At 45.8% G+C, this 136562-nt stretch overlaps 15 protein-coding genes, 1 long non-coding RNA gene and 1 other non-coding gene across 26 annotated transcripts in view; 8 read left to right on the forward strand and 9 right to left on the reverse strand.

Annotated features, from left to right (window-relative positions):
• LOC119222591 (solute carrier family 2, facilitated glucose transporter member 4-like) overlaps window positions 1-83 on the forward strand; it is a 6607-nt gene extending 6524 nt beyond the window's left edge. For both annotated transcript variants that reach the window (XM_062560863.1, XM_037479355.2), the window contains one exon: window positions 1-83. This exon is cut by the window's left edge and continues 1664 nt beyond it. The gene's annotated coding sequence lies outside the window, so the exon portion shown is untranslated.
• Window positions 84-156: 73 nt separating this feature from the next.
• LOC119222592 (Y-box-binding protein 2-B-like) lies at window positions 157-2904 on the reverse strand. The gene is made up of 10 exons (XM_037479361.2): window positions 2727-2904; window positions 2088-2151; window positions 1962-1995; window positions 1777-1866; window positions 1425-1688; window positions 1194-1282; window positions 823-1111; window positions 548-679; window positions 381-450; window positions 157-287 (listed from the first exon to the last, which is right to left on the reverse strand). Exons 1-9 carry the CDS (start codon window positions 2833-2835, stop codon window positions 412-414), a joined length of 1110 nt encoding a protein of 369 aa, XP_037335258.2. The 5' UTR covers window positions 2836-2904; the 3' UTR covers window positions 157-287; window positions 381-411.
• A 1165-nt stretch (window positions 2905-4069) lies between these two features.
• On the reverse strand, window positions 4070-8035 carry gps2 (G protein pathway suppressor 2). 3 transcript variants are annotated; one of them, XM_037480700.2, is made up of 11 exons: window positions 7887-8035; window positions 7352-7469; window positions 6977-7086; window positions 6710-6822; window positions 6504-6583; window positions 6328-6407; window positions 6010-6181; window positions 5719-5802; window positions 5554-5630; window positions 5185-5280; window positions 4070-4836 (listed from the first exon to the last, which is right to left on the reverse strand). In XM_037480700.2, exons 2-11 carry the CDS (start codon window positions 7443-7445, stop codon window positions 4744-4746), a joined length of 999 nt encoding a protein of 332 aa, XP_037336597.2. In that variant the 5' UTR covers window positions 7446-7469; window positions 7887-8035; the 3' UTR covers window positions 4070-4743. The 3 variants fall into 3 exon arrangements, with proteins under 3 accessions (XP_037336597.2, XP_037336595.2, XP_037336596.2); XM_037480698.2 differs by having other exon boundaries at window positions 6504-6604; XM_037480699.2 differs by having other exon boundaries at window positions 6707-6822.
• Window positions 8036-8562: 527 nt separating this feature from the next.
• Window positions 8563-8636, reverse strand: trnan-guu (transfer RNA asparagine (anticodon GUU)). Its single transcript has one exon. It is a non-coding gene; the product is annotated as a tRNA-Asn (tRNA).
• A 481-nt stretch (window positions 8637-9117) lies between these two features.
• On the reverse strand, window positions 9118-12133 carry gabarapa (GABA(A) receptor-associated protein a). The gene is made up of 4 exons (XM_037477999.2): window positions 11881-12133; window positions 10472-10550; window positions 10258-10376; window positions 9118-10135 (listed from the first exon to the last, which is right to left on the reverse strand). Exons 1-4 carry the CDS (start codon window positions 11968-11970, stop codon window positions 10055-10057), a joined length of 369 nt encoding a protein of 122 aa, XP_037333896.1. The 5' UTR covers window positions 11971-12133; the 3' UTR covers window positions 9118-10054.
• Window positions 12134-13610: 1477 nt separating this feature from the next.
• On the reverse strand, window positions 13611-21299 carry ctdnep1a (CTD nuclear envelope phosphatase 1a). Its single transcript, XM_037477998.2, has 8 exons — window positions 20519-21299; window positions 18137-18203; window positions 16531-16649; window positions 16353-16424; window positions 16069-16185; window positions 15840-15951; window positions 15488-15572; window positions 13611-14917 (listed from the first exon to the last, which is right to left on the reverse strand). The coding sequence occupies exons 1-8, from the start codon at window positions 20621-20623 to the stop codon at window positions 14857-14859; spliced, it is 738 nt and encodes a 245-aa protein (XP_037333895.1). The 5' UTR covers window positions 20624-21299; the 3' UTR covers window positions 13611-14856.
• A 559-nt stretch (window positions 21300-21858) lies between these two features.
• Window positions 21859-24407, reverse strand: elp5 (elongator acetyltransferase complex subunit 5). Its single transcript, XM_037477997.2, has 8 exons — window positions 24097-24407; window positions 23926-23986; window positions 23731-23811; window positions 23237-23448; window positions 22821-22996; window positions 22643-22738; window positions 22433-22533; window positions 21859-22312 (listed from the first exon to the last, which is right to left on the reverse strand). The coding sequence occupies exons 1-8, from the start codon at window positions 24149-24151 to the stop codon at window positions 22204-22206; spliced, it is 891 nt and encodes a 296-aa protein (XP_037333894.2). The 5' UTR covers window positions 24152-24407; the 3' UTR covers window positions 21859-22203.
• A 178-nt stretch (window positions 24408-24585) lies between these two features.
• Window positions 24586-29380, forward strand: phf23b (PHD finger protein 23b). 2 transcript variants are annotated; one of them, XM_037477995.2, is made up of 5 exons: window positions 24586-25157; window positions 26457-26488; window positions 26605-26697; window positions 26794-27412; window positions 27564-29378. In XM_037477995.2, exons 1-5 carry the CDS (start codon window positions 25130-25132, stop codon window positions 27755-27757), a joined length of 966 nt encoding a protein of 321 aa, XP_037333892.2. In that variant the 5' UTR covers window positions 24586-25129; the 3' UTR covers window positions 27758-29378. The 2 variants fall into 2 exon arrangements, with proteins under 2 accessions (XP_037333892.2, XP_037333893.2); XM_037477996.2 differs by lacking the exon at window positions 24586-25157 and adding an exon at window positions 25167-26175 and having other exon boundaries at window positions 27564-29380.
• A 3635-nt stretch (window positions 29381-33015) lies between these two features.
• On the forward strand, window positions 33016-38167 carry LOC134126330 (phospholipid scramblase 2-like). The gene is made up of 7 exons (XM_062560865.1): window positions 33016-33168; window positions 34550-34851; window positions 35458-35500; window positions 35613-35833; window positions 36822-36983; window positions 37262-37423; window positions 37523-38167. The coding sequence occupies exons 2-7, from the start codon at window positions 34585-34587 to the stop codon at window positions 37547-37549; spliced, it is 882 nt and encodes a 293-aa protein (XP_062416849.1). The 5' UTR covers window positions 33016-33168; window positions 34550-34584; the 3' UTR covers window positions 37550-38167.
• Window positions 38168-40912: 2745 nt separating this feature from the next.
• LOC134126334 (uncharacterized) lies at window positions 40913-44957 on the forward strand. Of its 2 annotated transcripts, none has more exons than XR_009955879.1 (5): window positions 40913-41353; window positions 42352-42401; window positions 43934-44019; window positions 44180-44222; window positions 44573-44957. It is a non-coding gene; the product is annotated as an uncharacterized LOC134126334 (long non-coding RNA). The 2 variants fall into 2 exon arrangements; XR_009955878.1 differs by having other exon boundaries at window positions 40913-41335; window positions 44573-44955.
• Window positions 44958-46893: 1936 nt separating this feature from the next.
• Window positions 46894-53672, forward strand: LOC119222446 (phospholipid scramblase 2-like). 2 transcript variants are annotated; one of them, XM_062560866.1, is made up of 8 exons: window positions 46894-46916; window positions 47698-47797; window positions 49480-49781; window positions 50381-50423; window positions 50548-50768; window positions 51708-51869; window positions 52020-52181; window positions 52280-53672. In XM_062560866.1, the coding sequence occupies exons 2-8, from the start codon at window positions 47785-47787 to the stop codon at window positions 52337-52339; spliced, it is 963 nt and encodes a 320-aa protein (XP_062416850.1). In that variant the 5' UTR covers window positions 46894-46916; window positions 47698-47784; the 3' UTR covers window positions 52340-53672. The 2 variants fall into 2 exon arrangements, with proteins under 2 accessions (XP_062416850.1, XP_037335021.1); XM_037479124.2 differs by lacking the exon at window positions 46894-46916 and adding an exon at window positions 46923-47062.
• Window positions 53673-54103: 431 nt separating this feature from the next.
• Window positions 54104-61876, reverse strand: tnk1 (tyrosine kinase, non-receptor, 1). Of its 2 annotated transcripts, XM_037479122.2 has the most exons (15): window positions 61526-61875; window positions 61268-61435; window positions 59378-59556; window positions 58349-58419; window positions 58069-58251; window positions 57651-57803; window positions 57262-57539; window positions 57044-57170; window positions 56812-56958; window positions 56576-56670; window positions 55784-55996; window positions 55439-55482; window positions 54891-55357; window positions 54673-54768; window positions 54104-54579 (listed from the first exon to the last, which is right to left on the reverse strand). In XM_037479122.2, the coding sequence occupies exons 3-15, from the start codon at window positions 59538-59540 to the stop codon at window positions 54409-54411; spliced, it is 2208 nt and encodes a 735-aa protein (XP_037335019.2). In that variant the 5' UTR covers window positions 59541-59556; window positions 61268-61435; window positions 61526-61875; the 3' UTR covers window positions 54104-54408. The 2 variants fall into 2 exon arrangements, with proteins under 2 accessions (XP_037335019.2, XP_037335020.2); XM_037479123.2 differs by lacking the exon at window positions 61268-61435 and having other exon boundaries at window positions 61526-61876.
• A 1424-nt stretch (window positions 61877-63300) lies between these two features.
• On the forward strand, window positions 63301-73151 carry trmt44 (tRNA methyltransferase 44 homolog). 2 transcript variants are annotated; one of them, XM_037480559.2, is made up of 11 exons: window positions 63301-64101; window positions 64191-64308; window positions 64457-64676; window positions 64766-64834; window positions 65024-65131; window positions 65742-65813; window positions 67128-67234; window positions 67565-67748; window positions 67998-68337; window positions 71934-72050; window positions 72160-73151. In XM_037480559.2, the coding sequence occupies exons 1-11, from the start codon at window positions 63765-63767 to the stop codon at window positions 72387-72389; spliced, it is 1902 nt and encodes a 633-aa protein (XP_037336456.2). In that variant the 5' UTR covers window positions 63301-63764; the 3' UTR covers window positions 72390-73151. The 2 variants fall into 2 exon arrangements, with proteins under 2 accessions (XP_037336456.2, XP_037336455.2); XM_037480558.2 differs by having other exon boundaries at window positions 63305-64101; window positions 72157-73151.
• Window positions 73152-84548: 11397 nt separating this feature from the next.
• Window positions 84549-86706, forward strand: gpr78b (G protein-coupled receptor 78b). Its single transcript, XM_037479316.2, has 3 exons — window positions 84549-85251; window positions 85363-85476; window positions 86304-86706. The coding sequence occupies exons 1-3, from the start codon at window positions 84581-84583 to the stop codon at window positions 86539-86541; spliced, it is 1023 nt and encodes a 340-aa protein (XP_037335213.1). The 5' UTR covers window positions 84549-84580; the 3' UTR covers window positions 86542-86706.
• A 3311-nt stretch (window positions 86707-90017) lies between these two features.
• On the forward strand, window positions 90018-96787 carry LOC119223569 (carboxypeptidase Z-like). Of its 2 annotated transcripts, none has more exons than XM_037480918.2 (11): window positions 90018-90035; window positions 90876-90905; window positions 91208-91582; window positions 92448-92675; window positions 92745-92986; window positions 93191-93352; window positions 93446-93604; window positions 93699-93834; window positions 93977-94116; window positions 94355-94454; window positions 94658-96787. In XM_037480918.2, the coding sequence occupies exons 3-11, from the start codon at window positions 91246-91248 to the stop codon at window positions 95029-95031; spliced, it is 1878 nt and encodes a 625-aa protein (XP_037336815.2). In that variant the 5' UTR covers window positions 90018-90035; window positions 90876-90905; window positions 91208-91245; the 3' UTR covers window positions 95032-96787. The 2 variants fall into 2 exon arrangements, with proteins under 2 accessions (XP_037336815.2, XP_037336813.2); XM_037480916.2 differs by lacking the exon at window positions 90018-90035 and adding an exon at window positions 90276-90429.
• Window positions 96788-120370: 23583 nt separating this feature from the next.
• On the reverse strand, window positions 120371-121552 carry LOC119221754 (homeobox protein HMX1-like). Its single transcript, XM_037477813.2, has 2 exons — window positions 121144-121552; window positions 120371-120923 (listed from the first exon to the last, which is right to left on the reverse strand). The coding sequence occupies exons 1-2, from the start codon at window positions 121550-121552 to the stop codon at window positions 120391-120393; spliced, it is 942 nt and encodes a 313-aa protein (XP_037333710.2). The 3' UTR covers window positions 120371-120390.
• Window positions 121553-122507: 955 nt separating this feature from the next.
• Window positions 122508-124929, reverse strand: LOC119223109 (homeobox protein HMX1-like). The gene is made up of 3 exons (XM_037480195.2): window positions 124412-124929; window positions 123645-123812; window positions 122508-123267 (listed from the first exon to the last, which is right to left on the reverse strand). Exons 1-3 carry the CDS (start codon window positions 124830-124832, stop codon window positions 122840-122842), a joined length of 1017 nt encoding a protein of 338 aa, XP_037336092.2. The 5' UTR covers window positions 124833-124929; the 3' UTR covers window positions 122508-122839.
• Window positions 124930-136562: the final 11633 nt, after the last annotated feature.

Here is a 136562-nt window from a genome sequence, read left to right on the forward strand (position 1 = left end):
AAACTACTTGATGTGTCCCATCTAGGATATTAAAGAAAATATTGTTTTAAAGGGGGGGGGGGTTGGAATAACCGGGCTACCACGCAGATGATGGTCCATTCTGTCCCTTTTAAAGATGTACTTTTAAATTTCTAAATGTGCGCCCACCTGCTTCCCCCTGCTCACCCCTCTCTGACTGTCCGTGTCTAGACGGGACAGTCAGAGAGGGGAGGAGCCCTAAGGGGGCGGAGAAGTGCAGAGAGGGGAGAGCAGTGCATGCCTTCTGAAAAGGGTCCAGTCCTCCAACCCTTAAAACAAATAAAAGAAGAAAAAAAATAGTCAGTGTCACAAGAAGTGCAACCCCAACCCCCCCCCCCCCCTTGCAGGACACCACCTCTCACCAAGGGTCACAAGACTGTCCTCTCGCCAGAGTCACTCCGTTGGTGCTGCGACTGTCGTGTCAGCTGCCTGCTGCGGGGGGGGGGGGGAGGTGGACGGTTAAATAGTTGTGCAGTTAATAAAAATAAATAAAAAATAAAAATAAAAAATAAAAAGTTTGGCTACGTACCTCGGGGGATTTCTGTGTTTCAGGGGAGGTTTTGGGGGAGCCCTTTGGGGATTTTGATGTGGAATTAAGGTCGCCTGGATTGGAGGTCTGAGGGGGGGTACCAGGCTCTGATGCAGATTTCTCTGCATCATTCTGCAAAGCAGGAAATGAAACAATCGTGTTAAGAATGCAAAAGAATGCAAAAGACTGTACATGAATCACTTCCAATGTGATCCATATACATACTCTGAATGACATACACACCGGTGATGTGTCAACGACGATCTCTCACTCACTTTTGATGTCGAGGACTCAGAGTTCCTTTGCCGGCGCCGTCTGGACTGGCGGCGTTGCTGTTTCTGGCCCTCGGGTGCTTCCCCGTTGGTGTGGGGGCCCTCGGAGGCCTCCGTCTGCTTCGCCTCCGCTTGCTCCTGGACCTCCTCTGGAGCCGCGGGGGCGGCCGCCTTGCCGTCGGCCCCCTGAGGGGCGGCAGCGGGGGCCTGCTCGCCGCTGGCCGCCTGCGGGCCGTCTGCAGCCTGCGGGCCGTCTGCAGCCGGCTCGGGAGGCGGGCGCGGACGGAATGGCCTGTGAATCCCAGGAATAACCAGTGAGCTCGGTTTGGTCTGCGAAACGCTAAACAACCACGGCGGCGTTGCCTGGTCCTCACCTGCGGTACGGGCGCCAGAACCTGTGCTGCGGCGGTCGCTGCGTCCGGTCGCCCTCCGCCGCTCCGTCCTTTGGCTCCCCGGCCTCCCCCTGACGTAGCAAACAGACACAAGATTTTGCCAGTTTCTAAATATTTAAGATCCAAACGGGGCGGAGTCTTTACTTTAAAACCCTTCTTAAGTTATTTGACTCGGGTTTGTCGTCTGGTACCAATCCCTCGGCTTCAGCTTACCTCTTGTGTGTCCTGCCGGAGTCTGCGGGGCCTCCGGCGGCGCGGCTGCTGTTGTTGCAGCTGCTGCTGCTGCTGCTGAGGTCTCACGCCGTCGTTGTCTCCCGATCCCTCGCCCTCAGCGGCGGACGACTGGCCGTCGGCCGGTTTGCCCTCCTCGCCGGGCTTTGGGAGGAAGCGCCGGCGGAAGCGCCGTTTGTTGGGTGCGTAGCGGCTGCCCTTTACCGGAACGCCGCCCGGACCCGTTACGTTGGCCGCTTCGGAGCCCTGTGGGACACCAGAGAGGGGGGGGGGGGATATGTAAAATAAAAACGTTATGTTAACGCCAAATCAAATGGACCCCATTGATTCTGACCTTGGCGGCTTCAATCACGTCGAACTCTACAACCTCCCCATCGCCAACGCTGCGAAGGAACTTCCTTGGATTGTTCTTTTTGATCGCAGTCTGAGGAGACGGATTTAACATGAACGGATTAATACAGTACATTTTTTTATCTAGAAAAAAAAAAAAAAAAAAAAAAAAGGAACCCATTGCCTCACCTGATGAACGAAGACATCTTCTTTGGTATCATTTCTGAGAAAAATAAAGTTTGGCAAAACAAAAGCTCATGTGAATTTCAATGAGTCAACTGTAAATGTTTTTAAAAGTTCTGTAGAGGAACGTACCTGTTTATGAAGCCATATCCGTTACGCACATTGAACCACTTCACTGTGCCTTGAACCAAGGTGGCTAAAAAAAAAAAAAAAAAAACAGGAGCAGAGGATTGCACATAATAAACTCAATAAATGTCATGCTTCCATTAACAGAAGCCCCGTCCGCCTACAACAGGAAACATCAGCCCTGCGTGTCAATCATTAACAGTAGAGGGGCCAGAGGGGAAGGTGGCCCTCACCTGGACCCAGAGCACGAGCTTAATTGGGGCGTGGGGGGGGAAACGATTTGCACCTGCGTGAACGCGCGTACACGAGAGGCTGGTTAGGTCACGTGTTCACGCCGTTTAACAGCCACACCGGACGCAAATAATGAGGATTATTTTAGACTTCAAAAGCGCCGAAACGCACATAGGAAGCTGCTTAATTAATGTGACGAAAGATTACGTCGGCCTATTAAAGTGGAACTTTAAAAAAATAAATAAACACATGCCTGCAGTTAAAAGTTAATTTGGTTTCACAGTAAGGGACTTGATACAAATAAAACCTAAATGAACGACAAACGTCCCACATGAAAGAGTTGTTACAATTAACGTTAGTTGGACCGGTGATACAAAGTAAACGTCATGCAGTTTAAATTCCAGCTACACCCACCTATGACTTTCCTCTCCGGCTCCGGCTTCTCCTCCTCCTCCAACACCACCTCCACCTCCACCTCCTCGGGGGCCGCTGGTGGAGCGCTCTGCGCCTCGGCGTCGGTCATGCTCGCTGTCGGTATTGCTTCACTTTCACTCTGGAGTCTTTTTAGCCCCCCCCTCCCTGCAGCTGTGGGCGAAACTTTTCATCTTCCCCTTCTTCTTCTCGGTCGAGGTCGGGCGGCAGTCGGCGTCCTCTGGGTCGCATCTACTGCCCCCTGCTGGATGCGCTTCCCGCGCCCACGGTGGTCATGGTCAAAATAGACAAATGATCCAAAGTGTTGCAATCTAATTTAACAATTTATACAAAGTTATTAGACGAATAAAGGAGCGGGATTAAAAAACAACAACTCTTCATTTCCATGTCTCTGCTTTATTAAAAATGACCTTCCTTGGGCATTCAATTGTTATTTAAAGGAGTTGAGGAGAAATGTCTTCCCGTGCAATCCTATTCTAAAATGCAAAAAGTAACCACGTCTGTCAGTAAACGTAGTGGAGGAAAAAAGTAGGATTTTTCCCATGTGAATTTACTTGTTAAATTGCTGAGTAGAGATAATGCTGATCAGGTAGTGACTCAGTCCGGCTCTGTTTTTTCTGCTCTGCACTGAAAAATAATAGCCTGTGGGTGCTTTGTTGGTATGGTGCTCTTCTAAGTTGTTGTAATTTATCAAACAATGACAGATTTTGTCCTTTAAGGCAAGCAGGCGTCGTGTTTATGTTGCTTTATTTAGCTCTGCCCGGTCCTAAGCATTGAATCAAAGGGTCACTTTCAACCCCACCCTTGAATTGGTATCACCCGTCAACTCTAACAGGTCCATCTCATTCTGCTGAGATACCGACAGAAATTCAGTATACATGCATTCTGTACATCGATCAGTTTCTACACTATAAAATCAAATCAAATTACATTTGTGTGGATGTTTAATCCGTGTTCATCTAGATATTGTAGTAGTGTATCTAAAGCTGTCATGTTCCGGAAAATGTCCTTTTCTGTTCTGTTGGGGCTTGTTCCAGTTTGAGTGATAGGGTCAAGCTTTTTTTTTATTTTGAAGTTCTAAAAAAGCCCCGTCTACGGTTTGCTTTATCAGCCCGAAATGTCTTTTAAACAGAAGGTTAACAGAAGTGTTGAGAGGAAACAAAACCCCGCTTCAGGAGGTAGATCAAAACTTATTCACAGTCTTTTAGTTATTTTGTTCTCCTCAAACCTCGAGCAACGACTCAGGAGGCAGATAAATTGTGGCAACACCTCTTAGCAAATCTCAATTTTGAGGGATGTAAAACAATAAAGACGGCACAAACTGATGGGCTTGGCATTTGCTCATTTTATTTAGCAACATACGAGCTTGAAAAACAGAAGGGAGAACCAAGCAAAAAAAAGAAACAAAATACATTTATCTATTGGTCCAATGTGATGAACCAGCGAGAAAATGACTCGTACAGTTTAGTCTATGCATCTCAGCACACTGTTTATCATTTTCCGCCATTTTTATTGTTTTCCTGCTTTTTAGCAATGAGAGTCCCTGCAGACGCTGAACCCTCAGCAGGTTTTGTAAATATGGATGTTAACAAACCGAGAATCTTTTCTGGTTGATGCAGTTTGCTTTGTAGAAATTATTGACCTTTTAGCGCACAGTGCAGGTAAAAAAAACAAAAACAATCTGTAGACAAAGGTGGAAGATGATTCTGTTTTTAGTTCAGTTTAACTCAAGAGCACCGTCTGCAAAAATAATCCTCAATTCTAAAATTAACTTAAATTCAAATCATGTAAAAAATCAGTTACGATGTTTATTAAAAAGAAACATGTATGAGAACCAAGAATCAATAATCAATAACAATGCCAGAAAAAAGGAAATAAAACTTTAATGGAAAAAAAGTCATAGTCCAGCCAAACAACTTTTACTTGGGAGAAGTCGACCACTCGTCCAAAAATGTCCTGCGGGACCCGCGAGTGAAGCTCGGTTGGCGATGAAGACGACCTACTTGCTGTGGTGGTAGAACCTCTGGCCGCTCTGGCTGTGTGGAAGGAAGCTGTGTCGAGGAGCACTCTGGGGAGAGGTCTGAAATGGGGCCTGGTGGAAGGAAGCACCGAACAACACTCAAGAGTTAACATCGAGGGGGGGAGAAGAAGCACGGGAAAGAAAGTTGGACATCAAGAGGAAACTCAGTGGGTTGGAGGAACAATTTCGCAGCCCCGCCGGGCTGTAATGCGCACCGCGCGACGCAACACAGACCTGCTGGAGGAGGCCAAAGGGTGGCGAGATACACTGCTTGCACCACCAAAAATATGCATTGCCTTGCGCAGCATTAGAAAGGAGCGATGAAGGAGTCACCAGAAAGGGTTTTCGTGTGCGTGTGCTTGTGGTTGAGGCAACATCAGCGCTAATGTGTGTTTGTTTTTAAGCGTTTTTGTCCGTCACCTTTGCAGTAGAAATCTGGACTGCCAGCGATGGTGTGGGCAGCAGTCCCGGATTGGAGGGGTGCATGGATGGTGGATGCATGGGCCTCAAAGCTCCCTGTGAGAACATCGATGAGACGGAATTGAACCGGTTCCATCATTTAGACAGTGGAAAGGTTTGGGCCAAAGTTCTTATAATCTGAATAATATGTCCGATACTTAAGAATTTAAGAACTTAAGAATATTTTTATTTGTAGGTGATTTTTTAAAACCAATGCCGCCAATAAATAATCCAACACTGTTCCATAAAGTGTGTCGCAATCATCTATTTGTGAGCACTTATTCACGAAGCTCTTGCATATCAGTAAAACGCCGGAACTTCATTTCTTACTGCATCGGTGAAGCCGGACTGTTGGTTGGCATGTTCCAGCTGTTTCTGAAGGGGTATCCCTGCGCCAGGAATGTAGCCTGCATGAGATACAGAAGTTACAATATGCGTTCAATCATTTACATCAAATACGACGCACACTTTTCATTCTAGAGCAAAGGGACTGACCGGGCTGGGAGGTGAAGGGACTGTGGACGGGGTAGCCAGGCTGCTGGTGGGGGAGGTACTGCATGGTCTGAAATGCAGACGCGCCTGTGGGAAAACGAAAGTCGCTTTGTATTTGAACCACTGCAGCCGCTTTGATGTGGTTCAAATGACATTCAGCCGTCCTGTTCAACCCTACTGACCCGAGGTATTCATTTTTCTAACGACAAAACCCTCACCACAGAAATTAAGTGATTTGTACCCATTTCTTTACATACGATATGTGAATCCCTAAAACATACACATGTCCTTTACCTCTGATCTGAGAACTGCTTGCGAAACTGACAGGTACCGAGGGTCCAGCAGCGTAAGTGGAGGGATGCTGGGCCTGAGCCACGCCGTAGGCCTCATGGACCCCCTGGCTACCGCTGAACTGCCCGTGCTCCGCTGAGGCCGAGCTGAACCCGGGGGTTTGATAGTGACGTGTCTGACAGAGAAGGAGGAGGGTCAAAAGGCGTCGGATACATTGTACCGGTGACAAAATGAGCATCTCCTGAAGACCAAGGATGGGTAAGACTGAATATATCAGAGAAAATACATCCGTTCTTTCAAGAGAAACGGCCCATTACTCACGGGAATCACAGAAGTTGGGAACAGCTGTTTACTACGTTCTCCAAGTAGCGCACCCGTTCGACTGTGGCTGACTGGATTGCCTAAGAGGCAAAGAGAGGGATCCGTGTTTGGAACAGACAAATACAAATAATGCCTGACAACGTTTCAGATAACCCAGATTAATAAGCGTTTCACACCTTGAATGCTGAGGAGGTGCTGCCCCGCGTGCATGGGCAGGCTGGGCTGGTAGCTGGCTGATGTCAATGTTGTGATGTCACTAGAAAGAACAAAAATGCAACTGAATACCAAAAGATACAAAAATAAATAGCTGGGTTTAATTTAAAAATTGATGCTGATACTGTTATGTTATGAAAGTAGTGAAACGCTGCGTCATCCTTACTACCTCTGCTCCTTTCTGCGCCTCTTCTCCTCTTCATGAAGTACCTTCTTGAGTTGCAAGAAAAGCTGGTGCTTCTCTTCTTGGAGCCCTTGAAGTTTTTCCCCCATCTTCATTACCTGAAGTTTAGTCGGGGTTGTGAATCATAGCACGAGACAAAAAATTGCTGTACAATTTGCCGCGTGTTATTTGTTCCAACCCAAGGTAAGAAGGCCAAGCCATATTAAATTGGAAACATCAATTTGCGGTGGCAATGTATTAAATTTAACAAACCTGTTCTTTGGTTTCCTCCAAAGACATCCTCTCCTCTATTTCTTTGGTCCGCTTCCGCTCTTCCTCTTCTTTCATCTTCTGCTCCATCATTTTGTCCACCTCTTCCTCCTCTGAAGTATGATATTCATGTTGTTTAGTGGTGGTGGAGACATTAAAATCTCCTACTTAAGAAATCAATTCGGCAAGTCTTATTAGCTAGAAAATATACTGAAATAATCACAGTATTTCAGGGTGAGTAGTGGAATATTTAGGGAAATGATAAGTAGGTTCAGTCCTTGATGTAGAATAGAAATGGGCTAAATTAGGGGGGTGAGACATTTTATCCAGCTAAACCTCTGGTATTTACCCCCCCACAGACAGACAGTAGCTGCGCACCTTGTCTCTTGCGCTCCCTCTCCCGCATGATGTGCTTGTGGAGGGCTCTGGCCATGGCGTTGGACAGCTTGGGTCTCTCCAACAGGGCGGGCATGGTGACGGGCAGCGGCGGGGCCAGCTGGTGTGGGTTAGGGTTCAGTTCAACAATTGTTTACGGTTACAAGAAACTCGCGGGTTAAGAAGATTTTCTGTATACTCACTGCTCGTGAAAGCAGACACGTTGGAAAGGCCTATCGTTAGGTTAGCTGCCATTTGGCTAATAGTTAGCATTGTCAGATTTAGTTAGGGTTAACCGACAGTGAATTTAATTAAATAACATTAAATCACCGGGTGCGGCATGATTGGAAGGGTGGATGAGTAGAGCCTAACCATGCAAATTAGTAGTAAAAGCTTTATATTTTTGTAGAAATGACCAAGAGCAAACGTTAATTGTAGTTTGCTAGCTAACGTTAGCTCCTTAGCACAAACGTTACCCATTTTCAAGTAACTGTATGCTATATTGTGGCATGAAGACAAAGGGGCAAATATAACTCACTTTTGTTGTATTATGGGTCCTTCTCTAATAACCAAACCTTCTCCTGGTTTTCAATCTGAGGGGACTTTACGTTATCTGCAGAAAGATTCGAAACTTCTACTCAAAATATAAACAGACGGAGAGCTTTACAGCCCGGATGTGATTTTTCTCTTCCGGGGTAAAGGACGATTGTGTTCACTTACCGAATGGCATTCTGGGATTTAGAGTATCTTCTGTATTTTAGCGTATATATCACGTTTCTCAGTCTAAATAAACAAATTAAACTTCTCCTTATATTGGTCATCTTGTCAAATGCGTTTTAGACGAGAAAGTAGATCTTCAATTCCACCATTAACCTATCGTGAGGCTTGTTTATGGTCTATTTGGTGGCATTACTGAACTTGACTGTTTTCCTACCTAGAGGAAGAAGACTCACCCCCAAAAACGAACACTAAAATATCTAGGATTTGGCTGTGAGCGTTTGGGATATGCATAATGAAATTATAAATGAGACCAGGTCCCTGTACGTTTTGGTAGCCAGACAGCGTTTATTTTTAACATCCTAAGGAATTCTCTATCAAGACTTGACGTTTTGCACTGAGCTTAAAAAAATAAAGAAGTTAAATGAATAGACGAGAGAGTAATTTTTGCAGAGGGTAACATGAAAAGTAGCTAGTTAAAAAGAAAAAACATGTGCCGTCCCTGGGTGGGCTCGAACCACCAACCTTTCGGTTAACAGCCGAACGCGCTAACCAATTGCGCCACAGAGACATGCTGCTCGTCTGCGAAAGATACTAATTTGAATCTCAATACCGCATCGATGCAGCTTTCAATGCAATGAAATTGTAGCTACACGGGCTGGTTTGTTTCTCATTGTGTTTAATCAGCTATAACCTCTTTATCGATTCCGAAATGTATTTTTTGTTAGTATCATAAATAGGATTTACCGCAAATGCATTTCCTAAGTTTCATATTCAATATGTAACTTGAATTGGTTACGAATTAAAAAACGACATATAATAACGCAGACGTTATACTTATGCTCCGGATTGGTGTAAAGCAGGGACACAATCTTATATGACAAGTCAACCCACCCAAATACCGGAACAAAGGATTAACTAAATTACAGATCCAGGGGGGGGGTTTAGTGTCACGCTCGAAGAGAAATTTGAGAATTCGGGTTGCTTTTACACTGTAAGTCAAAAGTTTGGACACATTTCTCGTTTGAAATATTCAATAACGACAGGAAACAGAGCTTTTAATCACATTTTATCATGTATGGTCATAGGTGGAGAGAAAGAGCCAGCAATGCAGCTTTATACAGAGTTCAACTCTTTAAGACAAACTTAAAAAAAAAATTACTCTGCTTTACAATACCTTATAGAAAATAAGCCATCTAAAATTAACAATAACAACATCGACAATCATAGTAGCAGTCAACATAATAGTTTCACCACTGAAAGCAGAGAATGATTGTTAGTCTGAATTATATTATACTCCTCATTTAGGTCACACAATTCTCATTCACATACTTCATTGAGCAGTGGGGAGTTGTATAGAAACAGCCCACCACTTATTATTTTTTTTAATAGGAAAAGAACTGCTGCAAAACAGTTATCCTTTTTCTCCTTCGGAAACCTACCTTCCCGGCTGGAAGCTTCTATTGATTTCATAAACTAAACTCTAGGCACACTTTAAACCCCTATAAGCCAGCCGACTAAACAAACAATCAATATTCTCAATAAGAGCTGATTTGAACTCTCATACCTTTCTTCCCTTCAAATAACATAATCCTTTATAGGTCCCCCAGTGGGGAAATGAACAGGATTATAACTCCGGGGTGATTATATTTTATAGCCCAATTCAAACTTAGTTTCTTCTTTTTTTTTTTGGTTCTCGGGTTTTTTTCAGTAAAGTAGGATGTGCAAATACTACACTAGAAAAGGAACTGGCCACAAGGGCACTCAACCCAAGACACTACTGAAAAAAGAAAAGTGGAGACAAATACAATTCAGACAGCAGAATAAAAAAAATAAAAAAAACAGAAGGGAGAGGGGTAATGTATAGGTGGTGAAAGTGCATCTGACATATCCACTCTGATAACTCTAGGCTGCTTAGCTGGATTTAATATTTAAATGAATGGTGGAGGTCTCAGAAAGGTGGGTAGTGGTTGGAGGGGGATCGCGGGATCACATTTCCCTTTGGCTGCTCCCGTACACGCTCTCATCACTGTAGGCAATGTAGAGGAAAAAGTCCTCTTCGTGATGCTCCTGAGTCGCACAGTAAGAAGAAAAGATGTTAGCATGACACAACAAATTGTAGAGGGGCATACTGCCAATATAAGTGGCATCGCCAATGAGAGCAGGTCACTGAGGTTGAAGAAGACTCTTGCCTGGTACAACAGTCCCATGGTTGCTGAGGTGGGTGGAATGACATTGTTTACAAAGAAGAAGAGAGCATCCTCCGCTCGCAAGTGGATTCTTTTCCGGATGAGAAAGTAAAACTGTCCCACTGATGAATGACAAATGACAAAAACTCCAGCGGTTACTGCACTCAGTATGTTTATACTTGGTGCCGGGAACTTGGCAGGTCATCAAATAATTTACCTGTCAGGTCGGAGGGGACGAGATATTTCTTCTTGTCCAGATCTCCTATTCTGGCTTTGGGGGCTTTCTCCACAATTACCTGAAGAAAAATATAAAACAATATTGACACTTGAACTTGCCATGTAATCTAGAACACAATAGACTGAACAAAAAGGCTTTGGATTAAGTGAGAAGTATTTTAATAGATTGTGTGACCTTTTTAAGAAAAAGGATCTGAGAAGACGCAACTTCCTCAGTCAAGCAAGAACTGAAGTATTAGTAAACCAGAGGAAGCTTTAAAAATGCACCTGAAACCTGGGAAACTTTGTAATTAATCAGATGGAAAGACGTTGGTATATTTAAAAGTAATTGAGACACAAGTGGGGACTGACCATAGGCTTCTAGTTTATTCTCTTGGGTCTAAAAATAGGGACTACTACATGAATGCTACCTGCCTCCTCAACAGGCAGCATCACGTAATTATAGCACTTCAAACGATTACTCAACAACAAGCAACAATATATACTTCTTAACGTATATCCTGTGGTTTTCTTTGTGTCCCAAAATAGCTAAATGAATACATTTGGGCTTTGGACTATTGGGTTTCACACTATAGATCCGACACATTAGGACTTTTTTTAAACTATTGGCAGAGTAAACACCTCATTAGTGTTAAATTAATTAAGAAATAATTGGAAGACAACTCGATGAGTGAACTGAACCGGAGCGATGTGTCAGGATCGATGCCAGGCGACACCTTTATAGTTTCCCTTTGGTGTAAAGGACAGAACGGGAAAAGTCCACTGCGCATTAACCGGCCAGCGGGATCCACTCGGCCGTCTTTTTTTTTTTTTTTTTTATTTTTAGCGCAGTCCAATTGGCAGAAAATGCAAATAACTGCGGACTAAAACGACACATCATTTGAAGCGAGGTGAAAGTAAATGTGTGTCTTAATTGTATAGGAGGTACTATTTTTAAGGTGCGGTGCCGTTTCAACACACAGCCTTAAAAACTACAGCCATGATACCTGTTAAGACCCAAAATCCCATCGGTACACGGCGTGGACTCTGCGCCTTTCATTGCAATAACCCCCACGGTCTTTGTAAAATTGTAAGTAGCGTATTTGTACGATAAGTGGGAAGGATAACGGGAAGCGATCACACGATGGCCTTCTCGGGGGCGGCCGACATTCTTTCTGGTTAACCTCCGACGTTAGCTCTGTTAGCTAGCTGGTGAACGCTTTACCAACGTGGCGGTCAACCGAACCGCTTGAAAGAATAATCGAGTGGCTACCTACGACGACGACGACGACGACGACACACGACGGAACATATATTTAATGCGCGTAAACGGCGTGTCATTGACAACTTGCGAAACAGCACTAGCGACGCAAAAGAGCTCGCGCTACCGAGCTAACGTTAGCTACTTACAGGTACCCTGTCCGGATACTTCTTCCTTATTTTCTCGCCTTCGGACCGCCTTTTCTCAAAAGGGTGCTCTTCTTTGTACTGGAACTTCATCTTTAAAAGAGATGACAGACAACAAGTCGGTCTCTCCGAGGTTGGGCGATAGCAATCTGCTGGAGGAGCTGCTCAAAATCGCTGTCACACACGACAAAAACAAACGATGCTAACTAGCTTTTTAGCACGCCACAGCTGTTTTCCTAGTGCGACTGCGGCGGAGGGATACAATAACAACATGACGTTGCAGAGAGTCTTGTTAGCAATGGGGGTTCCGCCCTATCCCGGACAAGGTTATCCTCAAGTTCTGATAATCTATGCCTACTCAAATTCAATGTAATGCTTTGACATTTTTTATTTTCAGGTGCTTTCAATCATATGATGCAATCATTTTCGTGGAACTACTTTTATTTTGATCAAGTGCTGCGCATAAAGACGTGGTGTAGGGCGGTGAAGAGGCAGCTGTCCTTGTCATATGACCGCGGCCCAGCCATTAGCAACAAAAACAAACTGCACAAGAGAAAATAAACTCGAGTTTCGAACGAATGGAAAACGGTGGTCGAAAAAAAATTGGAGTCCAAAGACTTATTAGGTTCTCTGCAAAGTGGCTAACATTGAGCATTTGTGTCACTCGTTATTTAAGCTGTTATAGCTGTTGCCACACTCATCACAACAGGTGAGCGCATTCGCTTATAACCCGGTTTCTCTGTAGGTTTATTTATCTAAAACGGGTAAATAAAAGTTCCTATACAAGTTGAATAAGATCAATCAGATTCCCATGTATACTTTAGTGTATGGGGGGCAATTTTGGGAGTTTAAGATGAGTCTACCTCATGAAAGCCAGGTGTCAATTCTTGATACAGCAACCTATAAAATAAAGGCACCAATTTAGATTACTGACATTTGTCTCTTCCTTGTTTCAGTAGAGCACCAAGGCCTTAACAAGATATCATCCGTTGGTGCCGACTCCAAAGTAAAACCAACATCCAACCACTCAGCTCCCGATCCAAGTTAGACATCTCCACACGTCAGTGGAGAGTAGGACAGCGATGTAGCTTGAGGTGCTGTGGAATACTACTGCATTATATTGACTTACTATAAAGATAATCTAGGCCCCCAGCATTGATTGAATACGAGGGCGGATAAGACAAAACTTCAGTACAATGCAAAACCACTTAAAAGCACCAAAGGCTTCCACCACCAAAATAAAAACAGCTCAACTGTTTATAACCTTGAACCATGAAGGTACTATTTATTACATGTTGTATTTTTGTCTGAGCCAGCTGTACCAAATACACAAACAGCTGAGCTGTCAATCAACATACAAGCCATTCGGCGCCATATATGACACAATAGCTCTTAAACAATCACGTGAGTTGTCAGTTGCCTTTATCTGAAGACCGAGGATCATCCGTGCAGCTTTCCTTCTGGGCGGGAGACAAAAACCCGCCACATATGGTTTAATGACGAGTATCAGAGCATCTTTTTTTTTCGTTGGAAAAACCGGGCATCGACATTGAATACAGTTTCTCGGAATACTGAGTGGGCAAATGCCATTTCCCGTCACACCACACGATGGCAGCAGGCTGTCGGGCAAAAAAAATAAAATTGCCTCAGCAGACATTGAGGGAATCCCCTTGAGCTTTTTTTTTTTTTCACCCCGCCAGCAGAATGCTGGGCCTCAAAGTCTGCAGAATGAATTTGGAAAGAAAAAAAAAAACTAGCTAGATAACGGTCCGATACTGACAAGTGTTTTATTAGTAACACAGACCTGGAGACAGAGCCACTGGGAAGCCGGTGTGAGCCTTGACAACAAGACATTGTTCAGAAGGCATTTAGAGAGTCCAATAGTTGCACCCATACAGTAAGCGGAGCGGGGTGACAACTGAAAGCGAAAGGCTGCAAATTTGAATCAAATACAAAACCAACTGCAACAAAAAAAGATCTATATAGATGGGGGAGGGGGGTGCAATTCCTATTTGCTGAAATCAGGAAGGCGTCAGATGGTAAAGGTGAAGGAGGGCAAAAAGTTGTGGTTTGAAGAAGCCATATCGTCACATATCATAGAGAAACAATCAGATATGGAAAGGCGGCAGTCCACTCGTTACCAGCTGATTATTTTTTTTTTCTCACGTTTCAGTCAAATCCTTTTCACAGAGTTCCACCTGGGGCTTTGTGGAAAGAGGGATGGTTATGGCTGAAAAAAAAAAAAAAAAAGATCTCCGGCTGCTCGGCTATTTGTCCAGAAAAATGCCCGTGGAGGGTATGTTGCAAGCAAAAGTCCATCGGTTACATTAAAGTTGACCCATCCTTGTTGAGGGGGAATAACCCTTGGGAGTCAATTACCGTTGAGGGCGTGAGGTTGATCTAAAAAGGGGCGGCTTTCTATTTTCCCCTGCTCAGTCGCACTGAGAGGTTAAGACAGTAAATTGATCAATCGTCTGCTTAAGTGCAATGTCTGAGGATGATGGAGAAGAAGGAGAAATGTAGAATTGTCTTCGTTGCTTTGCTGATCTTCCTCTCCACGTCAAGATTTTCAAAAAAGTTTAAAAAGCACTGACATACTGGGCAAGAATACTCCCGACTCTCGTACACAAGCTTGCCTCCGGATGCACACAGTCAGTATCAGGAGCAATAAGGCAGAGAGGCTCCGTTTTGTTTTGAAAAAAAAAAAAAAAAAATACAAATAAAGAATCAAGAAAAAAAAAAAAGAAGAGAAAAGACGCAAGCTGCCCCCCCCACCCTCCTCAGTAGTTTGTGGGCTCTGGTGACCCCGTACTTTCCATCCCGTGTCAGGCGGTCACCCCAACCCTCGTCTCCGCAGGACGCGAGCGAGAGGCTCAGAGAGGGCTGGTGGGTCGCCTGTGCGGGAACGGAGGGCAGGATGGAAGCTGGCAGAGGACGAGGGGTGGTCAACAAGCCCCGCCCCATTCTTGATTCAGCCAATCACCAGAGTCGATGCTGGTGGAGGTTTCGGCAGAGGACGGAGCGAACATCAGCAGTGAACCTGTAAGAGAGAGAGAGAGGCTGTTAAACTCAATGACATGAAATGCGTCACAAGCGTAAGAAATAAAAAGGGAGGGATTTTACAGTTTGTTACGTGAACCTAGCCACACCCTCTCAGGAGTGACAGTAGTGATGGGTTGGCCAACTCCATCTCGACATCTCACTCAGAAAGAAAGTCAATAAACAAGCATTTTGCCCAGATCACTGAATTATTTCTTAGGACATCTCAAAGCAGTCTATTAAATTTGCTCCCAAGACAGCTCAAAATCTACTTTAGTCATAGTTTAAATGCTGGGAAATGTAGGGTTTTGGAGATCAAGTAATTAATCAGACCATTTAAATGAGAATTTAAAGGGAGTATTAAACAACATGTCCACAGCTTCACTGAAATATGGCATCTTCATCTTATCAATAAGATGTTCAATCCACTTTCCCGAATGTCAGTTTAAGACTAAAATAATGTCACCAGTTAGCTCAGTTTGAGCTACACAAAGGTCCTTTTGAATACAAACAATACACAAGTGGTTGCGTTGTCCATTTGCCTTCATGCCAACCTCATTATAAAGCTTACCTTAGTGCATCCAGCATAGGCAGCAAGTTAAGAAGTGCTGTGTCACTAGGGTCACTGAACCAGGACTTGATTGGTATTGCATTGTCTGGAGAGCAATAAAAAAAAGTAATAAGAAAAAGAAATGTCAGTGAAATGGACATGTTTGGGATTTCATGCTGCTCTGTTAAAAGGACACAGTGTTAAAGAAACTGTAGATTTAATGTGTGGTCGCTACATTACAATACAAGCCTTGTTCTAAATACCCAAAGCACCATTTTACTTTGTACGGCGTTGGAGAGGTATGTGCAACGAATTTAAGGTATTCAATTAACTTCAAATCCAAATAGGTGTATGCTATAGCCTTGAGTCTTACCTGGATGACTACGATAAGCACCAGGCGAGTTGTCCAGGATGACAATACTGGAAAGGTCATCGTGTACTACGGACAGGTCTTTAATATAACTACCTAGATCCAATGTACAATGCTGCGGAAATACAAAAAAAACACCACAAAAGACAGAAATGAAGAGACTTCATGAGGCAGATGAGGCCAAAAATCCCAAGCAGTATCATTCCATTAAGAAGTCATTATAGAGCAGCACCTGTCTGTAGTATCTGCGTTTCAGGATGTTCCTATTGTTGTCCAGCTTATCGGCCACTGCTGAGCCATAGATCTCCATACTGGCTGTGAAAACCACCAGTTCGTACCACTGGCTCACCTGTGTACACACATGCGGCACAGAGCACCCAAAGGTTTCGATTTAAACATCACAGTAAGTGTTTCGTACTTCACGTGGGATGTAAATCCACAACAACACGCAAGTGACCTGGGACATGAGGTTTCAAAAGAAAAAAACAACCACACAGACCACCGGCGGACTCTTACCACTTCTAAAAAGAAGTCGACGTGCGGCCTTTTGTGTACGAAGAACCTGACTGGATGCTTGTCGATGACTACCTGCATGTGGGGGGGGGGGGGGGGGGGGGGGGGGGGGAGACAGACGGGGTTTAGCCTCCATTGCATTTGCGTTCCAACATGTGCACGCGTGGCCGAGCGCTCGTACTTTGAGGATGAAGTCTGGCGGCGTGCCAGGCCTCACTGTGGGTCGGAGGACGCCGTCGTGGTGGGAGTGGATCAGCGTCTCGTCCAGGTCCAGAACCAGAATCTTCCTCTTTACTGCATCTGGGGAGTTCATCACACAATAGAGACACTAGAGCTCTGACACTTGAGAACAGATATAACAACAACAACAAAAATGCACAATATCCAATCGCTCACTTGAGTTTGAAAGAAGCGTCTTGACACGGTTTGTGAATGTGATCAGTTTTTTATCATATCCGGATACAATCAGGATACGTTTTTTAAATGCAAGGCTTGTAAAGGGGTTTCACCACCTTTACCATCTAGCAGTCCCCGCTAGATCTCTGCCGTTTCACTAGATTATATTTGAGCAACTTAATGCTTTATTTTAAATCTACCAAGTGTACTGCAATCCAGTTAACTTCTAAAAGCCTGTATATAGACTGAGACAACATAATACCCTTAAATTACGTTCCAAAAAGGCAGCGTTCTTTGAGAGGAAGGGAGTACTTTCTAGGAGGTGTGCATCCCATCTCCTTGAATCCTTTCTTGCTGACGCTAGGTGCTCGAAAGCATTGAGACACAACGAATTACCTAGACTCTGCCGGCCGGCCACAATCCATTTAACGCTGCCGTAAATACAGAAAATATTTGTACACTACTCAATAAGCAGACTGGCTGAACCTCTGCGTGCACATTTCCTCCGGCAGCAGCAGAAGCAGCGCCCACGTACAGCTCCTTCACTTGAAACCGGACCTGCATGGCCAGCTGAGGTCACCGTGGAGGGTGGAAAGTGAAAGTGAGTCGCAATCCTTCCTCTAAGCCCAGAGAGTGCTTCTGAAGGAGGTCTCAGCCGGCAGAAAGGGGGAGTTCATTCAAAGCGCGCACACGCTTTTGAGTGCTGCCTTCGACGTTTATATTTTCTCTTCAGACACACTTTGTCACCGCCGTCAGAGAAGGAAGCCAAAATTATTTCCTGTTTTTTGGGTCGGCCTTGCGAGCGCGTGTTGGGTGGATCCCGACGTTAAACCGATTCCATTGAACTCACTGTTTCACTCAAGCGCCCTTCTGGGACAACAGCTGTTTACATTGCATGGTGGTGCACCGCCTGGAGCCAAACTAGACGGACATGTCTTTTCATCTTTTTAGCACTCTGGTTACAGGCCATGAGAAACATTATTTAGATTGTGCCGTTGTGGTTGTACATCCATTGTATTTTTGAACGAGTCCGGGTGTGGGACACCTTAGTGGACGCTCCCACTGGCCCAGAGCAGCTTGACCTAGTGTCCCCAAACACAAAGACTGAGTCTTCTTCTATAAAACTCATCTGTCCAGAAGTACTGGTCAGGTTGACCTACTCGGAGAGCGATGAGTACGTTGTTGTAATGTTGCAGGTAACTTTTGTTCTCTGCCCGACCCATTCTTCCTCAACAGACTGGTTTGACGTGTACATTAAAGGACCACATTTCAAACACGTTGAGATTGTGTCTCACTCTTGTATTGATACCATAAAAAAAAATCGTGAGAGGTGAGAGCAGCATTAGTTCCCGGGTGGGCCGAGCCGTCAGCACATCCCGTCGTGTACTCACTGAGTCTGTTTCTGGAGATAGGCGACAGCGGCAAAGTGTCGTATCGCACCGTCTGATACTGGATTATCTGTAAAAGCACAGGACAAATCAAACAGTCAGTTAAAGTTTACAGATCCCTGTTAAAACACAGCATATGCAATACGGCAAGCCATGCGTTCATTTAATTACAGGTGAAAGGTTGGAGTCGGTTGATAACAAGTGCACGGAAGCTTTGAGCTTTCAGGCCCCTCGTGCACACTTTGTGTAATTTTACACAAAGATTAGTATTGGTGTTTGGGGAAATGTGAGGGTCAAAAAGACACATCCAAAACTGCTTCTAAACAAAATCCAATAAAAACATTTTTTTTCTCTCCCCAAAGGTCTTAAAAGTCTTTGTATCTCAGAACATCAATCTCTGCCAACCGTCAATACTTTTTTTAAAAATCAGCTCGCTTATTTTGCTGTACGTCAGAGCAAAGGCAAGAGAACAGAAGAATACTGAAATGAACACAGCTGTGTCCACCCCATGGCTCCTCCTCTGTGACTCCCTTACGCTGGTCAGGACGACCGCACAGATGACCGTCTCCGGTGCCACTCGTGCCCTGGGACGATGCACTTTTCCTTCAAGGGGGCTATATTTAGCCCCCCCACCCCCCAGCTGTCAGTGGGTGTCAGTCGAGCATGGAGGCGCACACAGAAAAGGGAGACTTGCAGGGTGACTTTGACTGGGCCTCAGTACCTAAGCCTCGGACAGGGGCCTCCCCCCCCCCGGGGCCGCTGCCTGGCAGACCTCGCTCTGGGGGAAGCCTTGTTCTGCCGAGCACAGCGGGGGGACCTTTACTCAACTCAGCTCGCTGCACCTCCAAGAGCGTCTGTCTGGACCCCAGGGCTGCAAACCCACACTCAATCCTTTGACCAGAGACTGGGGTCGAAAACTAACATTTTGAATTACCGTATTTTCTTAATGAATGATTTTCTACCCGAGCGCTTTGTTCGATAGTCTAAAAACCAAAGATATGAAGTTAACGATAAGACTGAGAAGCTGAAACCAGACCAGTTGGTGCATCCCCCCCCCCTCCCCTCTAAAGATGTACATGTGTGATTAGGGTCCTATTGATTAGCACTTTTCCATTGCTCAGCAAATTGCTTCCGCACCAACTCTGCACCCGGCTTCACCTCAAGCAGGAGATAAGCATCTGTGGAGCCAGGGAGACGATTACCATGTCCTAATATTCATAATCCAATTGAGCTTTTATTGATCAGGTCACTGAATGGATTGTGGCAACCTCGAACAGAAACACCTGAAGTCCTACCTCACTCACAGAAAACGTATGGAACGAGAATATGATGCAATTTGTAAAGTTGCCACAGTTATAACAAACGCCAGGTTGTGAGCGAGGAAGAGAGCAAGAGCGGGGAGGGAGGGAGAACAGTACACCGTCTGTGCCAACCTAATCCCGCTCACTTCAGCCACAACATGGGACTGAGCGACTCACCCTCTCTGGGCCTGTTGACGACCAGCAAAGTGTCGCTGCCTCGCAAACAAACTGCAGTCCAACGGCAAGACGATTACAACACACGGAGGGCATTCCCTTCCCGAGCTTTGTGGGCTCGACCCGGAGTCGAAGTCCGCTCACATTTTACCACCACGGACGCGCGCCTATTAGCGACACCTGTGTGTAGCGTCTGAGTATCAGGGAGGCAGCTTCTGACACCTTGAATGCCATGTTCGTTGTGGAGCGGTTGGCAATTGAAGGTGACCTGCAGGCTCATCTGGCTGCTCCCCAAATTTGGCGTTTGCGTGTGGGAGGTTTCCACTAATTGAATGAGCCAGTCGGCAACACTTTCACCTTACTCCAACACAGACACCTGTATACATTTATATTTATAATTGTGAGGATTTTAAACTGTTTCTTTGTTTAATATCAGCGTCTTCGGTCAAACTTTGACACCTTTTTCTGACATCTACAAGCCTAAATTATTACTATCAGAAATATGTTCTTGGAGTTGCACATTTTGGTGCACTTAATGTGCAGGTTTACACAATTTAGATCCTCCCAGATGTTCCTCGCCATCTCTCTGCTGAATGAAATCCCAATACATTCAACACTGGTGTTATCGAGTGGGAGGCTTGTGCTACTCAGTCAGTGGGATTCGTTCACACATTCGGGAATATACAGATTCTTTTTTTCAAATAAATCAGGGGGGATAAACATGATGACACAATATTACAGCACAGGTGAGACACACAAGTAGTCAAGCTCTCTGAGAGCCAACCGGGACTCCCCTCAGGTTGGATGTGATCTGAAAAAATAATGATTAGGCACATGAGAACTACTTGCGTGTGTGCCCCCCCTCACGCACACACACACACACACAAATATCTTTCAAACCCCTTCTCACCGTTCGTAGGTGCTTCCTGAGGATGTACATGATGAAGCCCCATATTCTCGACGTTACGCCGAGAAAAGTGCGGATGCCAAGTAAACATTGCCGGGTCTTCAGCATGTTGACGAGCACGCAAAGACCCCACAGTAGCCCAACTTCAACTCTTCGTTGACAGCAAGCCTCTACCCTTGGTTGTTGGCTCAATTACCGGGGCAACTTGCTTGCTAGTGGTAGACGGATTCAGTCTTTAGCCACAGCCGCCAAACTAGCGATTCAAATTAACAAGAGGCCAAGCAAACGTGTGAGTACCTCGCTCTGCACACTTGTGGCACGATTAGCATTAAATAGAAAGCACCCGCCTTGTACGTGTGAAAGACAAACGAGGACGTGGTCAAAAGGGGAAAGCCGTTGCACGACGGTTGCTGCCGCTGTATGGACCTTAGCACGCAGCTCGTTGACAAGCTAGCTGGGGAGCTAGCTGGGTGCCGGCTAACGTTAGCTTGTAGCCACCAAGCTACCGCTAGCTCGACAGGGTGACCACCTTGAAACTAGGATAAAAATATCCCCCAAAAAGATGTGGACTCGCTTGTTGACCGAGGACCGGTTCAACGCGACTTCACTCTGTCCGGCGTCTGAAGAGAGTCGGCTTTACAAAAGTTCCAGAAAGTCTAACCGGCCCGGTTAAAATCAGTTTGTAGTCCAGTAGAAATCCGGAATGAAACTGCGAGCCGCCATCGCCGCCTTTCCGTCACTTCCGGGAGGAATCCTGTGGTTGCGCGCTGCACGTCCACGTGGAAAGAAAATAAACAGACGTGGACGTGCAATTGTGTGAGAAATAACCTTTTTTTATAGTCACTTTTAGTATGTTTTGTCATATTTATGTGTGCAGTTTGGTGCAGTGGAACGGACACGAATTCCTGGTAGCGGGTTTAAATATAACGTTTTTGACGTTAATCGTAATGCCAACCGATGGTCCATGAAGCTAGTTATGTCACCGTGAAGTCGTAAAGCAATCCAACATGATAAAGAATCTGTACATAGGTAAATATATTTTGTAAGCGCGGTATCTAGTACGGTTGCACGTGGTCCTGCACACCGCCAATAAATGCAGAGGTCATGAAGTTCACTTAATACCGAATGAATTGCTTTTAGGTAACTGGTAAAGAATCTGACACTATGCAAATCACACTAATGATTTTCACATAACTGAAAAAAGCCTTCACTAAAATATTTTTATAATTTGACACAAACAGATATGGCACATTCACTGAGGTATCTATTCATCATTATGGAATCAAAATTAGTCACATCACAGTAATATGACACAATATAATCATATCAATAAATATTACCCTTGATTATGGGTCTAATGGGATTTATGGGATTTAAGAGTCATTATGTTGACATTGGTTTAGGCTCCATAAAAGGGAAAAAGCATCCTGTAATTATATGAGAAAATTCTGTGTTTATTTCTATCTTTCCTTATTAAAAAGCAAGGCACTCAATAATATAAAAAACAACACATTTGGATAAAAACTAATTTAATAAACATAATACAGATTTCTTGCAGAGATATTTTACATTATTTTATATCTTCCAGATGCCACCATGTATTTTTATCTTCCCCACTGAAAACGACTCAGCGAGGAGGACAGGTAACGTGGATCCTCTGTGCCTCCAGTGGCTTTTGTTCCAGAAGCCTACACGTCGAGATCATCGTCAGGGTCCTCTTGGTCATAGTCATCGTTCGCATCAGGCTCATACAGAATTCGTCCTGAACCGGGGCTCGAGTGGAGCAAAGCCGTTTTCCTGTGAGAGAAAAAGAGGACAGCGTTTACCAAGTTGTTTTTAAAAAAAATTGCGCAAACGCATTGAGTGTAAAAGGAAAAAAAGGCAGTTAAAAAATTTTGTTGTGTAAAAGTTAGTTACTTCTCTTTGCTGAAGACAAAAGGTAGTGCAAGTTTCTCTTTGGCCTCACGCTCTTTATTTGATAGTCGAAGATTGAAGGTCAAGTGTGCTGTAGGGTCTATCTATAGAAACAGAAATAAGGACACTTTTTTTTATCCTGCCATGTCCGATCTTCATTCCATTGGTCCATTCATGGTGTAATGGTGTTAATAAGAATGTTGTATATTGTACCTCCTGTTCCTCTGTTTCAGCCTGTTTGGGTCCAAGTTGGCTATGCTTGCTCTGTACTACTACTGTTAGATCATTGTTTATGGTGAAAATATCCTCCTACGGACAAGGAACAAAGTTATCAACCATTTTTAACCATGACGGACGATAAGATAGTCATCCTGAAGCAAACACTGCTTACGTCTTGCACAACTTTCCCAGATTTCGAGCGCTTTGTTATCTTTGCCACCGCGTCGCCTCCCTTCATCCCAGGTGCCACTGTGATGACTGAAGAAGCCAAGTGGCATACACTTCCCACTGTACCCCTCTGATGCATATCCCCATGAAGCAGGGCAATAATAGCTCTCACAGCTCCCCCTAATGAAAACACAGAAGAAACAAAAACAAAGAATAAAGTTACACTTTGTTCTAATACAAGGCCGCCATAAATCTAGTATTTCACAAAAGTATGGAGAGCTTCTTTTGATAAATATTTTATATTCCTCAATTTCTCCTAATTGACATTCAAAGACAACTTTGAAATGACGTGCTAAGCCATGCCTGCAGTCCCACTACAAAAACACATGCATTTAGAACGTCATGGTGATGAATAGTCACTTTTTCGAAGTTGATGAAGAGTCGCGCAGACAGCGGGAGGACTGAGGTGTCTCAAAATCCATGACAGAGAGTCGATCACTAAGGTAGCTGGTTTGGGGTGAGATGTTTGCTTGACCAGACGTGAAAGTTCCTCCAAACAGAACTGGTGGACCGTAAAAGCCGGTTGATCAGTCCAGCCGAGGGGGTCCGAATAAGCATTGTGAAAGTGTAGCCTGAAGTGACAAAAAGCATTGTGATAAGCCAGGTTTAACAAGACGGCTAAATAGCGGTGGTTGCTGAATACAATTATTCAAATCATTTACGAATCTTGACTTAACTAATAATATAGTAGAAAAAAATGACAGGAATTAATTTTCAATGAATAAAAAATTAACAAAAGCAACAAACACTCACACTGCAAAAAATCGAACCTTCCATTTTGCTTGATAAATTACTTTAATTATTAACCCGTATCTAAGCAGATGGACTACATTTTCAGCACAAATTGTACTTACCTTTGAACAGGTGATCCTTTCAATTCATCTTTCAGCTCTTCCTCACTGGCCTCAAAGCCAAGGACATGGACAGCTTCCTCCCTTTATTCATATCATAGGTCAAGGTAGTTTTTATAAAACTAAATGTATTTGGGAAATACATAAGTGTAATAACACAAACAACCAATAACCATACATGTCGTAAAAAAAACTTACCTGTTCAATGCAGCATTGATGAAGCTCTTCAGGAGGTGTCTACCAGAATAACTAGCAGAATCTAACGATGCAAGTACAAATCACATGGCTTTACTGTATGCTATGGCTCCAGTTCGCACCCGTCAATGTTCGCGATTTAGATTGAAATGATACGACATTCAAAGCATTTACCTCGAATTATGAGAAACCCTCCAGCGTCAGAGCCTTGCAATAGTTCAGTCAACATTGTGCTAACGTTACATTAACCGCAGCGTTAAGGTACAATGTAAAGGTCTAGCTAGCTTCAGCTAGTTAGCATGCCTCTGATTGACCACCTACTTAAACGTCAATACCATGGTAAAATAAAACTAAACGCTACGTAATTTAACTCAAGAAGAACGGCATTGCTCAAATTTCAGAATCGCAGTAGCTTATTGTTTACGGGTAATAAAGCTGTGTCTGGCCAAACCAAGTCCAACTTGGTTCGCTAAGTAACATTGGCGTTTCAAAAAACCTCATATCCCAAAGTTCCCTTCAGAGTACTGTTGACAATACATGGGAAATGTAGTTTATCGACACTCATGGTGGGGGTCCCTGACTTCACGGTGAACTACGTTACCCAGCATCCCCTACGGGCTACACTGCGCTGGCAGCCTCAAGAGGTTTCTGCCGCGCACGGAGAAGACTGTGCGGAGTAAAGTCAAAACTCCAGTCGATTTGTGTGGCTACAGCGAAGATACGAAAAAAAAAACTTCATCGGAGAAGTTCGCATTATGGACCTACATTGATTCAAATCCAAGGATTTCTTTTTTTACGGTTCTTCTCCACTTTGATATGGAAGGTTATATAAATGTAGTGACGAAGAAAAGCGAGCTTTAAGGGCAGCTCGTTAAGCGACAGAGGAATTAGTATTTTGTCCGGCTAATAACGTTAGTATAGCGACAGTTCTCAGGCGGTTTGCTTGTGGTGCGTTAACGTTTGCTGTTGTAACGGATCCCCCGCGAGGGAATTCCTCAACTTCGACCCACAGTGTAGTATTTTTGTTATTATTTTTTTTAGGAAGAGTCTTTTCGGGCTTCCGCGCCCTTGGCTTGTTGCTGCGAAAGTTCCCCGGCGGTAAGGTGCAGCCACGCCGGGGGAAGCACAGCGCGACGGCCGCTACTCCCCGGCTAGCTCGCCTGCTGCTTCTGTTCCCTCGGATCGGGGCCTGGTCGGTGAGGCGACAATGCTTGACATAATGTCTGAGCACCAAGGTATGTTTCACCACCATCAGCTGCGAGCTATTTAACGAACCGTTCCCGTGGGATGTGGGTCTTTCTACTGTTGAAATCGGGTGTATTTTTGCGGCCATTAAGATGGCTATCCTAACGTAAGTTATGTCTCCCGTTGATGTTACGTTTGGTTGCGTATGCTGTATTAATAACACACCAACTTGTGCTTTGTCGACAAAATGCCCTGAAAGTTGTGATAAAGTGAATAGCGGGTTTTTTTCCACGACCGATGTTGTTGACTTGACGCTAATGTAAACGTATGTATTGCACAGTTATGTTAGCTTGCTCGTTAGTTAACGCGCCGATCGATCTTAGCTTAAGGTTAATAGCGAATAGCTGGATAGACAACAATACCCAACCCCTCACACCAAACACCGTTGACCTCAGTCAGTCTGTAGGTAAATGTTATCACCTGTCATTCTCGAAAAACATTGTTTTTTCGCATTTGTGGAAACCGATTAAACGTTGCTCAATGCTAACACCGAGCTAACATTGCTAATAAGCCTCCCACTTCCATTTCAAAAAAAGACAGCGCGATTAGCTAGCTGATCGACTGGCTGGTCGTTAGCATAAGTGAAGTCATCGAAATGACCAATTAGCAATATCGAGTTTAGATGCCCCCCGCCGCATGTGTTGCGCGTTAAGGACCAGACTAGTCGTCACCCTGCTTGCATTTATCTCTGCAAACGGGATAGCGTGCGTTTAGCTTCTCCTCCAAGTGTCAGCTAACGTTAGCAGGTAGCATCCAGACAATACAACATGACTAGTTTTTAAAGCTTTCTAGCCAACAAACTGAGTTTTGTTAGTAACCCGTTTGCCAAAGCGGCTCTTTGGTTTTTGCCTGGACGTGGAATCGATGTAAAAGTATTCGCTCTTAATGCTCAAATGCCCAGACTTTGTGTGAAGTTCAGATGGTGATCAAGTGACACCGGTTGCGGTTGTTTGCAGACACGGTCAAACAGCGTTGACGATCCGATGACTGGCATCCACCTTTTCTGCTGTAATGGTCATCAATTAACTCACCTCTCACGTTCAATGCGACGTCAGTTGACAAACACTGTCCTGGATTATGCGTAACATCGTTTGTCATCTCTTAATAACCCAGATGAAGTTATTGATCCTTTTGTGAGCTAATGCTAGCGTTAGCCCACATGTGTCTCATCACTCGCCTGGGCAACATAGTGCTTGGTTATTCTGTGCATGGGTTGTTTTCTGCAAAAAGAATAAGTGCAACAAGCAAGACTGGTTCAACAGAGTTTTTTTTTTCCTCCTCTCCCCTAGATTCACTGTTATCGTGCAAAACGGAACCATTGGTGAGTACCTTGCAATGTTGCTTTGAGTGACATGTACAGTAGCCCTTTGCATGTATGTGTGTGTGTGTGTGTGTGTGTGTGTGCTTGTCGTCAACTAAGACGTGTGCTCTCTGTAGCCCCCAGAGCGGAAAAAGAGGACCGTTGAGGACTTCAACAAGTTCTGCAGCTTTGTCCTGGCGTATGCCGGTTACATCCCCAGTCCCAAAGAGGTGAGCTGCCGTGCCTGTCACTGTGGATCTTAGAAGTCGCTGTTATTGCCTGCGCTGTGAAGAAACACTCAAATTCTTGTTCTTGTTGCCTCAAAGGAAAGTTCCTGGTCCCCGACATCATCAAGCTCCGCCCACAGTTCGGGGCTGTCGGCGGATGGAGGCGGCGGCGGCGGTGGTGGCGGCAGCAGCTCCACCGGCAACACCTGGGCAGACGGAAGCTCCGACATCCACACCATCCACACGTTTGTTCGCAAAGCCCGGGCGAACAAGGGCAAAAGTATTCGCCGCATACACTCTGATAGCACTCTGCTGGACAAGATGCGCCTCAAAGACTCCCTTTATGAGAGCCAGGCGACCGCTAGGGCCGAGCGCAAGAAGGACAAAAAGCTGAAAAAGCTGTCGCTGGGTTCCGGCGTGACGGCGGCAGATAGCGGCAGCAGCGAGGGCGAGAAACGGGCCCGCATCAAGCGCAGCAAAAACTCCAAACAGCCGAAGCCCAAGAAGCTCAAAAGCGCCACGGCTCAAAGTGAGACAGACTCTGAAGCGCAGCACGCACACACAGAGGTACGACCCGCGAGGGAGGAGCTGACGGAACACGGCGGCTCCACCCCGGGCCTCGGGAAGCTGCAGCCCGACGAGTCCATCAGGGAAGCCGAGATGAGCTCCAGTGAGGGGGAGACCTGGATCGCCGATGAAGACATTATGGTGGAGTCAGGTACAGCACGCGCTTTTGGCCCGTTTTTGAAATAACAAATGTGTTGCGGTCATCTTTGCCCCCTTCGTTGTCCAGTTCTCAACATTTTTCTTCTTTCTGTTCTTACCAGCGTTTTTATAGCTCATAACTCTTTTTCTCTTCATCGACACAGGGGACGATTCATGGGACTTGATCACCTGTTACTGTGGGAAGCCATTTGCGGGACGGCCCATGATCGAGTGCAACCAGTGCGGCATATGGGTGCATTTGTCGTGTGCGAAGATCAAGAAGTCCAACGTTCCAGACATCTTTTACTGCCACAAGTGCAGGGACTTGAGGCGGTCTGGACACAAAAAAGACCCGTAGACCGGAAGAGGGTGTGAGGGACGAGGAACAACAACAACAACCCCCCCACCCTCCGACCCCCCCTTTCGCTATCCTCCTTGACACTTGTTTTCTTTGATGCCTACAGCCAAAACAGCCTAACTTATCATGTGGATGGCAACTGTATTGTCAGTTTGTAGGATTTCTTTTGACAATCACAACCATTCTTATTTATCCCTCACGGTTTCCTATTTTCGTTTCTTACTTCTTTCTTTGGCTACTGTGAAGAACTGGACAGAAGGCAACCATAACAACGGAGACTCATTTTTTTAAAGTAACTAATTGATTGTTTCATTAATTGGCTTCATTTCTTTTTGTATACTGTGCCGGTCATGTGCACATAAACTGTCACATTTAATCTCATACCCAGTGTAGGTGCATTTTGAGTTGTAACGTATTTCTTGAGAATGTTGACAAATCATTGAAAATGGCCCCTTTTAGGAACTCAAGAAGTACAGTTTTCAGTTTTAATTAACCATTTCCTTTCAACTTCCAATCAATGCAAGTTTTAAACGTTGGCAAAATTGAACGCATAAGAGGTGGAGAATGTCACCCCTCTTATTTGTTTAAGTCTGTCATGATGTCGGATGATGAGCTCATTTTATTTTTGATCGTATTCTGGCGATTTACTTTTGAGTTTGCATTTTTGTTTAGGTCGTCAGTGATGATCACTGAACTTTAAAACGTAGAGATTTCACTCCCCTAGGAAAAAAAAGTGGTCTTTAAATTCATAGAATCTGTCAACTCTTATTCATTTTATTGTTTTGCATCTGCAAATGTACCTAAATTTGCTACATTTCAAATTGCACACGGACAAGTCTCGCAGCAGGGCACTTTTTAAAATATAAACCCAAATACCTTCCCACTGCATACACTGGGGGGGTATTTGGGACCTGATGGGCTTCGGCTGATTTAAATCTGTACTTGGCATGTAGCTGTGTACATTCACGATTGAGCGCTTAATGTTTCTTCCTGTCTGGCTTGTTAATCAACGCTAGCCATTTACCATGAACAACATTTCCATCAGAATGCTACATTTTGATGCTTTTGTTTTCATGTGCGGTTCAAGTTTTTCTTTCTTTCCTTCCCCCCCCCCCCCCCCCCCCATGTTTTAAAAACTCACCTGACACGAGGGCGTATGGTCGCTTTGAGGCGAATGGGCCTGGGCGGCGCTTTACAGGATCAGAGGCCCGGCTTATGAATGGTTGTAAAATATTTGTTTTTTCTGTTTTCATGTAACTGTTTATTTCTTAGCTCTCTGAGGAGCGGGATTAGGGATGCGCCCGCGTCAGAGAATGGACATAAGATTGTTTCACATCGAGAACAAAGTTGTAGTGTACAGAAAATAGGTTGACGCCGCGTAGGTCGTGGCGTTCGTTTATGTTTTTTGGTTTTACCATGTGCTTTTTTTTTTTTTCTTTTGTTGGTGGGAGAGTCTTGTTCTCCAGTAGCAGTTGCACTCTCTCTACAACCACAATTCTGTGTACATATCCTGTTCTTTGACAACTGTACATATGTGAAAGAGAAGAGAGAAAATACCCAAGCAAAATCTATATTTTCTGCAGTCTGATATTGTTTTCTTTATTGTAGCTTGAAAAATAAAAGTCTTTGGGAACATAACAATGGTATTTTTAATAATTTGTATTGAAAGAACACAGGTATTTTAAAAGGGTTGTTTTCCCACATTTATTTAGAGGTTTGCACACAGCAGTGTTTGTCGTGTTTGCATCTTCTACCACTAGAGGGAGCAGGTCAACAGGCTGCTCACTTGTTAGTGTCAATTAAGGAATGAATATGGAACATAAAATACAAAGTTCACATATGGTTTGGCACTGAGGAAACTTTCTGAGAGCAATTGTTGAAGTAAGGCATTATTCCCTGTGTTCTTCAGAGTAAATGTCAGGTTTATCCTGGAACAAAAATGTACAAATGATCAATGTCTTAAAAATGTATCCACGCTAATAATCATCAAAATACTTAACAAAAGCCATCTAATGGCGCAGATCACATGCAAATGACCTGAAATATTAGTGATCCATAAATTAGGGAGGAAAACGTACATTGTAGTCTGCTATGGAAATTGTGAAATTAAACTAGTGGTACACATGGATGAACGTTTTTCTCTTGCAACTCACTTTTCGGTTCCGGAAGCTGGACATCTGGAAGCTGCTGATGGAGTCCAGAGGAGCAACCTTCCTCCTGAAGACACAGCGGTCCAAATCACGTAATTTGACTGAAAAGTTATACTTTTCATAACATGCATTCAGTCTGTACCACAATTATTTTCATTTAATAAGAACAAAAATGCACATGAGACCAATAAAATCAATTCCAGGAAGCAGAATTTAGAAATCTCTATACATCAAATTAAGTTATTTAAATAACTTAGGACACAAGCTACATTTCATTTAGCCTATTGTACGTGTGAGCGGTTCTATTTAAACAATGCGTTCCTTTCTCCTCACCTCTTCTCGTTGCCTCTGTGGTGGAACTGGTTCTTCCTTTGGGGAGAAACATGCTCCGGTGGGGCGAGGAAAGTCTCAGAATGAGGGGAGCGCTTGTCCGCCTCCCCGGCGTCCCCCACGGACAGGTCTCCCTGGTCCGAGCCATCGTGCGGGTGGAAGAACATCTCCTGTTCCAGCCAGTTCACCTCCTGCAGGCAAAAACCGTACGATGACTAGACGGACCGGGGGGGGGGGGGGGGGGGGGCGTGCTTCCAGGTATTTGGGTCGTCCAAAATGTGACAAAGGAAGAGGTAGAATGTTGAAAGTTTACTTTTTTGACTCTGAGTCCAGCACAGGACGTCTTCTGTGGCAACATGCAAAGAGCCAGGAGAGGCAGCACACATGTGGAGCAAAGCATCTGCACGGAGAAACGCAACCGCAGTCACAAACGATGAACACGGCAGCAGTTGAATTTGCAAAAGGGTGTCGAGGAGCTCACCTTAAATCTGAGTCCGGTCCTCACGGCTGATTGTGGTTGAAGGGTCGGTGTCTTATGAGCTCTTGACCCGTGTGCAGGGTATTTGTAGCCGTGCATCCATGGGTGGGTTTATATTATGGGACTGGCATCAGTGGCTGTTTAGGCTAAACGTGCGTCCAGTGTGTGTGTGTGTGTGTGTGACGATGCGTGGCTTCAGACGGGCCAATTACGTCTCCCGGCCTTGCCGCCTGGCATTGTCATCATTAGTGTCAAAACCTCTGAGGTCTCTCTTAAGAGATTTTAAAGCGAGATGCAAGATGCCTCGACACACGTACGTTCGTATACGTAGGCCGCGCCCGCCTCCGTCCTCCTTGCGGCCGGTTTTAAGGAATGACGGGAGTGAGATAAGGTCACTGTTGAGAATGTAAATGTCTTTACAAAGCTGCATTAGGGCGATACGTTAGCCTCACATCTGCATTTAGACTTGATGTGTTGGACCACATGAACACATTGGTATCCTCTCTTAAGAGTGAGAGTGTAATAACCACAGCATTTTATGAAAGAATTTGCCAATAAGTGACCTTGTAACCTTCTTTAACTAATGGACCACTTTTGCCTTTGAAAAACATGGTATAACTACTTAACAACAAACGCGGAGCAGAGCAAAATGAAAAGCAACATAATCAATAAACAGTTACTAATCAACCGCTCCATCAAGTACCGCGGCGTTGGTTGAATGTGTTTGGGTTTGAGGGAGAAGCCCGGAGACAGTGAGATCAGAGATAGTGGGCCTACGGGGACCCCGGTGTGTGCGGTAATCTGGAAAACTTGATCACTCCGCCTCGCCTGACTTCCCCCGCCTGATCGCCACCCAACGCAGACCACACACATCTCTCTCCACCCGCCCGCTGCCTCCGTCTCCAGAAAACCAAACAGAGAGGAGACAGTGAAGACGGGGGACGAATGGAGAGATTGGGGGGGAGTGTGGGGGGGGCGGGGGGGGGTCCGCTCCGAGCTATGCTCATTCTGACACGTTTTCACTTTTCCTCTTTTCCCGCCCTGTCCTAATTATTTCTATTCTGGGAAACTGAGGCCCGCCAAACATAGAGCTGGTGCTGATAGATCAGGCGTGTATAAGCATTCCAGGGCAAGGCCCGGCATCATGTCAGCAGGGGCCGAGCTGCACTGATTACTTCCATTATCAGGGACAGGCCTCATTAGTAGCCTTTGGCTGGGTGTGTGACTGTGTGTGTTGTATTATTACAATGCAGGAACAAATGTCCTCCTGAAGATGTAAACTGAAGGGGTTAGCCTTTGAAATGAGGACATCGGGATCCGGTTTAGCTAGAGTTGAGTTAATTGGCTGGCAGAACCGGTTTGTTTACTCCCATTCAGATTAAAAGTGTACTAATATATAGTGTGTCATGTTTAATATTTGAATTTGGGCATCAAATATATATCAATAGCATAATTGAATACTCTTGGCATTTGCTAAGGGTACATTTGCCTTTTTGGGAGCTAAGCTTGTTTGCATTCCTGCCGAATGTTAGTTGCGAGGTTTGCACTTACTTATTAATGTCAAAGAGCTGAGCGTACAAAGGACAAGTAGGTGGTTTTATGGGGCATTATATATCTGTGGAGAAGTGACTTCCATTTGATGAGCTAAGATAACCGGCCGGTAGCTGTGTGTTAAGTGTACAAATATAAGAGAGCTATTGATTTAGTCATCTCTGAGCAATGAATGGAATAAGCATCAGAAACGGTTTGTTAAAATGCACTTGACTACAGTTTCTTAAGTTATAAGTTATATATAAACCGAATTGAATTTGTCCAGAAACAGAATGTTAGTTCAGCCATTAGTTTTTGTGTTGTTCACAGAAACACAGGCTGACACATGAATTGACCAACATGTACTACAGAGAGTCTGCTGTGAGCCAGCATGTGCTACTGAAATCATTTAAACAAGAGGCTTTCCTCAGCTGAAGTTAATCATAATCGTAATTAGCCTTTTGGAATTTGCCTAAATATATTTGCTCAGGTGTCAAATAGAAAAGTATACTACAATACACAAGACACATTCTAAAAGTAGAACACAAAATAAGCATATGTTAAATCTATTTAAAATATGACATTATTCAGTGTTTTTTGGGCCTTCTTTGTGTCTCCAACAACCTGTCTCGCTAACGCTAGGTATTTAAGCTAATTGGCTGCTAGCGTACAATTTTGACTTTCTTCCTTTTGTTTAACTAAGTTAGGTTGTAGTTTACACAACGTGCATTTATGGGAGGGACAAGCGCAGCAACAGGACAGCTACGATTAACAGGTTATTTAGAAAAGGCGCTTCCTTGCCTCAGTAAGCGGACCTTTTCCCCCTCCTCCTCCTCCTCCTCCTCCTCCTCCTCTTCCTCCTTCAACCTTCAACTACTTTGTTTACGCCTTGGGAACCCGAGGAGGAATCTTCCGCCGCAGAGGTGAGACATCAAATGTCAGCGATTTTAATCAAGTTTTGAGCAGAACGTCGCGTGTTGAGAGTCTCTGGCCTCGTAGATAAAGCTTCAGTCAAGAGGACAGGTTTCATGTGGTGAAAGGAAATGTGTTAATTTGACAAGTTGACGAGGTGAATCTGTATCTTAAGGTTAGAGATCTGCAGTTCTTAGTGATGGTTTGACTGAGCTAAATGGCGGTCCAGGATCTGATGAGCTGAGCCTCTGAATTGAAGCACAACCATAACAATGTGTTTGTGTAACTGATCTTAGATCCAATGTAGGGTCCTTTGTTGTCCCTGTACAAACCCTTCCTATTTTTTTCTTCTCTCGACACCCCTCTCTCGCCCCCTTCCTTGCTGTAGCAATTTAGGAAGTGAAGGGATCCGCTGTGGGGTGGCGGGCCGTCTGTGGAACACTCTGGGGTTTTAATTTGGTTAGGTTTTCTGCGAGCAGAAGGAGGAATGTGGAAAGAGGCGGAGCGACAAGCCCCCAAAAGTTCACCGGACACATTACTGGCGTCTGCAATTTGTCTTCATAAGCTGAATCTGTTTGGGATTCAACATGCCCACGACCGTAAGCACGAAAAATCCCTCAGTGAAAACTCTCCTGCCAGCAAAAACCAGTTTGGTCAGTTATGTAACTAGTTGATATGCTTGCACTAACAAGTGGCATGTGGAGAGGGACAGGACAAATAAAAATAAATGAAAAACCCAGTAGACAAGCCCATATCTGGAGACGGAAAACCGGCGTCTTCAGAAAGCTCGTTTGTTTTAAGCAAAGTTCATATCTCGAACGTATTTGGTAAACATTAATATGTGATGGAAAAGTCTCACAATAGAGACTTTATTTTGGCTGAAAAATGAGAGGACATGGAACTTGTTTGTAGTTTGTTAGCCTGTATATTAAAAAAAAACACCAAGACATGAGCTGAATCTAAAAGGACATGATTGCTATGTCCAGGAGAAGAATATGTGTGAGCACGTAAGTCAAGTTCCACTTTATTACACCGCTGCGCCCACTTCCTTATATTTCCATTTGTGTTCTTTTCCTTCTGCTTAAACATCGGACAAGAATGAGAAACAAATGACTTTCAGACTGCCACCAACACTGTAGTCAACAGTGAACTGGGGGGCAGGATGATCCACTTTCACAGGGCAGCTGCTATCAGCCATAAACAGACATTTTCCATCCAGATTATGTTCCGTGTTTTTCATGTTTTGTATTTTATTTCTTGTTCCTGGTGTGGTGTTGTTCAGCATTTACAATGAACCGTCGCTGCCATTCAAATCCAGTCAAATGAAGGGACGGAGCTGTACACGGCCATATTTAAACTGACGTCATTGTGTCTTCTCCCCCCCCACACCAGTTTACCCAGGCTTTCAGAGCAACGCACCCTACCCGATGCCTCAGCCCGGCGGCCACCCCGGGGCCCCTTACCCGGGTCCCGCGGGCGGGTACGGAGACCCCGGCCAAGCCCCTCCGGCTGGCTTCAACATGGGCTACGATCCAGGCCAAGCTCCTGTCATGTATCAGCCGGGTCCCGCCGGGCCGGGCCCGATGGCGGCCCCGGAGTACGGCGCCCCTCACGGAGGGATCGCGCCGGCCCCGGTCGGGTCTCCAGCTGTGGTGCCTGTCGGGGTCCCACCGGGGCTCGAGTACCTCACGCAGGTAGGATGGAGCTCTGGTGGCGCTGCCTCACCCGTTTTCGGTCACACTAAGACGGATTATTCAAACGCCACTCCTTCGCCTCTGGAATGTGGTCCCTCGCTGTTCCCTCGCGACCAGATTCGCTGATAATGACATGACTCATAGAAATAAGTTATAAGGAGGCCGCCTTGATCATATGTGGCAACCTAAGGGGCTACTGTGATTAGGTGTGTGTACTGGTCCCGAGGGAACACGTGCTCAAGGGAAAGCCATAAAAAATTTAAAGATGCTACAATGTAACTATTACTTGTACTAAATAGCTAACAGTTGAAACAAAGATACAGTAAAAACACGTGTGGTGCCGTGAGATTAAAAAAAAGGAAGCACATTTGGTAAATGCCATCGAAGGGTTTAAAGGAAGTTCCACCCAGAAGTGACTTCACAGCGTTTAACTCTGAGAAAGTATGTGGTTTCTTGATAATCCGCGGATTATGTTGCTCATCATTGCAAACAAGGGCACTTCTCCCTCCACAGCCCCCATTGTTACTTCTTGTTTTAAGAGGAATACATCTTTCAGACGTGAGGTTGTATACCTTCAGCTGTTAATTCTTCCTCTTGTGGTTTCAGATTGACCAGATCCTGATTCATCAAAAAGTGGAACTCCTAGAGGGTGAGGCCTGTTGCATCCAGTCACATCTACACTGTTTGAACGGCAAATAACCTTAAACCTCTCCTACTTTAAATCACACGCTCATCTACCCGTTGTTGTTTTCACCGCCCAGTGTTCATCGGGTTTGAGACCAACAACCAGTACGAGATAAAGAACAGTCTGGGCCAAAAGATCTACAAGGCCAAGGAGAAGAACGACTGCTGCACCAGGAACTGCTGCGGCTCGCTGCGCAGCTTCGACATGAAGATCAAGGACAACATGGACCGGGAGGTCATCCGCCTCATCCGGCCTTTCCGCTGCGGCTCCTGCTGGTGTCCCTGCTGCCTGCAAGAGGTGCTCAACTTTAGTTTTCATTGCGTTTATATTTGATTTAATTGACCAACGATACAAGGACCAATATTGGTATTCTATAACTGATTAGTTCAGTCGAACCGAAATTGATTACTCACTCTGCCAGATAGGTGATAACTGATAAGCACTTTGATAGGGCTTTTTCCATTATTAGTCCTGTTAATATTCAACCGTGTTGATAATCAGAGAGTTTGTTATGGAGAATAATTAACTCTTACTTGTTAAAGGAGTTGATTCATTCAAGGAGTTGATTCAATTTTATTCATTTTCTGGTCCACACCCTTTAAAGACCTAGTCTTTGGTCTTATTTTTGGTCACCTCAACAATTTTATTCATGGTTCCTGCACAATTAAAAAATTGGAATAGTTTATTATTTGAATAGTTAAAATAGTCCTCGTGCAAATTATAACTCTCTTGTTTCTTCAAAGCAATGTTGTTGTTGTTGTTGTTGTCGAGACGGACATCTCAATATCTGGAAAAGTAGACGGAAGCGATGCAACACATTTGGTTCCGTGAGCACAAACATCTGCTTCCTCCCTGCTCATGTTCAGCGGCTTCTGTCTTTCCTCCCTTCTCCTCGTGTTACTGACGAGCGGCTGCGTGAATAGCTCTTTGTCCGTCCCAATGATCTCGCAGACCCCCCCCCCCCCCCCCCCCCTCCCTCTGTCTCTGAGACGGCTCCTTTTCCCTGTTCGTTTGCAATCGGGCTCCAGTGGGCTTCCCGCGCTGCCGCTCGCTCACACACTGCATATCTGTCCACTGGGCGGACAGGAGCCATGTGAGGCTCGTTACCTTTTGTTGCCACAATGGCACCGTCAGAGTTTCAATTATCCTCCCCCCCCCCGCTGTCCCGTAACGTTTTAATTGAAAGCTGTCACGGCCGAGTCACGAGGGGCATATTAGGGGAAAACCTTCCAGTCTTGTGGCACATTAGTATGTGTGTATCATTCTGCGTGTGTGTGACCCGCAGATGGAGGTCCAGTCACCGCCGGGCACCACCATAGGCTACGTCAAACAGGACTGGCACCCTTTTCTGCCAAAGTTCTCCATCCAGGGACCCAACAAGGAGACGTTGCTGAAACTGGACGGGCCTTGCTTCGCCTGCAACTGCTGCGGAGACGTCAACTTTGAGGTGAGAGGCCGGAGGGTCCTGAGTGTTCGATGCCGCTCTCACTTGTGGGGCTCGAGGGGGACTTGTGAAACAAAGCTAGCCGTTTCCCTCAGTTTCCAGTCTTTGTGCTAAGCTAAGCCGAGCTAAGCTCCCCACCTGCCAGCTGTTGGCTCTGTGTTTACCCCGACGGAGACGAAGGGTGGTTTCGAATTCTTCACTGAGCAGTTCTGATCCCAGTTTGGCCTTTTCTGGTAAGGCGTCAACACTTATGGACACACATTGTTCTTAACACTCCGCAGCTGAAGAGCAAAGACGGGGACAAGCCCATCGGTCGCATCAGCAAGCAGTGGAGCGGCCTTTTGAAGGAAGTCTTCACCAACACCGACAACTTTGGCATCCAGTTCCCGCTGGATTTGGATGTGAAGATAAAAGCTGTTCTCATGGGAGCCTGCTTCCTCATAGTAAGACCGCGCCCGCCCACTTTTCTATACCGGAAATGCTGCCTCAGTCTTCTAAGGTGATGAATTAATTTCCTTTTTTTTGTTGTTGTCACTTTGCAGGATTTCATGTTCTTTGGGACGGATTAAGGAATTAAACTAGTGATACACATGGATGAACGTTTTTCTCTTGCAACTCACTTTTCGGTTCCGGAGACTAGACATCTGGAAGCTGCTGATGGAGTCCAGAGGAGCAACCTTCCTCCTGAAGACACAGCGGTCCAAATCACTTAATTTGACTGGAAAGTTATACTTTTCATAAAATGCATTCAGTCTGTACCACAATTATTTTCATTTACTAAGAACAAAAATGCACATGAGACCAATAAAATCAATTCCAGGAAGCAGAATTTAGAAATCTCTATACATCAAATTAAGTTATTTAAATAACTTAAGACACAAGCTAAATTTCATATAGCTGATTGTACGTGTGAACGGTTCCATTTAAATAATGCGTTCCTTTCTCCTCACCTCTTCTCATTGCCTCTGTGGTGGAACTGGTTCTTCCTTTGGGGAGAAACCTGCTCCGGTGGGGCGAGGAAAGTCTCAGAATGAGGGGAACGCTTGTCCGTCTCCCCGGCGTCCCCCACGGACAGGTCTCCCTGGTCCGAGCCATCGTGCGGGTGGAGGAACATCTCCTGTTCCAGCCAGTTCACCTCCTGCAGGCAAAAACCCTACAATGACTAGACGGACCGGGGGGGGGGGGGGGGGGGGGGCGTGCTTTCAGGTATTTGGCTCGTCCAAAAGGTGACAAAGCAAGAGGTAGAATGTTGAAAGTTTACTTTTTTGACTCTGAGTCCAGCACAGGACGTCTCCTGTGGCAACATGTAACGAGCCAGGAGAGGCAGCACACATGTGGAGCAAAGCATCTGCACGGAGAAACGCAACTGCAGTCACAAACGATGAACACGCCAGCAGTTAAATTTGAAAAAGAATCGAGGAGCTCACCTTAAATCTGAGTCCGGTCCTCACAGCTGATTGTGTTTGAAGGGTCGGTGTCTTATGAGCTCTTGACCCGTGTGCAGGGTATTTGTAGCCGTGCATCCATGGGTGGGTTTATATTATGGGACTGGCATCAGCAGCTGTTTAGGCTAAACGTGCGTCCAGTGTGTGTGTGTGTGTGTGTGTGTGTGTGTGTGTGACTATGCGTGGCTTCAGACGGGCCAATTACGTCTCCCGCCTTGCCGCCTGGCATTGTCATCATTAGTGTCAAAACCTCTAATGGCGCGTTTCCACCGAGCAGTACGGTACGGTACGTGTCGGGTCGGTACGGGTCGGGTCTGTTAACCATGATTTGGCGAGCGTTTCCACCGCCAACAGTACCCTTACTTGATAGGCTTGGAGTATTCCAGAAAGTAGTGGTAACATCACTTGATAGGCGCGGTATTGGACGGAAAGTAGATTGACGTCATTCGATCGCTAAAACTGAAAGCTAACCGCAAACAACAATGGAGGACATACAGCCGATCCTGTTCTTGCGTTTCGATATGTGGCTGTTAAAGTAATGCTGCGCGGCGACATTGTTGCGACGTTGTTCCTTCGTGTGTTGTCTTTCCCCTTGCGGCACGCGCAAATGACGACACTCTTTCAACCAATCAACGTTCTGCAGTGAGTCTTGATCCACCCTTTAGTACCAAACAACTGTGCCAGGTACCCCAACGGAAGGGTACCCAAAAAGTGGTACGGTACGGTGCGGATCTTTGGTACTTTTCTCAGTGGAGACACAAATAAAAGGGTACCGACCCAACCCGTACCGTACCGCTCGGTGGAAACGCGCCATAAGGTCTCTCTTAAGAGATTTTAAAGCGAGATGCAAGATGCCTCGACACACGTACGTTCGTATACGTAGGCCGCGCCCGCCTCCGTCCTCCTTGCAGCCGGTTTTAAGGAATGACGGGAGTGAGATAAGGTCACTGTTGAGAATGTAAATGTCTTTACAAAGCTGCATTAGGGCGATACGTTAGCCTCACATCTGCATTTAGACTTGATGTGTTTGACCACATGAACATATTGGTATCCTCTCTGAGAGTGTAATAAGCACAACATTTTATGAAAGAATTGACCTTGTAACCTTCTTTGACTAATGAACCACTTTGCCATTGAAAAACATGGTAAAACTACTTAACAACAAATGCAGAGCAGAGCAAAATTAAAAGCAACATAATCAATAAACAGTTACTAATCAACCGCTCCATCAAGTACCGCTGCATTGGTTGAATGTGTTTGGGTTTGAGGGAGAAGCCCGGAGACAGTGAGATCAGAGATAGTGGGCCTACAGGGACCCCGGTGTGTGCGATAATCTGGAAAACTTGATCACTCCGCCTCGCCTGACTTCCCCCGCCTGATCGCCACCCAATCCAGACCACATGTCACACGTATGTCAAGTTGCGTTCCGAGCTATGCTCATTCTGACACGTTTTCACTTTTCCTCTTTTTCCGCCCTGTCCTAATTATTTCTATTCTGGGAAACTGAGGCCCGCCAAACATAGAGCTGGTGCTGATAGATCAGGCGTGTATAAGCATTCCAGGGCAAGGCCCGGCATCATGTCAGCAGGGGCCGAGCTGCACTGATTACTTCCATTATCAGGGACAGGCCTCATTAGTAGCCTTTGGCTGGGTGTGTGACTGTGTGTGTTGTATTATTACAATGCAGGAACAAATGTCCTCCTGAAGATGTAAACTGAAGGGGTCAGCCTTTGAAATGAGGACATCGGGATCCGGTTTAGCTAGAGTTGAGTTAATTGGCTTGCAGGACCGGTTCGTTTACTCCAAATCAGATTAAAAGTGTACTAATATATACAGTAGTGTGCCATGTTTAACATTTGAATTTGGGCATCAAATATATATCAATAGCATAATTGAATACTCTTGGCATTTGCTAAGGGTACATTTGCCTTTTTGGGAGCTAAGCTTGTTTGCATTCCTGCCGAATGTTAGTTGAGAGGATTGCACTTACTTATTAATGTCAAAGAGCTGAGCGTACAAAGGACAAGTAGGTGGTTTTATGGGGCATTATATATCTGTGGAGAAGTGACTTCCATTTGATAAGCTAAGATAACCGGCCGGTAGCTGTGTGTTAAGTGTACAAATATAAGAGAGCTATTGATTTAGTCATCTCTGAGCAATGAATGGAATAAGCATCAGAAACGGTTTGTTAAAATGCACTTGACTACAGTTTCTTAAGTTATAAGTTATATATATACCGTATATTCATACTTTTTTTTAATTCAATTTTAAATTCAAGTGTACACACATTACGAGAAAGTGTAAAGGTTGGTTTAAAGAAGGTGTGGTTCAGCCCCTATCCCTGTGTGTGTGTCTATGGAAACCTTGTGCGTGAGTGCGTGTGTGTGTGTGTGTGTGTGTATGCGTGTGTGTGTGTTTGTGTTGAATCTCATACCCCGCCCTGGTCCAGTGCCCTATAAATATCAGGCATTTGCAGCGAGTGCCAAATATAGGAGAAAGGTCTAGCGCAAATCGTGGCAGTGGCATCTCGCTGAGGCACTTGCTGTTGCAGGCTGCGGTGCCGCGGTGATTCGTGGCAACTGCCTCGACTCTGTGGCAACTGCCTCGTGTGTTTACTCGGTCAAGGGAGGTAGCTCGAGCGGTGCCATGAGTTCGGGTACCGGTCCCTCGGTCGGGGGAGCTAAATGGACAGATGCATTGTGTTATAGGATCGTTACTACGATGTATGGGCTCGATTCCTCGGCTGGTAGCGGTACCGGGACTTTAAGGGAGAGGTGCCACGACCGCTAAGGGAGCCTTAGCTCTCGGCTGGTCGAGGTACATGGAGTTCAATGGAGAGGTGCCGCGAGTGCTAAGGGAGCCTTAGCCCCGGTCGAGGCAGGCAGCTCGAGCGGTGCCGCGGCTGTAAAGGTAACGGTGCTACGGAGGGTGAGGGTGCTGCGATTGTTTGGGAGAAGTGCAGTTTCCGTTACTTTTAGTATTTCAACAATATATGACCGTATAATACATTTTAAGTGAGTTGCCGGGGCGAGTCGTGGCAGCTGCCACAACTTCACGACAGCTGCGTCGACTTTGCGGTAATGGTGGCTTGACTGTTCCCGTTTTATTTTCATATTTTAACAATACTATACGGTCATTGAGAGTATTAGTATTATTAGTTTTAATTGGTTTAATCATTAAACGCCGATATGTGATACAATGGCTTCCAGTTTAAGTCCAGCTAAGATAATATGGGCTCAGACCAGTTCGCCCTTGTTGCCTTGGTAACAATAACTACTTCCAGGCAGCTCCCCGAAGGAATGCAAATTGTAAATATTGATAAGATGAATTGTTACGTTTAAAATATCATAAGATCAAGATCCCATAAAACCTAATGGATTATATATATATATATATATTGTAAATATTGATAAGATGAATTGTTACGTTTAAAATATCATAAGATCAAGATCCCATAAAACCTAATGGATTATATATATATATATATATATATATATATATATATATATATATATATATATATATATATATATATAGATGAATTGTTACGTTTAAAATATCATAAGATCAAGATCCCATAAAACCTAATGGATTATATATATATATATATATATATATATATATATGGATTATATATATATATATATATATATATATATATATATATATATATATATATATAATCCATTAGGTTTTATGGGATCTTGATCTTATGATATTTTAAACGTAACAATTCATCTTATCAATATTTACAATTTGCATTCCTTCGGGGAGCTGCCTGGAAGTAGTTATTGTTACCAAGGCAACAAGGGCGAACTGGTCTGAGCCCATATTATCTTAGTGTGTGTATGTGTGTGTGCGTGCCTGTCTTAGGTACATGTGTGTGTATATATTTGTATAACTTTTTTTTCTGTTCATCCCAACAGGACACTTGTCTGAGAAGCAGCAATTTATTGCTGAGGTCATTTTGCCAGAGGTGAGCTATTGAGGAAATCAACCAAATTACCCTTTACTGCTATTATTATCTTTACAGCGGAAAATATTCATTTATTTATGACTGAAGTAGCTAAGACAGACAATTGGAAACACCTTTCAGATAATATAACATCAAATTACAATGGCAGAATGAATGAGAATCAATGTTAAGGTGTAAGAACACTAACTGAACTGGGTAAACAGGTCATGTAAAGTATACACTCACCGGCCACTTTATTAGGTACACCTGTCCAACTGCTCGTTAACACTTAATTTCTAAGCAGCCAATCACATGGCGGCAACTCAGTGCATTAAGGCATGTAGACATTGTCAAGACAATCTCCTGCAGTTCAAACAGAGCATCAGTATGGGGAAGAAAGGTGATTTGAGTGACTTTGAACGTGGCATGATTGTTGGTGCCAGAAGGGCTGGTCTGAGTATTTCAGAAACTGCTAATCTACTGGGATTTTCACGCACAACCATCTCTAGGGTTTACAGAGAATGGTCCGAAAAAGAAAAAACATCCAGTGAGCGGCAGTTCTGTGGGCGGAAATGCCTTGTTGATGCCAGAGGTCAGAGGAGAATGGCCAGACTGGTTCGAGCTGATAGAAGGGCAACAGTGACTCAAATAACCACCCGTTACAACCAAGGTGGGCATAAGAGCATCTCTGAACGCACAGTACGTCCAACTTTGAGGCAGATGGGCTACAGCAGCAGAAGACCACACCGGGTGCCACTCCTTTCAGCTAAGAACAGGAAACTGAGGCTACAATTTGCACAAGCTCATCGAAATTGGACAATAGAAGATTGGAAAAACGTTGCCTGGTCTGATGAGTCTCGATTTCTGCTGCGACATTCGGATGGTAGGGTCAGAATTTGGCGTCTACAACATGAAAGCATGGATCCATCCTGCCTTGTATCAACGGTTCAGGCTGGTGGTGGTGGTGTCATGGTGTGGGGAATATTTTCTTGGCACTCTTTGGGCCCCTTGGTACCAATTGAGCATCGTTGCAACGCCACAGCCTACCTGAGTATTGTTGCTGACCATGTCCATCCCTTTATGACCACAATGTACCCAACTTCTGATGGCTACTTTCAGCAGGATAATGCACCATGTCATAAAGCTGGAATCATCTCAGACTGGTTTCTTGAACATGACAATGAGTTCGCTGTACTCAAATGGCCTTCACAATCACCAGATCTCAATCCAATAGAGCATCTTTGGGATGTGATGGAACGGGAGATTCGCATCATGGATGTGCAGCCGACAAATCTGCGGCAACTGTGTGATGCCATCATGTCAATATGGACCAAACTCCCTGAGGAATGCTTCCAGCACCTTGTTGAATCTATGCCACGAAGAATTGAGGCAGTTCTGAAGGCAAAAGGGGGTCCAACCCGTTACTAGCATGGGGTACCTAATAAAGTGGCCGGTGAGTGTACATTTCAGTGAAATAATAATGTATAATTGAATGATAAACCTGTAAGTGATAATTATAACAATATAATAAGTATTCTGAATACTTTTTTTAGGTCTTGATTGAGTGGTTACAAAGGACCAGCAACATGTGTCGGTACCAGGCAGAATCTCTTCTTCTTGAGAACACATCTAACAAAAGGTAGACACAACGTTTATTTAATTGTGGGTGAGCATGCGTATCTGCAACATCACTTAATTGACTGTCACAATGCTGGCTAACAGCGGTTTTGCACGTCAAGTTGACATCACTGTAATCACAGAATCTGGTAGTTCATTCAAAGACATAATATCTTTCGCAGTGCTGAAGACACGTCAGGAGGTGACAGAGAAAGCAAAGTAGTGGTAAGAAATGTTCAAATCTTTGCAATAAAAAAACAAGATGCAATTACAGAGATGATTTTGAGTACAGTATTTTATGTAGATGTAAATACTGGTAACTCAGATTTTATACTGATATTCAATTTGAAATGGGTCTTGATGGCTTGATTATTGTTTATTCATATAATCACATACCCATTGATTATTTCACAAAGTAAAGATTACACTTTTAGGTGTTAAATGAAACAGATTTTCATGTATTATTAATTTATTATTATTGTATTTGTTTAATTTGTACCTCAAATGCTCTATAACCTTTAATAATTAATTTGTTACGACAAACGTTGGATATATATTTTAATTGTTTACTGCAGGATAATGTTCTACTAAGAGACTGCCTGACCGCAGCTGACTGGTGTCGCAAGACACAATTTCAAGGAAGATTGAAACTTCCCGCTGTCCTTTCCATGGAAGAGGAAGAACAAGAGGAAACTCTTCAGGACCTCCACAATTGGGAAGATGACCCAAACGATGACTCTCCAGCGGAACTTTTTACCTTTATTTTTGAACAAAAGAAGGACTACAAAAAGTTCTGCACTGCAATGCTAGATGAAAAAAATTTGAAAGCATTTGCAAAGTTTGAGCAACAGTAGTATTGACAATGTGCTCAAACTAGTGGACACACACCTCGAGATGTGCAATTGAAAATATATAAATATATGAAGCATTTTGAATTAAAAGATTTGGTTTGTTACATCTGTGTTCCTTATTTTCTTATGTTTCAAGCATTTATTCCCCTCAAAATGAAAGGGTGACCTTCCACAATGAAAAAAAAATGTTTGAGCTTGCATTGTAAACTTCTTGTGTGGAATGAATTTATGTCAATTTGATTTACCTACCTAGACCAATAGAGACAACTATATACTTGGAGTAGTAGGTGTCACGATAACTATAATTGGAATTTACATATGTAAGCTATGTAGATAGATATGCAAGAGTATACTTATGTCTTCCTATTACCACTATCTGGTTATATTAATACTAATCTAAACTGTCACATGGCTATCTTCAGGGGGGAGAGGAGACTAAAACATGGCAGTTGATTTACAATACATTTCTTTTTCATGGTAAATGGTGTTTTTTCCACCACCATCCAACGGGTACATAGTGTGTACAAAGTGTATGATCCTTTGATAACTACTACAGTCCTGTCAAGACAGACAGAACATAATGAGTTACATGAAAATGTGTCCATTGGTATGTAGTACAAAAATGTGTATGTCTATCAAAACGATTTCAGAGGTTCTTATTATTTAAAATGTTATAATGCATCTTATCTATATTTAAAATGTGTTTACTGTTACCAAGGCAACACGTGCAAACTGATTTTAGCCCGTATTAGCTCAGCTGGACTTAAAAGGGAAGCCATTATATCACTTATCGGCGTTTTATGACTAAATCCTTTACAACTAACACTAGTACTACTAAAGGGCGTATTGTATTGTCACCTGCTGGCCAATTATAAAACATAAATGTCACAAAAACGGCAAGTGTCGAGGCACCACTGCTGCAAAGGTCGAGGCAGTTGTCGTAAAAACGGCAAACCGTCGAGGCACCACTAACGCAAAGTCGACGCAGCTGTCGTGAAGTCACGGCAGCTGCGTCGGGGTCGAGGCAGTTGACACAGAGTCGAGGCAGTTGCCACGAATCACCGCGGCACCGCAGCCTGCAACAGCAAGTGCCTCAGCGAGTTGCCACTGCCACGATTTGCGCTAGCTCCTACTGAAATATAGACTGAACAAAGACTTCCCCCTCCACAAAAGTGAGAACCTTAGAAACATCAACATAAAATTACAGAAATAAAAAAAAGCAAGTCATTGGTCGAATTGAATTTGTCCAGAAACAGAATGTTAATTCAGCCATTAGTTTTTGTGTTGTTCACAGAAACACAGGCTGACACATGAATTGACCAACATGTACTACAGAGAGTCTGCTGTGAGCCAGCATGTGCTACTGAAATCATTTAAACAAGAGGCTTTCCTCAGCTGAAGTTAATCATAATCGTAATTAGCCTTTTGGAATTTGCCTAAATATATTTGCTCAGGTGTCAAATAGAAAAGTATACTACAATACACAAGACACATTCTAAACGTAGAACACAAATCTATTTAAAATATGACAATATTCAGTGTTTTTTGGGCCTTCTTTGTGTCTCCAACAACCTGTCTCGCTAACGCTAGGTATTTAAGCTATTTGGCTGCTAGCATACAATTTTGACTTTCTTCCTTTTGTTTAACTAAGTTAGGTTGTAGTTTACACAATGTGTTTTTAGGGTATTTTTTTATGTATTTATCGTTACATTTGAAATAATTAAATGTCACCGCTGAGGTATTGGCGCGCTCTGGTGGTCGTTGCCATGACTACAGCCCGAGGATCCATCTCTCCATTTAAAGCCATTAAAAACTTTTACCCCAACACCACGTTACACGGTTTCCATTTCCACGACGCACGCAACAGCGGACCCGCGGGCCACCAGAAACCGTGAGAGATATATCGATACGACGTATTCCCAGTTTCCAATAATCAGAACGCGGAAGCCCTTTCGTGTAAAAGGTCGCGTGTGAGTCAGTGTGCATGAGGGGGGGGGGGGGGGGGGGAGAACACCACGTGTATTTATGGGAGGGACGAGCGCAGCAACAGGACAGCTACGATTAACAGGTTAGTTAGAAAAGGCGCTTCCTTGCCTCAGTAAGCGGACCTTTCCCCCCTCCTCCTCCTCCTCCTCTTCCTCCTCTTCCTCCTTCAACCTTCAACTCACTTGTTTACGCCGTGGGGACCCGGAGGAGGAATCTTCCGCCGCAGAGGTGAGACGTCAAATGTCAGCGAGTTTAATCGAGTTTCGAGCAGAGCGTCGCGTGTTGAGAGTCTCTGGCCTCGTAGATAAAGCTTCAGTCAAGGGGACAGGTTTCGTGTGGTGAAAGGACATGTGTTAATTAGATAAGTTGACGCGTTTATAGCGTCGAGTGCAAATTTCGCAGCAGTTAACGTTAAATGACCTCTGCTAAAACGACATCGTGGATGCAGCACGGGCTAGAGTTACAGACTGTGGGATGTAACTGTCCAGATGTAACAATGTACTCTCTTGAATCTGCTCCTGCCCAGCATCCCTCTCTCTGCTAGTTAGATTTCATTAGCTGCCAAAAAAAAAAAAAACACTTCACGTGCCAAAGCCTCTGAGCATTCCATCTTTGACCAAGTTCAAGGACCTAAGGAGGTGAATCTGTAATCTTCGGGTTAGAGATCTGCAGTTCTTTAGTGATGGTTTGACTGGGCTAAATGGCGGTCCAGGGTCTGATGAGCTGAAGCACAACCATCACAATGTGTTTGTGTAACTGATCTTAGATCCAAATGTAGGGTTCTTTGTTGTCCCTGTACAAACCCCTCCCCTTTTTTCTTCTTCTCTCGACACCCCTCTCTCGCCCCCCCTTCCTTGCTGTAGTTTCCTTTCAGAGATCCTGGGAGTGGACGGGGAAGTGCGACCTGCTTTCACTCCGTCTCCAGAACATTTTCCAAGCGGCTCCTCGCCATGTCTGCTCCTGGTAAGCGCCTTCACGTGACAGATAGGAACAATGACTACATCTCCTTTTCACTCGATTAGGAAAAGAGACAACGAAAAGAATCGTGTGCTCAGGTAGTGCGTTTCTTTCTGACGTTCTGTCAAATTGCATCCTCACTTTTCTGCATTTGGTCACCTGATTGGACCCGTGAATCTGAAAGGTTTCCACTGGACATTCCGGTTCCTGTGAATCATGGTGAAGTCACCTTGCCAAGCCCGCCCATTCCTTTCATTAAGAAAACGTACTCCCCCCCAAGGTTGTGAAATTGAAAAGAAATCCCCGGTATGTTTACATTGGACTGGAAGCCCTTCTAGTTTTTCCTGTTGGTACGGCGTACTGCTCCCCTCCCGATGGAAAGAGCAATTTGGGAAGTGAAGGGATCCGCTGTGGGGTGGCGGGCTGTCTGTGGAACACTCTGGGTTTTAATTTGGTTAGGTTTTCTGCGAGCAGAAGGGAGGAATGTGGAAAGAGGCGGAGCGACAAGCCCCCAAAAGTTCACAGGACACATTACTGGCGTCTGCAATTTGTCTTCAAAAGCTGAATCTGTTTGGGATTCAACATGCCCACGACCGTGAGCACACCAGCAAAAACCCGTTTGGTCAGTTATGTAACTAGTTGATATGCTTGCACTAACAAGTGGCATGTGGAGAGGGACAGGACAAATAAAAATAAATAAAAACCCAGTAGACAAGCCCGTTTATGGAGACGGAAAACCGGCGTCTTCAGAAAGCTTGTTTGTTTTAACCAAAGTTCGTATCTCGAACGTATTTAGTAAACATTTAATATGTGACGGAAAAGTCTCACAATAGAGACTTTATTTTGCCTGAAAAATGAGAGGACATGGAACTCGTTTGCAGTTTGTTGGCCTGTAAATAAAATTAAAAAGACATGAGCTGAATCTAAAAGGACATGATTGCTATGTCCAGGAGAAGAATATGTGTGAGCACGTAAGTCAAGTTCCACTTTATTACACCCCCGTACGCTTCACCGCTGCGCCCACTTCCTTTTATATTTCCACTTGTGTTCTTTTCCTTCTGCTTAAACATCGGACAAGAATGAGAAACAAATGACTTTCAGACTGCCACCAACACTGTAGTCCACTGTAAACTGACGGCTTAAATAACTTAGTGATTATTCTTGTGTGCTCTGGACCGATAAGAGTCCAAAGTTGTTGAATTCATGCCCAAAGAAGCTCTTGAAACAGCCTTTTTATCATCAAACATGACTTAAAAAACCAGACCAGACCACCGGGGCTGTTACTGTGTCACGTACCGGCTATATATATATTGACTCCTTTTGTAAGTGCTTCAAATCTCTTCTCTGGCTCGGCTAATAAGTAGCTTATTGGCTCCGCTGTCCCAGCAGGGGAGGGGAGGGGAGGGGAGGGGGGGGGGGGGTGCAGGATGATCCACTTTCACAGGGCAGCTGCTATCAGCCATAAACAGACATTTTCCATCCAGATTGTGTTCCGTGTTTTTCATGTTTTGTATTTTATTTCTTGTTCCTGGTGTGGTGTTGTTCAGCATTTACAATGAACCGTCGCTGCCATTCAAATCCAGTCAAATGAAGGGACGGAGCTGTACACGGCCATATTTACACTGACATCATCGTTTCTTCTCCCCCCACCCCCCCCCCCACCCCCACCCTCGCCCTCCCCACACCAGTTTACCCAGGCTTTCAGAGCAACGCACCCTACCCGATGCCTCAGCCCGGCGGCCACCCCGGAGCCCCTTACCCGGGTCCCGCGGGCGGGTACGGAGACCCCGGCCAAGCCCCTCCGGCTGGCTTCAACATGGGCTACGATCCAGGCCAAGCTCCTGTCATGTATCAGCCAGGTCCCGCCGGGCCGGGCCCGATGGCGGCCCCGGAGTACGGCGCCCCTCACGGAGGGATCGCGCCGGCCCCGGTCGGGTCTCCAGCTGTGGTGCCTGTCGGGGTCCCACCGGGGCTCGAGTACCTCACGCAGGTAGGATGGAGCTCTGGTGGCGCTGCCTCACCCGTTTTCGGTCACACTAAGACGGATTATTCAAACGCCACTCCTTCGCCTCTGGAATGTGGTCCCTCGCTGTTCCCTCCCCTGACCGGATTCCCTGATAATGACATGACTCATAGAAATAAGTCATAAGGAGCCTGCCTTGATCATATGTGGCAACCTAAGGGGCTACTGTGATGTAGGTGTCCCGAGGGAACACGTGCTCAAAGGAAAGCCATAAAATGTAAAGTTTAAAGATGCTACAATGTAACTATCACTTGTACTAAATAACAGTTGAAACAAAGATGCAGTAAAAGACGTGTGGTGCCGTGAGATAAAAAAAAAGGAAGCACATTTGGTAAATGCCATCGAAGGGTTTAAAGGAAGTTCCACCGAGAAGTGACTTCACAGCGTTTAACTCTGAGAAAGTATGTGGTTTCTTGATAATACGCGGATTATGTTGCTCATCATTGCAAACAAGGGCACTTCTCCCTCCACAGCCCCCATTGTTACTTCTTGTTTTAAGAGGAATACATCTTTCAGACGTGAGGTTGTATACTTTCAGCTGTTAATTCTTCCTCTTGTGGTTTCAGATTGACCAGATCCTGATTCATCAAAAAGTGGAACTCCTAGAGGGTGAGGCCTGTTGCATCCAGTCACATCTACACTGTTTGAACGGCAAATAACCTGCGCCAGTGAGCTTAAACCTCTCCACTTTAAATCACACGCTTATCTACCCGTTGTTGTTTTCACCGCCCAGTGTTCATCGGGTTTGAGACCAACAACCAGTACGAGATAAAGAACAGTCTGGGCCAAAAGATCTACAAGGCCAAGGAGAAGAACGACTGCTGCACCAGGAACTGCTGCGGCTCGCTGCGCAGCTTCGACATGAAGATCAAGGACAACATGGACCGGGAGGTCATCCGCCTCATCCGGCCTTTCCGCTGCGTCTCCTGCTGGTGTCCCTGCTGCCTGCAAGAGGTGCTCAACTTTAGTTTTCATTGCGTTTATATTTGATTTAATTGACCAACGATACAAGGACCAATATTGGTATCATATAACTGATTCTAGTTCAGTCGAACCGAAATTGATTACTCACTCTGCCCGATAGGTGATAACTGATAAGCACTGTGATAGGGCGTTTTCCATTATTAGTCCTGTTAATATTCAACCGTATTGATAATCACAGAGTTTGTTATGGAGAATAATTAACTCTTACTTGTTAAAGGAGTTGATTGATGTGTCCATTTTCTGGTCCACACCCTTTAAAGACCTAGTCTTTGGTCTTATTTTTGGTCAACAATTTTATTCGTGGTTGCCGCAGCATTAAAAATTTGAATAGTTTATTATTTGAATAGTTTTAAAAGTTAAAATAGTCCTCGGGCAAACTGTAACTCTCTTGTTTCTTCAAAGCAATGTTGTTGTTGTTGTTGTTGTTGTTGTCGAGACGGACATCTCAATATCTGGAAAAGTAGACGGAAGCGATGCAACACATTTGGTTCCGTGAGCACAGACATCTGCTTCCTCCCTGCTCATGTTCAGCGGCTTCTGCCTTTCCTCCCTTCTCCTCGTGTTACTGACGAGCGGCTGCGTGAATGGCTCTTTGTCCGTAGATAAAGCTACAGACCCCCGGCCGCCCCCCCCCCCCCCCTCTCCCTCCAGTGGGCTTCCCGCGCTGCCTCTCGCTCACACACTGCATATCTGTCCACTGGGCGGACAGGAGCCATGTGAGACTCGTTACCTTTTGTTGCCACAATGGCGCCGTCATAGTTTCAATTATCCTCCCCCCCCCCCGCTGTCCCGTAACGTTTTAATTGAAAGCCGTCACGGCCGAGTCACGAGGGGCAGATTAGGGGGAAACCTTCCCGTCTTGTGGCACATTGGTATGTGCGTATCATTCTGCGTGTGTGTGACCCACAGATGGAGGTCCAGTCACCGCCGGGCACCACCATAGGCTACGTCAAACAGGACTGGCACCCTTTCCTGCCAAAGTTCTCCATCCAGGGACCCAACAAGGAGACGTTGCTGAAACTGGACGGGCCTTGCTTCGCCTGCAACTGCTGCGGAGACGTCAACTTTGAGGTGAGAGGCCGGAGGGTCCTGAGTGTTCGATGCCGCTCTCGCTTGTGGGGCTCGAGGGGGACTTGTGAAACGAAGCTAGCCCTTTCCCTCAGGCCTTTTCTGGTAAGGCGTCAACACTTATGGACACACGTTGTTCTTAACACTCCGCAGCTGAAGAGCAAAGACGGGGACAAGCCCATCGGTCGCATCAGCAAGCAGTGGAGCGGCCTTTTGAAGGAAGTCTTCACCGACACCGACAACTTTGGCATCCAGTTCCCGCTGGATTTGGATGTGAAGATAAAAGCTGTTCTCATGGGAGCCTGCTTCCTCATAGTAAGAGCGCGCCCGCCCCCTTTTCTATACCGGAAATGCTGCCTCAGTCTTCTAAGGTGATGAATTAATTTCCTTTTTTTGTTGTTGTCACTTTGCAGGATTTCATGTTCTTTGAGAAGGTCGGGGAGGCCAACCAGCGCAGCACGGTGTTTTCATAAGAGGAAAAAAGGAGGAAACAACTACAACACGGGAGCCAAGTTCCAGTAATGCTTGTTATCCAGTTCTGTGTTCATGTACTTTGCATTATTGCATTTGTTTTTCTTCAATTCCTGTCTTGACCAGATTTGAGCCTAAATGGTGCTAATCCCAGGATTATTTTACACACACAGACCAAAATGAACTCACAAACTCTTGATTCCAGATGCCTGCATTGGATTGTTTTGTTAAATCTATCCAAATCCACATGTTCCTTGCACTCTTTTTGATGTGGCTGATTTTTACCTCCATTTTTAATTCCTGCCAAAGAAAGTCAACCATGTTCATATTTATTGCCGTGTACTTTTACCCATGCCGATTGTCGGCATGGTAACCATTCAACCTTTTGAACGTCGGGTAGTATGCTGACATCAGCAGTTACCACAACGCACCAAACACCGCCTCAGAGTTTTAGTCTGGCTGTATGCTATTGATCTTATAAATAACAAAAAAAAACATTGAAACATTATTCAGATCTTATAGGATAAATGGTAGTGTCTTTTGGTCAACAGTTCTTACCAAAGTGCTCTTTTTCTACCTCTCTCTCTCTCTCGAGACCTTCTGCCTTCAGTGTACATTCCATCTTAACAATACTGTAGTACAGGCTACAGTGCAAATGCTCTCTTGCTCCACCTGTGCTTTAGTGGTTACCATGGACACTGGTGTCACTGACTAACCTGCTCCAGATGCCGCTGCCTTTAACATGTGCCACTGCAATAATACAGTAATCTGTGTGAAGGAGGACTGGAAGGAAAAACTCAAAAGCAGAAGCTAAGGTCACTCCCAGTCACTCGGTGGCGGAGTATTAGGAAACACGTTGACTTTCTGTAACTTAGTGTAGCGGGAAGAGACCTGAACGTGAACTTGTGAAATCCGATTGTGCCGTGGATCGTTGCGCTTTAGCCTGGATTATAAGAAAAATGTCAGGCGTGTGTTTCGCGAATGCTCCGAGTGCCTCGTGAAGGCAACTCTCTGCTTTTTGTGTTTCTCTCTCGTGAGACAACATGGGTGCGCCTCCCGTGAGGCTTGGTTGCTGTTAAATGCAGCTCGCTGACGTCAGCAACCCCCTGTGTCTTTATACATTGTACATGCGATCATCAACCTCTGTGCAGCCTGACCTCAGACAAAGAAAGTACGACCAAATGTTGTACAGCACATTCATTTGTTCATTATGTCAGTATGAGGATCATCCACTGTTTGTGTTTTTTTAATCTGCTGCGAGCGAGATGTGTGTCTATTAGAATAATTGTAAAATACCCTGTACTTCATAAATAAATAAATGTATATGAATCCATAGTTATGTGGTAGTGTTTCTACTTTCCGGGATGGTCTTTAGAAACCTAGAGTGTAAATGTGGAAACATCTGTTTTCACTTGGAAGCAATTACGTGTGTTTCAGAGGGAAAACAACAACACCAGCCAAAGTCCAGTTCAACTGAACCTCCGCTCTTTAGTCACTGTGCACTTTATTGGTGTCATTAACAGCTTCCTATATCTGTAAAGAGCCACCAAGGCCCTACCTCAGATATAACAAAAGGAGAAAAGAAAAACCTTCCTTTCACGTCAGATGTTTAAAATGAAACTGCTCCATCGTCGGGCAAAGAGTGGGAAATACAGGACATGTCTGAACATGTCTGTACATGACCACCCATTGATCCCAAGGACCGTCTCAGTCAACCGGGTTCTTACCAAAAAAAAAAAAAAAAAAAATCACAAATGCAGTGTCTGTTTCCTTCTGTAGCGACCAGATCAGCACATTTATTCAATAAACAATCATTTCTCATACAATATGTACAAATGCATTAAGATACAAAAAAAACATTTTCAAGATGCAAAAAAATGTGCTCAACAGGATCTCATTAAAAAAAAAAAAAAAAGGTTTTTTTGCAGTTTTAAAAATGTATTTTTCTATTTATACAGCTTATGTTTTCTACTCAAATGTACTGGAACTCCCATCTGTTCCCATAGTTACGGCAGAATGACCCCTGCTCAAGTCAACCGCAACAACAACAAAAAATCACTTAGAATTTCCTTCAGACTCGTCTTTCCGAACTAACCGAGAGCCTGTCGCCCGGGCCGGCCCTCTCCTCCTGAGCCCATCGCATCAGGTGGCTGCTGGCCTGCTGCAGGTTCCACTGGTATCTGGAGAGGAGCTTCAGGCAGTCTTCTCTGGAGCAGAGGCTCAGCAAGTACAGCTGCTCCAACTGGAGGGGAGGTGGGGCAAAAAGCATTTTGAGGTAGTACTTGACTAAAGTATGAAATAAAACCGGAGCTCTGTTGACGTTTCGTTGCCTGACCTTGAGTTGTTGTTCGGCTCGCACCGGGTTCCAGTCACTTCGCTGCAGCGCGGCGTGAGCCTCTTCGGTGGTCACCCCGTGGACCGCCTCCATGATCTGGGAACGCCGGAGCAACATCAAATCAGACGAACGCGTTGTTTTTTTTGTATGTTGTCATTTTACACACAAACAAGCTTAAAAAAAAAAAAAAAAAAAAAAAAACAGTCGGGCCTTGCTACCTGCGCGGCGAGCGACTCCCTCGTGTTGTGCGCGTGGGCCTTCTCTCGCTCCCGGAGCCGCTCCCTCTCCCTGCCGTCCGCGACCTCGTCCAGCTGAGGGGTCGAGCGCGCCATCTGCGCCATCCGAGCCAGGTTGGAGCCTCCGGCGCCCTGATGCTGCTGCGGCGGGTAACGCGCCTGAGCCGGAGGCGACAGGAGCGGCGGCGCGGGCCATTGGTTGGCCGGCTGGACCGCCGGCCTCCTCGGGGGTTTCGGGTTCAGGCGTTTCAGGTTGGGGGGCGGCGGCCGGGGAGGCGGGTTGATGCTGGCCTCGCTGAACCGCCGAGGGTCCTTCTGCAGCGCCGCGTTGCGCACCGCCATCAGCTCGGGGGGCATGAGCCTGCCCTGCGGATCCACTCGGAAAGCCCCGAACGTCTGGGCCCGGGGCCGCTGTGCTCCCAAAACGGACTCCAGGCTCTGAGACAAACCTGGGGGACACATTGCAGTTTTTCACCTGCGTGAAAGTGCAGCGATGACACGTGGCATGCTGGATGTTTGAAGTTACCTACCCTCCATCTTCTTCAGATTTGAGCCCTCCCTGGCCGTCTTCCAGCTGCGGCACGGATCAGAAAAACGGTAAAACACATTAGCTCGGCAAATCGGGTGAAAGTCCAGTGCTACTTCGGCAATAAAATAAAATAAAAAAATCTGAGATCCAATTTGAAAAGCCACTACAAATGAACACGTTTTGCTTATTCTTATCCCTGCACTTAGAATCTGACGCGGCACCAGTTGTTCGCCATGTGACATTTTCAGGTTATTGAGAAGCACTTTTTTTTTCTTTCTTCTTTAATTCTGTCTCTCCGGATTAACACATTCTAAGAAGAAGCGGGACGGAGCGACGGGTCACTGACTCGTCCAGGTGATCCGGCGCCCCCCAGCAGCGCTCGGGTTTGATGTCCCCGTGGCCAGCGTGGTGCAGGCTGCCGTTCAGCGGGGGCGAGATGTAAGGGACGGAGCCCGAGCCCCCCCCGCCGCCGCCGGCCGACAGGGCGACGAGGCTGGCGGGGAACCAGCCGACCGCCAGCGTGTTCTGGTTCTGGCCTCGCCACTCGCTCAGCTCATGACTGCACAGAGAGAGAGAGAGACAGAGAGAGAGAGAGAGAAAGGAAGGTCAGCAGGAAAAAACTAAATAATTGCTGTATCAGTTTGAAGCGAGACAACTGGGTTGAAACCTGAAGGACAAATGTGAAAGAAACAGTCAGGATGCAGTTAAGTAGCTACTAGACTTTTAGGTCTCTAAACATTGGTGCTAAAAGAACAGAGAAAGGTAAATGAGCTAACGATGTAAAACTATGAATTATGGGATGGAAATCATTGTATCATGAATGAGTCTGCAGGACTGATCGTGCCTTCTTACGTATTCTTACGAAAGTAGGTTTTCAAAGCCCGACTCACTTGAGTCGTGACCCGTGGAGGCTCATTTTAAATTGAATTGAATTCGACAGATGCAGGTGTGTTTTAAGTGGCCGTTTAAGACTTGTTCGAACAAACGACGCTAATTTGCCTGAGAGGAGCTGCTGGAATGCGGTTTTCGAGGAGCCAATTTGAAGCCGCTGCGTCTTAACAAAAGGCGCATTGTTCCGGTCAAACTATTTTTTTTTCTTCCTGGTCTCCTGGTCGCACCCCTCCTCTGCCTCACCCACCCGTGGTCTATGACGGTCACGGGGTCGTTGGCCGCGAGTGCGAGTTTTCTGGGTTCGGAGAAGTCTCTCGTTGCGTGCGCCTCCATGGGTTTCGCCTGCGAGAGGCGAGGGGGGGGGGGGGGGGGGGGGGGGGAAACACGACAAAGATTAACCGAGACACCCCGCATCGTAAGTAACGTCACTGACACACAACAGATCCTCCTCTGATTCCACCCCGCCCCCGGGCGGCATCACACCTCCGCCACCATTTTGATGAGCTGGAGGAAGCTGGGTCTGTCGGCGGCGTTGCAGGCCCAGCACTTCCTCATCACGGCGTACAGTTCTTTGGGGCAATCCGGCGGTTTCTCCAAGCGCTCGCCCTCCCTCTCCACGCGCCACAGGATCTGCATCCAAGAAAGTCGACGTCACGGGACGCGCAGAACCCGGCGAGGCCCGGATGCCAACGTGGAATGCGCGAAATGCGCGTACCTGTCTGCCCGAAAGGCCGAACCAGGGCTCTTCACAGTAGGTGAACATCTCCCACAGGGTGACACCAAACATCCACACGTCCGAAGAGTGGGAGAAGGTGCCGACGCGAAGGCTCTCCGGGGCGCACCTGCGAGAAAGAAAAAAAAAAAGACGGAACTAGAGAGAGAATCCTGAATGTTATTTTCCTCCTGCAGGTTAACGCTCCCGCCAGTCCTCACCACGCGAACGGGATCCTCCTGTTTGCCGACATGACGTAGTGGTCCGTCTCTCGGCTCAGGCCTCGCATCAGCCCAAAGTCCCCGATCTTCACCGTCTCCCTGGACGCCAGCAGCACGTTCCTCGCGGCCAGGTCCCTGTGGATGAACCTCCTCGTCTCCAGGTAGTCCATGCCCGCCGCGATCTGGGACGCGAAGAACCACAGCCGCATCAGCGGGTAGTCGTACTGGCGCGAGCGCAGGATGTCGTACAGCGAGCCCGAGAGCGCCAGCTCCGTCACCTGGGAGGAGCGAAAAAATAGGTTCGGGGTTTTTTTTTTTTTTTTTCCAATCGAGTGAAAAAAGATCCAAACATCGTCCGGTCCACGTTTAAACACAACCGAGCGTCGCACCATCTTGAGGGGCTGCGTGAGCACCACGCCGTAGAGTCGGATGATGTTGGGGTGGTCCAGAGACTGCATGGTGGTCACCTCTTGGAGGAAGTCGGTCAGCGTGTCCGCCTGCCTGGACATGCTGCTCCTCAGTGACTTCACGGCCACAGGCAACTGAGGGGCGATGACAAGAGGAAGGCTCAATCCTGCCCCTAAACAGCCCCCCCCCCCCCCCTAGCATGCCCGCAAAGAGGCCATCATATGGCTGCTAGAGGAAAGTTGTGGAGTAAGTTTACACGTGACTTTTAAACATCAAGAAGTGATGGCTGTATCTCCTTTTAGCTCCTTTTTGGTCTCCTCCATCACCTGTGGGAAAGCTGTGGCTTTTTAAATGCAGCACGGCCAGTAAAATGTAGGTGTGCATTGAGCCACTCCTTACCACTCTGCCGGTGGGCACGTGCCACTCGGCCCTCTTCACCACCCCGAAGGAGCCGGAGCCCAGCTTCTCTCCCATAATCAGCTCGCTGTCCTGGATCAGACACGGGAGAGTCCGACTCCCTCCCTCCTGAGCCTGAGGCGGCCCGCGCTGCTCCCCTCCGTCCGGACCTCGACCGCCGCCCGCCTATCAGTCAATGAATACACAAAAAAAGTTACGACTGGTGAGATTCCCTCCTTAAAACAATAGAGCAACTTTGATGCACTATAGTGGGGGGGTAAACCTTGGGAGGCCATGGCCGGGTTCGGGAGCTTGTCTTGTAGCGTTTCAGAGCATCCCATAATCTTCTTTGTGCTGGCAGGATAAAATAAAAAGATGAATTGAATCCAACATGATGAAGGTCTCGTTCATCAAACAGCCTTTAGATATAAAGCAGATACTATTGTTTATATATATATATATGTTGTATTACAACAACTACTCCCGTTATTTAACACGATTCCTGACATGGTTTGTGGTATTTTTGCATCAAACAGGATGTCGGACCAGTTGTAACCTCATAAAAGTGCTGATATTTATATTCAATTGATAATTAAACAGAAAATTCGACACATTGAGCCCTAGAAAACAGTGATGGATGATTTTCACTACATTCTGTCATTTTAGAGACTCAAATAACAATACCATCTGTATGGAGTATGGAGAGATGAATTGATGAAGTAAATAACTATTTGTTGCTGTTCCCCTTCATATTGGAGTTGAAAAGATGCTGGACTAGAATGGAAATAGGAGAGTGAAGCTTCTGTTGGTCCACCTGATTGACTCGCAATCATACATGACATCTCATTAGAATACCTGATCTGCTCTGTGGTTTTTACTCTCTTTTAAATATCTGATAGAGCTGCAAGGATTAATTCGTAAAAAAATAAAACAACAACAAGATTCGAGGAAGCAGCATTTCTAATAAAAGGAATCTTCTAAACAGCATTGCTTTGATGAAATAAGCACCTAAACAAGGTGAATAAATTAGTATGATGGATGCGGATAATAGTGCCAGCCATGTGTACGTTTTAACTCTGTGGATTAAACCCGCTGTGATGAGATTTAGTTTATCGGATAGTTGATCAGAACCGTTGCTCCATCAATAATGCAAATCCAGAGGACATCTCCAAGACAAACGCTCTACTGTGAAAACAATGCTTCTGTACCAGAAGCAATTCAAACTGCAGTTCTTTGCCTTGAACCAAAGATCAGACGCTGAGCTGAGATTGATCCGGGACCGGCGAGGATCAGAGACGGCGATCTGGCTAACCGGGTTTGCTGATCCCGACTTGCTCCAGGTCGGACTCCTTGACGTAGTTGAAGTGCTCGATGCGGGTGATGTTGAGGCCATCTCTGACGCGCAGGTAGAACTTCTCCAGCTGGACCTCAACCAGGAGATGGTACAGCCACTGAGTGTCCTGGTCCATCAGCATCACCCGGCCCACCTGCCTGGAGGGCGAAAGGTCAGAAATTCCTTCTATTAAATCTCGTTACAGCAGAAATGTAGCAGTGTGGGAACCCTAAAAGACATCAATTAGAAACCAGCGCTTTATCTGGGTCACCCTCATCTCATTTAAACAGCCCTTTTAATGGTAACGTTTGGCCTTGTTAGGTTACCATGGAGACCAAACAAAAAGCCCCTTGCTGTGGATTGTTCCAGTTTAAGCTGTGGGCCGGTGTTGTAAAATAGTTTGTTGCAGTGCTACACAGGGGGACTCTCGTAACTGTGCTGATTTACTAAGACAGCGTGAACGCGGTGTCATCTGTGGGCGGGAAATCACACGAGAGACGAAAAGGCTATAAAAAAAATTAAAAAAAAGATTCTTGTATGCACAAACAAGTGGATCCAGCGTCAGCCAATTAACTGCTTTGGGATTCTTTCAGAACCCTGCAGGGAATGTCACAAACAAGAGAGCTAGAAACATTAGCTTGTGCTTCAGGAGCACCAGTAGGACAGGATCCTGTGCAACAAATACTGACGTAACTGCGGCGGTTTTGCCGTGTGTCGACAGCAGCACGACTGAACGGAGCTTGATTTCCCCCTTTAAACCAGTCTCTCTTTGCTTGAAGAAAAAAAAAAAAAAAAAAGTTTGCAATTGCAGTGTACAGAGTCACAGGTGTTATGTTTGCTTAACTTCCTCATTGCTTTTGCACATTTAAAGTTGAAAAAAACCCCGCAGCGAATTGTTTACTCGAGGAGTGCTGTACAGGCCCAAAATCACCTGCTCATCAGCACACAGGAGTCAGGAGGGACGCCCCCCCCCCCCTCCCGCATTCCCCCTGCCACGTCACAATCCATTCCATGTATGTCTGACATATTATGGCAATAAACGATTCCCGATTCCTGACGCAACCACACAACCAGCAGAGCAACATTGCCGGCAGTCACTGATGCCTCGATTGCCAGACGGGTACACGAGGGGCGCCGGCCGGCCCGGGCTTGCAACTCGTTTGCAGGGACAACACCCAATTATTGTGCACCCAGCGTGATTAAACATGAGGCACATTGTCAACAGGTCCCACTCTACAATAAATAAATAAAAAATAAAATAAAAAAGGAGAGAAGATGCAACAAAGAGACCCCTGTGGTCACTCTCTTTATGTACACAGTGATCAATATTTAACCTGCCCAGATACCGGAAGATCCTTTCAGCCTAAAAGGCATTTGTTTAACTGTGCAGCTATTTAGTCAATAGCTTCCTGTGGCTGAACACTGGCTTGACTTCTTTTTACAGGACGAGAAAGTTGGCTGCAACTTCGAAATGGCCAGTAATCAAGATCAACCCCTCAATGGCCAAGCTTTTCAATAAAATAAAGAAATCAGCGCTTTGACGTTAGGTCTCGCGATTATTCCGGTCTGTTCCCAAATAACTTAAGACCTTCCTTTAATACCTGGATGCTGTGTATGGGTTAGAATGAGTTATTTGAGGTACATGTTGTAGCTGGTGGATGTATCCCTCATTATGCAACGTGTTAACATCGAAACGGTCACATTGATGTAGGAAGTGAGCAAATATGTAGTAGAGTAGAATAAAGTAGTAGCCTCACTGAGACTATTTTGAAACCGGATACGCTCAAACTTTCCGGCGTTTTCCCCAAATCCACCCTTGAATATACATATATTACACATATAAAACCGATGAAACTTACTGAAACTTACCGTTAATTAAAAATAATTCAAAAGTCTTCTGCTCATCGACGGCTATATTTCGTAATGGAACCCGCCCCGCAACAAGTGCTCCATGTTGGTATCGAAGCAGACGGAGCTTTTCTCTCTCTCTCTCTCCACAAATCACAGTTCTTCTTCCTAAACCACCCTCAGATTCACCTGCCGACCCAACATAGATTAGATTGTTGTGTTCTTTAACAAGAAAAAAAAAACCCCGTTCACATGTTTGTATGGGGGCTCTCGAGTTACCTGCGTGCGTTCCGCTTCTCTCTCCGCCTCCTTGGCTGCTTCTCTCTCTCTCCTGAACACACCTTGTTCCTCCTCTTATTCTAATTCTTCCTGGCTTCTCTCACACGAGCTTCCCGCACGTAAACCCCGCACAGGTAACGAGGGTGGCGGCGTACATGCGGGTCGCCGGTATCATGGCCACGTGGCGATGTAAGTGAAGCCAAACGCACTAATAGTGTCGATATTGGCCGCAACAACCCCGCAGTAAATGCTTCCTTTCCCTCCTCGGAGTGCATAGTCTGGTGTTTTGTCTTTGTTAAAAAACTTGTCATAGTTACTTCATGTTCTATGATTTTCTGCCACGTTGAGTAAACATTGAATTCAGTAAAACGTCACACACTTTGCAGCTTCTAAAAGGGCCATAACGTTTCAACATGAAGTGTACTCTGACCTCCGAGGGGAGTTATACGAGTAGAAGCCTAATGGAAGCTGCATTTAAGTGAAAAAACACGGCATCACAACATTACTTGTTGTGTTGTTTTTGTATTGATTGCTCAGAAGTCATTGACTTCTCACCGCGACTACGACAGTGAGTCAGCAAAAGTGTCCAGTTAGTCACGCTTGGAGCTCCCATTATTTCTCTAGACGTAATTCATCACGGTTTGTTTTGTCGCGACGACAGAACAACAGAAACTTGGGCCCGAGTCAAATAAAGAAAACTCCAATGTGTGTTTTCTCTGTCGCCGAGCCAGTTTGACGGGATTTCTCGGGCCTCTCGCGTGGCCTGCTGATTTGAATAAAAACCTGCCTGCACTTTGCCCTTTGTGGTACAGTATCTACACCCCCCCCCCCCCGCCTTCCCCAATGAACACACAAAAGATTCCAAGCAGCTTTACAGCTCTTTCATGCGCTTCCAGCTGAACTAGATGAAGAATACACATGACAGCTTGCTCAGGGCAGGTGGAGAGTGATCTATTGTGGGAATAAATCTTTTTTCTTTTTCTTTCAATGAGTGGTTTACAGAAGTTATTTTTTGCTTCTGATTCAACCTGGAGCTTTCCCCAATAATGCCAAAGACAAACAATGAATGGGGGGGGGGGGGTGAATAGGAAAATCTGCCTTAACCGACCAAACAGGTATTTAGTCAGAAACCTGTTATTTCCAGGATTTTCAGAGTTATGTGTGTGTGTGTGTGTGTTTGTGTGTGTGTGTGGGGGGGGGGGGGGGGTGTCGGATGTTTACGCTCCTACTGCCTGTCTTAAATCTCTGAGGCTGAAGTTCCCCAGCGTCGCTTTACAGTGTGGGAAGCTCACTGTCTTTTTTTATGGGTCTGATAGAAAGGCTCGGGGGGGAGAGGGAAGTGAAACATGATACCCAGTTTTCTTGCTCATAGGTTCAAATGTGATCTGGATACACAATGAAACAAAGCTTTCTAAGAAATTAGATACATGACGTATGACAGGGGAACATAGAGAGAGCTATTATCAGGCAGGGTGATTAACCTGTTGGCATTATGTGACAAAAAGGGAATGTGACAGGAGATAACCTGATCCAGTGTGTTTTAATGTTAACCTAAAAGAGTAGAGGCCCCTAAGACTTTATTGATCGGTCCTTAAGTTTGTCATCTGAAACACATGCACAGCCATTAAACTCGATCCCAAATTCCAGTGGAGATCCCACAGTTTCAAAAGATTTCAGACATGATTTTCACGGAATCTGTAAATACAATTGATAATGCAGCTACAGTTCTGTCTGTCTGCATTATTTAAAATGTGAAATAACATAGATTCTCATCAACCTGACTTTCCCTGAAAAGTAATCATATTTTTAAAAGCAACAGCCATGTTGTTGGAAATTGGTTTGTTAATTGGTTGTAAAAAAACAATACATCCGCGAGTAGTCATAACAAAATCGTTTCTTGTCTCGAAGGATCAATATTATCACCTATTGGCAGCTGATTCAATGCAGACGGAGAACAGCGCCCTCTGCTGTATAAAAACCGACACGAGTCGCCTGTGGAAACGTCATCATATGGCGACAACATTTTTATTCTAATTATTTTCATCGGAAATAAAGCCCCATATGTGTTCATTATATTCAGGAACGTGAGCTTCTACATATAAGAAACTCATTTGACTAGCAAGCTTTATCTTAAAATAGTAATTTTCTATTATCCATAGGTTATCCAAAAGAAAGAAAGACCGGAAGTCAACCCTTCGTTTGTAAACACATGGCTTGTAGTCGTGTCTGATGCTCAATTATGCCAAAACTCTTTGACATAAAGTTTCCAGGAGAATGTAAGACTCTTCCCGAAGGCTTTTGGTCGGCCGTGGACGTGTGGATAAAGAAACCTCACGTCGTAAACAAGCGTCTTTGCGGAACGAAGGAGACGGAGAGCAAAGATGTGGGCGAGGAGGCTCTGCTCTTCCTGCTGGATGACCCCGAGCTCCTCCGCGAGGTGCTTTCCTTCATCACCAGCAAGGTCCCACCGGCTCAGGGGCACGAAAAGGAAAGCCCCTGGTCTTCTACTGTCAGGACCGTCATTCCCAAAGTAAACAGTTACGGGACCAATCTGCACAAAGAGGTCGTACTCAAAGGTAAACCTGCTGAGTGAAACGCTCCATCCAACTCTGCTCTCTTACGAGACGCTTTCTGAAGAAGAAAAAATGTCTTTTGTTCTTCTAAGACTTTGGCAGACAAGTCGTGACCTTTCTTCCATTTGAAGAGGATTCAGAAGGACGGGTGTCTCTGAAGAGGGGCAACATTTACCAGTTCCAGCTCCTCCACCGGGACTGTGAGGGATGGTGAGTGAGCTGAATGAGCACAATCCATCAAACTACGGTGGCCTGCGGGGATTCTCTTTTTTTCTAGGTTCTTTTTAGTTATTTGTGAATTCAAATGACAAATTCTGAACAAATTGAGGTAAAAAAAAGAAGAAAAACATCTCCTCAGGGCCCTGGAGCTGCACGCTTTGGCTCCGGACGAGTGGCTCTCTGACGGCGTGGTCTACCCGAAGCTGCCCTGGCTCTCCGCCGACCTGCTGCCCAAACTGGTGCGCTGGGCCACCGAGTGGAAGACCAGCGAGTTCAAGAGCACCTTGTCCCTGCTGCCGGTGGAGAAGTACAGCGTTATGTACCAGCAGCTGAAGGAGAAGTACAAGGCCATGGTGAAGGTAGACGTCTGCTCCGTGGTTTCATACATCCAAAACCTGTTTTAATGCTGTTAATTATTAATCACTGTTTGTTTTGCCACGCTCTCCAGATTTGGCCCGAGGTTACAGATCCCGAGAAATTTGTCTATGAGGATGTTGCCATTGCTACATATCTCCTTGTGAGTTAAAAAAAAAAAAAACGTCTTATATCTACTATAGTAGAAGAAATGTGCATGACCAGCGGCGTGTGTAAAAACATGTCCCTACTGCGCACGTCTGCTCGGGTGAAACACCTTTTTAATCCGTCACACGCAGCCGGTTTGATTTCATTTGAGTGTGAAACGTTGTGATCTGTCGCCGTGTCGCAGGTGCTGTGGGCCGAGGAGCGAGCGGAGAAAGGTCTGACCGGCAGACAGTCCTTTGTGGACCTGGGATGTGGAAACGGGCTCCTGGTTCACATTCTGGCCGGGGAAGGGGTAAGCTGGGGTTAAATGTTGGCCGTGTGCGGTGGAAAGTCCTTGTGTGAAGGTGCTTCCGGGTTGGAAGTTGGCCATAAGGGCTTATTTATATGTGCTGGAATCCAAAACTGAAGGGAGGACAGTCAGAAGCCGGGCCTTAGTGTCACATTGTATACAAAAAAAACAGTGTCTTCATAGTTTAGAAAAGTTTATTAACCAAAACAAAAAGCTTAACTGCCGTTTCTTTCAACTCACCTAGACTATATTTATTTATTCATTACATATCATAAGAACAAACACCCAAACCTTCCATTTGAGAAGCTGGAAGAGGCACACATTTAGCTTTTTAACACAACAATTAAAATAGCTGCAGATACATTTTCTTTCAGCTATTTGATTAATTGAATCCTTTTTGAAGCGGGCGTAGAGGCGGACTGGCGATGCTTATCAGGTAGATCCCTACAAACTGCCTCCTTGTAAAAAAAAATTACAAAAAAAAGCTTCCAGCTTGATTATCGACATGATGGAGGCCTGATGTGAGGGGATCTACAGACCAGGGCGGGCATCGTGGACATCACACACACACACACAGGTTAGCCGCTGACCTGCGTACCTTCTCGCCTTGCAGCATCCCGGCAGAGGCATCGACGTTCGCAGGAGGAAGATCTGGGACATGTACGGCCCCCAGACTCTGCTGGAGGTGAGCGCGAGCGGGGCGGACACGTTGCAGCCGTATTCAGGTTGTTTAATTGGTGTTATTATCTTTTCACGTGAAACTGATGATCCACGTAGGTGTCTAATCGCCCGGCGTCACCCCCCTCACTGCAGCTGCTGGTTTGTGCTGCTCTATTCGAGGCGGGAAGGCGTGTTCCACTTTTTGACGGAGGGAACTTTGGGGACAACTTTATGAACAATTAATGCACAGAATTTAAATTAGAATGCTGAAAAAACACCAGTGATGTTTATAATAACGTATCCTCATCTCCAAATGGAGAAATTATGAGGTGTTTGGTCAAAAAGTTGTTGTTTTTCAAGTGCCAAAGACGGTTAAACCTTCGGATAGCAGAGGAAATAGGAGATGGAGTTTTAAACAAATAGCCTTAATAATTAAATGAAAACAGATAAAAATGCTTAATGGTTAACCTTTTAACAGCAGCAGTACTAAAATCTGCCAGAGAAACTTGTTTTTATTTATGACAGTCATGCAACTATTAAGATTTGTTCATTAACAGAATCCATTATCATCCATTCATCATTTTTAATACCTTTTAGGGTTAGAACAAAAGAAGCATTGGATCGTGCCTTTTGGCACTAATGGACCAAACAACAGACCAAATATTCAGCAGAAGATTAAAGTAATTGTGCATTGCTGCCCTGGAATGGACCTTTTTAACATTAAATTACTTACTAAGATCCATTAAAAAACACATTTGTGTTATTCAAGAGTAATAACCTGACACACACGTGTCAACACACTGAGGGAAACCACTGCGTTCTCTCCTGCCTGCTTCTATTTCAGGTCATCTATTATTGACTGACTTATTGGGAGCAGATGTGGCAGACCGATCTTCCTCTCCCCCCCCCATCACCCCCCCCCCCCCCCCTGAGGGGAGCGGCGCACCCTTAAATCTCCATTTTTCGTGGGGCTCTCTCAGAACCTCCCGTCCCTCAGTGCCGCTAAACTGCTTCATTTGTCACCCCGGTGAATACGATAACGTTTTCATGTAAATCCTCCAATGGGTTTGCCGGCATCGTGTTATTTTGATCCTTTTGAAAGTCACCGTTTTGATCGTGAGAGACGAGATGCCTTTTCATACTCTTCCCACCGACAGCTGTGCCGGCATAGAGCGAAAGTTTGAGAAAAAGAAAGTGCTTTTTGGGGACAATTCCCATGAATGGTGCTCGCAATCAAATCACGGCCGCGTGCATCTTCCCAACTCTGAAAAGCTCTTGTGTGTGTGTGTTGTTTTTTTTGTGTGTGTGGGGGGGTGGGGGGGGTTCTTTGTTATTTCAGGAAAAGGCAATTACTCCCAGCGAGCGCTTCTTATTCCCGGGCGCAGACTGGCTGATTGGGAACCACTCGGACGAGCTCACACCGTGGATTCCTGTCATAGCTGCCAGGCGAGTCATCAACAGACACAATCTCACTCTGCAGCTCAAGTGCCAGCTGATCTCTCTCTAATTTGGAATCATATTACGGGGGGCGGGGGGGGGGGGAGGGGGGCGTGTGAATGTAGGGTGCGTGCGTTAGCTCTCTCCCTCTGAGAGGCGACCACCTGGTGGCGATGTTGATCCTGAGTCTTCTGTTATTCTCTAACGCCATGACGGATGATAATCTCCACTCGTGGATTACGCTTCGGAATTGTGAAACGAAAGATGTCGAGTTAATTAATCCACCATTTGTGATCATTGTTTCCTTTCGGGCACCTCTCTGCTCCCCCCCCCCTGCAGGTCCTCTTACTCCTGCCGCTACTTCGTCCTCCCCTGCTGCTTCTTCGACTTCAACGCAAAGTACCAGAGACGCCAGTGTAAGAAGTCTCAGTACAAAGAATACATTGACTTCATCGCGGAGGTGAGCCAAGTCAGTGGCTTCGACACGGAGGAGGACTGCCTGAGAATACCGTCCACCAAGCGGGTCAGCGCCGTGGTTCTTCCAGCAAGCATGCAGACGGACAGAAATAAATCCAGTCTTTATTGTCCCCTAAGGGACGTGTGTCCCTCACAGCTGGCAGCCATTAATGGCTCCACTACACATGGACGCCGAATAAATCAAGCGTTGTATTTTGTAGGCGTTGGCTTTGTCCATTTGAAACACACACACACACACACACACACACACACTTGTTTTCATCATTTTGAGGTCTAACCCTCCCCCCCCCGACAGGTGTGTCTGGTGGGGAAGTCGAGGAACTACCAGCCGTCCGAGGACGCCGAGGCGGAGCGGCGGAGAGCTCGCTACATTCAGAGCCGCCGGGCCGCCCCCGGGGACGACGGGGGCGGTTGCCAGGGAAACGGAGAAGCCGACGGGGACCCCGGCGGCGGCGGCGGCGGCGGCGGTTGTTGGGGGGCGGGCTTCCGGCCCAGAGAGAGGGTCGAAGCGGTTCGGAACTGCGCCGCTCTGCCGCGGGACTTTGTGGACGGCGTGGTGCTGCAGGTGGCCAACGTCCTCCTGGGGATGGCTGAAGACGACCCCGGTGCGACCCCCACCGGATGGAATCAAGGAGGTAAAACCCCAAGCCACGAAACTCCAGGTTCAGAGTCCGCGACGTTGAGTGAAAAAGGGTAAAAAGTCTGTAATGTGACTTTTTCCCCGTGAATAGAGTTACCATGGTAACAACAAAATGCTCAAATAATGCAGCATCTACACGTGTTGGATTTAGATTTATTGCACATTTTAACTAGTGGGTTTTAAGATTCTTTTTTATTAAGTATGAATTAAATTACTCTTTGTTTTTCTAGATGTCCATTGGACTATTTGTGGTTACCCCAAATTTGCTATTGTACCTTTGGATTACCTTCTTTTTAGTTCCCGCTAATCAAAAAACGCAGAGTTCATTTACATTTTTCTTACGCCATTATTTTTTTTTTCATTTCGACATAGATCTCATAAAAATGAGATGAAAGGCTCATGCGAGTAGTTTGACTGGTTTGGGGAGCCAGACTGCTCAGAAGAAACTTATATAGGTATAAGACGAAATCTTTGCTGTAAGGCCGGTTAGCGTAGCGCTAACAACCTGGTACGGGAAAAAAGTGTATTTCTAACAAACCATCTCTTGCATGTCTTGTAGTTGCCTTTGAAGGGCAGCCTGAATCACCCCCCCACCCCCCCCCCACCCACTAGTCACCCTATCTGAACCCTCCCCCTCCCTCTGCATCAGTCACCGGTGTCTGCGTGACACACACACACACACACACAGCGCGCCCGCCTCCTTTGAAGTTCGTATCTCGCTCCCTGCCAGCCACTTCCTGCGCTGCCACATGCGCACGCTGCATCACAGCACACGCATGTACGACGCCGCCCACGTGTCACGTTCGCCGACGCCTCTGGCGTCCCCGGGCTGCCGCGCGGACACGCACGGGGGGGGGGGGGGCGGCGTTTATGTGTGACACGAGGAGATGGGGGACAACAGGCACAATTCCAAGGCAGAGCGAGTGAGGGGGAGAGCGAATGAGGGGAGTCTGTGACCCTGCGTGGGGAAGACTCGATGAATAATGCACCAGCGTCTATGATTTATGCATGAAGATGCATTTGTATTGAGCTATTCCCACAAGTTATCTGCTGTTGGAACAAAGGGTAAATTCAGAGCTCAAGCCAACCTAAATGGGACGGAGGGGCTTTGAGGTTTCAAATAGTATGAGGATTGTTGATTTTTAAAATGTTAGGTTGGGGTTTTTTTTGTTGTATTTCTCTGTAGTGATAAAATGGATCCTTTTAACACACCAGCAGTGATTGAAACAGCGGCGATTGACAGGCTTTCTTTTTAGATGTTTGTGTCAAATGAGGTTGTCTTTAGTTCAGAATCAAGTATCAAACTTCTCTTCTTTTTCACTTTTCACTAACCAGTGCGATGGGGTCTGATCCTCCTCTCGCCGGCTTTTCAACGAAGCAAACGGATGATCCGAGTCGAGTTATTAATTCATGCGTGCCGTTCTGCTGACTGGACTCAGGTAGTTATGTAATCGCGCTGAGAACGAAAATCGCCACGAAGCTCGCATTAAACTCTGCATCGCCGCACCTGGAAGTGTTTTTTTTTTCTCTCTCTCTCTCTCTCTCTCTCTCTCCTAAAGTCAGGTTGAATACGTCAACATGAATCCAAAAGAAGGCTCTTTGTAATGTTCCTTTTGTGCAACGGTAACAGCCCGCATGAAAGAGGGAGGCAGTGAGTGGGAGCCGGTACACCATGTTATTAACAACGCACTTTTTGACATTTTTTTGCCAGACTCATCATTATCATCCTCATCATCCTCATCATCATCATCATCTTCCTCCACAGCTGAACCGAACTCCCCTCACACACAATATTATACCTCGTTCACGATTTAAGCGCCACGGCAGTTAGTCAACACGAAGTTTGTCAGCAACAATCATTGAAGTCTTTTTTTAATTTATTTTTTTATAAATGAATGCAAAATACAAGCAATTTGAAGATGTGAATTGAGGCTTTGGGTTTTTCCAGTGGCCCTTTCCCCTTTTCTAGTGACATCTCAAAGACCAAACTGTTTGGCTGCAATGATCCAGGAGCAATTTGCATATCATTCTTTTGTGGAAATAGCAAACCCTGCGTAATATTACGTGCGAATAAACCTTATGTTCCTGTTCTCGCATTCATTCAGAGGCAGCTGATTTGTGATTACGGTTATTATGAGCGTTGTAATTAGGAGTGGGAGGGTATTTTTCGGCTTTTCGCAGGATTTTTACATCACAAGAATAACTGCTTGATTATAGACAACAAAATGATTACTTTGTGTGGCAGAAACAGCCTCCCTCCCCTCTCTTTTCCCCCCAAACTTTTTAATTTATCTTGACCCCTTTTGATAATTCTGACTTGCAGGTTAAAAAAATAGTAAGCTATTTTTCAGCATTTTCAGGTTTTACTAACAATAAAAAAAAAAAAATCAGTGCTCATGATGATGATCTTTTCAAATGTTTTTTTTTTTTTTTTTTTTCCCCTTCCTGCACTCAGCGATCTTCGAGCCAATTTGTCGGCACTCGGCCTGATTCCGAATCGCCTTAAGCAGCAAAAGCAATGCTCAACAACAGCCAATCAATCACTCGCCATCGCGGCGCTCTGCGCGCGGGACGTTCGGCCTTAGAAGTAAAAAGAAAAAAAAAAAAAAAAAGGTCCGACTGCACGTCAAACGGAGCCATTAATAATGCTTCTCCGCTTGGTCTCGTTCCGAGCAGAGTCGCCTCCTGTCAATAGCAGCCCCCTCCCATTAATCCCCATTAACATCGCGGCCAGTAAAGGGCAGCTCTAAATGCTCTATTGATATCATATTAAGGGCCCCCGGAGGTCCGTGGCGTCTGCCCGCTTTCACGCTCTGCGGCGCACAGGACCGCCTTTGGCTGCGTGACCCTCTGTGAACGTGGGGAGTGTGTGATGCGTATTTCGGGGGGCAATTTTTACCACCTAAAGTTTTGACTCCATCTGTGCGGACAGTATGTTTTTTTTCTCGGATGACTGGAAAACCCGACCCAAGTTCTAAATTGAGGTTGCCTCGTTACGTGTAGACCAAGTGAAGACATTTAAAAACTGTTAGCTTTTACCAACTGAACCTGAAGAAGAAACTTCATCTCATGTCCAATGCGTTATGATGTCTCCAGATTTACATCAAATAGTGTAAAGGAGCATTGGAAATCCAACAGTGTGTCCTGCTCCGATATGTCAGAGATGGGGGGGGGGCACTGTCATTTGTACAAACCAAAGGTCAGCCCTGATTGAATTCTTTTCTGAGGGTAAAAGGTCAACTCCAGAAATACAGAAAATCTCCTGCGGCGGAGCCCAAAGCGCAAAGTGCTGCTGCTGCTGCTGCTGCTCAGTAATCTGCCACCTCGTCGCCAAAGCCGCAGCGGAGGACCTTCCATCTCCCGCTTTCTACTTTCCTCGCCTTTGAGCCTCCGTGCCTCGAACGGTGACTCACGCTCACTGCTGACATCGTGTCGTCTGTGTGCTGCACAAAAAAAAACATTTTTAAATTTTATTTCTGCGCATGCCTCAAGCGGCTCGTTGAATGTAATCGATGAATGTGACATCGAAAGACTCTCTGTTCTTTGCTTCCACCCCCCCCCCCCCACCCCACCCCTCACCCCCCCTTGAAGGCAGCCTCTCTGTGAGCGAGGTCGCCGGGCTGTTGGTGCAGGAAACCCTGCAGCTGCTGAAGAAGGAGTGCGGAGGCCTCCAGACGCTGCTCAAGAACAACCACCAGGTCTTCAGAGGTAGCTGCGCTCGCACCTGCTCGCCGCGGCCTGCGTGAACATTTCATTACGAGGAGGTGCGGAATGTTCCTTTCCTTCTTTCTCTCTCTCTCTCTCTCCCCCGCAGTAGAAGGAGGGAGGGTGTACATACGAGACTGGCGGGACGCGGCGGCCCGCGGGGCGGACACCAGGAGGAGGCCCGTCGTCTCCGGGGCGCTGAAGACGCGCCACTGCTGGTTCTACGACCACCACCCTCAGCGCTGCCCCCTGCAGGTCGAGCGCTGCGCTTTCGCCCACGGGCCGGACGACCTCCGACCCTCCACCCGGCCGCTGAAGAAGATGAGGAAGGACGCCTCTTGAACACTTGATTTGAACGCCTTTTATTTATCTGATTTTTGAAGTTGAGCATCTACTAATCTTCTTTTGTCTTTATTTTTTTTATTTTTTATAGAATTGTACACATAGATTATCTTTATTTCAAATTTTCTAAGTTAGCAATTCTTTATTGGACTTTTTTCTTCTTTTTCCTGTCCGGACATTTTTTTTTTTTTTAAACTTTCCCTTCCCACCGCAGCCAAACTTTTAAAAAACAGCCCCATGTGCATCACTGGGACACTTCATCCAGCTGGGACAGGTGCTCTGAGGTTCACAGACAGGGCGGGGGGAGGGGGGGCGTTTGAACACAGTAAATGTTATCGGTATGAATAATTTGTTAGCAGCAGACTGGGGGGGTGAGCTGCTGTGCCTTTGGCTCAAATGTCAAAAACCAGCAAAGCCCCCCCCCCCTCCCCCCCTTGGGACTGCACCTGTCTCAGGTGGTTTAAAATGAGCCGTTTTTCCTGACGTTACGCGACGAGACGTTTTGCCCTTTGTAGCCGCTAAGCTGAAAGGGGCAACTTCGCCCAAATGACGAGAAACAACAACAACAACAACAACAACAAAGCTCCTTCAATGGGAGTCATCATTTTGACTTGTCAACTTGAGATGGTGTATTTTGACTCATTTTCTTCCTTTTGACGTAGTGTCTCACAATTTTGACTAAAACACGACGGCATATTTTGACGTCTCAGATTCAGCATCTCATCATTTTGTCAAATAAACAAACAATGAACAGATAAAGTACTTGGGCTCCTTTCTCTGAATTCTAACTTCACGTTGACCCAGTTTTTTTTCCTTTCGATTAAATACGGACCGCTGAAGGAAATGATCTCAAATCGCAATGTAAGTTTGTATATTGGTATCTTGTATATCTCGTTTGACAGCGTTTGTACGCTTCACGCTTCCAGGAAGGAATCGGTTCATGCAAACCGACCTGCTCCCCCACACGTTGCTGCGGGGGAGCGTGACGTCTTCTGGGAGCTGAATTGTTCACCTGACGCCTCCCCCCCCCCCCTCACCACGCACACTCTCTCGACCATGACCTTTCTGACCCCGGGCCTCTTCGGGCTACCGTTCAGTAAGCCATCGTTGTGGGTTTGTTTGAGTCCGCCTCGCTCACTGCACTGAATATCCTTCCCTGCCTCCTTTCCTCCATCCCTTCCCCCCCCCCACCCCCCCTCACATAAACAATCCTCTGAAGCTGTGTTGCTCGCCCAGCTGAAGAATGCACCACCGTGCCAAAAAACGACTGCTACGAACAAGAAAACACTTTTCACCGCACGGCGCATGCAGCTGACTCTGTCTGGGTTTGGGAAACTTGCATCAAAACATCACAAGATGTCAAGGTACAAACATTATTGATGAATCAAAATTAGGAAACGGTGGTTTGACAAAAGTAAAATGTAAGCTTTCAGCTTTTATTGTGTAGAAATACGAAAACACGTGGATCACAGTGGATCCCAACATTAAATCGAGAACACGTTTATTCTGCAAAGGAATCGTCTCAAGTTGGTGATTTTTCTTGCGATTTTCCAAAGGGAGATAAACCCCCCTCCCCAACATAGACGCATATAGACACATACCTGCTCAGGGGGGGGTGAGACCCCGCAGAGGGAAGAGACGACTCACCCCCCCCCTCCCCCCCCCCCCCCCCCCCCCCCCCCCCCGCGCTGCAGATCTGGGTCACGGGAGAAGCCGACATCTTTCTCTGTGTGTCCCTCATGCTTTATTCACCGTGGCACCGCGGGGGCCCCCGTGATGAACACGAGTCTCTCTCAGCGGAGCGAGCCGCGCACCGCTGACAGCTGTCACTCACTCGGCCTGAATGGTTTTGTCTGTGCGCGTGTCAGCATTCGGTGTGCGTTGTTTTTTTTTTTTTTTTAAATTTGCTATTGATGACGACTTGATGTGGAAAGGCGGCCTCACGCCTCTGCTGCCGTTGTTGATTACAGGGATTTTAAGCGTTTGTGTTAAACCCCCCCCCCCCCCCCCCCCGGCGAGTCGTTGCATGGACTGAGAGCGACAGGACGAGTGAGATAAAGAGGGCTCTGGGGGGGGGGAATGGAAATACGCAAAACACACATGGGCTGTCATACTGTGCGCTCATGGTTTATGCCACATTTAAACGTGCTAAACGGAATCACGCGCTCCTTTTTTCTTCTTCTTCTTCTTTTGCCTGTTTGAAATTGCCCCACGGGGGCCCAATCGACTTAATTAATACTTTATGAGATGTTAATTCAATTCCGTGTTCGGCACAAAAGAACCAAGCCTCGCAGTGTGAATTCCTTCTCTCCCAGTCTCCTGCTAATCATATAAAAAAAAACACACACACATTTCCATCATCTTTGCACCACTCAAATGGAAAACGGACTGTACTTTGTAGTCTTCGGACCACTCAAAGGGCTTTAACCATTAATGGCACCATCAACTCATTCCCACACTGGTGACACCTGCCCATCAGCAACTCACCTTCACGCCATCCACGCGCTGTCGTCATAGCTACAGGAGCGACGCTTGTCAGCAGCGCCTGGACTCAAACCTCCAATCAGAGGTCCATTTCTTTCTTCTTTTAGTTGTTTCCATCGAAAGCACTCTGCTCATTCTTTCGCTTCCCCCGGCTCCGTATTGCAGGCCCTGATTTTGGTAGATTGACAAACTCTGTTCTTCAAGCCTCTTGAGTTCTTTTTTTTTTTGGGTCTTGATTGAGAGTGATTGGGATCTTTCTTTCTTCAATGCTTGAGTGGATATTAAAGAGCACTTCTCCACAGGGAAAAGCACAGAGCTGTTTGTGCGGTTTGTTCTTGCTGGCAGGCTTTATTTTGCTACTTTGTTTATTGTTTTATTTCATCCAGCCCTCCTTCACACTCATTTCTTGTTTTCAAAGAGCCATATTATTATGAATGAAGAGGTATTTTATGGTTATTATTATTAAGAAGGTATTGTTATTAGTAACCTTTTTATCCAGTATTCTACAGTAATATTCTCCATGCAACACAAACCTCCAACTCCCTCCAAGTCAAACAAAGATTTCGTGAGCCAGGTATCCGCAACACAAACATTATTGCGTCATAGACCCAGGACCGATTTTATGTTAATGTCTCCACGGAAACCACAAATTCATAGTCAGAGTTTCACAGGATGATGTTTTACTGACTTGCGGCTGCTTTCACTCTCTTTGTTCCGTGTAAAAATCTTGTCCAAACCTTTTGTTCTATTTTTATACACACATTAATAAATAAATCAGCACAGTTAGAGTTTTCCAAAAGGAAAATGAAATGACACAAAAAACAACGTGCACTATAAAGAGACTATATAACCTTTTTATATAATAAGATAATTGCATCAGCAGCTTTTAGGGATGCACACAAACACACGCAACTTGTGTTTCATGACGAGTCACCACATCATCTGCTCCGTGTTGACGTCGTCTCCGTCAGCTGATCATGTGAGGAAAGTTAATGTCCCCCTCGCTAAACCACTCGCCTTCCCACGTTTGTCAAACCGGAAAAAAAAGAAAATGGACTTCCGGCTAACGCGAGAGCGGCTCAGCAGCTTGTGAAAATGTGGGTTACCATAGAGGCAGAAACCTGGAGAGGGTGTTGTTACCATGGGCGACAGGCCGAGGTGACCCAGATGGCACAAAAGCAGCTGAGCCCAAAAGCCGACGTGCTTTGACAGGCACACCGAGCAGCGAAAAGCCAAAACTGCATCAGCCACCGGTCCTTAAAGCACGCTGCTGCTCCATGGATTGACACTATGGCGCTGTGTTGCCTGAGTGAGACTGTTTTCCCCTGAGCAAGTAAGGTCGCACCAGGGGAGGACAAAACCGCGATAAGTCACAGGCACGACTGACAGCGCGCTGTTTGATTCCCCCGAAGGCCCTGTTTGTGATCACAGATCGATAATAAGCCAACAGTCGCAATAGTTAGCGCAAGCAGCATTAGCTCACGCTGTTGGCTTAGCATAGCAAGGGTTGCCCACCAGGCTAGCGGAAAACGTTAGCCTATCGGGATGAAATGCTGATTAGCGATCCCCGCTTACTAACGGGACGCATTTCCTCTCATTCAATTGGAACTAAGTATAAATGTAGCGTCGCGAGGCGGGAAAGTATGGCCGCCCCTGCCCTAAAGAATAGAAGCGGCGGGAAACTAGCTAGCTTAGCTCGACCCAATGCGCCAAAATAAGCTAATAGCTACGCTTTCAAAGCTCAATATTTTAATCTGTAAACAGAGTACATTCAGAGTAGCTTCCTGCGGATTGAATATGGGCCCTAACGAGAACCTCTAAATATTTGACATACTATTAAACAAAGCCACATACGGCAGACGCTCTATTTAAACCAGACAGCAGGTCCACAACCACAACGCGGGCTTCCTTCCGTCTCATCCGCCCCTTTGGACGCCAATGTTTTTTAGCTCCGTCTTTGCCTCTAAAAACTCTCCGCCTCCCCAGAGAAGAGTGAGAGTGGGCGACCGTGGGCCGAAAATAGCGCTCGCCCGAGCGAGAAGGGATGAATCGACGCTGCACCCCGTGCTTAATTAAAGATTCAACGGGAAATTGCTCGCCGGTGTGGAGGTCTCTCAGAGCCTGGCTTTTACTTCTCTGATTAAGGGTTGCGTAAGTCTAGTTAATACTGCATGGACTGCGCTTAAAAAAATAACGACGGTGTGGCATGAATCAATCCCGCCACGGCGGGCCGGGGGGGATTAGAAGTTGGCGCGCCGCCAAGCCATTGATCAGTCGGCCGCTGCTCGGTCGCTTGAGTCTGACGGATTTGGAAAGTTCAAACGCGCATATCTGAGCTCACGTGGGCGAAAAGGGTTTTCACGGGGGTTTATGGTTAAAAAGAAATGAATAATAAAACGATAAATCATACTGTGGCCAATTTGATGTGCAATATCCCTTAAATGTCTCCCCACACAGTTTTGAAAGCGCAGTTTAAAAAAAACAATCTTTTGTTCTTCAAAAAACAAAATCTTTTCAGTAAAATCTTCTGTTGGCCTTGAATCACTATTCTGTAACTCAGATAAAGAATCCAGGCAAATGAAGTGACACATGTTTCACTGGGACAGGGAGAACTTTGAATGCATGGCATTCCTTCGACATGATTTGTGGTTTTCCTAAGAAAAGGTGAGGAGGTAATGAGGCGTATCCACCTCGTTTTGGAATAAACCACTTGATGTAGCAAGAAGAAGACGAGTTTGTGACGTTTTGCTCGACACAAACATTGTGATTTTTCAAAGCTTGAATCCGAAGCAACAAGCTATAAATGAACTACAACAATATGAGAGTAATAGATGACGTGAGTCTACCAAACGCTTCCAATTGACCAGGGTTATTTATTGACATCTATTGGAAACTAAAGCACTAGAAAGGGCTCAAATTAAACCTGACCTCCTTGTTTGAGGACTACTTCCAAGTGAAGCATGCTTTCTTGGTGCTTTCTTTTTTCGCTGTCCAACCCTGTCGTACACATGACATATAGAGATCCACTGAACGCTGCCGTGAAATCCTCATTAATACCCCATGACTGTGGGCATCTGCTGTGTCAGGGGGCGTAAGGTGAGCGTGTGTGTGTGTGTGTGTGTGTGTGTGTGTGTGTGCAGTGGCTGCTCTCCTGCTTGGCGCCCTTCTTGACTCATGAGTCCACACGAGGCGAGGCCACGCCTTTGAGGCGCCGGGAACGGTCGAAGCGGATTTCTTGTTCGGGGGTGGGGTGGGAGGGGGGGGGTCTTGTCCTTTGAGGTGGACGGGTCGCAGAAAAGGTTAGGGAAGAATAAGTAAGAGGCCGAGGTAGTGCGAGGTGCAAACAGGACAAAGCGCCACTACTGGGGATTCAGTTTTGGATGTGTGTGTGTGTGAGTGTGAGTCAATGTGTATTTATCAGTGAGGAGGGCTGCAGTGAAGGGGGGAGATTATAGATCCCATTATATTATTCACTGGAGATGGAAAATAACAGGACACAGCTCACTACCACAGACCCACAAACTGCATAATATAAAATCTACTCTTGGATACACAGGAAATTAGTTTTGTTAATATTCTTATAGTCATTTGATATATGACAAGTAAAAAGCGATGAAAGTTTTTGTGTATTGGAGGTTCAGGAAGGTATTAGCAAACAATAAATAGTCAAAATTTACATTTTTTTTTACATACTAACACAACTCCCATAAAACCAGTCGTGTTATCTGACATTCATGATTCATCAGTTTCTCGCAGGATGAATCATCCAACAGCAGCAGCGACTAGCAATGCACATTTATCCATCTGATAAAATGCCCACTGTGAAATCCATCTGTGTAATAATGTAACGGTATAATGCGTACCCTAATTACACTGGGTCTTTTACATGGAGCCTTTTGTTATAGATAACAGTGATGGGGGCCTTAATGGCGGCAGTGATGGATCATTTACAGAGCCATACACCAGAGTACTCACTGTACCCAATGCAGGACCAGAGCTCCAGCCATCAAGCCGGTGTGTGTGTGTGTGTGTGTGTGTTTAATGCTTTTCAACTGAGTTCCTTGATAAACACTGGATTTAAGGTCATAAAATATTCACATTTAATTGGTCATAACTGTTTCCCTTAGCGATAAAAGTCCCTCTTTGCCACCCTTTCAATCCAAGGATTTACTTAGATAAAAACGAAATACAATCTTTACAAGCAAATAATGTGAAATTCAAAAAAAAAAATTGTCCGAATATACTATTTAAATTATTTAAATCTATCTAATTAAAAAATAACTTCCCGAGACTTGGAGTCTGAGAGACAAACTGTTTGTCAACACATTTCACTCCATTATTTAACAGAAGGCTGAATCTACGTCCCAGCGCCACCAACAATATTCCAACTTCTTCATCAGCACGAGTTCGCTTTACTCGCCTTTTTTTGTTGTTTTTTTGTCATCATCAAGCGACCCGCTGACCTTTGGTCACGTGATCCCTGTGCCGCGCCCGCGTAGAAATGCTTTTCGCCTCGACGCGTCCTTTTCGTCGGTGGTCCTGCATGTTTCATGAGAGGGCTCTTTTCTTTTTTTTTTTCTTCATACTTTGCTGCGGGAGCTGCGAGCGCTGCGTCACGCGCCCTGCTGGCCTGGTCGAGGCCGCCGGCTGGAGCCCCGGCTGCCTTCAAGGCGCCCCTGTTGTTGCCTAATGATAATGAATGCGGTGTGTCTGCTCAACGTGCTCAGCAGGCTCACTGTCAACCTGTTCCACTTAGACTCAGGTTGCAGCGCCCCCCCACCCTCCCCCCGTGGATGAGCGTCTGGGCCACAAACCTTCCGCAATGACGATGCGTTTTGGACCCAGTACGAACTTCTGCACTCTTCCTCGTGTCCCCCCCCGTAACACATTTCGAAGCTTCATTGGTGAGCGGATTGATGAATAAATCAATAAATGTGCAGGGCACCGCCCACCGGGTTATTAATAAAACACTAAAGGAGTCCTTTCAGATGTGGCTTTTTACTTGGTGCTGTCCTCGCCGGGTCAAAGCGACCTCGTCGCGCCTCTCCCTCGTCCGGTCCTTTAGGTCTCCGGATAAAAGAGGGCCCGTTGTGAACAAAGCCGAAGGGGGCTGACAGAGCTTTGGCCACCTGCAGAGGGCCGCGCCGTCGACAGACCAAGCCATCTGAGGACTGGGGGAGGGTGGGGGGGGGGGGGGGGGGGGGGGGCGAGGGCGAGTGGCGGTACCCGTGAACATCGTTTTAAGCCGGTTGAAGGCTGTCACAATACTCCCTCGGTGGCACAGATTCCGTGAAAGGAATATCATTTGCAGATGAGAGAGGCTCCACAATCTCCTTGGGTGGCCGCGATATATATGTATTATATTTACATCCACATGGAGAGAGCATGCGTTGCCAGAGATGGTGCGATAACTTCCCAGGCTCAGGCGTTGCTATGGCAACGTGACTCACCGCAGGTCCGGCCTGCTCTACCTGTGGCAGCTGCACAACACTGGGGAGAGCTATTTCATGCTCCTTTTGTTTGCCGACCAGGAGCGACGGGCCTCAATTTTCAATAACATATCATATCAGGTGTCCGGGTGCAGGTGCTAAAAAAGGCTTTTGTTGCCAGTTGTTTTCTTTTTTAGCTTCTTCCTCTTTTCTTTTTCTTTCTCCACAAGCATTGCTCTCTATTTAGGAGTAAACCAGGTGAGTCTGTGTTTGGATGTAATAGTCGCACACATCAGAATAATCATTGTGTGAGGAACAACACGTATGTGCTGTATGCATCAGCGCAATTTGCATGATTTTGTGATACCATGGAAATGATGTGAGAGCAGTTGGGTTTGATGGAAGCTTTAAGGCATTGTGATGTTTAACTCATGAATAGTTTTATGTCCTCATAATGACGTTACAGGGCATCAACGTGCAGCCAGTTGTCAACACGGTGGCACTAAATCAGCCTCTAAAATGCCTTTTCAGACACGCCGTCCCTCATGACCTTCACGTGTCATCATGGCGAGCTGACGTTAAGTCGATTAGCGCGTGACACAGAGCATTTTACACCTAAAACAACACTTGAATGCATTGCACCTGATCATGCATGTGTGCATGCATGCACGCACGCACGTGTGAAGAACGGGTGCACATAGATTAAAACATTGTTAATAAGGACAGTCCCTTGTAGGAAGTGGTAATGTCATATCTGTTTCAACAGTCTTACTGTGCAACATAAAACAAACACACACACACACACACACACATAAAAAAAAGCATCTGGCCTATGTGCGAGGCCAGTTTTGTTTCTGTGTGGTGCTTCAGGCATGTTGTCATACACTGAGAAGTGAGGAGGAGGCCCATCTGTCACACCGATACCAACCCAGTAAACAGAATCCTGAGCTGTCCTTCACAACCGGCACACATCTTGGTTTTTTTTCATCCTCACTACACTTGAAAATGCATATCTGCAACAAAAAAAAAAGAAAAGACGAGTCAACAGCAGGAAACAATGAAGTCTGTTTTGTTTGTTTGTTTTTTTCATTACAATGCGTAATTTTAAAGCAACAATAACCATAAGATGAAATATGGATCTGTTTTTACTGGATCATTGGAGAGTGGCTACAAGTCCTGCCAGTTTTAAAATGACCTCTGACCCTGTTTCAAAAAAACTCATATAATCTCCATTCTTAAAGTGACACAATATGAACTGAAATATATTTGAATCATGAAAACCGTCGCAAATAATCGGATCACATGAATGAAATACCAAATTGTATTCAGATGACAATCTAACTCTACTGTTTAGGTGGCCTTAATATCATGAGTAATATCTGTTTTGAAAAGTAGTTGAAGTTGCTGATGTATGGTGCTATAACTATATTCCCCATGAATATAAAGAGGGCACAAGCTATTTGTATGCACACCCGAAGGCAACTGGGCAGAGAGACATGTTAGTGGTTTTGCATGTTTTATTGCGATGAGATTTCAAATTGATATGCTACCTGGGCAGCCAATGGATAATTCATTTCAATATCAAAAAATCCACTTACAAGGAGATGCAACCTTAAAAAATCCATCTCATTTATAGAAAAGTGATGTTGTTCCAGAACATTGTATAGTTGCAAGATGTGCAATCTGCACCTTTTTATATATTTATTATTGTACACCAAACCCATGAATTGACCTTATCGATCAATACATCAGTTATTTTGTCAATTATTTACGTCTATGGTGGCAGCTACCACCAAACCCCCCCCCGTTACCACTGATGACAACCACTAAAATAGCCCGTTTTTATGGTCCACAATTACTCATTTTTACCTCCACTTTAACAAAATGAAACGCATTGCTGCCCAGTTTTACCACCAGTCAAAGATAAAAAAAATGTCTAAATATGTAATAGGTTGAGCTAAATGAAGTTAAAAAATGGCTAACTTTAACGGATTCATTTATTAACTTCAGAATCGGTCCACAGACAAACAACAATACAAACACTTAGCAGAGTCCCCCAAACCACTTTGTGCTAGTTTGACAGTAGTACCACAATGACACACACACACACACACACACACAGACACAGCATGTGAAAACATTACCAGCGTTGCTGTCGCAGCTGGTGGTAATCATGAATTGCTGCCCTAATGTCAACTGTTGGCCACGTGGGGCATTTTATGGTTGTGTAAAGGACATTTCTTCCAAATTGCATCTATATTGCGCATGTCCAGCTCATCTTATCTCCAAAGGCTCTATTTCTTTACTCTTTCTGACTCATAATGAGTCACATTTTGGGGTTATTTTGCTTGAGATTAGCTTCCTACCCCCCTCCCCGCCCCCCCCCCCCCCTTTTTAAATTGCAACAGATCCTGAACGCTGCAGCGGCTGATTACTCGACGCACATTAAAGCATCCTCTTAAAGCGATCCCATTTTGCGTTTCTGCAGTTTAGTGCTTCGCTTGGAAACCCCCGGTTAGGTAATACACCGGCGCTGAGAGTTATATTGGAGGTGACACCCAATCAGGCCTATAAATAGCTTAGCACCCCCCCCCCCCCCCCCCTGGGAGCCCAGCTGTAGCATTGGATCACTCGTTTGTAAGGGGGCTGACATCACCCACTGCTGCTTTGTCTCTGTAACTTTCTGACTCCAAAACACCCACTCGCTATACGGGACACGCGCACCATCGGCAGCATCACAGTTTGGGCCGACGGACTCTCGTGGCTGGCTACGATGCTCCTGAAAGGAAGGTCGTTGCCTCAGGGTTTCCCTTGAATGTATTTAAATCTGACTCCTCTAATCAGCGACTTACTCACAAGCAGGTAAGCCCGGAGTAAAGTAAACACTCTTTTCCATCAATAAAACAATGCACTTAATCGGTGGGGTTAGGGACTCTGGAGCAACGCCACAGGCCTCATGACGAGTGGGTGTGTGAAGGCAATGAAAATGAGAAAAAGATATGGCCAACCCCTGCAGGCTGCGTCTGACCCAATGAGTCACTGTCTACACGGGCCTCTCCAGAACCAGGCATGACTCAGTGTCGAGCACAAACACTTCCGAAGTGCACTTCTGTTGCACCTTTCAGACGTCTAATGCTCAGCGTTGAACTCGAGTCGATTTCGTACTCTTTTCCAACCAATTGCTAGACTGTCCGAAACGTCGATTGTTCGATATCTCAATAGGGTTTGACACTAAACCACTGGATCGACTGCCTACAGGAGAAACCATTTCAGGAGGTGCGAGATGTGAAAGACTTTGTTGGGTGGGTGTGATGTTGATTGATGAGTTGCTTGCTTAAGGGGGACCGCTGGGAAGGTGAAGTAAAAAACAAGGTTTCATCAGTAGGGCTACCATGTCCAACTGTGATTTTGGCTCAGAATATATTCTCTGTTCTATTCCGACATGGCAGAGGCACATCGCGTTCGTCCAGGGTGAATCTGCCGTCGCCACGGGGGGCCTAATCAATAATGCATTGCAGGAAAAGGAATCTATTTGCACCCGAGCCTCTCCGGAGCGCGCGTGCACCTGGTGCCATTCGGTTGGTCGCGGCAGACGCGTCCCCAACCATCCCGGAGCTGCATTTCTCTGCGCCCTTTGCTTCCAGATCTACATTGACTTCGATTGAGGCGGAAAGCCCGAGAAACTCGCACGTGATCAACTCACGGGGGTTGATTGATTTGTATTCGCGCAAAGATATAAAACAACTGGCGGAAAGAGGGGCGGGTGGGGCGGCTGGGGGGGGGGGGGGAGCATCCAACACTGAACACCCAAGTTCTCCCTGAACAGAGGGAAGACGATGTGCGTTCGGGTGTTCTGTGACAAGGACGCGCTCTTCCCACGTCTCCGGATCTCCACGTGATTGGAGTGGAAAGTGGGATCGGTCATTCCGGGAGGCACGCAGGTCCTCCCCAGTCCCACCGCCGCATCCGTCCGACGAGCGTCACTCCGCCAAGCTCTCCGCCTCCGCCCGTCGGGCGTCAATGGAAACTCCTCGACGCGCGCGAGGGGAGGCATGGTGGCGGCAGCTCGCTTCAGCACGCTGGACAGCGCTCCTGGAAGTCGGAGCGGGACGCGGGCGGGTTTAACCGAGGAGCCTTCGACGGAGAGATGAGCGCCTGGTGTGACCATGGTTGATCTGACGCGCGCGTCACCCACAACAGGGAGCGGGTAACCCCCCACCCCCCGACCCCCCCCCCCCCACCCCACTCCCCCCGCGGGCGGACTCTCCGGGGTGAGACATGGACTTTGCCGAAACCCTTTTCGCTTTGTTCATCGTCGCGGTCGCGCTCGTCTCGCTGTCGTCCAACTTGTTGGTGCTGCTATGCTTCGTCCACAGCACCGAGATACGCCGACAGGTGCCCGGCGTGTTCACCATGAACCTGTCCTTCTGCAACATCCTCATCACCGTCCTCAACATGCCGGCCACCCTGGTGGGGATCATCAGGGACCAGCAGCCGTTCGCGGACTGCGTTTGCCACACGGTGAGCTTCCTGGAGACCTTCTTGACCGCGAACACCATGCTGAGCATGGCGGCTCTGAGCATCGACCGGTGGATCGCGGTGGTGTTCCCGCTCAGTTACTCCTCTAAGATGCGCTACAAGGACGCGCTGATCATGGTGTGCTACTCCTGGCTGCACGCCTTCACCTTCTCCCTGACGGCGCTGCTCTTCTCCTGGGTCAACTACAACCACGCGTACGCGTCGTGCACCTTGCAGCCGCGCGAAGAAGGCGGCGACCGGATTAAGTTCGCGATCTTCACCGTCGTGTTCCACGCCACCAGCTTCATCCTGTCGTTGCTCATTTTGTGCTTCACCTACTTGAAGGTGTTGAAAGTCGCCCGGTTCCACTGCAAGAGGATTGACGTTATCACCATGCAGACTCTTTTCCTGCTGGTCGACATTCACCCGAGGTAGTTTCACGAATCCTTTTAATTATTTATTAACACTCATTTATTAACGCTTTAAAAAAAACAATCTAAAAGTGTTCTAAAAGTGTTCTAAAAGTGTTCTGCTGTTTTCAGCGTCAAACAAAGATGTTTAGCGGAGCAAAAAAGGAGAAAGCAAAGAGCCACAAAGAAGATCAGCATCTTCATCGGCTCATTCATCATCTGCTATGCTCCTTATGTAATCACAAGGTAAGTCGAACTGATCATTCTCTGCAAAAAAACTGGTGCGCAACTAGAGACTGTAGAGTCTCTCCAGGAGAGAGGCCGATGCGTGGCCTGCATCATCCTGTAAATATACGACAATAAATACTAGTGGCTGCCAGAGAAATATGAAAATGATGATCATCATTTTTGACATTTGGGTGGAAAGAGGGAAGGCCCACTAACAAGGAAAAGGCGTCTTGTAGTCCCCTCTGAGCACCATCTAACTCATACTCCCTATACTGCTTTTATATGAACATCGTTAGTGATGGTAAAAGTGCAATATACCTCGCTCTCTGTAGTAACTTTATGCTTTTACTGTATTTGTGTTTTCCGATTGTTAGCAGATCATAACGTTCTCTGTTTAAATGCACTTTAAAATGCCTTCAAAAATAACTACTGTACATATTATCATACGTTTTACATTACAATTATGCTCATTGAAATATTTTTATTTTTAATATTTGCGCTTTGCCTTTATTATTGGCAAGTTGTAAGCTTTCCACAAATAAAATGTGTGTCATATTTCGTTCTATATATCCCTTTTGAAACCTCCAGACAAAAAGATCAAAAGAACGCCAAAAATAATGTTAACACCATATCCTGCTCTTTGAAGATTTGTCACACTATCCTCCCTTCCGACCCCCCCCCCCCCCCCACACCCCTAGATCCGACCCCTGCCCACATGACGTAGACTCCCTCATGTTAATGGTTCAGTCTCAATTCCCACTAGACCAAAAAAAGTGGCAGAAAAAAAAAAGCCCCACCACTAAGACGTGCGTTGTCTGGTCATGTGTCCGCTGCCGCCCTCACAGGTTGGCCGAGCTCATACCCTTCGTGGACATCAACCGCCACTGGGGGATTATCAGTAAGTGCCTGACGTACAGCAAGGCTGCGTCCGACCCCTTCGCCTACTCCCTCCTGCGTCAGCAGTACAAGAAGGTCCTGGTCACCGTCGTCAACAGGCTGCTCCGCCGTGACCTCTACCCCTCGTCCGGCCACAACAGCTCCCTGGACACCGACAACGACTACTGCCTCCAGAGGATCAGCTAGTGGCGGACGCGCGGACGCGGTGGATCCAATGCTACCGGCCAAAAGTAAGAGGTGGCCTCTCGGGAAGAAGGTGGGCGGTGGGATATGTGTTTTTATTTCATTTTTTTTTTTAAAGGAGACTGAGAGGACAGGATATTGTCAGGCAGGGAGAGGCGAGCAGAAATAGGGACAGCTCGTGGGTGTGGGGTGGGACAGGGGAAGAAGGAGGGGGGGGGAGGGGTGGGAGAGTGGGCGGAGGAGAATAAAGAAGAAGGTGATGGACGGTCAGGAGGAGAGCGCGGACACGTGGCCCAGACGAATCCAATTTCGCCGAGGAAGTCACGGGGTCCAGACCAACGTGACGGCGAAAGACCACACGTGGACGCAGGCTCCCTCTTTCTCTGCGCGACACATGTCAGGAAGTGGCCTTTTGTACTCCCAACGAGCACTTTGTGACGCAGGCTGGGGGGTGGGGGCCTCAGTTCTTTAGGGACGGCCTGATGGTGGACAGGCGCTGCCGGTGCAGAAGGTGTGAAGAGAAAGGAGAGACAAGGTCCTGCTTCGGGGATGACGCACACACTCTCCCACTGCTGCACACCACCGCCACGTGCCGCGCGGAGCGTGTCAGACCACTTTGCAGCGTCGTGCCGCGGCCACTCAATGTTGATGCACTTCGCCGAATTCTCTCACATCCCGATCCAGGAGCCAAAGGCGCACCGAATTCTGGGTTTGTTGTTATTGTCGACAAGTGAGAACAGCAACACCAACGATGTGTTTCACCACCTCTCGATATTTATGCACCCTTTTGTTTTTCGATTCATTTACCTCGTTGCATTTTCGCCGTTGGTTACGTAAGTATGAGTACGGCATGCAACAAAGGTCAAATCAGAATGGCTCTTATATCCTTTGGTATGCATCTTAGTGACTTCACCAGACGTCCCCGAAGGTGGTCTTCGATTGATCTTGTCGAAAGCGCCATGGACATTTATAAACAGGTTTCACACCTTTCTTTCTGCCGCTGTGCACTGCGTTTTAGCAAACAAAACTCAAAGAGGAGAGGACTATTTTCACACGTGGTGCACAGGGTATTTATTTGGCAGCAGTCGGCGCGTGTCGGTTTGGCAGGAAAGTGCACTGGTTCATGATAATGACCAAACGACAAAGTGATGTGTTTTAGTTTGACGAATGAGGACATTTGAATGCCAGGTGGACTCAACCGTTCCAATGCCAATTAGTTTGCAAAGCCTCTCTCTGTTTGGAAAACACAAATTATTTTATCTGGATCTGTTGATTTAAAGCAGCGTTCTCCCATATCCAGGGAAAACGGGGTTTGAGAGTCTCATTTGACAACACACTTGTTGGTAGGATCGATAGATCATTGGCTTTGTCCCTTTGTGGGATTTCTTTACGGTAAGAAAATCCTAGAACGTCACGCAACTTCTCCTTTTAGGCGTGAGTTTGAAACTGAATGTAGTAGAGACATGCAGCACACATTTGACTGAAAAGTATTCGTACGGCTGCGCTTAGTTTCGCTAGTTGACAGGAATTTAAATGATTCTATGGATATTTACCGTATGTTATAATATATATTTTGCATCGTAAAGGAACAACGTTTTGTCTAGATAAAAGGTTAAGCAATGTGGTGTAGCATATACATGATTTCAAACTGCTTTCGACACACTGTTTTGTGTATTTGCCAGATTTGAATATGTGATTTCTATGGAGGTTCTATACTTTAACCGGAAAATCTACTTCATTAGTTAAACATGTTTCTTTTGGATGTACTTTATACACATGCATTAGGCCCCCCCACCAACCCTCCTGTTACCCCCCTGCTCCTCTTTGGCAGTGTGACTAGCGTGTAAGTGGAAAATGTGCAATAAAAGCTGAAAATAATAAAGCTATTACAATTATGAATGTCTTCACGGTAATGTCGTTGAATCTAGATAATGTCCTTCTGATTTAATTTGTAAGTTTGTAAATTGAATTCAACTAAATTACAAGTGGTAAGTATTTGTTTATCAATTCTGAAATCTATTCAATATTCCAAATTGATGGATAAAGGTAGACTTGAAAGGAAACATAACTTATTGACCGTCGTCTGTTTCTGCATCACATTGTTTTGTTTGCATCTGCCTTGTGGCCCGAACTCTATCAAAGATAGATGATGTACAGTGTGTGGTGTAAATGTCTCTGTTGCAGTATCATTATTGCCAAGTGTAATTAAAAACACGGGTCAAAGATCCCTTTTTGCCAATTAGTGATTGTGATTTATTCCGCCTCAGACTTAGTTTTATTCGCGGTAGAAGACCATCGGTAAATATTTGCAGCATGTGATGAAGGAATCACTTAAACCGCCAGAACCCCTGGTTCCAAACGGTCCCCGCTAAAAGCAGCTCGAGGAGGTGGCACTGAAGCCAAAGGTTTTGGCAATGTTGACACATCACTTGATTAACCCCAATCGCCCTCAACTGTAAAAGGAGAATAAGGTGATAAAAACTGCTCCAATGAAAAATGCTTGCATGGAAATATATGTAAAAGAGGGTCCAGCCCACTTTAAAGGTCATGCATGTGTGCAATAATGGACAATGTGGATGCAATTTGATTACTTGAGAGAGTAAAACAAGTTAAATGCAACGAAGCTCAATGTAAGAAGCACATGCTGCTTGCACATCGAGTGACGATGGAGAGCCGCTCACTCGATGATGAGGTCAAAACCGAAGACATCAGGTCAGGCGGCAATCGCCTCGTCTGACCAGAAGAAAATTCTCTCCGACTATCTGGGTGGACGTTTTGAGAATCTTTGTTCCATTAAGGCAGACTTTCAGGCTGCAACAAAACAACCTCCTGTTGGCCTTGATGTTGATTTCATCCCTTCAGAAACCATTAAACGGCGTCGCAAAAATTAGCCTGAAACTCTGCACAAGGAAGAATCAACAGTGGCCCAAATGGTGCATGAGGCGTACCTTTCATTAGGTTTCATAGTATCGCTCAGATGTCTTCTTTCTGCCAGAGGGACACAAATGTTTCCAGGACAGAAACCACCAATCCAATGCTTTGGGGCTTTAGCTTGCCGTTGCCAGAAAAGTCAAAGCAGTGCACAATTAGTGTGGAACCAATATCTTAAGGTAATACGATAAGAAAAAAACTTAAAATAGGGGTGGAAGTTTGTAGTGTATAATTGAGACAAGACAGCTTTTATCAAAAGACGGTAGCTAAGCCTTAGCATCGCTATCTTTCATAGATAGAGTTGATGTTCTCTTTTTCAACATAAAGACACATAAATCATGTTCTAAATCAAGACGAGGATAAAGGTGTTAAAAGGGGAACAACAAATGTGTTCAGATTATTAAGGTTCTTTTATTGACCCTCAGGCACTTTTAATTAGAACTACTTTTTCATACGCCAATTATGGTGACATGGTGTCCGTGATTGCTCGAACAAGGTCACGTGACTGTTGTTAACGCACTCCATGGGAAGGACGCAGCTGCAATTAGGCGAGGCGAGAATATCCAGTGAGTACGGTTAATCGAAACGGAAATTAACTCGATTATTGATTCTATTGCAACCTAAAATAGTCTTCCGCTTTTTAAAAATACGTAATCAAATCCCCTTTCATGCGGGCCGCAACAACGTCAAGATCTAACGGTGCGTCCTCATTTCACCCCAGAGCCACTTCCTGCTGTAACATGATAGTTATGCGCAATACGCGCGATGAAGTGGGGGAAGCTAAGGGGGGGAGGGGGGGGCAGAGATTGTCTGCAGATTTTGGGAAACCTCTGGCTGCGCGCGCGAGGTGCCACATGAAAACGGAATATATGGAACCACGGAAAGCGGTCGTCATGCTGCTGTTCCTCCTGCAGTTGTTGGTCCTCGTGTCGTGTGACCCTCCGCGGTGTGCATTTCGAGGTAAAGTTGGGCAGCTTTTACGTGATGAGATACTTTTATTATTATTAGTATCATATGTGCATCCCGAAGCCTGCTGCAGGAATCGGAAACATTGTGCAGATGGAAGCTTTTTCAGAAACTCACTTTTATGCAGTTTTACGCTTTAAAAGACACTTTAATGGCACAGAAAGTTAGTGGTTAGATGTCGGCCTGCTGCATGACGCGGTACTAATATTCCAGATTAAAATCCTGCCCCCCCCCCCCCCATGGATCAAGAGTTACAATCTTGTGAAATCTGTTGAAAGTTCGGGTCCTTAATGACAGGGTTAGGGTTGTTTAAAGAGCCGCTGGTCTGGAGACGGATCAAGCGGAGCACTTTGTGGCCCAACTCGAAGCATTTGCAGAGGCCACCCTGCCATCTAGTGTCTGGCGCAGTGTAAATGATGACGTGCTGATGTGTCTCGCAGGACAGTGCAAGCCAACGGTGGAGGTCAAACGTAAGTACCCCCTGGGCTCCGAGGGAGAGGGATGTCATTCGAGCATGCCGCTCATCTCTTACTTTTTCACACCGGATCATAATGCGAAAAGCGAAGATGAGTCCATCATGTGTATTTTTAGATGATTAATGACGGTGTAAAATATTCATATTCTAATTTCCGGAGATAATAGAAACATTTGGAGCCAGGTGATTGAAGACCGCACACCATTAAGCGTGTGTCATCTGGACTCGCTCGTCTGGGAGAGCGCTTCCTCAAAGGGAGATTGAACCTCCGTAATGACCCCGGGCTTGTTTCCTCAGCCAAATGCTCGGACGTGCCTCTGTCCTACTGCGACGACATGGCCTACACCCGCACCACGTTCCCCAACATCCTCGGCCACCAGACCCGCGAGGACGCCGAGTCGGGCGCCGAGTACCTCCTGGTGAGCGTCGCAGAGTCGCTGCTCGGCGGCATGTGCAACCCCGACATCCGCATGCTGGGCTGCTCCGTGTTGGCGCCCCGCTGCGAGAAGGAGACGCTGCTGAGGCCCTGCCGCACCGCCTGCGAGGCGGCGCGCAGAAGGTGCGGCCACGCCTTCGAGGGGATCGACATGGCCTGGCCCTACTTCCTGGACTGCGACCGCTTCTTCGCCAGCGAGCAGGAGGGATGTTACGACCCGCTGGAGGGCCTCAGAGGTGAGACCTGGTAACATCAGTGACCTTAATGTATGCTTTCTTAAGACCAAAGACTTTAGTTTTTAGTTTTTTTTTACCCCTGCAGACTTCATCTGCAGGAGAAACACGGGGACGCGTAGTCCTTTGAGTTTCAAGTGGAGCAGGCATCTGGTCCGCACACATTCTCATGTACAATCCAACTCAGACGCCTCCCACATGAACCTTCTCTTACTCTGGGTAAATGTTGCAATTGTCGTGGGTTTTTTATTCGCAGCCTAGCTGTACAAACGCTCTTAAAGTCAACCAATTAAATGAACCGCTCCTAACTTGTCTGAACAAATGCGTTCGTCTCACTTTTTTTTGTGCAGCAAAACCTTTCCAGGCGTGTTGAGTTTAGTCCAGTTGCTTGATAATGAATCCCATATTCACGTCATGCAGCACTTGAAGAGTGAGTGTGTTGTTTCTCCTCACTTCATCAAATTTCATCTCTCAAACCAAGTGAGTCTTGGAGAGTCAAAAACAGAGATGAGAAGTATGGCTGCTGCCTCCATATACAGATAAAGTCTTGTTAAATGGAAAAGTGTCTGTTAAACTTGCACAGGCTTGTTTAAGAGACACTTAACGCTGTGCAAAGCATGTCATTGTGTGATACCAAATATAAGGGCAGACATCAGCCGTCTCCCCAATTTTCCTGGGTCAGCTCTGCTGTATATCGCCCTTCTACACACTTTTCTTTTTGGCTCCTGCAGCGCATTCCTGACTCTTCAAACAATCTATTTTTAGCTCGGGCAGCCTCGCAAGAATGTAGCCAGCAGTTTGATGCCTCTAATATGCGGGGGCCAGTCGCCATTAGATCTAAACGCGCGGCGATGCCTCGTCTCCACAGCCGAGCAGGACGCGGAGCCCGTGGACAGCATGGAAGAGGCTCCCCCGAGAGACCCCGCCACGACGATGCAGTTCACCTACCACACCCACGCCCAGATGGTCGGCGCCTTGAAGAGGGTCGAGGAGCGATGCTTCGACGTAGCGAGGACCTACAGCGTGGGCCGCAGCACGGAGGGCAGGGAGCTGCTGGTGATCGAATTCTCCAACAACCCCGGACGACATGAACTGCGTAAGTGAAGCTTGTGCAGTGTGCGTGTGCGTGTGTGGATCAACTTCTGTAAAATGCAACCCTCCACAGTCGAGCCAGAGTTTAAGTACATCGGCAACATGCACGGGAATGAAGTCCTGGGCCGCCAGCTGCTGATCTACTTGGCTCAGCACATGTGCTCGGAGTACCAGCTGGGCAACGAGCGCATCCAGACCCTCATCAACACCACCCGCATCCACATCCTGCCCTCCATGAACCCCGACGGGTGCGAGTTGGCCGTTTTTGGACTTCCGGACAACAACTACGGGGACGACGACGATGAGGAGGAGCAGGTTGGTTCTCAGCGAGCTTTTTGATCAAGAGATAAGCTCATCAAATATCCCAAACTAACCAGAAGTTGCGCATAAAATACCAAGAACACGAGGTTGAACGTCTGATTGGATTCATTTCCCGGCCTTTCGGGAGTATTCTCTGTCCTGAAGAGTTGTAAATAAACATACCAGCTGTAAGACAGTTGCAAATGGCACTTTCCTCAGGGTCCCAGATATGAATCTTGGAACACCGGCCGCAATAATGCCCAGAACATCGACCTGAACCGGAACTTCCCGGACTTGACCTCGGTCGCCTACAGCCGGCGCAGACAGAAGCGCCACCGCACCGACCACATCCCGATCCCGGACCACTTCTGGTTTGGTAAGGTACGGTATGAATCCTCATCCCCGCTCCCAATCCGGATTTGTTGTCGCCGTTTCTCGGTTTTATCGAATGAGGTCTCAAATTCCGCCATCCAGGTGGCGCCGGAGACTTACGCCGTCATGAAATGGATCCGCTCCATCCCGTTCGTGCTCTCGGCCAACTTCCACGCCGGGGACCTGGTGGTGTCCTACCCCTACGATCTGTCCAAACACCCGCTGCAGCGCAACATGTTCTCCCCGACGCCGGACAACAAGGTGGGCGGGCTGCGAAGGCGACCGCGCCCCCTTTTTCCCCAAGACGAGAATCCACCCCCCACCCCCCACAGCTGTTTTTTTTCTCTTCCCTCAGGTATTCAAGCTTCTCGCTAGGACATACGCGACCGCCCATGGGACGATGTCCAATGGAGACCCCCGGTGTGGAGCGTCTCGCACGGACGGTCCCAGGGGAACCGCTAACGGAGCGCAGAGGTCCAGCATCGCGGGCGGTGAGTTGAATAATTGGACACTGGTTAGAAGAAGATGTCCAGGGGGAAGGGGGTGGGAGCCACTAGAGGGCGCTGTAAGACCAGCCGTGATCAGCGCGGATCCTCACAGTGAAGCCCGGTTTGATTTTCGTCTCTCCATCAGGCATGCAGGACTTCAACTATCTCCACAGCAACTGCTTCGAGGTGACCGTGGAGCTGGGCTGTGATAAATTCCCCCCCGAGGAGGAATTGTCCAGCGGCTGGCAAGAAAACTACGAGGCTTTGATCGAATTCATGGAAGCGGTAGGTCTTCTTGTTTTCGAAACATTAAAAAATAAATTAAAAAAGCCCCAAATGAAGATATGCAGACTAGCACACGGGATTGGGCAGACAACAGCGCCCGGAAACTCAACAGCGGAGAGAAGCACGCAACGAGGGGTGCAAAGCGTGCATGGGATGACACAAAGCAAAGGTCAAGGGTCGGGAAACATCCCGGATGCATCGGCCAAAAAAATCTTATCCGTCTCGCGCTGTTCCCCAGGTCCACGGAGGCATCAAAGGAATCGTTAAGGATGAGGAGGGCAACGCCGTCAAAGGCGCGCGGATATCAGTCCGGGGAATACGCCATGACATCACCACAGGTAACTGAGACCAGCTGCTGACGAGCTGGATCGGCCAACAATTTATTTGCCCTTTTGCGTTGTTGCCAACGCAACCCAATTTGTTCGATTAAGGGTCCCTCCGGCCCTTTACTGTATTCGCTCTATACTTTGAGAGAGAATCTTTTAAACATCCCTGCCGTTGGTTTATTTGACGTGACTCCGCCCTCCTTCTCCCTGCCCAGCTGAAGACGGAGACTACTGGCGTCTCCTCACCCCCGGCGTCCACATCGTCACGGCCTCGGCGCGCGGCTACTCCAGGAGCATGAAGAAGGTCCACTTGCCCCGACGCATGCACGCGGCGGGCCGGGTGGACTTCGTGCTGCAGAGAGCCGCGCCGGAGCTGGACCCGCAAAAGGAGGAGGAGGAGGAGGAGGAGGAGGAGGAGGATGAGGAGGACTCCCACGACCGCTTCGACCCGTACAACCAGTACGAGCGCTACGCCCTGGTGTCGGAGTCGAGCCCGAGCCGCGAGGAGAGGGCGGAGAAGCCCTGGTGGTGGAACTACTTTGTCCAGCCAGGAGGCCCCGCGCCGACATGGCTGCTGAAGCACCACTAGAGAAGAAAGCAGGGTATCGACTGCTCCAGGTGACTCTCCTCAAGGTGTTGCTCCAAGCTAGCTGGCTGGCCTTCGATGTTAGCTTTGAGCCTTTTACCTACGCATGGTCTGTTTGGACCCAGCGTTTACTTTAGTTCATAGAAGTATGTCAAGAACTTTCATGACAATTTCACAGTGGAAATAAATATATGAGCTTTTGTATCAACAGCTGCTCTTATTCAAGTTTTTCTTTGACATTTTGGGGAGGCAGCCGTGTGGCAACATTATTAGGTAATGAAATAAGGTGGCCACTAGGGGGCAGGTTTAATCAACTTGTGACCCAAGTTTTTTCTTCCACACAGTGTACAATTTGTACAAAAAGCAACAATAGTTCTGCGCAGTTGTCTCTCTTAACAAAAAGCTCAGATATTTCATGAGGTTAAAAAGACTTTCTTTTGAATTTGTTTCTGTTTAACTGTTGCTGAGCTGTTGTTTACACATCTTAATAGAAAATACGACACAAAGTAAGTGATTTTAAAAAGCCTTGTGTTACTTCAAATAAACGTAACATAATTGGAGTTGTCATGAAATTAGGCATTTCCAATTTTTTTGTGTTAAAAATGAATGGACGATGAGTTAAAAGCATTAAATTGTTTCACAAGGACCAACAGAGTCTGTTTGGCTGCAGCTCATCCAAATTAATCTCATGCCCCCGAACAAAACATACGTAGAAAATAATAATAATAATAACACACGTTCTCCTTAACAAAATCAAACATATGATCGCCCCAATAAAAAGCAGTAGGAAATGGAGTAAAGCGAGTAAAGCGTGCTGCAGCGTATCTGGAGACCAGTGAAGTCCCAAATCCTAGAAACAAAACAGCTCATTCTGTAAGGCCCCCGAAAGAAGCATGGGAAAAGAAAATCACCTCCGTGTAAAGGTCGAGGTGTAACATTACGCAAAATTTCACCAGTCGGTGAAAAAAATAATCAGAGGGGAGAGGGGGATTTACTAAACACAAACACATGATTTGGCATCAAACCCTCTCGGCCGAGCAGGGAGACCTACAGTAGAGCTCCACACACAGTAAGTAACACATGACCTGTCGGGATGCTGTCAGGTGGCACCAACAATATCTTTCTCCATTGTACAACGCATGTTTAGAAACACAGGCGATCGAGTTGAGACAACTTTGAATTACAGGAAGCGAAGGTAGTTCATATTAAAATATTACTTTATCTTAATAGACCCATGTGAAATGTAAGTGCTTCAATTTATAGTAAGACCCATAATGAGCTGTTACAGTAAAACAAAGACTTGAACAAAACTTCTTCCTCCGTCCTTTTTTAAATTTTTTTTAATTTGATTCAATTGTTTGTTTTGTTTGAATAGGTGACACCACCACGGCTCATGTTGTTTTTAATTATTAGAAACCGAGCTGTGAATAAAGAGTAAGTGTCATTTGGGACATTAAGGCTTACTTAGTGCGATTGTTGAAGATGAAAAGGCAACTCAAACTTTCCTTTTTTGTCATTGTCATATTTCATACTAAGTCCATGGCATTCATTTAAAACTTGCACTGAAGCCCTTTTCATGTGACCAATTTTAAAATTCTGACATTGTTTGAAAAAAATTGTCTGTGCCTAGTCGGGTTATTGTGCAACACTAAGTACAACCAATTCACATCTCCAACTGTCATGTATCGGAGACATGCAATGCACCAATAACTACACGTGTTTGTTTTTTTATGTGCAACAGTGGAAAAGACTTATTGTGATACAGTTTGCAGGGAAACCAAGTGACTGCTGGTGTCAAGGTCAAAAGCCGCTCTAAAGCACGTTGCACCACCCGCTGGTGTAGAGCTGCATGTACAAAAACATGTAGAAATACTTCATCACTGCGAACTCTATTTACAGTATTTGGCCCTCAGGGGTTCCATAATAAATCATTGCTTGTATCTACAAAATAATTTTAGCAGTTTTAACAGCTAAACATAGATATGCATCCGTATATATCTGAGGTTGTACTCGATTTTAGAAAATGCTTCACTGAGCAAAATAAAGACAGAGTTGCATGAATCAACGGTCAAAAGGCTCCAAGAGAACAAAACTTAAATGGTTATCAATATAGACGACCATCATTTTAGAAGCACTCAATTTATTTGTATTCGAACAGGTTATTTTTGTCACGATCAAACAGTCATGGTGTCATCCCTGCAGAACATACAGAAAAGTATTTAATCATCTATTCATTCATATCTGTTCATAAAGGCTGCATTCTACTCCACAAACAAAGACTTAGAATTAACATTTGTTCTTGTCAAACAAACATACCATCAAGATCCTGTCAAAGAACCTCTGGACTGTAACTAGTGAACTTGTGGCAGGTGAGGTCTCGTTTTCAGAAGGCCGTTCCGTTTCTGACTCCTCGGGTCGGCAGACCAGCATTTTACTGAAGGACTTTTTCACGCTTTGATAAAACGGGAGAATCAATGGTTTCAACCAGTGCATCGGAGTGACTATTACTGTATTCTACTCGGGACACAGCGACTTACTACGGGTTGGTGTTCGCGTCCCACTTGTCCACCAGATGCGGCATTGTGATGAAGGGCTGCCGGAGAGCCTCCCCGGGAGTGATCCTCTTCGCGGGGTCAGTTTGGAGGAGGGATTCAAGCAATGTCACAAACGCTCTTTGGTCCTTCCGCTCGACGGGCTTCTGCACCTCCGCGTAGAGCTGGATTTGGAAACAAAAGAATCCCGCTTAGCGGCTTCCTCTTGGCGACTTGCGCTTTCCTCGTGAAATGGGGCGCTCACCTCTATCAGGTCATCAAAAGACCCCTTACAGATCGGAGGCTTGACGCCGGTGTCGGGGTGGTATTCCTTCTCGGTCTGCAGCAACAGAATACACCAGTCAGATACTTCTTTGCCAGCGTGTAAACCGTTTAACAGAGAATTTGTCTCCTAACATACCTTGAGGCGCCACACTGGCCTCAACCAATGCTGGTTCCTGAGAAAGTACTTGTTGGTGTGGACACCGGCCTGGATCATGTGGTCAGGAGGCCAGCTGAGGAGTCCAACGATGTCCCTCAACTGGAGAGAATAAAGATAAAGATAAAGAACCACATCAGCCGACGTACTACGTCAAATCCGTCAGTGCGTTTTAAAATCCAGATCCCCTTTCGGGTACTCACGGACTGGTACTCGCAGTGTATCGAAAACGGGTGGATGGCGAGGTACATCCACGCAAGCAGGCAGCCGAGACCCCACGCGTCTATGGCCTCGGAGACGGGGAGACCCAGGATGACTTCGGGGGCCCTTTTAACGCACAAGAATCACAGGATCCTGTTAAGCGCCGTCGCCGAACGCAACCTCTGGCGGACGACTGCAGAACCCACCTGTAACCCAGCGGTTGGATCGCGAACCCTTGTAGGTTCTCGGAAGTGCAGAAGGAGTGGCCGAAGTCGATCAGTTTCACCCTGAAGGGCTCGTCGCGGTGGTTCGCCAGCATTACGTTGTCTGGCTTTAGGTCCGAGTGGACCACGCCGATGCCTTTCAGGGCGTCTAAGGCCGTTAGCAGCTGCGCAGACCAGGGAGGAAATGTGGACATTTAAATATCTAACTTCTTCTTTCGTCCAACTGAGCGCAGTGCCCTACGGGGTTGCTCCTGGCCTCTACCTGCTGTGCTATCGGGCGTATCTCATGGAGAGACAGTGGCTTGGCCTCTCTCTCCACCAGCAGTTGATGAAGACTCCTGTCCAGCATCTCAAAAGCGAAACAGGTTTGTCCTTTGTCTTCAAACCACTCGAGGAACAGGGCCACGTTGGTCTTGGCTGGGTCGAGGGCGGACACCATGTTGAGCATATTTATCTGTGTTGAGGAAAAGGAGAAAAGTCACACAACGTGGTGGCAGCAGCTCATCTTATGATTTTATGATTCTGAGGTAGGAACATAATCAAAAAAGAATGCAATGACCCGACCTCTCTTCTGTGGACCGAGCGCTCTGTTTTTAAGATCTTCACGGCCACTACCTTCGATGTGACTACATTTACACATTTGGCTACTTTGGAAAAGGACCCTTCGCCAATGATTTCCACAATGTGGTAGCAATCTGTTTTGCTGTTCAGCATTTCAAAGGTTTGACCCTCCGTTTCAGCAACAGCTGACGGAGAAACTGCACGTGCAGAGGAAAAGACATAGAAATGTGCCAAGATTGAGTCAGCATACACATACATATATATAATGTTGTATTTTTCTGCAGTACAAGCAAAGGTATTGCTTTAGTATTATCAAAATGTAAAGTAGCCTAATAGTTATTTAGCTAAAATCTCTGTTATATTGTACTTTACGGTATAACAATGGAATTCTATGCTATTGAATCATCCTCCAGTATTTTTTTCAAAAACCCCAAAGTATTTTCAACGTAAAGGAGAACAAACATTTTCTCTGAACTGTAGTGGAGTAGACGTATGAAGTAGCGCTAACATTTAGGTAGAAGCGTCCTATTTACAGTATAAAAATGTAGAATGTAGCCCAACACTTCTGACCACTCTGTGTTTTTCTCACCTGTTTTGTCTGCTGTGAAACTGGTCTCTGAATCAGAGCTCGACGGCCTCGTGCCACAACAAGGGATTTGACAAAAGCGCCTCATCTTGAACTAACTCTCGATGGAGTTGGTCTGTGGGAAGGGAAAGGTGTTCAGCTGACCAGCTTTATGGGTGGGAGGAATCTTCATGACGTGATATTCCCTTCTAGATTCTAGATTCTACAGACGGTTCCATTCCAGAGCTAAGCGTGGATTAATCAAACGATTAAATGTAGATCTAATTCTATAAAAACATTTTTTTACCCTCCAATGTTTAGCGTTTTATTGCTTGTTATTATCTTTGTAAAGATATTGAGGACAAAAAGACACAATGGAGAGTCGGCACAGGAAAAAATAATTCTCCTGACTGATTAATCTCTCGATTTCTACCGTTTCTTTTGCAATTTGTACTTTGTTGGATCCGCTGAACATTTGCTGACTTGAAAAAAAGCTACTTTCTATGCACACAATGATTCAATGTGTACGTTAGACTTAACCACAACACATGATTAGGAACAAACTGGGTCTGCTCATGATTTGAGCCATTTGCATTGGTGAATGTAAAATGCAAATCCCATAAATATTTAATAAACTGTGTACAGCTGCCTGCACACATCTGGCACCTCACAGACTCTCACGGGTGAATTTTGTTACTTTCTGAGATCTTATAAGAAAACGTATTTATCTTGTACAGTAAGTGTTTTCCCGCCAGTTGCCTCAGAAGAGATTGCTCCACTGCGTCACAAATTAGCCTCCTGGAGGAATGTCGAAACGTTTGACGTTAATGCCTCCGCAATCCCTCCCCGGCAGGATGAAGGGAGCGATGGGACTGGAGCCTAAACCAAACACAGCGTCTAAACGGGCCTGAGCCCCTCTCTCCCCGGATGAATGACTGGTTTTACTTGTCACATGCTTTTTTTTTCTTCTTTTTTTTTGTTTTTTTGGAGAACGCACACAACTCAGCTATAGGATTGACCCCCCCCTGTTCGCCCACGTCAGGTGGGGTTCGCTGGCTCGGGGCACCAATTACTTGCTGAGAAAGTAGCATAGAGTCGTCCCGAGCTGCCAGGTTGGATAAGCTTCATTCCGCAGGCGAGTAGGTCGGTAACGCCTCGTTTCAGCCCAGTGAGGCCGGTCTCACAGGAGCTTTAATACAGCTTATGTCCTACTCAAGAGTCAGTTTGTGCACGCTCAGTCCACCGTGTGAATGTGGGGCACCCAGGTGACAGTATTACACTTTACTGGAGGGACAAAGAGGAGAATATCCAGTGGAAAAGTTACAAAAAAACAATAAACAACAAAATCAAGCATTGCTTTCTATAAATAGATTTCACCTGCAAATGAACATAATAACACGTTTAATCAAGTATAAAACCTACAAATGCCTTTTGCTCCCAACAAGGATGAGTTTGTTAAAGGAAGCGTTTGAAGAAGAATTAGCTCTTAGCTCGTCTTTTTTTTTTTCAGTCCGGATCGCACGAGGGCTGTCACTGTTTCCTTCATTGCTAATCAAAAGGCTCAAACAGCAACTTCTGCCCCTTTGCGGCTATAACCGAATTCCCTTCTCCGGGCCCTACAAAACTCCCATGATCACCGTGAACAGCATTTCATTTCCTAATAACGGCTCAACGTCAAGTCCAATTCAGTCTGCCTGTTGAGCGCCAAGCAATTACCAAGTTGTACATGTGCAGACAACTCCTCCGGTGGGTGATAATAAGCCACTCTCTTTGTTACACACCCTGAACAAACTCCGGGGTAAAAAAAACACGTGAAGCAAAGACAACGCGACCGGTCGAGCGCGAGTGCATGTAAACCCCCCCCCCCCCATCAAAACCCCCTGAGCCATGACAGAAGCTGGTCCAACTGGGTTAAGGTGATTCCTGCTTTAATAGTGCGGGGGGATTTCGTAAACCGCGACCCCCCCCCCCCCCCAACGTGACAATGGGAAATACAGCTGCTCGACTGTGAGTCACTTCCCGGGTAATGGGAGGCTGTCGGACTTACTGGTGTTTGTGTACGTCGAGCATCGGAGAGTTTCTTTGTCGCGTCGTGCTGTTTTTTGGTGGACACGGGGGGGGGGTTCCTCCCTCGGGCGCGACGGTCAGAGGTCCCCCCTCCCCCCCCCCCCCCCCCCCGGCAGAGAGGCCCTGTCACAGGCTTTAATTTGACCCGTCAGCCTCGGATGAAGAACCGTGTTTGTTGACGGTTCCTCCCCGAGTTTGGTTGTGTTCGTTTTGTTTTGATTCATTCCTGCAACGCTCGGATACGCTCTTGCACCGAGGGATCAGAGGGGAGGTCTGTGTGGACATGGAACCCTTCGGCCTGGTGGACTCAGGCTCTTTGCAGGCCTGAGGACTGAGTAGGGTGTGACTCAGGGTCTGGTTTGGTGTGAAGCTTCAGATAATGAAGCAGCCACGGGACAAATCTACTTTATTTGCTTGACAATACGAGGGGCGGGGGGGGGGGGGGGGGGTCGATGGTGGCGTTAAGGTTGGCGGTTCGAATTCCGGCTGCCTCATGTGCCATGTCGAAGTGTCCCTGAGCAAGACACCCAACCCCTAAGTGCTCCCCGGGCAAAACGTAACGCATGGGTTATAATGCAGTGCAAGTCGCTTTGGATAAAAGCGTCAGCTAAATGACATGTTATGAAATGCAATACCAAAGTATCAAGTATCAATAAATGTGTTTCTCTGGGATTTGTAGGAATGTTGTGTCACACTACCAGGTGTTGCGTTGCACTACTTTCATATTGTGGGTCTGTTCTGGACTTTTTGTCTGGAACCGGATGGCTTTGAAATGATCTTTGATCATGTGGGTTTCTTATTTACTGTATTTACTGATCACGTGGCCCATTCGTCCCTCTTCTGACCCTCATTGGCTTGTACTGAATCGACTAAATGTTTCACGAGGAGTGACGCAGCACAGCAAGTGTCCCAAACTGACTCTTCGTGGTGTGTTCAGGAAGGAAAAAACTGAAGTGGCCACAAACAGTGAAAAATAAAAGTCCCATATTTTTTGCATTGAGTGCATACAGAAGCCGCCCTTACCATGCATTCAATTGGGACACCTCTTCCTCATGTATCCGTGAGCAGAGGATTGTGGGTCAGAATAGCCAGAAAAGCATGCTGGTATTTCTGTCTCACTGCATGTTGTAATATTGCGTATTGGGTCGCAGTGAATCTTTTGCTGGTACAGTAAATAGTGCGGCAGGATTAAACATGGGCACCACAGTTTATTTTCAGTTCATTCCACAAAACATGTTGTTTTATGAGACCATTTATATTTTTAAATCTCCTTAACCAAAAACATAGGCAGTTTGGGGAAGTCCATTCTAGACAGATTATTGTTGGTTTTGGTCTTTTCGTGGCAAAAAAAAGAAGAAAACAGGAAATATTAGAATACATTACATCACACAATACATCACTGCTGTTTTGCATTAACAGACGTGACGGAGGATTTCTGTATATTCATGTATATTCATACCATTATCATGTTTACAAGCAAGAAATCGTGTGGCTTTTCCTGAGCCTTTTTTTTTTTAACTCATTTTAACACAACAAATTCCTTCATGGCAACGGAACCGACAGCGAGGGCCCACGTTTGCGCACCCGAAGCCACGGGAGCGAGCTGCTCTCAGCGGACCAGACTCTGCAGAGATTGAGGGCCGGTAATAAAACCCAAAGCACGATTGAAATAAGCGCTCCTGATCCCAATGCACATCATCGCTGTGTCCCAGGAATAAAAACACTTAAAAAATCAGTCATGAAGAAGAAAAAACCCCGAGGGCTCTTTAGGCCGGGTACATGTCTGTGATGCACCCGGGCTACTTTAGCTGTCATGCAGCAGTATCCCACAGCCTGCGCCGGGGTGCACTGATGCTTGGCTTAAGCCACTTAGCAGCGCCCCGGTTAACTGAAACCGACAAAACTTCTGATTCCAGCCCCGATCTTAGAACAACACCCCTGGCGACCGCCAAGCTCGTCTTCGCCCACTTCATCCCCTCTCGCGCTCGAACACAACTGCGTCTCGCAGCCGCACGGAGATGCAGAGGAAGATGCGCTTGTGATGTTTACAACTGTTACTCGGAGAATTTAATTAAACGGAAAACGTCGGGATGAGGGAGAGAAATCCGATCCGGCTGACAGTCGGAGGGAGCAAGAGGGGTGAGCGGCTCGTGCTGCTGCTCCGAGAGAAGGCCAGAAGTGCTGTGACATGAATAAAACAGGATGGCGTTTGGCCACTTAAAAGCCAATGGGCGCTCCAGAAGGGTAAAGTGTTGGGTGATTTGCCGAGGGTTGCTCTTTGCACACTGCAGTGGCCCGGGACCACGCCGAGCGGCAACAACGGGGCGACGGGGTGTTTACCGCTGCGTGGAAATGCGAACGCCGGGCACGAGAGGAGTCAAATCTGCTCGTGACACTGGATCAAATTTCGCTGCACGTTTAAAAAAAAACAAAAAAAAAACACAAGAACTTCAGGCCTTAAAGAAGGCTGCTGCTGCTGCTGCTGCAACACGCCCCCTCAAACGGAGAGACTCCCTCTAGATTGATTGAGCTGGGTATTTATTCCTGGTGTGGTTTAAAGTGTGTATCGTCTTTGTTAGTGTAAACACAGTCTGCTTCATCTTTGATCTGATGTTCAGTTCTCCTCACGGCTGTACACACATGGGACGTTGCCTTGATCAGATACCAACTGGGAAAAAAAGGTACAGCCGCATGAATCAAATGGTTTCTTTTTTTGTGTGCATTGAGAATAGGCTTTAGATAAACAGAAAGGGTTTAAATGAGAGGTATTCTCAGAGCATTTAGACTAAAAGGAAATGCGGCGTGTGCACCAACACATGGGATTCGACTTTTAGCAGCCGGCTGACGGTCAAACATCACGAATAGAGAGAGAGGGGGAGCACCAATCCAGCCCCCAATTGGCAAAGAGCGCCCTTAATGCCGCGCCGCTAACGCGTCCAGCGGGTAGCTGAACCAGCGCAGCGCATCGCCCGGGGGCGATTTGTGTACAAAAACAAACGCGGCTCCTGGAGGCCAGGGTTTGGTCTCGTGCATGTTCTCGCTAACAAGTTGATTAAGCATAGCTGTCTGCACATGAACTTTAAGCCCGTGTTAGCAGTCAAAAGCGATCCGCCGTCAGGTTCAGCAAGCTCATTTTGCGACGATAAACCTCTCGTGGCACGAGGTAATTTCTCATTGCTCTTTACAGATAGTAGAGAATATGGCAGATAACTGCTTGGAGCCTTTGCGAGTCGGCAGCGGCTAAGCTAAATGTGGCAGCGAGTGTCAGGCCGAATCAACACACGCTTCCCAGGATTCCTTTGGTGCCATAATCCAAGCTGCGCTGGCCGCTGACCCCGGGGAGGCTTGGCCTCTTGTTTTGTTGCCCTGTTTTTTTTTTTTTTTCAAAAGCAGCTGCCCTTATGAACATGACAGCGTTGAGCACAAGCTAATTATCCTCAATAAAAAAGAGCAGAACTTGTGCTTTGAACCGCTTAGCTCATAACTGAGACACGTTGAAACGCCGGGGAGCTGGCAGGCCCTCGGGAAGAGGGGGGGGGGGGGGGGGGGGATGTGTGGAATTTACATGGAGGTGTAAAAATTGTACATGACCTTAAGCTTTAATGCTGTGTGAAATTGCATTTCAGCGACTGGGACCTCTTGATATGTGGTGCATGGATGCTTCATGTGTCAAATATTCCCTTCGGGTACAGAGCTCTGGTCAACTAGTTCGCCTCCTCGCCTAACGTGGGCTGGATTTTGCAGATCTGTCTTTGAAGGAGGCCCCGGTGTCTTCCAGCTGATTTCACAGATCCCATTTAGTCATAATCTGGTATTATCTGCCTTAAGATAACGTGAGGTAATCCTGGCGTCAGGCTAATCAGCCATGAAATTGAGGAATCTCCTGGATTCTACTGTGTCGAATGTGCAGAGTGGGCCTCCAAAAAAGTGTAGGTTTCTTTCTCTTTTTCCCCTATAAGTCCTTCTGAAAGACCATTTTTATCTCCGCAACATCCACTCGGCCCGACGTATGAGCGCCACTCACTTACTTAAGCCATCAGCCAGTCATTAAAAATGTAAAATTAACATCTTTTAAAGTGGAACACGATTCGATTCTGCGCTCAGGAGGCAGCGGAGCGCGAAGCTCGCATGTGAAATGCATTCGGTCATCCCCCCTGGCAACGGGGGGGGGGGGGGGGGGGGAAGGGAAAGGTGCATTGAGCGAAACACGAGCAGATTGCTTTTATTCTTTATTCAGACAGTTATTCTAGACACCGACTCAGCGGAGGCTTTTTGGAGGAAGATGTCGAAGGGCTCGCGCCTCTTGAGGGGAAGCAGGAAAAGCAATCGTGTGTCAAACATGTTTTTTCCTTTGATAAATAGCCCTCCTGAGACAGAAGCGTCACTACGTTGATAACACAATGGAGGATGAAGATGATTTTCCTCATCCTCTGACATACCAATGAAAGTGTGTGTAAAGTTATTGCATGTGTTAACAGGCACGACCTTTGTGTAAAATGTGCTCTCGTTCAGTCTAATGTTTGGCCATGGGGCTTGGCCACGGATCTAGATGTACTTGTATTAATGTGTCTCAGATGTGCGTCCGGTGTAATGTGCTCCATGTTGTTAATTTCCTGCAAGCAATGTATCCACTTCCTTCGTGTAGCTTGAATCGTCCTCCGTGGACTCGACCCCTGACCCGCAAACGGTGGATATCAAACGGACGATATTCGCTTAGCGAAGACATCCATCGCCTATTGCACAAGTAATAGTTCTGTTCTGCACTGCATGTCTTTCTGTTTGTCTACCTGTTGTATTATTATCCACAACATAATGAATTCGTTCCATCAGCCTCAGCAACGCTTTGAAAATTGAGACTCGTTTGCTAATGTTAGCATGTTGCACTTGCTGAGCATCAGCTAGCTTTGTCGTTGCAAGACTCTATAGCTGTGTTTCAAATTTCCTTTTTTTTCGTTATATGTACTGTTTCATGCATCCTAAATCATTGTTTGTTCACCTTACTTTGTCAGAATGTTGGACCTTGAACTCTGTACCTCTTGGTCAAATAAATGTTTATTCACATAATCACACATCATTGTTTAGCATCGTTGTATTATATCCTTATACCTCTTGGTCACACATATTTTATTAGGCAATTTGACAAAATAACTTCTATTTTCAAGGTCAACAGCGTGTGTGATTAAGGCATGAATACTTCAGTTGTTTTTTTTTAACCTTTTTTTAAAACTCACATGAATCAACATATCAATATATCAAAAGTGTTACAAAGTTTAAAAGACCCAAACAAGAGAAATGCTTTGTAAAATGCATAGTGCCTCTACAGTAATTTTGATCTAAATAATTGAAATAAGAAAGTTCCCCGTCAGATGAATCGGCACTTTTGAAGTTCCTACTGTGGAGTTTTAACAGAGGAACCAACTTTCTAACTGAGAATCTAAAGACACAAATCATTTCCCCTTTTTGTCATCATCAATCATAATTACGCCACAATTTCTTCACCTTGGATCAATTTGTGCCACTGAGATCAAACAGCGGTGTTAATGGGGGCCCAGATTTCCCTAAAGGTAATCTATATCATGTGGTGTGAAGCAGTAGCCTTTCAAGCCTCAAGCTCACGCTGTATTTGTCACTGAAACGCCTGCAGCTAAAATGCAAATATATTCCTGGGCCCCGGCATGTTTGGTCATTTAGAAAACTCTGCTGAAAGATAACTGTGTGAAAATTGTGAAAATAAACCCCATGACATTGCAGTAGTTTAACAAAAGCCTGTACGGAAGCAATTATTATGTAAACCCTGTACTTAAATGGGATCCTACGATTTGCATGATAGAAAGATCTCATTTTTTTTTCTCCCCCATGTGGTCCCCCCCCCCCCTCCTGTTTGGAGTTGACAAGTGAACGAGCTCTAATCATCATTGTTTCAGTCACAAAGCAAACTGGGTCTTCAAAGGTTTCACCCGTGGTGCAATTAGACCAAATTACTCTCATTCGGGGAGTCAGTCAGGGGCTCCGTGTCCAGCGGAGTCGGCCAGTAAACAGGATTTCTCAGAATGGATCGCAGTGGAGACTTTGTGGAGACTTTGTGGAAGCGGTGGTTTGTGAAAACACAACCGTTCAAGTCGGACCACGATCGACTCGTGGAAAAAGCTTATTGCTGAGAATAATAGAGAGCAGCTTTCGGGGGTTTTTGGTTGTCCATAAGAACCAATGATACTTGAAACAGTAGAGTTTTTGCAACGAAAATAAAAGGAGAAAAAATAGAAGACTAAAATTTGTGCTTCAATGGAACTTTAAAAGTCCTAATTAACGCTCTGTAATACACGGCTGCGACAAAATGCTCAAAATCATCTAAAAGACTCCTACATTTCTGCATTTTACTACTGTTTGTCTCATAAATGCCGCTGCAACAATTATTCCATTTTTTACCATTTTTAATGTCGCAATCAATTGTTTTTGAATTGAAATCCGGGCCTAAGGTGCAAAGAGCAGACGACAGACGAGTCGAACACTGGAGGCCTACTTCACCTTTCGCATTGCCTGAGTTGTACTAAACACGCCGAGGAACCACACCCCCCACCCCCTGACCGTTTCATCACAGTGTCCCCCTTTGCGTAGAACCACATGATAAACTCACGGTGCTTAAGGCATTAGTGCGTCCATACCCTGGAGATGTAACACTATAGCGTTGGGAAATACTGTAAGAAACAGACCGTGCAGATCAAAGGACTCCAGCCCACTAGCGCCTCGTACGTAATGTGTTCGCAGTTAGCATGCGGCGGTTGTTTCTCACCTTCGTGGTACTGGGTTTTAAACATGCTGTCACTTCAAACTAGTGTGATCTGAGGTGACTGCGGAGAACGCTAATGCCTTGGAAGTTGTATCCTGTGGCTCTTTTGGCTCGAATCGAACCCAGAGAGAAACAAGGCCGGAGTCCAAAGCAGCAGCTACGCCCCCCACTCGCGAAAAGGCCTGTAATCTAATCCCTGGACGAGTTTGTTTCGGATCACGGTGGGGTAGTAATGGAGGCCCGACACCCCGAGCGCCTTTTCATCGCTAACTTTTGTCTCGTTAAGAAGTCTTTGTCAAAGAGCGGAAGATGGTTTGAGGTTAAGGACAACAAACCGCAGAGACTCGGAGGTCGGTTTGTAGTCTGTTGCCAAAAGAGAGACCACAAAGTTGAACTCGTATTCATGTCTGCACAACTCATCTTTTTAAAAAAAGGGGGGGGGGGTCTGTTTATGAATATGATTTGTGCATGACTGATCGGGCCGCGTTGGACCAGATCTGTTGCATTCTGGGTCGGCTGGCGTTGAAGCTCCGCGGGTAAAATCGCACAGTGTGTGATGTGGAAAGATTTGCCAATCGCAGCCAAGGACTTTTTGTGAAGAATTGGACATAAACTGAGACACACACATTCCTGTGCCCCCGGCATCCCGCGCGGTCCCACCAGAACTTTGCTCGGCTCCTTATTTTTTTTTCTTCAATGCCGCTACTCAGAAACAGTCCACGTTTGTTTCAGAGCGACAATCGGCGTTCCCGGTGGGATTTGCGGCGTCGTCCACGTTCAGAACTCCAAATGTTTCTCCCTGGTGGTGCCGAGTGGCTTTAGTCAGTCATTGAGTCCATGCTCCCAGAGAGCGGCGCCGTTTCCGGGGCTGTACTTGAACGCAGCATTTTCGGTCGCAGGCCGAGATGGAGCTCACCTCGTGGAAGTCTTTGCTGGTGACCTTGTGTGACCTTTAATGGCCCCAGCTATGTATTTAAATAATGTGCAGACATTATACGGCATCACAACATAGCGCTTGTGTATCTTTTAATACAAAATCCCTTATATGGCGGAGGAGCAAAGCATTGAAGCGGTAATGAATAATTACACGATATTAGCCAGAAGTTGAAATACTAGGTGTCCGTTCTTCCACTCCTGTGGTTTTCTTAAGTACGAAGCGTGATTAATTGTCACTTAGATTCACCCTCAATTTGCGTGTGAGAAAGATTTTCCCCCTGAAGCATCCGGCAGAGAGGACATTTTCCACATAATCATGACGGCTGCCTTATAATTGGCTCGCTGACAATGAGGATTTCTTTTATTAATTTAGCAACCGGTAAAATATTCAGGAGCAACCACATCAAATTTGGCCCACATATTCACGAAAACCACTTGAAAACGTGAACAGCATTAACATGACAGCGGGCCTCTCTCGCGACGCGTTCACACGCGCAGCAGAAAACATTATTGTTCTCTTCGCATCGGCTCCTGGCAAAAAAAAGGAAAAAAAAGATCTGTCAGAACAGCTTGAGTGTTTTACAGCTCAGAGGATACACAATGAATCTTTCTCTCCACTTCATTGTCACTGTTTGTCAGTATCACAATCATTTCCAGTTTTGCACCAAAAGCTATGACACGTGCAAGCGATGCTTATGAATTTGACACCACAGAGCAATGAAGGAAACCCATGGGCCATGTTGTGTGCATTTTATTCAGCTTGCACTTATTTAAAAGCATTACACCAGCACTTTCAAAAACCAGTTTACGCCTTTACGAATGGGCAAGTTAACCTTGCCCATTCACCGTTGGTTTATGGTCAATTCCTTGCGACGATTTGACTGTTTTAACACAACACTTTCACTAAGCAGCCCGTCTCTTAGTAGCGTATTGTACACCACTTCATTTTTGATATCCCCTATTGCCCTCCCAATGACAAATAACTGGTTTTTAATTTCAAAATGTGTGGGCGTTTAATGAGGCCTGAGATATTTTATTCTCCCGCTATAGCGCTGTCTACAAAATTGTGCGCTGCAGAGTGTAATCGTGCAACGCGCAGACACTCTCTGGCAGCAGCGAGGCAAAACCTGCAGCCCAGAACTGCTCCACTTAAGGGCGGCTGACGTGAGAGGAGCAGACAGGCGAGAGTGGAAGGCCCTGCAGTCATGCAAAATGCAAAAGAAATATGACTTTATTACAGCTCCCTAATGGTGACATAGCAATCTGTTCAGCCACTTCCCCTTAAATCTCAAAGCAGTTTGGGAGAGTGCTTCAGTCTTTCGAAACATCTCTCGTTTCCAGTGGGTTTAAACACAATTGAGTTTAAAAGATGGATTTGACCAGCGTTCACCTGAAGGCTTTTATTTCAGGGTTTTGTCCACAGGGAAGAAGATAAAAAACCCTCTAATTAATATGTGTAACTCTGAAACTGCATTACTATGGAGATGGAGCCATGAGGTGATTTAGCCTAGCTTAGCATGTAATTGGAAGTGGAGGGGAACGTCTCTCGCCTCACTATTTCTGACGTGACGTCCGCTTCCACCAGTTTGAGTAAGAATGGTGGCATCCTCGTATAGCTCGCTAGCTACTTTAGCTTAGCTTGCAGCATGCTAAGCTTGGCTAGCTTCTCATTAAAGTCGCGGACAGAACACAAATGAGCCTTTTCTCCCAGATGTAAAACCACTCCTTTTGTTGCTGAAATGCATTTGTTTATGAGACCTGCTGGTCTGTTTCTTCAGAGATGCATGTTACACTCCAAGAGGAGCAGATGCTCTGAACCTAAAGTTCTATCTGTGGATGTTGGCTTAAAAAGACAAAGGAGGTTTTTAGTTTAGCATTTTTTTTGCTAGCAGTTTGATTTTCCCCTGAAAAAGTCCAAATATGAAAAAGATAAAGATCACAAATATTGTTCATAGCCCTCTTGCAAAGGTTCACCATTTGGTGCCTTCACATAAATATTTAACGGGGAATATTTTGCTGCCATCTATTTGTAGATTTAAGAGATGAATAAAATAAAAAAAAATACTCTGTTTTATCTATTGTAGGGTCGTGGAATTAAAGTGGTGAATAATACATGGCTGAAAGCATCCGTCTCTCTGAGTTGCCACTTCTGGACGGAGAGGGATCTGAAGGCCAGTATGCACAGACGTGCATGAAGCCATTCTCCATTTCAGAAGATATCCCCTTTGAGACGGTAACACTTTGAATGACCCACTGTTGCAGCACAAAACATTTTCTACAGAAAAAACTACTTCGAAAGCCTTTGGGCACAACTCCAACCGACTTTAATAAGAACACGATAGTTCACTGTGGTTCATATTAAAGTTTTGGCAAAAAACAGGTAAAAATAATTTACCTGTAGACATTTTCTATCTTCTGCAACGATGCTGTGATCTCCTTTAACATTGGCAGTGTGGCGGAGGCGTATTGTGTACACACACGCACACACTGCTTGCGCGTGCCGTTTAAGCGACATTCACCCAGCGCTATCCGTCCTCCAGCTGAATTGACGCTGGACGTTTGTTGACAGTCTGAAGTGCCTGTGAACCGTGGCTTTTTCCTCCCGTTATTCATCCTCAGCCGATGAGACAGGCGCGTTGATAGCGGCCTGGATGGCGGATGACAGGTCGTGTGAGAGACTCGCGGGCGTCAAGACGGCCCGATGAGAGCTCGACCTCGGGGCCGCTGTCCGGCTGGATCCGTCCGTCAGCCCGAGACGCACCGCAGTTCTTGTTTCTCTCTTAACGTTTTACAGCTTTTTAGCCATTAATCCTCTTTATTGAAATTAGTTTGAACATTGACGAGTGCAACCCTTCCCAAAGTGGGTGCTGCACCAGGATATAATCATATTGTTTTTTTGCAAAATTTCAATAGATAATGAGCGAATGCCTTTGTTTTAAACAGTGTGCAAGATGAAGAGCTGCATAACATCCACAGCATGGATAAAGCATAGCGAGGAACGATAACTTGTGTGTCAGGACCAATTCTCATGTCACAGACAGCCAAGTCTGTCTAATCTCATATATTAGTTCATTTATTATTACATTTAATGTCATTTAGCAGACGCTTTGATCCAAAGCGACTTTCAATAAGTGCATTTCAACCAGAAGGATACAAACTCGGAAGAATAAAAGGGAAATTTCATCAAACGAGCCGATTTTCAACTGGCTATAGATGGAAGAGGCATTATGAGTACAATTTAAGTGCTATAATTTGTTAGTGTTTTTAGGCGAGGTGTAGTCTGAAGAGGTGTGTCTTTAGTTTGCGGCAGTAGATCTAAAGGCCCCCTGCCGTCCTGATGCCACCGGAGGGCTCGTTCCACCGTTTTGGGAGCCAGGACAGCAAAGAGTCGCCATCTCGTCGAGTGTCGTTCATCGAGTGCAAGGATTCCTCAGCGCCGTTGGGTCAACGGTCCAAAACGTGGCGATGAGGCGGCCCGTTTCAGAGCCGCAGGTGCAGGACGCCGACTCGGGCTATTAGCCCACAACCCAATGATGCCTAATCAGGGAGTCCTTGTCCTTTTCACGGCATCAGCCGCTCAGTGGGACCCAGTGCTCGGTGATATGTGCGTGTTTACCGATGAGGAGTTTCCCGTGACCGGGCTGTCGCGCTTGTGACTCGGGGCTGTCGCACTCGATGAGCTGAGAGATGCGCAGCTGCTCGGGCCCTCCGGGGAGTGGGGCCGAGGCGGGAGCACATGGCGCCAATTTTAGAGGGAAGCCAAAGCGGTAACAGATCGTGCCGTTTCCGTGGTGAGAGATGTCGGTCGGGTTACCGCTCTGTCGCCAATTGCCCGGAAGAGGAGGGTTAAAATCAGCAGGAAAGTCCCCAGCTGTCAATTGACTGTCAGCTTCTGACGACAATCTCCCCACAGTCCATTGAGGCAGCGTTTTGTACACAAAGGTCGAGTTACTTTCCTGCAAGCTGAAGGAGATGCTTTTCTTCTTCGGCCATTTAGATAACTCACACATCTGAAAAAGTTGTGCAACATGCTCCGGGGCCACGTCTCTTGTGTGTGTGTGTGTGTGTTTCCTTATTTAGAAGGCTGTTTGCAGCTGTTAACCTCATGACTTTAAGCATACTTAACAACATTAAACACACCGTGAGACAAAGGCCTGCAGGTTTATGTGATGATCTTGTATGAAACATTCATCATTTTGTTTTCATATCTGCACACCGTCCTGGTCATCGGTGGAAAAAGGGTTTCGAAGGACTAATAACCTGCTATTGATCAGAGCGAGTGTCCCTCGGGACTGTTAAGACACCGATACGTCTGCATTCACACGCATTAGAGGTGCACATGCACAAGCGTGCATGCATTTACTCTAGTGCAGGCACACGCAGGAGCTCCTTCCCAATTCAGTCGATATGCCTCCATTAAGACGGGGTAGGCTGTCAAAGCAACCTGTGACCTCCTCTCGCCCCCTCGGAGCCCACCGGCCTGTGATCTCCGTATCCACATGAATTTCAGCCCCTTTGCGCCCATCAGCCCGGCAAATCCCAGTGTCCATTAGTCTCAAGTATCTGTTTCCTCCAACTTGTACTATTGATTTCAGTGTGGCTTTGGTAACGTGCACGGATCCCAAAGAGGAGAGCGGCTTGATAGGAGAGCGGCGAGTTCTGGCGTCTCTGGCGTCAAAGTTCTACTTCGTGAAATAATTTTCATAACTTCTGTCACTCCGAAAGGCTGCGCCGTGTCTCGTTGCTGCTCGTGGACGGGAGACACCCGACCCCGGGTCGGATCACTGACTAGACGGTGCCCTCGAAGGTCAGGGCTTTTCATCCCGGAGGCCACGTCGAAATGACCCGTTGTTGCCGCACTCGGAGGGATGTTGCGGCAAATGTACACGCAACGATATGTTTTGATTTCCCCGGAGACTTTGTGTTCTGACACCGCATCTGTTACTGAGAGGTTTCACACTGGCGCAGTCTTTTTTTATACATGTGAGACTTCTTCCTTCCTCAAGACTGAGGCGTCTCATGTGAGAACAACTAGGGAAATTAATTTGATGCAGCAGCGCAAAATACAGTCCTTTGAAAATGATTCTTATTGTTTTATTAAATAAATCGTTTATGGTAAACAGGGATGGACACACTTTGCCTTTTACAAAGTCATACTGTCATAGTGTCAAATTCCTTAGTTTTCTTTTCAGAAGAATACTCTGAAGAGCTCTGCTGATGATGTGACACTTTCAAAAGCTAGAAAACGGCTCCTAAATTTACTTTATGTGTGAGATAAACTTGTTTAAAAAAGAAAAAAAGGTTGACCATCATCGTTTCTGTCCAAAATCTATGTATATGGTATGAAATGGCAACAAAACTCCCACATGACCTCAATGTCCTCATTGTTGGCGTTATTCCTTTTTAAAAGAAATACAAATAGAGGCTGGTTGAATTAGTATTTAAACATAAATGTGAAATAAGAGACAAAAACACCAATTCAGCATCCTCCAGGTGCCCTGGTCCTCCCACCGCTTCCTTCCCCAGCGAGCATCTCGAACTGTGAAGAGCATCCGCTCACGTTTGGCCGCTCTTCACTGCTGTGGCTGTGTTTTGCCACCAGGGGGCCTTGGACCCTTTGACGCAGGAGACCAGTTCCCGACAGAGGAAGGTGAACGACCTTTGGCTTTGTTGTCTGTAGCCGCCGCTCGTGCAGGACCTTTTCATCAGATACGGTCACTGTAATCCCTCGGCCCCCATCCAATTTACAGAGGCACTCTGTCACTGCAGACCGCTGAAGTCGATGAAATTAATGGATCAATAAGCCCTCTGAAAGTCTGGCGGGAGGGTCAAGATCCCCCCCCCCTGGTCGCTATCAGGTTACGAATGGTAATGAATGGGGTGTTGTTTATGTTGTAAAGTGCCGCGTCATCGAGTCCTTTGAACAAACCACCCTCTCAGCCCGAGTGTAGCACAACCCTGCGAAAAGAATTACCGTTTTTTGATGATCACAAGTGAAGGTTCTGGACGTCCCATGCGGGACTCCTAATTTTTATTTGGCGCATATCACATTTTTATCTTTAAGCCTTTGGCTCCTGTGTCTCTCCAACTTTCCACTGTTTACTACCCCTCCCAAAAGTAACAGTTGTATCAATTACGGCTGGCTTCTGATTCATGTTAAGGAAATTAAGCTCAAGCATCCCAGTAAGTGGCTGCTCCAGAACCAGCATACCTCCAGGCAGCTCCAACCGTAATTGGTAGTAATTATAAATCCCATCTTAGAATGCACAAAGATAGCTCACAGCAAAACAGGCCTGTTTTGTCAGCGTTGGGCGCCAGGAAGTGTGAACGAATGGCTACGAAGGCTCCTTTAACCACCGCCAGGGGGGGGGGGGGGCAAACGATTGATACCGGAACCCCGATCACAGCGGCCACTCCGTGTCAAGGAGATGAGACGAGACGTGACAACGCGTCGAGACGGAGACGAGATTGACGATCCTTTAGCTGGCACACGGGCCCAGTTTGGCCCAGTGCAAAATAATGCAAAGTGGTGCTGTGCGTCTGCAGAATGTGCGTCTACGTTGGTCTCCCCTTCACCCCCCTCCGCATTTCGGACGTGATCTTTCAGATAAAACGAAGCCCCGGCCGTCGGCTCTTCGTCTCCATACTTGCACGCTGGCGGCATGAGACGAGCTCCCACCACAGTCATCCAGTGGGACCGTCATCACTTGCAATCTGGGGATCAACGATCTCAAAACAGTGGCGCTCGGCGTTCGTGCGTTTAGCGGCGAATGGAAACCATGTGCTTTTTGGGGGGTTACTGATGGGCGAACCGGGGGAACGTGCTGACAGCTCTGGATGGCCCTGAGGTGCACGTTGGCCTGGAATAACTCTGCCAAGCTCGCAGCTCCGTTTCTTTGTAGAAAAACGGCCTTTGTTGCCACCGCTGGCAGGAAGTCAATCGCATGTATTAAGCTACCCCGCGATGCTCGCCAGTCATCGATAGCCTTAAATGAGTGCATATGGTGGCTTTTGGGCTTCTTTTTGATCAGCTTGAGATTTTAATGGATTTTTTCTTACGCCTCAGACCGACGAAGCTGGGGGTGGAGTGGTAGGGTGGTGGTGGTGGTGGTGGGGGGGGGTGTGGGGTGCAGCCCGGGCCCGGCCCGGGGCAGACTGCAGGCAGCCGGTGGGGTCACTTGAACCCTGTGGCTGCAGAGCGGAGTGCTGAGACACAAAGAGCCGGCGCTGCTGCTGCGCTCACAAGTGTTCTGACGGCGGGGAGAGTCGGGAAGTCTGGCGACTGTAAACCCCACCCGACCTAAACCCCCCCACCCCTCTCCCCCCCCCCCCCACACACACACACACGCCCCACCTCAGACACATGCCAAGCGGGTGCTTCTGCACACGAGCCTGTACTGCTACATTTTCCATTCATCCTCTGCAGGCTCGTTTTAAATATTGACCCCTTGGTGTGAAACGTGACCTTCAACCTAAATTAAATCCAGTCATATTTTTAGATGCTGGAGGCTAAATCGTTTGTCCAAATTAACTTGGGATAAACGATTGTTAACTTAAGTTAACTCAAGTGTCCTCCCACCACCAACAAAACACAGAAATAACTGAATAAAATGACAAGTCTGTACTATCAGTTCTTTCTTTATTATGAACAATTTGTGTTTAAACAGGCTAACATCATCATATTAAAATTGCACAATATGGGGTTTATTTTCTCTGTCTCAGTTATATATACTCTAAGGCTAGAAGAAAAAAAGTACTCATTGTCTCTTTAACCCTAAAACATACACCAGAATAACATTTTCATTGTTGTTTGAAGGTTTCTGAATTGTTTGTCTGTAAACTTCTAATGTAGGTCACACACACAGACACCTCATTTAAAAATCACCATCTTCAGGTCTGTGCTTGTTGGCTCCGTTTTTTAAAGCGTCGTTTAAGGTTTTTGATCGCAATTTTTTTTTTTAACTTTGAGCACTTTTAACAAATTCTAACTTCTAAGGCAAGATCGGGGAGCTTGCAACACAGCACCACACTCATTTTGTCCCAGATGTGATGGTGCAAACTGATTTTTGACAGCATCATGAATATACCATGTATATATATATGTATATTCATATATTCACAGCGGTCAGAGCATACATCCCTTTGAATTTGTAGTCCATCGTGAAAAAAAGTATTTGCAAAGACTTTTGTATCGTCAACAATAATTTAACAATTCAACTCACCAAACATTTAGTCAATTGACATAACTTTTTAAAATACACTTTAGGGGGTATTAAAACGATGCAAATTGCCAATGAGATTCCATATCTTGAATTATTTACTGTATGCTGGCTATAGTATAGATAGATAGATACATTTTCTCAATGGCTGCTTTATCTCGATTCCTGATTATTACCATTTTTCAAAGGGCTCCTGCTGCTGGGATACTATGATCCTCAAAGCCTTTAAGGCCGGGTCCTGCAGTAGTTTAGTTACTACCTTGCTATCTAATATTTCATCTATAACAGTGCTGTCAATAGTTATGACTGGTTTGAGCCCTGAAATTAGGCTCTCGGGAAACACTTCAGCGCAATAGGACGTCATCGTGTCCTTTCTTTCCTCTTTCTAGACGCGACACATTGGGGCAGCAACTCCTTTGCCCTCGTGAGAATGAGCGAGATTCCCGCCGAACCTCGACGTGCACTGATACCCCGGCGGAGAAAAACCAATGAGGTCTGCAGGCGGACCAAGTGGTTGAGTGAACAGGTTAACAGCGGCGGGGCCTTGAGCGGCTGTGACAGGGAGAGAGCAGGGAGAAGGGGGGAAGTGACCCGGAAACGGGCGATGTAAGTGCAGCTTGCTGGGCCTTTTAGGAAAGAAAATCTCTCTCCGGAAGCACTGATGCAAGTCCATTTTACTTTTTTTTTTTTTTTTTTTGTGGCGTCATGCAGAGATGCGACACTTTGACACAAATCACCAATGATTTTCTTTTAAAATAAAAAACGCAAGAGCTTCCTGTTGGTCAAAGATGGAAGGTGTCCGTTGAACAGTGAATGCAATCAATCAGTCTCACTCCAAGACTCTTGGTTGTGCTTTTTGGAAGTTTGCTTGAGCAGTGTTAGAATGTAAATCCTGCGGCACAAAGATAATGTTGTATTAATTGGTCAACAATCAGTGCTGAGATATACAATTATAGCCTTCTCCCATGAAGTGGCTTTTTTCAACCATATGTTACTTTGTTATTTACAATGATTACATTAAACATTTGACTATATTCTGTTTATCAATAAAGTCCTGCATTATTCTTGGATTTTCTTTTCCTTTGCTTGTTTTGCCAAAAAAAAAGCATCTCAGAAGCTCACCAGAAACTCCACACACTGCTAAGGGATGCTGATCTGAAAAGATTATATTACATATGGATGTCAAAACCATTTGCTCTGTTGTATTAAGTGCTGCCACAAAAATGTTCTCCTCACATCGCTGCTCCAATGCTTGCAATGCTTCAAACTGTATTTGGTAAATGTGATTATGCATATTCTTTAGGAATTACTAAGTCGTAGTAGTTTGCCGTACATATATTTGACAGATAATTAGAATAATTGCAGGAGAGAGAATGCTCTCTTCTCTTCTAAATCATTCTGAATGAGGCTATGGTTTTAACTGAAAGTATAATGATTATGTCTTTCAATAGATGGATGAGCTAAAAGTTTTTGTTAAGTTGAGTTCTGTAGAATTTATCTGATTGGCTGAGGTTAATCTTGGCACAAATACATTCACTAAAATACTATTTTGAGGCATTTTTCTCAAGTGTTTACATTGTATGAGATGTTGTAGCACTAAGGCAAATATTGTTTTAACCTAATTTGCATATTGAGTTACTTTGCATTTGTTTCTAATCAATTATAAGTCAAATAAAAATAAACTACTTATTTAAATTAGATGAAAGTACAAACAGGGATGCATAATGGTTGTAATCCAAAAGCATAAATCTATTCTGAAATGTATATAATGCTAATTTGTTGTAGCCCACCTGTACTTACAGTAAATTTGTCAATGCAAAATTTGCAATTAAAGTATTTTTTTATAATCTCTTTTGCTACTTCTATTAAAGTAAAACATATATCAGAATTGTTCCACTATCGTAAGATAGCGGCTGCCGCTGGTCATTATTGCACCAAATGAATATGTATTATTTCAAATACGTTGTTTGATAGAAAGGATATCATCATAATGTTGTTTTTGCACCTCGGTCTTAATGCACGTGCGAATACAACCGAGTCAGGTTTTAAGAAAGCACGGATTAACCCCAACTTTGCCACATCAGAGAAAACCCCTTAACTTCAACTTGTTGCCATGATTTAATGACTTAATTAAATGACTCAAACAGTCTTAGATTGTTTTACGCTGCACGATGCACATTTAAAAAAAAAAGAAAAAAGGAATGTAATGAAACACAAGGAATTCTTGTGTTTGGAGGTTGTTTTGTCTACTACTCAGCTTCAGGCAACATACTCAGCTGAAATTGCAAATATTACACATTTATTGCAAAATTCATAACTGCATTCACAGCCATATGAAATATCGCGTGAAAACCAACGGGCGTTTCGTTATTTAATAACAATTATGACAATAACAATAATAATAATAATAATAATAATAAGGCCATATGAATAGAAAACGGAGTGTTTCGCAACGTATTTTAAAGTTGAACACCGGAATACGACAGAGAGACGGTGAGTGACGTGGAGTAACAAAGTTGATAACGTGCATTCGTTCAGATCACATTACGCACGCACATTTGTCTAAGATTTCTATTCAGACGCCTTAAGCATCATCCTCATAACAATAATAATATCCTAATAAACAATAATGATTATAATTATAATAATGATACAAAAAGTGGCACATGCATGTCTTGGATTAGTTGATATGTTGAGTTTGGACTTGGAAATACTTTTATTATGTAAATACAATTCTTTTTAAAAAGTGATAGGCCTACAGCCAAAAAAGGGGAGAAACGCGTATGTCCGACTGTCCACACACTCTCATCTGATCCCGAGCAAAGGAAATCCTCAGTCTGCATCAAACAGGCCAAAATATTTGCCAGTGTTGGAGAAGTAGATGTAAGGCGCAGCGGTCGCAGTCGGGTACACGACGGGGAAGGGCATCGGTAACAAACATCCGCCCAGCAGGCTGCTGTCTTTGTAAAAAGTCGGTAATTGCACATTTTCCCCCGCCTCTGAGAGGTGCTCGGCGGTCAGCGGCCCCTCCATGTCCGTGGATAGCTGTCTCTTCAGCTTGTTGCGGCGGTTCTGAAACCAGATCTTGACCTGCGTCTCGGTGAGCTGCAGGGAGCCGGCGAGGCACGCTCTCTCCGAGCTGCTCAGGTACCTCTTCATGTCAAAAGTGGCCTCCAGCTGAAAGATCTGTCTCTTGGAGAAGATGGTGCGCGTCTTCTTCTTGACCGTGGCCTTAGAGTCCGCGCGGGCACGCTCGGACGCGTCCTCGGCTGTGCGCGCACCTTGCGCCCCTGGACAGGAGCCGTCGGTCAGCAGCGACGTGTTTTCCCCGGAGTCGGCGCGGCGGACTCTGGGCTTCTTTTGCGCTGTGAACGAAGCGACACGACTGCTTTAACGCCGGCGAACGCACATAGCCTAGTTGTTATTTTAGGTTGCACAATCACTGCAAAAGATCATTAGTAATGGTTGATAGAAAACGACTTTTGCTCCTCGCCATATCCGCCTCAATCTGTGTGTATTTATCGAATGCATTAGCCATAAAACAATATTTTCGTTTTCGTTTTTTTTTTTACAGTTCCCAGTTACCTGTCTCGTCTGCCCCGCTGCCATGCCTGCTCCGGACGTCCCACGCCTCGTCGTACCGCGCCTCCACGTCGCCCTTGCACCGAGCGTCCCCTTGCGCCTTCGACGACCCGTGCTTCAGGTTCAGGATGTTGTCAATGGTGAAGGTCAGAGAAGCGCTCCGCGTCGGGGCATCCTCTTCTTTGCTCATGTTCCCGGGCATTGCATCCGCTCCTCCGAGATTCCCGAAACGCCGACGTGTGCGCGTACGCTCCGAGCACCATTGCGCCGCGGCAGCGACTAGCCCGCGCGCAGAGGAGCGGGGCGCGACGCTCTCCGGCGACCCGGAAGACTGCGGCGAAGCGGCTTTTGATTGGAGCAGGTCGCGGGGGCCGATGAGGGCGGGATGCAAATGTGTACGTCTGGCTGCCATGTTGTAGCTTTAAACGCTTACCCCCCCCCCCACCTTCTTCTTCCTGTCATCGAGTCTGCTGCCCGCTGGCTTCGTGCACCAGACGGAGCAAATGGGAGACGTTTGCAGAGTTCCTTTGAGCTCCCTTAGGCCAAGAGTAAAGTGAGTAGCACCGTGGGTTTGCTGGATATAAAACTTTATTTATTTTTTTGTTCACACTGCACCTTGGCTCATGATACGTGGCCATTTACGTCGTCTCCCTTCCCCACGCGTAGTTCTCTTATGTTTAGTTTACTCCCTGACTTTAATGTTGAAACTTTATACTCTTGGATCCAACATTTGATACCCCTGTTTTAACAGATGTATTTGCTACAAAGGACAGAAAACACATGTTGCGTTGCTGGTAAAAAAAAAAAAAACACTAACTATTTGAGCATTTTATTCATTTGTGAACATATCAGTGTACAAAAGTATTTCTAAAATACTCTTGATAAAAAGAAAACTGTCAAAGAATAATCCTCATGCACCATGCATGCTCACAAAAGTGGCCATAACCTTTTTTTTATATAAATGATGAAGTCTGCTATTTTGTATCAGTCTGAGGACACTGTTTATCATATTACCAGTGTTAAAAACATTCAAAGCTGTGTATGTATGACTATCTTTGTAAACATGTGAGAACAATCTCCATTAGACATGGAATAAAGATATGAGGCAAACACAAAAACATAGAAAATGGAAATTTAGGGCCTGATTTAGTGTATACTTGTAACACTGGTAATTATAGTTATAGTTTGTTCCATTCATGTTGAGCATTCGTGCACTTGTTGTTATTTTCTCATTCATCATAATTTGTTGGTCTTATATACAAGTACTGATATGTGAGAGTCTTATTCACTCTGGTTTGACCTCCTCCTGGGTCATCAGTACAATGTCTGTGTAAAATAATCAAATGTGAAACAAGTGTTAAGTGGTGTGAAATATGCTCTGGATAGGACAGAGGATGTGATTGTAGACAGATTATTATTGCGGTTTTAAAAATGTCCATTTCTTTATTTTGCACTAAATCTTAAAATGACTTAAAATAAATTGCGAAACAACCACGGGGAAAGCGAGTCTTGTTTAAAGGGTTAAAGCAGCCATTCAAAGATCATGATGGTTCATTTCACCTCTGAAACCATAAAGAAAGGACGAATCGACTCTGATGCCGTATGAAACTGAACGAAAAAACTATATTTTTGCAGCATCTTTATTTGATTTACTTCAGTGTCCAAAGAGCAACGAGTATTGGTCCCTCCACCCTCAAAGTCACACCAGTCCAGTCATCTGTGGCGTTAGGAACGACATGGGGTAGGCGAAGTGGGAAGTCAATGGGTAGTTGATGGCGTTGGAGAAGCCTACCATGGTCGACCTCACGTGGGGCAGGCCGCTCGGCGGCCCGGGGGCCGCGACGCTCTCGCGATACAACACGGGAACTCGGACCACCCTCCGGGCGCCGAAGGGGACGCCGGCGCCGCCGGACTCCACGTCCGCGGCGATCTGCCTCTTCCACTTGTTCCTGCGGTTTTGGAACCAGATCTTCACCTGGGTCTCGGTGAGCTGGAGCGACGCGGCCAGCCCGGCTCGCTCCGAGCTGCTCAGGTAGCGCTTCAGGTCGAAAGTGGACTCCAGCTGGAACACCTGACTCCGGCTGAACACGGTGCGGGTCTTCTTCTTCCGCGCCACTTTCATGTCGGCTGTGGAGGGGTCAAAGTAACTGGGATTGGTCACAACTCCTGGAACAGTGCATTTTATATCACTAGCAGTCTTTATTGTGATAAAGACATTATGGGAAGACAATTGGTGGTGACCAAGTGGGGATGAAAGACCTCTTGTGAACATCTTCTGCAGACACAGGCCATCAGAAAAAAATGAGCAAACTGTACCAAACTGAAAAGACACCAACAACTCAAAGTTCCCTTTTGGATGTGGCAAACCGCTATGCCCGAGTAAAGCGTTTCAGGTGGACAGCGCATGCGTGGTGCCCTCGTGCTAAAAGCGCAGCGCTGGGCGGACTACTTCCCCCCCCGCGGCGCATGCATACAGACCGCGAACTGTGTCTGTGTGGCCTCACCTGTATCACAGCTGTAGGAGGAGTGCGCGTCGTCCTCCTCTCTGTCGTCCGTCAAACTATCGTCCCCCCTCTCCTCCGGCTCGTCCATGTCCGCCCGTCCCGCTGGAGTCGGGGAATCCCGGTCGCTCGTCGACACAGGGTCCGTTTGTTCATCTTTGCACGGTAGACCTATGAGATCGAAGGAGAAAAACATCGACGGATCACTTTTTTTGGCTTAATTGCGCGTACAAAGGCAAAACGCCATTGGACATCTCCGCCGCTTTGCACCTTGCTGTCTTCTGCCACATTATAAACAAACTATACAGCGCGAGAGCTCCGCTGCGTCCATTTTGAACATCGGAATGACAAAAACAGGGTGAAAATTGGAGAGTTTGGGTGTTTTACGCGGTGGGAGTCCCACGTGGAAACGTGGTCATCGCATGTCCTCTCGTTCCCCTATGGAGAACCAGGGGTTTGCATATAGTGTGTGTGTGTGTGTGTGTGTGTGTATGTGTGTTTTGCAAGGGGGATAAATACTGCGCACTATATACCCTCATTCTGGTCCAAAATATGATGTACGTCCCAACGTATTTACTGGTTCCGTGGGGTCAAGTAGTGAAGATCTTTTTTTTTTTTTTTTTTGCAAAACCCCAGTTTTTAATTCCCGCTCAACCCCGCAATAGCAGATAATCCGGAAGCAGCAGACGGAATGAGAGCAATACTCCTCACAACATCTGCATCGCCAGATTAGGAGACCAGTCCGATTGGTGACTGACAGGTGCACTCACTTCTCCAAGCGGCGCACGCCGAGTTTGGGGACGTCGCGCTCCGGTTCGGCGCCTCCCCGCCGTGCGCGCGTTGCGTCCGCTGTCCCGGAGAGATCGCCGCGCCGTGGCCGGTAACTTTCGGGCTCGGGCTCTCCACGCGCTCCTCCGGTGGAGCCCCGCTGTGCGCGATCCGCAGCAGATTCTCGATGTAAAAAGAGGACCCTCTCGACGGAGGACCGAGCTTCGATCTCGGCACCTCGTCGTCGGGCATGTTGACCTCGGCAGTGCGCTCCCAAGTAGCTTTCATCTTTAAAAAAAAAAGAAATATCCCGGATATGGATTTTTTTTTTTTTTTTACGAAATCCTCGCCAGGAATGTGCCTTGCTTCCAGCCGGGAGTGTGCCGCGCTCCGCGTGAAACCATCCCGCAGCCGTCCACGCATGCAGCTGAGAGCTCTGCTTAGATCCTGACCGATATTTCGTTTAGAAGCGACGCGGAATTACTCCAGAAAGAAAACACACACACAACATCACGAGACGGTCTCGTTCTTCTCAGACTCCTCGTGCACGCGGTGTGATGCGGTCTCGCCTTGAGGGATGGTAGAGATCCAGTATTTAGGTCAATTAGGGAGCACAGCAACGCAGGGATGCAGCGTTGTCCTCGGGGCTGGAGATGGAGAAAGCTCCATGAAGAATGGCACAGTACCGCCTATTGGTCAAAACACGCACACCGAGGATGTGCTACGCACTCTGTGCATCTCTTATTCTCAGTCTGTGCTTTCATTTCTAGCGACATCGGAAGTTAAAAGCTATACTTTGGCCATTTTTTGCACTTTTGCACAACTCACGTAGTGACCTAAAACTCAGTCAAAACAACAGAGTGAAATAAGATGAAAAAAAAAATACATTTAAAAAAACTAGATAGGGGGGGTCGAAATATGTTGTGATCATCATCATCATCATTATTATTATTATTATTTGTACTATTATTCTTAATTTTTGAACTACAGAGAGGGTAAAACAAATGTTTTTACTGTTGAGATACAATAGTTGTTATACACCAAGGTGGTTTCAATTGTATTCACTTTTTCATTTGTATTTAAGTTAGTAACCCACAAAGCTGCTGTGATGTGGTCTAATATCTGCATTTTATTCTAATTCATTTGTGTCTGATGTGATTTTATTTTTTGCCTAGAGATAATACAAAATAAAGTCACATCTCGGTCACTTTGTCTCAGAATCTATCAATATGAACTACTGGACAAAAACTGGACTTCACTTCAACAGCTTGTCTTGTCTTAAACTCAGATTTTAAGTGAGAGCAGAGGAACTGAGGGTCCCAGTGCCAAACTCATGCAGTGAAGGTCAAACATTAACATGACAAGAAGCACAACACATTCGAGTGGGTTTTAACTCCTGTAAATACATTTTAAAAAAAACAATACAAAATAATTTCATTTTTAGTTATGAGTTGTTTGTTTGCAAACAAACCCCAAGAAAGTGGCCCTGCCCCGCGGGCCTCGTGCAGAATACTGTCTCGCTTTCACGCTTAAGCCAAATGTAGCTCATCCGTAAAGAGAAGATCTAAAAAAATGTCTCCCCCCCCCCTGTCTTTTAAAGAGCCCGCGCCACATTAAATGTCCGTAGATGGAGAGCCAGTGTGCTCCAGCTGAGTTGATTAATGCTGAAGGTGGAGAATGTTTTTAGTCAGCCCGGTGGAGTAAAACACCCACTGCCTTTGGAGTTGTAATAGGATTGAGACACTGTGGGAAGCTTACTTTCATCTGTAAGTCGCCTTGAACGAATGCGCAGGACATTCCAGGCTGCAGGTTTTATTTATTTATTTTTTTTTTTAGACTGATTCGACCCTTATTGAATCAAAAATGTTTTTCTGCTTCTTATTCTTCTATTTTTTTTTTTTTTTGCAAAGAAAACGTTAAACGGCGGTGCAGGAAACAACGAGTTAGAGAAAAGTGGGTTAGTCGGCGTGAAGAGAGAGAACAACAAACCGCTTGTTTTCCCAGTGACACAATCGTTCCCCATTGTGCCACTACATTGACTTCATTTAAGCCTCTTTTGGAGTAATAGCCTATCAACCTAATACTCCGGAATCTGGTTAAGGTGTAACAGCCCTCAGGTCATTTTCACGCCAAACACTTTAAGACAAAAAAAAGTGATGAAACTCATTACACAACGTGCTGCGTTGTGCATTTTGAGCTGTTTGTAACGTATAATGTTATATTGTGGGTACACTTACACAAAAGACAATTGTTTCCAAATATGATGTTTGTGACCATTGCTTTGAGGTTTTTTTTGGAATAATTTATTAGTTGAAAAAATAGTTTGAAATGGAAGCACTCCACACAAACATTTATTAAACAACCAAAAACATACGAGATACATCATTTTTTTTTCATTTAGTCGACAATTGCTTCCAACTGTTCATGATCATTTAATCCCTCAGAAATTGGCATGTTTTTAGGAAACTAGAAAATAAAGCCTCTTGAGTGTCAATTATTGTGAGTGTGAATGGTTGTTTGTCTCTGCTGATCATTGAAGTGATTAATACTCAAGTTCTCAGCTAATTCGTGTGTGTGTGTTTATGAAATTCAGCAGAATCCTGCATGCGCGCGCGTGTGACATCATTTTTTTCTTGCCAAAAATGTGGATTCTGATTTTAATCTCTGAAGGCTTCAAGATGTACAGCCATGCAACACGTGAGAAGAAGAGAACGAAAAGCCTTTTTTAAAAAATGGACTGTATTAAACACTCTTCTCATTCTCGCTCATTCTTCTCTCCTTCTGGTATTTCTTGTGCTGAAGTGTTTTGAACTTTTTCTTAAAGTGCAGTTGTCCGTGGTTTTCCTGATTGCGCGCGCGCATCGCTCAGCGGTACGTGAATCCCTGCTGAAGCGTGAATCTCATCAAAGGCCGCGACTGCTCCTAATGACCTCACATCCTTTGCAGTCTGCAACTATTCTGCGGTCTATAAATAACTGTGGAAGGCACGTATGTATGATTTAGCAAAAGTTTTTGCTTTTCTGGTGCCCCCACCCCCCCCCCCCCCCCAAAAAAAAAAATCTTCCTGCAACCATAATTCACACCGACATGTTTCTTCGTCACTCTGAGGCAAAGCAAGACAATCTCACGCAACAATTACCAAACACTTCCTTCCACTGAGACGCATTGCACAGAGGCGCGTGTGCGGGGATTTCTTAATTAACGATGGCACCGCAACCTCGCAAGGTAGATGTGATGCAATGAGGGACTTGACCCCAACGTGTCCCGCTGCCTCGACACTTGTTCCGCATCGATTAGAAGGTCAGTCAAAATGTATATTTGATGTATATTGAATAGCAACTAGGTTCCCAAGTTAAGACGGAAAAGAGTTGAGATAAATCTATTTGGTGACTAAGCGTCAGTTTATTTTCATTGTTTTAATGGTGCTATTTCACATTGCTTTAATACAATAACTAGTTATAGCACGACACACACACACACACACACACCGCCTGTACCTCAAACTGCACTTTGAAATCATTTTCCCCCAATTGAATGAGATCCAATCGTTTATTTGACATAAGCTCCAATAAAAGAAGAAAAAATCCCCCCGCATTTCTTGCCGATTACTTTGATTTCCCGACGACAGTTCACCCCGAAACAAAATCATCATGGACGTAGGGTCCTAACCCAGTATCACTAACAGTGCATCTGTTTGTCTTCCTGCACGATGACTATGTATTAAGAAGAGGCCTGCTGGGGGGGCGGGGGGTCCTCCACATCATTACTGGCTCTATAATGGGCTACTGTGGCGATGCGAGCTGTCGGGGTTAAAGCCACGGCCTACAATGCAATAGTGTACACGAGGTCAGCGGGGTCCAGACATCGTGGGTCGGCCTAAACAGGGGCAGTCAACCGGAAGGCCCCTTTATGCCACATCAAGCGTGGAGCTATTGACGAATCTGTCTGTCTGATTTTTTTTTTTCTTTTTTTTTTTTTTTTAGCTCTCCAGCAAACTCCTGCTCACCGTCTTCTGTTGTTGTTTTTATTTCACCAGCAGTGCCCTTTTTTTTGTTTTTTTTTAACGTTTCCCACACCAACGCCGGTCCCATCAGATGAGCTGTTCGACCCCGCTGTTTGTGTCAAACAGGTCAGCAGAGGTGGAAACCTGCTTAATCCCCATTAGCCCCCACCTTCCAAGTCAACATGGAGAAAAAAAATACAACAACACAAAAAAAAAGCTTTATTGTTTGGTTTGTTATATAGAAGCATAGAAATAACCTCGTTGCTTTTAGTGGTTTGCTTTGTTTTAAGCTGTGTCTCTCTCTCAGGCCTCGACAGAAAACAGCCGTGCTGGCTGGAATGAACCCTCGCTGCCTGCTTGTTTAACCCTTGCGCCGGAGAATTAACCCCTGTTAGAGCCAACCTGTCAGCTCCGCACAAAGGAGGAGACGGCTTGATTTTTTAGGCACGTTAAGGCCGGAAGCCACGTTCCCCCCCGAAAACCCTGTGGCCGAAGGAGAAGGGCGAAACATTTCTCTCTGGGAAAAAACGAAAAACTGATGACCCTTTATATAAAAAACAACAACACTGGGCTCACTGCAGCAGTTCCCGTGGACTTATTGAGTGTCTCGTGCCCTTTAGGGTTAAACTGGCTGTTTCCTGTGTACACCTACACAGGAAACATGTATTTTTCCCCCATGGGGGAGGGGGTGGGGGGGGGTGTGGGAGCTGAGGAGCACTTGAGATGGATTACAGGCCCACGTCAAATACAAGGACTCATGGCACATCAGATCAATGAGAAACATCGGCCTTCCTTTCATACCGCTGAGGTCAAATGTCAACGTAGCACCACGGAGGCCATTTTTCCTGTGTCCTGAGCAAACTCTGATGCTGACTTTTTAATCTTTTTAATTTTATTTCTTTTTTACATTAAACTGGATTAAATCTGCAGAGAAGATGGACCATCAGCTCAAAGAAAAAGGGAGGATCGCGTGCGAAAGAAGTGCGCCCAAGTTAGCAGCTGACTGCGGTGGTGAGTGCAGCGCCTCCCCCCCTCCCCCCACACCCCCACAAACCCCCTTACGAGGTCAAAGCACTTCTGTCATATTAGTTTATACACAGGATCCATATTTTTTAATAAATCATGGGTAGATTGGGAGCGCACGGACTGTTGGGACTTGTTCGTGGTTTCTTATTGTCGTTAATGAGGAAAGTTGAAAGGGTTTCCACTGGATCCACTTTAGACATACATCATGCAGAAAACTGTTTCTCCTTTTTGTGTGTGTGAAAAACTTATGAAATGTCATTGTTTATTTATTTATTTTTACTTTTGTGGCCATTGCAAAATTCCAAAAGAAAAGGCCGAAGTAAGTATTGGAAATATTATTTTTGATTGATTAATTGACCCCTTTATAAAACAGTGGATTGTGGTTCTCTTTTCTCCAGTTTTCTCCCGTTCTCCACCGGATGGATTTAACATTTTCCACACGTCCACTTGCTCTCTTTCATAAGAATTGTGGCACGTCTGTGATTAAACAGCAGAGGAAACACGAAAGAGTCCCCTATGATGCGCGGCCGCGGGACGCGTTTCCACTGTGGCGTTTCCCCTCCTCCTGTCACGCGAGTCCTGCGCGTCCTCAAGGCCGCTGGTTTTGGGATTCGAACCCAGCGTCTCCGGTCCGACGCGGATGTCGGAAGTCGTCGGGTTACTTTTCGGTCGTCGTTTATTTGACTGGGATCGTGACACATTCGTTGTGATCAACGTGTGCAGAACTTGCAGTGAGGCCGCCATGGTTCATCTATGAATAACAACATGATGGGATCGGTTCAACTTCATCACACTAATTCAACTTTTTGGGGGAGAGGATTGCAGACTTTATTTTTGTAAGTGAAACTCCTCCGTTACGTTGCTTTTCACGGTTAAAATTATTTCAGATTTTGACAACTTTAAACCGAATTTTTGGGGGGGATTTAGTTTTTTTATTAGCGGTCTATAGGCCTATCCCGTTTTCTAAATTTATTTTTGACTTTTCATTTTTGGAAGTAGGCGATACATTTTAGCCAAACTTTACACACTTAAATTACTTAAATTAACTTAAACCTAAATTAATTTGTGAATTTAAGATAAAAGTCATTCATTCATGTTACTTTCCAATGACGACATCAGTAACTACGGCATAAAATCTGATTCGAAAACTTCTCTCAGTGAATTCAATGAAATAATTACACAGCCTATTTTAGGCTATTTATCAATTTGTGTATCGCATATCAACCGTTTAATACCCGATAAAACCAAAACCAATGAACCTTTAAATGTTACAGAAACTAAAACCGCCTTTAGAAATAGACTACAAGAAAGAGTTTGACTTTTTAAACCATCGGCTAAAATTCGCACATTGCTTTTTGATTATATATTATATACACATACATTTTAGTCACTTCGTTTCCGTTGCAAAAACGACTATTTACGTTACTTTTGTGAGTAGAAGGATGTTTTATTTTCTTCATTAGTCTTAAAGCTATTTTTTTTCTCATGAAAACAACAAACAGCTGATTGATGTGTCAAAGCTAAAAAAAATAAATGTGTAGAATCGACCTCCTTAATCTAAATGTCTTTAACCTGTGAGTTGGATCTTTACTCCATTCTCTCATGTTGTGTTTTGTCATCATTATAAACGCGTTAGTGACGGTTAAATGTTCTCTCAACATCTGACTTATATTTCTGTACAAATGTTCCTTTTCAAAAATACTATAATTATACTGAAACCTGGTAATGGGGCCCATTATTTTTTGGCAACATAATAAGTCCAGCGTACAGTAAACAGATCTCGTTGTTAAGTTCGTCACATTTAAAGCGTACAACAATGTTCCAACAACCATGTGTTTCTGGTTGGAACCAAACAACAGGAGACGTCTTCTTGAACGTGGTCAAAAAGCGCCTTCGTGGGACTATTTGTGCTGATAATGCGGACGGTGCGACATGAGAGAAACGGCCTGATGTGAAGAGGGAGCATCGAGGGGTCGAGTCCCTGTGGTTCCTGGAGCTGTTTTAAGGCTCAGGGGCCTAAAACTCAACGTGTCGTAATCGTGTTTTTTGAGTTCACGGAAACAAAGCGTGTACTTGATTAATGTTCCTCTGCTTTATAAATCTCACCGTGATGGAGACAAACAGAAATATCCAGACCGAGAAATACATCAGTGATTGGTTTGAGGAGCTTGATTTTATTCTTTTTTGTGCCCGTAATGATGATTTACAGCTTGACACCATATATATATACATATACATATAGGGTTTGTATGCAACTCTTTACGTAAGTATGTAATGCCTTTAGTCTGCCAGCTGAGGGCAGCAAAGCTCAGTTTGTACCAAATCAATAAGTATAATAATAGAAAACAGCAGTTCTATTTATCATGGTTTATGGAGAGAACCACTGTCACTAATCTGATGATTAAAATTCAAATATAAGATTCAGTATATCTTTTTTTCTCAAAGCCATTAAACAAACGCATCTCCTGTGACGATTCATATGAGACCAAAGTGTTAAAAATGATAAAAAGTACCACTTGGAAATTTTTCCCTTTAAGTTGTAATGAACTTTGAAATTATATTTGAAAGTTATTTGTTATTTCAAATATTACAATCGACGGCATTCCCAATTTATGTAATACCATCCTTCGCCACTAGATGGCAGCGTGGTCTTCTACTCGCAGCTGGTTTGTTGCTGCTTCCGTTCAATCGGCAGCAGATCTCCAAAAAGGAAAACGAGGAATGGAGAAATGTTGGGAGGACTTGAATTGAGCCATATGATGTCAGACATATGGCCGGATTACCATATTTCAATGGTTTTGCCTCGCCCCGCCTTTATAACAGTAAAAAGTATAGTAGTGAAAGCTTGCTACAATGAACATATTATTTAATCCCTGAGTTAACTATTCCTCTCAGATTGTTACATTATTTAAAAATGTAACCTCCTCAAGTGTACAGGTGTTGTCCTCTAATAATGAAAGATTATATTTTGAGCCTAGCCATCACAAACACAGTGAAATGTCCTTTGGAATGGAAAAAAAACAGTACTTAATAAATTGATGTACATTAAAATTCAGCATGTTGAAACAAATCAACGGATTTTCTACGGTAGGCACAGTTAGTATGCAGACTACAGTTCTATTTCTTTCCCTGCAGAACAATGCCCTGCAGAATAAAGCCCCGGTGCCGGCCTGAAGACAATCAATGGAAAGCTCATTAATAGATAATTTACTTGTGGGAAATGGGGAAAAAGCCTCATCCATCAAGAGGGTTGGAGCTGCTGCGGAACGAAATCACATTATCATGTGTTACCTGAGATTATTACATCTCTGACTTTATGAGGACACGATGACATTTACCACCCAGAGATATTTGCCCTCAGAGACCCAAACCTGAAACTGAAAAACGTTCAGCATTGGATGGACTTTACCCGCTGAACTGCACCTTGTGTCTATTATGTCATAGTTTCAGCTCTGTGTTCCATTGGTTTATGACACCAAAGTCACAACAGTTGAACCCGGTTACCACTTTATTACGTAATTGAGCACATCTGAGCATTTTGAAGTTTGCACCTTGGGCTTTGAGTCAGAGTATAATTCTTCATGTCCTTATTCGGGCCCCTGCATTATAACAGTAGTTTTCTGACATTAACGACTTGAACATCGCCGGATCGGGTTTTCACATTTTCTTGCACTCATTTTAACGACCAGTAAAGTAATGTGTCAAACGACAGGTTTTTAGAGACTTTTAGACCACATCTGAGTCATCGATCGCTTGAGGGTGAGTGCTGTCCACCCCGAAGGGGGGGGCGTGAGCCTGTGAGAGGTTTTGCTTTGCTAAGTGCAATTAACACCTTCCGGGGGGGAGTGAAAATGAAGACAAGCACCAGTCTCTGGCAATCATGCACGGCTGGCTGGAGACACTGCTGGTGTCGAAGCCCATGCGCATAATGCACAGCCCAATTCATCACACGGAGGCCTCCTCCTCTACAAAGCTCACTGCGGTGGAAATTTGGACCAAATAAAGAGAGACCTACAGAGAGAAATTTGTCTTTGTATATTTTAATGTACCCCTCTGCGCAGAAGGACCGAGCCGAACGGCTCACAATCAAGCAACTGCTCCGGAATATAATGTACTCATTCCCCCCCGCCCACACACACACACACCTGACTGTGACAGTGCAGGCTGCAGGTGGTCAGTGTTCCTGCCAGAGACTTAAAACTTAATCACAGGGTCTCAGTAACGCAACAAAGGTCCTCTGCAGGGACTGCAGGGCATCGGGTGATGGGAGTCCCCCTAAATGCTGGTTAAAGCTTTAGTAGAAAATATATTGACACATCGTTTGGTCATATTTTCGGAAAAGGTCCCCACGTCCTGACAGTAGCACATGAGACGGATCACCTCCATAATAAAGTCAGGTTGCTTTGCCTTCTTTTATTAGTCCAAATGTCATTTGCCAGACCCCTTTGCGACTGTTCTCCTTTCTCAGTCAAACACACAAAGGATGTTTCTGAAATACAACTGACGCAGGAACAGGATCCCGATTAATTTCGTGTGTGTTTAGGTTTGCTTTTGTGCTTTCATCGATTTGTTATTCCTTTGTGAGTTTATACCGACCTCTCGCTTTCTGAAGCGATTTTATGCATTTATGAAGGTATTTCCCGATGTCTCTGTGAGCTGAGCTTTCATATTCCTCACAGCCATTTAGGGATGACCGTGAATCACATTTGCAAAATAACTCCACAGTCAGTCTGCAAACCCTTAGCTGCGATGTATCAATTGAATGCATAAAAGTACGGTAAACAGACTCTTTCAGTCCATCAACACCTAGACCTTGACTTGTTCTCATTCGCGCTGCTGAATTATTCACCAGCGCCCTCTTATCCCAACTCTGGCCGTGTGAGTGTGGCCATTGTATTAAGTACTGCAAGGGTTTCTGGTGAAAAGACGACATTGTGGCTTTAAAAGGGACACAAATCCAAACATCTGAGCATCAGGAGGAGCTCAGAAGGTATCGAAATCTAAGGCAAACATATTTTTCAGGTGGAGCATCGCTCGTTGTTTTTCTTTTTTTTTGTTGTAAAACCCTATCAAACTTTAGCTGAGCTCTGCAGGTAGCGTTTGAAGGGGAGGCAGGGTTTTTTCATAGAGATAAGGGGGCAGATATAAAAGCTGAGGCAGGTGCAGATAAAATGGCAGCCCTCCAAAGGCTTCCAGCAATAGAAAACTCCTCAAAGCTTTACAGCCCTGAACGCCAACAAAGCTCCAACACGAGGGGATGCACTTCCCCTCGGAACTGGGAAAGACTTTGACTTCGGAGTTCATTTCGTAAGAGAGCATGAGCGGCTCAGGGGAGTCCCCACGTTTTCCTGTAGGCCGTCAAGTCGTCCCTTTAATGGATCCTCCGAAACAGCCGCCGCCGTGGCCCTCGCCGCTCTAAATTCCGCGGTGGTGAGAAATGGGGAACAATCAGCAGTAAGACAATCCTCGTGTTTGCAGGGGCGGGGGGGACGACGAGATTAGCTGCCAGCCGGCGCTAACTGGCGTCCGCTCGATCGAGCGAGAAAGCACCTCAATCACCCGAAGTGCGGCGACGCCACGTGCCTCGGCACCGGCCATGTTGGTTCAGGTACAATGGCGGCCGCAGAGTGGCAGTGATGGATGAGTGGACCTCAAACTCTCCCCGAATCAGCTTTTCCTCTCAGATCCTCTCAAAAACAAAGGAAACGGTGGATAAAATGTGCGCGCTCGTATGCAGAAATACATCGTGGTGCCGCTGCCGAGGGGCCGCTGCCGAGGGGCCGCTGCCGAGAAGCAGAGCTCTGTAGCTCCTGATTAGGGGACTCGTTTGTCTTGCCCTGTCCGTCTGCTAAGTTTCAGCCCTCCAAGTAATTAAAGAACCGTGGAACAGCGAACGCTGGACGGCCTCGGGTGACTTCAATCTTACCTTCATGCGCCCATTAGCAGGCCAATGCCTTCCAGATGTGCGCTCACGCTTTGGGGATTGGTTGCTTTCTTCGCGGGAGTCCGTTCATTAATTGCAATTGATGTGGTAATTATTCTTTGAGATTTATTTCAAGAAGAGTCTCTGGGGGATGGAAATAATATCAAATTATAACCCGATGCAGCTTTCTTTCTTGCTCATATGAGCTCGTGATGATCTGTATCTTAAGGGTATCTATATCACATTTTCAGGAGCTCAAATGCAAGATGGATAAAGAAATTATCGAACACAGAAGGTATTATTCAGTCTAATTAAATCTTACAACGCATTTATCACTCGGGTATCAAGGGGAGGTTGGTTTTAATCTCGTTTCCTTTCAGACGAAATCTCATTTCTGTCACTTTGGCTTCGGCAGGATTTGTATGAAAACGGGGCCTCCGACATCAAAAGACCTTCTGCGATAAACAGATGTCTCAGACCTGGACATTTGGCTATTGATCGGACGCTGCATGGCAGAGAGCAGGTGGAGCCCGCAGCCCAGGAGACACACGCAGGAGCTTCCAAGGCAGCAGGTTGGCCAGAATATTTGGGGGCCGACTACAAAAGCCTCGATGGACACACAGAGGAGACACTGGGGGGACGCTTCTGAATTATTAACTGACAACTAATCACGGGTCCCCGACAGATTTGTTTGCTTCTCTTTTGAGAGATCCAGGAGCTGTTATCTTTGCCGCCTTCTGCCGCCGTGTGGAAGAAAGGAAGAAATCCACATTTCAACAGATGAAAGGACCTTTTTTTGTTGTATTTGCAACCTCAACTGAACAGTGAGGTTTGGCCAGTGTTGATTACAGTTGAACGGCATGGATTCGAACATGACACGATATCAACAGTCACATGACACATGCATGTTTCTAACCACAAAGCGACCCAACTTTAAACAAAAGGGAGACGGCAACAGGTTTTAAATGAGCATTTTAATCAGTAAGACTGACTTCATTTTCCTCAGAACCAGAAGGAAGAAAACAATGGCAACAATATCACAGCATTTTTTTTTTGACGACTGAAAGCTGATGAACGTGACCAACCGGGTGTTGGACAGAGCTGCCATTGGTCTCCTCCCCCGGTGGCGTCACGAGTTCAGAGACTCGCGTCTATACGGGAGCAGTGTGATTAAAACCAAGATGAGACGTGAAACTAAAAT

The sequence above is a fragment of the Pungitius pungitius genome, chromosome 1 (assembly GCF_949316345.1).
Source record: "Pungitius pungitius chromosome 1, fPunPun2.1, whole genome shotgun sequence".
Lineage (NCBI taxonomy): Eukaryota > Metazoa > Chordata > Actinopteri > Perciformes > Gasterosteidae > Pungitius > Pungitius pungitius.

Coding starts and splice junctions, on each gene's coding strand:
- LOC119222592 (XM_037479361.2), bottom strand. CDS start 2,835: ATGACCGACGCCGAGGCGCAGAGCGCTCCACCAGCGGCCCCCGAGGAG. Junction 1,996..2,087: donor GGATATGGCTTCATAAACAG/GTACGTTCCTCT, acceptor TATTTTTCTCAG/AAATGATACCAAAGAAGATG. Junction 451..547: donor AAACACAGAAATCCCCCGAG/GTACGTAGCCAA, acceptor CCCCCCCCGCAG/CAGGCAGCTGACACGACAGT.
- gps2 (XM_037480698.2), bottom strand. CDS start 7,445: ATGCCCGCCCTGTTGGAGAGACCCAAGCTGTCCAACGCCATGGCCAGA. Junction 7,087..7,351: donor GAGGGAGCGCAAGAGACAAG/GTGCGCAGCTAC, acceptor ATCATACTTCAG/AGGAGGAAGAGGTGGACAAA. Junction 6,605..6,709: donor AGGCGCAGAAAGGAGCAGAG/GTAGTAAGGATG, acceptor TTTGGTATTCAG/TTGCATTTTTGTTCTTTCTA.
- gabarapa (XM_037477999.2), bottom strand. CDS start 11,970: ATGAAGTTCCAGTACAAAGAAGAGCACCCTTTTGAGAAAAGGCGGTCC. Junction 10,377..10,471: donor CGTCCCCTCCGACCTGACAG/GTAAATTATTTG, acceptor GTCATTCATCAG/TGGGACAGTTTTACTTTCTC. Junction 10,136..10,257: donor CCATGGGACTGTTGTACCAG/GCAAGAGTCTTC, acceptor TGTGCGACTCAG/GAGCATCACGAAGAGGACTT.
- ctdnep1a (XM_037477998.2), bottom strand. CDS start 20,623: ATGCTGAAGACCCGGCAATGTTTACTTGGCATCCGCACTTTTCTCGGC. Junction 18,204..20,518: donor TCAGGAAGCACCTACGAACG/GTGAGAAGGGGT, acceptor GTGCTTTTACAG/ATAATCCAGTATCAGACGGT. Junction 16,186..16,352: donor TCGACTTCTTTTTAGAAGTG/GTAAGAGTCCGC, acceptor GTGTGTACACAG/GTGAGCCAGTGGTACGAACT.
- elp5 (XM_037477997.2), bottom strand. CDS start 24,151: ATGTTGACTGAACTATTGCAAGGCTCTGACGCTGGAGGGTTTCTCATA. Junction 22,739..22,820: donor CTGGGAAAGTTGTGCAAGAC/GTAAGCAGTGTT, acceptor CCTTGTCCGTAG/GAGGATATTTTCACCATAAA. Junction 22,534..22,642: donor CTGAAACAGAGGAACAGGAG/GTACAATATACA, acceptor CTGTTTCTATAG/ATAGACCCTACAGCACACTT.
- phf23b (XM_037477995.2), top strand. CDS start 25,130: ATGCTTGACATAATGTCTGAGCACCAAG. Junction 25,158..26,456: donor CATAATGTCTGAGCACCAAG/GTATGTTTCACC, acceptor CCTCTCCCCTAG/ATTCACTGTTATCGTGCAAA. Junction 26,698..26,793: donor ACATCCCCAGTCCCAAAGAG/GTGAGCTGCCGT, acceptor GTTGCCTCAAAG/GAAAGTTCCTGGTCCCCGAC.
- LOC134126330 (XM_062560865.1), top strand. CDS start 34,585: ATGCCTCAGCCCGGCGGCCACCCCGGGGCCCCTTACCCGGGTCCCGCG. Junction 34,852..35,457: donor GGCTCGAGTACCTCACGCAG/GTAGGATGGAGC, acceptor TTGTGGTTTCAG/ATTGACCAGATCCTGATTCA. Junction 35,501..35,612: donor AAAAGTGGAACTCCTAGAGG/GTGAGGCCTGTT, acceptor TTCACCGCCCAG/TGTTCATCGGGTTTGAGACC.
- LOC119222446 (XM_062560866.1), top strand. Junction 49,782..50,380: donor GGCTCGAGTACCTCACGCAG/GTAGGATGGAGC, acceptor TTGTGGTTTCAG/ATTGACCAGATCCTGATTCA. Junction 51,870..52,019: donor GCGGAGACGTCAACTTTGAG/GTGAGAGGCCGG, acceptor AACACTCCGCAG/CTGAAGAGCAAAGACGGGGA.
- tnk1 (XM_037479123.2), bottom strand. CDS start 59,540: ATGCTGATGGACCAGGACACTCAGTGGCTGTACCATCTCCTGGTTGAG. Junction 58,420..59,377: donor AGTCGGGATCAGCAAACCCG/GTTAGCCAGATC, acceptor TTATCCTGCCAG/CACAAAGAAGATTATGGGAT. Junction 55,483..55,783: donor GCGCCGGATCACCTGGACGA/GTCAGTGACCCG, acceptor TCCGTGCCGCAG/CTGGAAGACGGCCAGGGAGG.
- trmt44 (XM_037480558.2), top strand. CDS start 63,765: ATGCCAAAACTCTTTGACATAAAGTTTCCAGGAGAATGTAAGACTCTT. Junction 64,102..64,190: donor CAAAGAGGTCGTACTCAAAG/GTAAACCTGCTG, acceptor TGTTCTTCTAAG/ACTTTGGCAGACAAGTCGTG. Junction 68,338..71,933: donor CACCGGATGGAATCAAGGAG/GTAAAACCCCAA, acceptor CCCCCCTTGAAG/GCAGCCTCTCTGTGAGCGAG.
- gpr78b (XM_037479316.2), top strand. CDS start 84,581: ATGGACTTTGCCGAAACCCTTTTCGCTTTGTTCATCGTCGCGGTCGCG. Junction 85,252..85,362: donor CTGGTCGACATTCACCCGAG/GTAGTTTCACGA, acceptor TGCTGTTTTCAG/CGTCAAACAAAGATGTTTAG. Junction 85,477..86,303: donor GCTCCTTATGTAATCACAAG/GTAAGTCGAACT, acceptor CCGCCCTCACAG/GTTGGCCGAGCTCATACCCT.
- LOC119223569 (XM_037480916.2), top strand. CDS start 90,324: ATGAAAACGGAATATATGGAACCACGGAAAGCGGTCGTCATGCTGCTG. Junction 90,430..90,875: donor TCCGCGGTGTGCATTTCGAG/GTAAAGTTGGGC, acceptor TGTGTCTCGCAG/GACAGTGCAAGCCAACGGTG. Junction 91,583..92,447: donor CCCGCTGGAGGGCCTCAGAG/GTGAGACCTGGT, acceptor TCGTCTCCACAG/CCGAGCAGGACGCGGAGCCC.
- LOC119221754 (XM_037477813.2), bottom strand. CDS start 121,552: ATGGCAGCCAGACGTACACATTTGCATCCCGCCCTCATCGGCCCCCGC. Junction 120,924..121,143: donor CAGCGGGGCAGACGAGACAG/GTAACTGGGAAC, acceptor CTTCGTTCACAG/CGCAAAAGAAGCCCAGAGTC.
- LOC119223109 (XM_037480195.2), bottom strand. CDS start 124,832: ATGCGTGGACGGCTGCGGGATGGTTTCACGCGGAGCGCGGCACACTCC. Junction 123,813..124,411: donor GGCGTGCGCCGCTTGGAGAA/GTGAGTGCACCT, acceptor TCGATCTCATAG/GTCTACCGTGCAAAGATGAA. Junction 123,268..123,644: donor CTCCTACAGCTGTGATACAG/GTGAGGCCACAC, acceptor ACCCCTCCACAG/CCGACATGAAAGTGGCGCGG.